Source organism: Sebastes fasciatus, chromosome 5 (genome assembly GCF_043250625.1).
Source record: "Sebastes fasciatus isolate fSebFas1 chromosome 5, fSebFas1.pri, whole genome shotgun sequence".
Taxonomy (NCBI): Eukaryota; Metazoa; Chordata; class Actinopteri; order Perciformes; family Sebastidae; genus Sebastes; species Sebastes fasciatus.
Genome location: NC_133799.1, coordinates 11,685,920 through 11,830,098, shown reverse-complemented (window position 1 = coordinate 11,830,098; position 144,179 = coordinate 11,685,920). Strand labels below are relative to the sequence as shown.

General features: G+C 40.6%; 1 protein-coding gene and 1 long non-coding RNA gene across 3 annotated transcripts; both read left to right on the top strand.

Annotated features, from left to right (window-relative positions):
* Positions 1 to 27,099: 27,099 nt before the first annotated feature.
* On the top strand, positions 27,100 to 121,199 carry LOC141767606 (uncharacterized). Of its 2 annotated transcripts, XR_012593893.1 has the most exons (5): positions 27,100 to 27,754; positions 65,968 to 66,264; positions 102,313 to 102,386; positions 117,520 to 117,605; positions 119,587 to 121,115. It is a non-coding gene; the product is annotated as an uncharacterized LOC141767606 (long non-coding RNA). The 2 variants fall into 2 exon arrangements; XR_012593894.1 differs by lacking the exon at positions 117,520 to 117,605 and having other exon boundaries at positions 27,102 to 27,754; positions 119,587 to 121,199.
* sox2 (SRY-box transcription factor 2) lies at positions 70,001 to 72,854 on the top strand. The gene has a single exon (XM_074635085.1). It carries the CDS (start codon positions 70,753 to 70,755, stop codon positions 71,731 to 71,733), a length of 981 nt encoding a protein of 326 aa, XP_074491186.1. The 5' UTR covers positions 70,001 to 70,752; the 3' UTR covers positions 71,734 to 72,854.
* Positions 121,200 to 144,179: the final 22,980 nt, after the last annotated feature.

Sequence of the window (144,179 nt, the reverse complement as noted above, 5' to 3'; positions counted from 1 at the left end):
ATGGGACGGGGACCTGTTTGTGAAGATGCGTGAGTGTTTGTGTCCTGCGTAAGAATCCTGCTGCATTTAGTATGACAAGTTGGGATCATATATTCATGTGTAGGTTTATTGATGTTTGGATGCAGGAGTGCTTTTGAGTGGGTTGAAACTGACAGGGTGTATATGTGTGTTGGGGTGGGGTGGGGGGGGCTGTTTCTAAGGCAGCTCTGTCTCTCTCTCTGACTGAAGCACATTGTTCCAGATCAAGGGATGGGAATGGGGCCTTTGGCAGCAGGGGAAAGATGAACACACACACTCACACACTCACTAAAGACACGCACACATACAGTATGAACAAGAGGAGCAACTCATCGTGACACAACCCAGCATCTATTAATAGTGTGTGACAGGCCAGTCAGCGCCAGTGTTTGTAGAAAACACAGATTTTCTGACTCACACGTTCTCTGCTCCACAGTCTGCTGTAAAACTGTAAATGTGTTATGGCTCAAGAGCCATAGTCCGAAAATAACTCCCAGCCAAGGTTGACTGGTAGATGAAGTGAGCTACCGGCCAAGCATATTTTTTACCGGCCAAAATAATAAATTGCCTTTTTTGTGTCACATATAGATTTGTTTCAGTACAGATATTATGTTGATTACAAACTTAAGCTGGGCTGTTTGTGGCCCGAATTTTGAGCCGTATGACTCATTTTAGAGTCTGACCAAGTTTCAGCTTTGTCGGGCGTTGTTTACCGTGCAGTGTACAGGGGGGACGAGGACCGATTAACTCCTCCAGACCGGCCGTTGGCCGTTTGTTCCAAAGCGACATACAATAAGCAACGTATTCTCATACAACGGATTGTATGATATCTAACGAAAAAGTCATTCTCCTTTTTCGTTCGTTTTCCTATGAATGTCCAGCAACACGTGTAAATGTACACCGTTACATGCATACAGTCTTTTCAAAATAAACTTCCATCTTTACAGGAAATAACTTCCTTTGGTTTAGGCAAAAAAACTACTCAGTTAGGCTCAGGAAAAGATCATGGTTTGGGTTAAAATAACACCAGAAGAACAAACAAACAAACAAATAGATTTTGTGGGATGTACAAAAATGACATTGCATTACTTTTTGTAGGTATAGCTACGAACAGTGTATGAGACCAAGTGCATTTTAATGTCAACAGGAATCAAAAACTGTAGTGAACTGAAGTGCAACCCTCCCAAATAAACAGCTACTTAATTATCATTTTCTTGAAGAAATTAGATGAAAGTAAGTATTTTGGCCTTGTATGTGTATCCCTTTATCCCTTATTCCTTACCTGCTAAACACTGGATAGGTTACTCAATGTTCAATGGTAAATTGAAATTTTGGACATACCAAACACCAACATTTTCTGTCATCACTGACAGGTGCACAGTAGCTATGGACACCACCATCTTATTGGGGCTCTATACATCGTTTTAGGCCCTATAGAGATTCTTATGGCACAGCACATCGTTTTTTGTTGTTATATGTGTAGTTTTAGAACCAAATCATAACCATAAGCTAAGCTCGCTGGGTGCATTGTCTGACTCTCTGAAATAGCTGTCAAGCGATGACGGTTGGAGTTGGGGTTTCAGGGTGTGTGTGTAGCCGTGGGACAGTGTAGTAGTTTTGGCCTCCCACCTCGTCACATGGTTGAGGACGGGTCAGCTGTGGGTGGCCTGAGTAAAGGTCAGCTGGCTTAGCAAGCGACCAGGAGGTCTGTATGTACGTGTGTATGTGCGTGTGTTTGATCAGACCATTCTCTGTGTGCGTGTACATGTGCATGTGTCAGACCTTCATGGGACACAGTGCTTCCTTTCTCCTCCTGAAGCTGCAGTGGCTTCTGGGTAATGGCTGACTCAACTCGGTGTCCCAGACCCCATTGAATAACACACACACATTCACGATCGCACACACACACTTCCCTTCCAGTAAACCTTCTCCCACAACTACCACGACCACCACCATGGCGAAGCATTCAGCGTTACCATGGCGTTTCCGCTGTGTTTTAATGGCAGCCCCCCCGCTGACCTGTGACATCATCAGGGGAAGTGACGGTTGATTGGTGCTCCGGAAACCATGACGCATGATGAAGCAGGGCTGCGCGGTAACTAGTAGGGCGAGGACTGGGTCAGTAACTGTGGGAATGACAAAGTAAACTGGAATGACCGGAAATGAAAGCAGGTAGAAGAAGAGCAGCTCGTAGGAGAAGAAAAGAAAGTCAGGAAAGACTTAATTCTCAACATAAACCATAATAGATGTGACGTTCACACAGCTCGTCATCTAAAAACATCCCAGTGGTTTCACTGTTAATCATAAGCTTATTGGTTTATTCTATTTTAATCAGTGCTAATTAGATTAATAGTGAAATATTAATATGCTAAGCGTGACAGCGGCTAAACAAAGTGGTTGCTAAATGATACAGACATTAAGTGTCTGTGTGGACGGTTGTATGGTTAGCACATGAATATTTTTAATTAGTGGTAATAGTTTTATGTTACAACAGCGTCATACATGAGGACAATAAACACACGGATGAATATATTTGTAGTCCAGTGCAAGAAATGACACCTTTACAATTTTGTGGCACAGATTGATAACTTTCCTCCCTCTTTTTTTAATTGTTTACTGCCTACATATTTCTTGTTGTTGCAAAGACACTTCTTTCTGCTTCAGTAGAGCTGCAGTAATGCAGTCATTCCCAAACACCGGGTCGCGACCCAGGAGATTTTTTTTAGGGTCGACAAATACATTTTCAGAATTTCTTCCATAGTCTTTAATTTAACATTTCTATTTGCAGTACACCTTTGAGCCACATGAGGGAGCTTGAATGTTCGTATTGTTCTGATTATTGTAGCCTACTTATAACATTGACTCTAATATGAAAGGCTAGCGTACATTCTGTTTGTTTTACTGATGAGAGAAAGGAAACGCCTGTTTACTCAGCCTAAATGCATTTACATGTATTTGGTCTCATTTATAAAGTATTTAACATGTGTATATGTTTTAAAGAACACGTGCTCACAACGAAGCTGTGATTTATGAAACGTATATATCTCTTCAACATGATTGGTTTACCCATTCAAGAAAATATAAGGCGATGCGGAAATGGCGGTAAAAATGGACGTTCACTTACGCACCTAGTCGCTCTTCGCACGATTTATAGATAAGGCCTATTGTGAATTGCGATAATTTATCATTTTTAAAAAGTGGGTCCACAGAAAAAAAGTTTGGGAAACACTGGAGTAGAGGATTGTGTATGAACTGGTCAACTCAAGCAGCCTGACTCTCATTCATTCTGTCATTCTGAAAAAGTGCTTGGTGCTCAAGTGATGTTTGAGGTAATAAGAGAGATAGAAATGTACACTTTGCGTGAGGATAATGAGCCAAGATGCAGCTTCAGTGTGGTTTATTATTTTGATGATGAGCTGGTCCATTGAGTCCAACATCCAGAAAAACCTGTAGGTTTCTAGTCATATCATGGAAAAGTCCTGAACGATGCCAAATAATGTTACATGTCATGGAAAATGATGAGCTGTCGTGGAAAATGTGCAACATAGTTATGATTAGGCCCTTCAAAGGCACCACAAGCCCCCTGAATTATCTTAGTTTGATCACTACAACATCTGGCAGCTGATATTTTGGGTCTGTTTATGGATTAAAATCGTTATCAGTGATGATAGTTTTTTAACTCTTTCAACATTTTCAACTCTTTAAAAAATCTTTTTTAACTTTTCATTGACTTTGGCCAATCACAGGTCATTTCAGAGAGAGAGCGTTCCTATTGGTTGTGCTCCGGCTGGTGGGCGGTGCTTGGTATTTCCTCAACTGATCTCAACATGGCTGCTGGGTCACAAACCTTCTCATTTTACAGCTAAACAGTACACTACAAGATGTTTCTGAAAACATTTGAGGCGAGAAATAGGCATTACAGTAACAGAATATTGATTCATATTTGATCAGCGCTGCCTAGTTTGATCGTTTGATTGAAGTTTGCAAGTGATTGACAGCCGGCTCTCATAGATGGCAGCTGGACGGCAGACTCCAGCTTGGCTCTGACTGGTTGTTTTTCTCCGGTCTGTGAAATTTGGCAGATGCCGTTAGGAGCACCGTAGGACACAGAGGCACATGATTCTTTTCAGATCACCTGTCTCGTGCACTACTGTCAGGATATAGCGACCGTTTTATAAAAAAACATTTTTTTAATCATATTTGCTCCATTTCTACCCGCTGCAGCTTTAAGGTGTGTTTTAGTTGCATTAGGTCATTCAAATTATTCCAAAAAAACAAGAAGTTTACATAGATATCACGGGACAACACAGGGAGTGCTCACATCATCCTCACTCTCATCTTCATCACCTTCATTTTCATCCTGAGCATCATCTTCACCCAAACTTGATCAACATGGCTGAGCCTTCTCTCTCTCTCTCTCTCTGAGTCTGTTTGTCTGTCTCTGCCTGTCTCCCTGGCCGTGTTGATGGCGACAGGAGACAGTGGCGTGCTGGCAGGTGCATGCCACCAAATTACCATCCACACACACACACACACACACACACACACACACACACACACACACACACACACACACACACACACACACAAAGCAGGCCTCTCCTGTGCTGAGAAGGCTGCCATTATCATATCAAAGCGTCTCTCACAGAGACGTGGCAGCGCTTCAATTTAAGCAATTAATGCAGAGAGAGAGAGTCACACAGCCCAGCATCCCCCCCCATCCCTCACCCCTCATCCCCCAAACACACACACACACACACACACACACACACACACACACACACACACACGCACACAGATACACATGCAGGGCTCTCTTGTGGCACTCTGAGACAAACAAAGGTGTTGGAAAGCAAGGATCCACATTCTCAAGGCCATCGTGCTGTTCTCTCTCTCTCTCTCTCTCTCTCTCTCTCTCTCTCTCTCTCTCTCTCTCTCTCTCTCTCTCTCTCTCCTGGTCCTGCCCCCCCTGTTTTTGCCTTAAAATGAAACGGCTCTTATTCACAATTTATTCCAGGTTTTTCCTCAGTTTATCCACCTGAAATGGTGAAACATGTTTGCTGAGGTGTGCTTGATTTCAGCAGGTGCTTTATGCCGAGATATTCTTTGGATATTTGGTCATAATAGTTCAGGAATACCTCATACCTGCATATAAAATCAATAATAGCTATTATTGTATATATCATTATAATATCCAGTCCTGTTCTAGGGCTTGATTCACCTGCATGAGTTCAGCAGGTGACTCCTTTCTCCTTGATTTCCCACAATGAAATAAATGGTGGAGCCCTGAGAGATTTGTCTGCTGTATAATAATGTCGACCTCCTCACTTTTAATGTCATGTAAATAAGAAACTTGGTTTCTATAATTCGGATAAAGGATTCAGACACACATGGTCTAACCCTAACCCTGAACATGTGTATAACTAAGTTTATTTCTAATGGAGTTTTTCACAGAAGTGCATAACAAAGACTTCAGACTGGGAATTTATCGCTGTGGCAGCAGCGCAGAGCGTTAAAAGGAAAACTCATTACTGTAGTGTCCTTGTAGCCAAAATAATTAAATCCAAAGTCTGAAACTGAAATTGAAATAAATAAGACTCAATACATTTCTTTCAAAAGCTAAATGTTGGATTTATTTATAAAAATGAATCTAACATGGATCAACCACTGGGGGCAGCAATGAGAGGAGCAGCTTGTGTTTATGTTTACAGCACATTCAAACAAACTATGAGGATTAATAGCATCATATTTTAGTTAAGAACACTAAAGTAGACAGTTAATGAAGCGGTAATACTGAACCACAGGTTGAATGTTGTCTTCTGTATTACGCAAAATGAAGACATGTTTTGTCTTCCACATTAATCAATGCAATTTGAACTCCACCAGCAACAAAGAAAACTATATATGTGTAGTCATCATGATTGGTTTTGTTCAGCCATGTCTCCTAAAAATTACGTACAACAAAACTGCATTGTGAATTATGTTTCGAGGGAAACTTTCACCCAGGACACCGCTGTTCGTGTCTCATGTGAAACCACAAGTCTATGTTGACTTATTACCATTCACAACAGTGATGCTGGTATGGTTTTCAACTTGTGAGTCTGTGTGTGTGTGTCATCATGGCAAAATGTGTTCCTGGAGACACCTACTGTAGCCGGAACTACCACAAAGGCTGTTTTGAATACTTTACCAGGTGTGTATATTTCTGTCTGTGGACAGATATTGTCACCGCATGCAAGGTGTAGTCACAAAACATTACAGGTGTGTAGTTGAGATCAAAATGAAGGTTGAGTTTGAAGATGGATGTGGTCCAAGCAAGGGTGCAAGTAGTAGAAGGGAAGGAAGTGGGGAAGGGGCCATTGGTCCCCACACTTTATGCCACTGGTCTGATTTCGCAACTGTGAGTTGTCCATGTTTTCGTTGTAGAACTTTAAACCTTTCACAGTGTTTGAAAGGTTGTGTGTGTTTTCAGTTCATGAAAATCTAATTATAACCTTTTGGTTGCCCAAAAATGACTTATTCAGCGTTCGGATGTACTTGTGCTCCACCCTCTCGTGTCATTTCTTGTTGCAAAACCAAGATGGTTACGGCCAAAAAACAAGATGGCGATGGCCAAAATGCCGAACTCGAGGCTTCAAAACGGCAGTCCACAAACCAATGGGTGATGTCACGGTGGCTACGGCACTTCTTACATACAGACTATGGTTTTAAGTCAAACCGTGATGTTTTTTACTAAACCTAACCAAGTAGTTTTGTTGCATTTTTGCTTTGCTTTGTTTCAATTTACAACATTAACCATATTTTAAAAATGACGGTTTTTCCTGCAACTGTAATCTTGGAGGAAATATGTCTCCCTGGAAACCTGATTGAGAATACAGCTTAGTTATAATGGAACGTAGTTTTGTAGGAGACGGTTGGTTAGTGTGCATGCATTAGCTTTTGTCTTATGAATTTTTTTGCTTAGGCTCAGTTTTGTATACTTCCCCTTAAACAAGTTTAGAGCATGTAGATCTCTTCGGTTTGAAGATCCATCCATACAATCCACTTTCAAAAGCAACACTACATTGTGTCGGTATCCTGGAGCAGATTTGACAATGATTTGTCTTTCCACATGACTTCCGGGATGCAGCAGCATTGTTTCCATTTTTACTGCAGTTCCAACACCGACTACATGCAGGGTAGGAGGACTTTCCACATGCTATAGATCTAAACGGGCACAGGAGGATCCTCTTGGAGCCAATCAGTCAGCTTTTAAACCTGAGTATCCACCAATCAGTAGACTCATTGTACCTTTTCCTCCTGGTTAGGAGAAATTGGCCCCTGTCATTTAAGCTTTTCAACCAAATCTCTCCATCATTCATCCCCCTCTTCCTTTTTTTTTTTGAGGCGAGACACTTTATTAGACACAGCTGTTCAACTGAACCCAGCAAGGCCTGGATTCACTGCCAAGAGCCTTCGTCTCTCTCCGCTGGTCTGTGTCTCTCTCTCGTTCTGTCAGGTGGGATGTAGAGGGATGAATAGGCAGTGATGGGGAGCAGCTATGTGAGGATGTTTGCTCTGGAAACCTTGGCTCCGGGCCGCGCTTCTCTGCACAGCAAGCCCACTGAAAAGCCGGGGTTTTATCCTCTAGCCTGAATGGATACAAACTCAATGTCTGGGAAGATCACGGTCAACTCCGGTACTCCAAAACGGCCACCATGACAAGTGACAATAAGTTGACAGAGAGTGCAAAATAGACAAAAACCAATACATCTGCTTCAAGTTGTTGTCCTTGACTTTGTCTTCTCTGATTGCTCATTGCTGTCATATTTTGAAGCAACACTTGTCAATCAAACTAGATTTCCCGTTCCTTTTTCAGTGCTTGTCCCCCCTGATGAACTTTGAGTCTCTGCAGGTCCCTCTTTTATTTAATTCTTTTTGTCCTCTCACTCAAGACGGCTGCTCACACTAATGATCCTTTTCTTCTTTTTCTATTGCAAACAAACTGAAAGTGTAAAATGGAGACACTTCAGTATAAAAGACTGTTACTTTCAAGGAATTTTTTTTTACAATAAGCTGGTCTATATCATATCCTGTTCAAGAACAGATATTGGTCAGCCTGGTATTTTCTCCCATAAGTCGAAATTGTTGAAAGTGACGACCTCATCAAGCAATGTGAAGAAAAACATAGTCATTTTTTCCTTTTCAGTAACACCAGATTTATGTTGTGATCTAGCAAAGCCTAGAAAAGTGAAGGGAAGAATGTAAACATGATTATTTCAGCTATAAACAGCAGTAGTTTTTGTTTTAGTCGGGTATATATAGCTGTGTATAATTAAAGCACAATAGTGCCTGATAATGTCCAACACATCTAGACAGGAAATTCTCACGTCTGTCACTCACCAGAGCAAGTTTACAGCACAACAGTTGTTTGAGGTACATCAGTACACCACAATTATTATTATTAAGGCTGTAGCAGACACATTTCAAAGTGCTACATGTACAAACACATCAGTAAAAGGTTATTAGGATAACTAACGTACTGTATGAATGATTTCAGTTGCTATTTGCCAGAAAGTGTGACAAGAGTAACATCTTCCGATAAAATTAAATTCAGTACAACAACACCACAAGCTGCAGCTTCAGATATTCTTGCATCAACACCTCTCTGCCACAGTGTCAACAAAAAATAAACATTATTCATTCATGTCATTAGTTACAGGGCTGCTGTGTTCGTATGATATCTTGAAAGGTTATTCGTAAAACAGTAAAGAAATCCTAATTTTCCGTGCGCTTTCCTACGAATGTCTAGCAACACGAGTCAATTTTTGCTCGTTACATGCATACAATCTTTTCAAAATAAACTTTCGTCTTCACAGAAACAACTTGATTAGGCTTAGGCAACAAACTACTTAGTTAGTTTTAGAAAAAGATCAACTTGGTTAGGCTTAGGCAACAAACTACTTAGTTAGGTTTAGGAAAAGATCAACTTGGTTAGGCTTAGGCAACAAACTACTTAGTTAGGTTTAGGAAAAAATCAACTTGGTTAGGCTTAGGCAACAAACTACTTAGTTAGGTTTAGAAAAAGATCGTGGTTTGGGTTAAAATAACTCCGGAAGTGCCGTAACTTAAGCACGGAAGTTACGTAACAAACAAATCAATTTTGACTTCTGGTTTCAAACGGGACATGAACGCCGGGTGAAAGTCCTGTGTTTTTTGACCCACCCATCCACCCTGACCTCCTCCCTACATGGCGTCCGTCGCTCTTTATACTTCCTGGTTCACAATTACGTGGATTACATACGAATTGATTTCGTGCTATGTGCACGAATCAATACATTAAATTCCGTTACGATTTCACAAACTGCTGTGCGACTGGGCTGGTATGTTGCAGGCTGTTCTCATACACAGTTTGTAATTATACCTACGAAAAGTAATGCACTATAATCCGTAAAAATCCCACAAAATCAATTTGTATCTAATCCACGTAATTGTGAAACAAACCCAGGAAATAAGGAATAAATTAGTAATGTTTTGAAAGAACAATAGTTCAACAATGCTTATATGATGTGTAAGGAGGATTGGTGAGGATGTGATAACAGCTGCAGAGATATCAGTGACTGAAACACTCTTGACTTGACCTTTCTGACCTTGCCAACCTCTCTGCCTCTTTATTTTTCATTAAAATAATACATTTGTTATTTCTCTCTCTCTTTATCTCCCTTTCCTCTTTACCTGTCTGTCTCTGTCTGTCTGTATCTCTCTATAAGTCCCGCTCTGGTTGCAACAGCTGCTTGATGTTTGTGACAGGCGGTGCGATAGCGCTGACAGGCTGGAGACGGTTATCAGAGAGGGCTGCCGCGAGGGGCTCCGCCTGGCTAAATTGAAAATTGCAAATGAAAATCCTGCTCAGCGCTTTTTTTAAATTCATCAGCCATTATGTCAGATGACCTTTTGGGCGTTGGGCTCCGCTGATAAAACTCCAAATGACAACACTCGGGTCTGATCCAATTTTCAACAGTGTCCCCTTCCTCACTCCCTCCCTTCCTCCTCCTCCTCCTCCTTCTCCTCCTCTCCGTCACCGTTCGACCCAGTGCCAGTGAAAATGATAGGCTTTCAGGAGAGCCTCCATTGTGCTGCAGATGAAGAGGTTTTGTTTGGAGGAGATGGCCCTGCTGTATGTGTGTGTGTGCTGAAGGAAGTGTGAGAGTTTGGGGGCACCGAGCGTGACCTGGCCTGGCCTCGTCCTGGTCCCACTGTTGTTGTCCAATCACAGCAAGGATCAGAGGCCGGGAACGTGCGAGCATTTAGAAATACAGCCGAGGCTATGGGAGCAGAGAGAGAGGTGTAAGGGGATAATAAACACCAAGAGGAGATGTCACTCTAAATGGCTTTTCCTGGGTGGGTCAGTGTGTGCCAATATTGACTGACGTGTGCGTGTGCGTGTGTGCGTGTGCGTGTGCGTGTGCGTGTGTATCATCTCAGGAGAGGAGAAAGGAAAAGAAGGAACAGAGCTGATCCTCTCCGTCTATCAGAAGCTCTATCCATCTGTAATTGAATTCTCTCCCATTTTTGTTGTCTTTGTCTCTGGGGACTGGATGGTCAGATTTTTTTCCCTCAATTGCTGCTTTATTACAGCTTCTACGTTAAACACGTACAGATACATTATAAAAAAATTGCTTAATGCCCTTTTGTCCACTCAACTTTTTTATTGTGACGGATTGGTACGAAGTACAAGTGACCTGAAAAATCCAATGCTCTCTGCTGACACACTGATTTCAATTTTTTTTTTTTTTACGATTTTGAAATAAATTTTTTAATGCAAGAATCGATATATTCGCTTCATTTGAGTCTATGCAGCGGTAGAAGGAAGTTAACACTTTTATTGATGTAGTCTGAGTAACGTGACGTCATATCCGTTCCGTATCCATCAACCAAAAGAAACAGCAGCCGGCTGCGGCGGCTACGCGTGGATACGACCTGCACAAATCCAACGTGGTAAACACTACACATACAGTAAAGTATGGAAACATTTTGGGTTTCACACATTGCAGGAAAAGCAGAGCTAGACATCATGGCTAAAGCTGCATGCTAACTCTGTCATGGACAGGAAACGTTATCGTATTGCGGTAACGTGCGATCAAGCCAACTGTGACTCTACAACTGCAGAGCATCTATATACTGACAGACCTGACGGGAGAACTAGCACTGGACTTGGCAAAGTTAGCGGAAGTCTACACGTGTGACTACGTCCGGTTTTCAAAATAAGGTGTTAACAAAGGGAACTGTACCTCACTCCTATACCAAACTGTAGGTTTGATATCTATCCTTCAAAAAGTCATACATGCTTGATTTTTCTATTTCTATTCTCAGTTAAATGTACCAACAACTTGTTCTCTGGACATGTTCACTAAGCTTAAAATGAGAAAGCCATGACCTGCTTCGAATCTCTTATTTTTTGTTCTGAAAGATTGCTAAATTTTTGTCAAATGGCTTTTTTGTTTTCAGTTATATGTGCCTCTGAATGGTTTTATATGAAAATGTGAACAGTATATATGTGTTAATACTCATCGCACGCTAATTGTATGCACAAAAAGTCGTATGCGGCGTTGTGTGGGCTCTTTCTCTGTTTACAAGTGTATCTCAGCATGTGCCTACATCTGCGTGTGAGTGAGTGTGTGTGTGAGTGTGTGTGTGTGTGTGTGTGTGTGTGTGTGTGCAGCTGTCCCAGGTGTGCGTTATTAATCAGTTATCAGGGCAGTTTATTTGCTGGGTGACAAGTTGCAATTTCCCCCCTGATTCAAGGCCTCTTTGTCAGGTGGGAATTACACTGAGAGCACATGACAAAACACTTCACCTCTGCTTCGTTCCCTCACTTCTTCTCTCTCCCTCTGGATTTTACCGGCTCTCTTTTCAGCCTTTCTTCCCTCCCCCTGATGTCAACGTCCCGTTTCCCACTCCGTCTCTCACTGCCTCGACATCTCCCACATCTCTCTTTCTTCATATTCTCTCCCTCCATCTTTTCCCCTTCTTCCTCTTCTATATTTATTTTACCTCCCATCAACAACATCATCCTCAGCCCTTGGAGTAAAAAAAGGCGGACTGTATAATTAATCACACAGCTTGGTCTAATTAGAGATGAATACGCGTTGTCCTCTCTTGTCACACACACACACACAGACACACACACACACACACACTCACACACCTCAGCTTCTCGGGCCTAATAGCAGTTGATGCTGTATTAACTGCAAATGGGGCAATCCCCGCAAGAACCCCTCTTGCCTTGATGAATCTGATGAATGTGACAATAATTAGTGAAGACAGATGAGAGGTAAATTACCACTGACAATGTAATGCTGTCCTGTCTGCCACTAGAGAGAGAGAGAGAGGGAGAGAGAGATTGCCAGGATGTCAGAGAGAAAACGAGAGAGGGGGAGTAACAGACATTGAGGGACACAGAAAGTAGTTTGGTTTCATGCAAATTATTATTTTCATGCAAATTATGATGCATTGATTTAGCTTAATGGATTTTTTTTTTTTTATTTCCTCAGCAAAAAAACTTTCTTGATGTATTACTATAATAGATGCTAAATGATTATACAATAAAAATTGAATGTGACACATTGACCTCATTTACACCTGGTATTAACATGCTATCTGTGTTAGGAAATGTATGGACCCGTAAAATATAGTTCCTTAAAGCAGCAGACGGTAGAGAAAAAAAACACTTTTTTTATAAAACGTTCACCCAATCCTGACAGTAGTGCATGAGACAGTTAAAAAATCATGTGCCTCTGTGTCAAAAAACAACAGATCAGAGCCGAGCTGCAGTCTTGCCGTCTCTGAGCAGCTGTCAATCACTCGCAAACTCCGATCAAACGGCCAAACTAGGCGACGCTGATCAAATATGAATCAATATTCTGTTACTATAACGCCTATTTCTTTCCTCAAATGTTTTCAGAAACATCTTGTAGTGTACTGTTTAGTTGTAAAATGAGAAAGTGTGTGACCCGGCAGCCGTGTTGAGAACAGTTGAGGAAATACCAAGCACCGCCCACCAGCCGGAGCACAGCCAATAGGAACGCTCTCTCTCTGAAATGACCTGTGATTGGCCAAAGTCTCCCGTCACGGGCTAGATTTTTGTAAAGCCTGAAAACAGAGCCAAGAGGAGGTGCAGGAGTCTAGTTTCTCTCAGAACACCTGAATTACAATATGCTGAAAGGTTATTATGGAATTTTTGCACAATGATGCCAAAAACCTTCTGCCTACTGAAGGTTTAAGGAAATTTAGTTGCTGGAACCATGCAAACCTAATTCACTTTTAACTTTTTCTTATCTCAGAAGTTTTCAAAAAGTCTCCAGATAGTTCGATGAAAACATAGAGAGCCATACAGAGAGAGACGGACGGATAGTAAGTGTAGCAGCAGCAAAGCCTCAGGACTAATTACTGCTCTCTGCCAGGAAAGAAAGAGAAAGAGAGCGAGGGATGATGAGGGAAGAGAGAGAGAGAGAGAGAGATGGTAATTGTTTTCGTCAGAGGCAGTGGGGAGCTATCAGGGTAATAAAGTTAATTAGCAGAACAAACAAGGAGAGAGGGAGAGGGATGGAGAGAGGGAGAAGGACAGAGCGATAGATTTGATGATGATAAACGGCAGCAGATCTGACACCAGAAGAAAACAGTGAAATCAATTATTCTTATTTTCTCCCTCCGTTGGGGGAAAAAAACACACAAGAGCCACTGTAGAGCTCAACGGCATGGAACCGAAACTCCTCCTCCTCTCTTATCTAGAGCTCATTTACGCACCGCACTGTGTGTGTGTGTGTGTTTGTGTATGTTTGTGTGTGTGTGATCAGCTTTCCTTGTCGCATTTGTTTTTTTCGACACATTTACACTTGTCAGAATCAAAGCGATAAATATACAAACATACTATAAATGCATGTGTTTTTTTTATCTACCCTGAGTGAGGGGTGTTGCCATGTTGAAATTGACGATAACCGTGATATTTAAAAATGAAATATTGATATCATATGATAATATTGTTTAAATGATCCAGCATCTCTTAAATCATTTTATATGTACAGTTATGTACGGTCCGCCAGAGTCCGACATCATAACTGCGACCATAGCAACGGTCTGTTATACATAGCAACGGTCTGCTATGAAGAAATAACAGACTGTAGAATGCAGTGATTGACCAATCCGAATCGAGTATTCAACATAGCCGTGAAATAATATTAGTTAACTCATATAGCAATAAGCTGCTGGAGAAATAATGACCAGCAACGTTTTGAAGTACAACAGAACACACCACACAAACACACAAACACACACACATACACACCACGTTATGCTGAATCATTTTCAACAGCTAAACCAATCAAAGCCTTGCATTATTGAATCATGTGGATTTCAATGTCTCTCGCCATAGCAACCAAACAGTATCTGACAGGCCATCACCGGGGCAACGTTGTGACAGGCCAGGTAATGGAACCTGTGTCACTGACATCACATGCACGGGAAACACTTCATTATGGGAGAGGTGTGTGTGTGTGTGTGTGTGTGTGTGTGTCAGGAAACCGCTCTCTACAGAGCGAGCATGCTTTCTGTCATGTCTCATTTCCAAGATGCTGTAATTCTGTAATTGTACAAGGCATGCTGAGGGTGTGTGTGTAAGTGTGTGTGTCTGTGTGTATAATATTAAGGTGTGAATTATTCCCTGTAGTGCTCCTTGATTCTGCAGCACTGAAACACTAAATAAATGTTGAGCTCAAAGGAGATAACAGTTGCTTAGTGGATTGTTTATTTGGGGGTACATAAAACAGAGCTATGACTAAGCTTCAGAAATATCTATTTGAATCTGCTCGATTTCCTTCCCCTGAAGACATGTCAGCCTATAATCCACAACATTTTCAAAAACATACTGTAGATATTTTGCTACTCTCTCAACTTGGTACCAACTGTGATCCATACATGATGATCAAAGTGGAAGTGAAGTCCATTATTTTCTATATTAAGACACCTTAGGTTGGATTATTGTCCTTACACACATACCACAGGTAGAATTTGTTTGTAAAAAGTACTGTAATCCATGGTTGGGGAAGATTTAAATTGTGACTTAATTGGATTCATGAAGCATCAGTGTTTCTTACAGTTTAATATCCATACGTACTAATGTGTTTCTTGTCACTTTGTTTACAAGAGCTCTGTTACAGTTTCTTGTTTGAATCATGACCCCTACAACTACAATTTATTACAACTTGGGTTTTATTTCAGTTCTAGATATGATAGCATCAGAATAATTGATGAGATGCTGAGGAGGTGAGATAGCTAAGAAACATGACATTCAACTTGACAAATGGTCTAAACGGATTTATTTGGAGGTAAAGCTAAAGGTTTGTGCACGACTTTGGCAAGTGGTAGGTTGAACCAGGACGTCTGGATGTTTACAAAGCACAGTTTGGGTTATAATTATATTGTTCGTCTTGGTTTTCTCTTTGAAATAAGTTCGGCTAACCTGTTTTGTTTGTTTTTTCAACTTGATTGTCTGACATCTTGAGTTTTTTGTCCCATTGGGTCGTTTTTGTTTTGCGATGTTGCCGTTCCCAGATCTCAGCAAATACTTTGAGTACAGTAATCATCAGAACCGATAAAACGATGACCCAAGCCACGAAAATACAATTAAAGTTGTAATAAGCTGGAGTTTTGTTTTGAGCACTGCCCTCTAGAGGCGTTGGTCATTGTTTGCACCCACATTTAAGCCAAACCAGCACTGCAGAGTAGAATAAGGCTTTAAAGTTCCCAAGGGGCAATTTCTTACATACAGCTGTCAATAATAATGAGTATAAACACAGCAATGAATGAAAACAACAATCTGTTGTGCTCCCTGTATTAAAGGGATAGTTTGGGTGTTTTGAAGTGGTGTTGTATGAAGTACTTATCCATAGTCAGTGTATTAATCTAATTTATCCATTTAAGTGTACGCTATACTTAGAATATTTTCACCTCTTTATCTTCCCTTTCCGATGGGGAACTGAAAGTGAAACTTATCAATGCTCTCTTCAAAATCAGCAGATTCGTTTCAGTTCCAGTTTAGTTCCCCATCGGAAAATATTTTAAATATAGCGTACATTTAAACGGATATTGATTTTTTTTTTACATGCGTTTTGCTGCCAGCTCCGTCCACAGCAGTACCGTATATAGCTTTGCTCCCATGCTGATACTCCTGTCTGTTTCTCCAAGCTGAAGGCGTGCCGACCGTCATCTACTGTATAGGTAATACACTGACTATGAATAAGTACCTCATACAACCCCACTTCAAAAACACCCAAAATATCCCTTTAACAGCTCGTCCTGTAAGGCTTAGTATGTTATAGAAATAGGAAGAAGATGGTCAGCAGGAGCAGGTGAAAAGAGCACCCCCAGAAAAATGCTGGATATACCGTTTGATTGACAAGTGATCTTTAGAAAGTGCAGCGCAGGAACATGGCAGCAGCGAAAGCTTAGCATCACTGCGGCCTGCTGCACTATAAGGCCTTCATGTGGCTCCGCTGTCCGACATGGTGAACGCATTAGTAAACTGAACCACCAGCGTGTCCCTAAAATACACTTTCTTATCAGGGGTGTTTCCTTTTTGGGTAAACAGTCACAATAAAAGGCTCTCCTTCTTGCGAGTGTGTTTCAGGGAAATGTATGTATAATATATATATTGTCAGTTTGGGTTTGTTTGGTTTGGGTTGCCAGGATGTCTGGTCTGGGTGCGTTTGATTCGGTTGTCAGGCAGTGCCTTTGGACTGATGTGCTGTTAGAGACCATCACCTGGGACATGTGATAGCTTATCAAAGTCTGAGCAGCCCTTCTGATGCACACACACACACACACACACACACACACACACACACACACACACACACACACACACACACCTTTCACCTACTAGAAGAGGGTGAGTTTGGTGTGTACGTGTCTTTGTGTGTGTGTGTGTGTGTGTGTGTGTGTTAGTGTGTGTGTGTTACTCTAGTCGTCAAGGGAACCCTGGTTGGAAGGACAGTTTGACGTCTCGCTTGGCATCATGGGAGACGGCTGTCACCTGACGATGCTGCCACCACGGAGATAACCTTCAGGGTGACAGCCGAGACAAAGACACACACACACACACACTCGGAGGAATGTATACAGGCAAACGTACACACACACATATGGCGCCACATACATGCATGACCGCTCAAACACACACCGCAGACTTCACCCGCTGAGCTAAACACAGTGAGATTGATCCTAATTAGTGCTAATCAATATGTTGATTGATAGTTTTCACTGCAAAAGAAATCGCCCGACCTCCAACAAAGAGAGGTCAGAACATCCTCTCCTGATTCTTTACAAAAGTCTGATAATCAGAGTACCATGAAACAACCTGTCACATTTCCATCAATGAAAAGACAGTAATGAGAATCTCACAGGGAAGCTCCGTGAAGAAATGGTTTATTTTGTGAACACATCTCATTTTCTCTGCACGCTGGTGGCAACAAAGACTAACATGTTGTGGTGTCAGCATGTATTTGCTTGGCTGTAGGAACCATGATTGTCCAGTGTTTGTATGTCTTCCTGGTGGGCCAGTGAAGAGCACACGTTGTTGCTTCTGTCAGCGGTAATGACATTTCTACTCACAGTGGTGATGATTCAACTTGTGGCATGTTCCAACCTTCCACCAGCAAGGATATAGCTGCAGTGAAAATACTATTTTCCCAATATAAACACATTGCACAGAGTGCATTCCAACCAGAGTGACCTTGTTTGATCCAATCACACTACAAAATACCACTTCCCTTATCATTTTTTATATCCATGTCATATCTCTAAAAGGAATAGTTTGTAACATTAAGGGGGATCTATTGGCAGAAATGGAATATAACATAAATAACTATGTTTTCTTGAGTGTATAATCACTTGATAATAAGAATCGTTGTGTTTTTGTTACCTTAGAATGAGCCGTTTATATCTACATACAGAGCGGGTCCTCTTCACGTAGCCGGCCGCCATGTTTCTACAGTAGCCCAGAACGGACAAACCAAACACTGGCTCTAGATAGGGCTATTCACGTTTTGTATGTTTTGCGTTGGCCACCTACATGCCTGGCACATGGGACACGTTTTAGTTGGTTGCAATATGCAAAGGTGCAGTGTGTAGGATCTGGCGCCATCTAGCGATGAGGTGAGGAGATTGCAACCAACTGAGGCCTTTCCCGTGTGCCAAGCGTGTTGGAGAGCTACGGTGGCCAACGCAAAAATGTGAATGGCCATCAGTTGTTGTAAGAGTAGCGTAGGTCATTTGGAGCAGAGCCAGTGTGTAGAGAGTGTGTGGGAAGTGAGTGGTGAAGCAAGAGGGAGAGCAGCGGCGACAGGAGCGAGTAACATTTTTGACTCCGGCCCAAGCAGGAAAAGTTAAGAGTTAGGTTCGTCCATTCTGGGCTACTGTAGAAACATGGCGGTGCAACATGGCGGACTCAGTGAAGCGGACCCGCTCCCAATGTCAATATAAACGTCTCGTTCTAAGGTTACGAAAACACAACGATTCCTATTTTCAGGTGATTATACACTAAAGAAAACATACTTATTAATATTATATTCCACTTCTGCCAATAGATCCCCCTAAATGTTACACACTGGTCCATTAAGTAAAGTGACTTCAGTAAGTGGACTCTCTTAAACAAATCTCATGTTTCAAAACTACCATTGGTGTTTGAAACAGAGCAATTTGTACATGTGATCTTGTAATCACTGGAATCTTAAATACAGTACACATGATCTTTAATGTTTTTTGTTTGTGGGAGAGTGCCCAATCTTTTAATTTTTTGAAAGATGTGTTATGTCCCATTCTTTTTCTCCCTGGATGCAAGTCATTTAAAAGTAAGCATCTGTCAAGTCTGAGTCCTAATACCATATTTTATATTTTAACCAGCAGCAACACTTTAAACAACCCTGTCTCCTACAAATCACATTCATATGCTACTCATTTATTTTGTTTCTTGTGCCTCAAGTTTGACTTTCTCAAGAAGACAATCTTTCTCTAACCAAGATCTGTTAGCTGCTCTATTGTTTCCTCTTGATGAAGGTGTATTTCATACAGGGCTAGCAGTATAATTTTTACTTCTTGCCTCAAGCTTTGGTGAGGTTTCTTCTTTTCTTGCATATTTGGGTTCAGCTCTCTCTTTGTTACTGTCATGTGGATTTTCCCGTCATGTCGACAGGTTATCATTTGACTTTTTTGTTCGGCACTCGGATAATTTCACCTTTTCCACCTTTTCTGACAGAGCAAATCAATACAGCATGAGCGCTCTAACTAGTAGCTTTTATTTCTAAATTACTGTGACCATGAGGAGTTTTTAGAACAATAGAGAGACTTGAACAACCAGGCTTGTTTAACAGAAACTAGAAACTGACTTTCCTCTCTCCCTCGGCTCTGTTTAAACCCAGATTTATTATACAGAAAACAAATATCTGTATGTTCAGATCCAAAAAGACGCATTTCACACTGGTTAAGAAATAAATATTGACTCTCTTGACGTCAAGGGTTTAAGGGCTGGCACAGCTAATATCACCATTTTAACAGATGTTAAAGTTTTACCAGGTGCTAATGCCAGTGATTTATGCGGCGTTAATCTTAACAATAAAGGGTAGTTAGAATTTCAAATGTGTTATTCTTCAGCTAACACACACACACACAATGTGAGAATACAGGCCCGAGGGCTAACGGTAGCCTTTCCAGGGGTTTAGGAAGCCCCGTCGTTTTCCTGCGGTGCTGCACTGTCATGTAGATGTGACCCAACGATCATCTCCTCCATTCAGCACGCCGCCTTTGTTTTAAGTCCCCGCCCTTTATGTGCATGTGTGTGTGTGTGTGTGAGAGAGAGTGAGTCAGTGAGTGTGTGTGATGCATGTGTGCGTAATAAGTAAGTACGTAATTCAGTAAGTAGGTAAGTATCCCTCCCAGCATTTCCTGTCTTATGGAGCTCAGGCGGCGTTAGCCAGGGTTAGCCGAGGCTTTAGCACCTGCTGTCACTGCTGCAGTCCCACTCACTTGTCCAGACACAACGGCTTTAGCTTGGAGATGAGGATTACTGCTAGTAATGTGTGCTAAGAGCATTAGCTCGGGCCTGGGTGGGTAATAGATTGTTAGAAAGCATCAGACAATAACCAGGAACTGCCTTTATTTGAATAAAGTTGGTAGCGCCAAACCAAAAAGCTGGAAAAAGTTGGCGAAATAAAACTCATATGTGTCAAGGAGAGTTCGTCTTTTAGAGCAACACGTGTATGTTACATGTATGTGTAAATGTTAGAGTCCGAGCCAGTGAAACAGCAGAGGAAAGTGGACTTTATCAGCTTATCCAAAATCCCGGAAACAGAAGTCATTAACCGACTCAGCTGAGATTTTGATGACACTCGAACATGTGTCTCATCGGTCTTGAAAATTATATTTGTATGTATGCACTCACTGACCCCAGAGATTGACAGGAAGTTGTTAATTTCAACACATCCTTAGATATAATAGTGTACATAATATAGTTCCACTGTTGAATTTAAAGAATTCAAGTCAGATGATCAAAACTAAAGGACACCTTTTTGCTTTGCATGACCACATGAGAAACCTATTAGCTGGATTCTCAACATGCACAGGGCCGTCTTTACACTCCTTTAAACTGCTGTGTGAGTGGAAACGGTGTGCATCACCTTGATTTTCCACCACTAAATTCAACTCTGACCCAAAATTTAATTGAAAAAAATGTGGAATTTTATTGGTACCAAATCTGGCAACAAATTAGAACGGGTAATTTAATTTTGTGTAGCCCAGAGTTAAAGAAATCTGTACTCATCATACCAGGTTGGAATTGGCAAAGGGTCACAAGCAAATATCTGAGGATGTGGATTCACCAGGTTAAATAAAAAAATTTCAATCACTTGTTTCACATTCTGATTCAAATAAAGCTGAGATAGCAAACCGATCAAGCTGCTTTGTGTGATGTTAAGAAAGCATTCATTTAGCAGATTAATTAGAAAGAAAAGAAAAAAGTTGTGACCCGGCCGCATGAAAAAAATAGTCGAGCCAAAACCAATCAGCGCCCACCAGCTCAATAGCAATTACGTTTTCTTATAAAACACCACAGTATGCCAATAAGTAACTCGGTAATGGAAAGATGAAAACTTTTACACACATCTGAAGTCACTTTGATACATATGAAAATATTTAAAACCAACGCTGTATACTGCTCTCGTGCTGAATCATCATATCACTCCTCCACTGATTAGCATTCATCCTCCACTGGTGAGAAATATTATGATCACTGGTCTTCTGGAGACCACTGGTTTGACTGGCAGACACAGATACACATACACACACGCAGAGACCTCTCAGTGGGTGCCAGCAGCAGACCAGGTAATGATGGCTATTTCAGTTTCTCTACTCCTGATGTTCACATTGACTGGCAACCTCACACTGAGACAGATAATCTACTCTCCTGCCTTTTTTCGCCTTGTTTGGGAGATAGGCAGATAGGAAGTGGGCAGAATACTCTCCTGTTGTGTATCAGCGGCGTGCCACTCACACTCACCCCTAGGATCCTCACATGTGGATGAGCAACACACACACACACACACACACCTGCACAGAGAAAAGAGTTTGTATGTTGATCAACAGAGGAAAAGAGCAGAAGAGGCGGCGATGGAGAGGAACAAACGTGAGTCAGAGAAAACAGAGCAACAAATAGACGATCATTCATGAAGAAAAGGGAAAGATAAAGCAAACAGAGTGCAAAGGAAAGCTACAAAAATAAAAATAAAGAGACACAAAGTGACACACAATGATCCAGTTAATAAAAAAAAGGTTTCCAAAATGAAGATATCTAACAAAATAAATCTACACTTAGCTGCTACAAATCTCCACAAAGACATTAAACTCTAGTAGAAGTCTTTGCCCCAGTAAAGGAAAAGAAAACCCTCAGGATCAGACGCTGTGACTTTATAATTGAAAAAGGTTGTCATAGAAACTCATGGAAAGAAAGAAGCATCTTTAAGTGTCTGTTGACTCTGCAAATAAAACAAAATTGAAGATGAAACTGATATCTTTACAGTCCCTATCTGATGTGTATTTGACAGCCTTTCCTGACTAATCAGATGCAAAACAAACAGACAACAGCTGTACAAGTTATACTAATTCTCATTAATTCCCAAGAGGCAACCTAAGTATACATGCCTTGCTATTAATGCAACTGACTCGGAAAATACAATCTGCAGTAGATGCAGAGAGAGAGAGAGAGAGAGAGCGAGAGAGGGAACGGAGGAGGGTTTCCGCGTTTCCTCCTGAATTGCAAAGCGTCTCGGTGTGTAAAAGACACAAGACTAATCACTCTCATTGTGGCCTATTTCCATGGTAACTCTGCGCCGAGCGGTAATTTAGCCTCGCTAGCTAACGACACAGAGCGAGTCATTATCTTAGCGCCAGGCTAGGGCCTCCTATTTAAAGATTCACACCATGAATGAACAATTAGAGAACAGATTGGCCTAAGTGGGGGAGAGACAGGAAAAGACGGAGGGAGAGAGGAGACCGGGCCAGTATGTGGTCACCCCTCTGTCCATCCATCCATCCATCCATCCATCCATCAAGGGATGCCCTGTGTACGGCTTTAATTTACACCATTGTTGATGTGCTCACCTTTCAAACAGTGAAGAGGAACATCTTCACATGTACATACTGTACTTTATCATCCAGTCCATTCAAATTCCATGTACCGAAGCTTTGACCGTTGCCATGGTATTCAACCTCCAAATCACAATTCGGATGCTTTGTTTTTTAATTGTTTATATACAGTATATATATAGTATAGTATAAATATGTAATAATAATGTATAAATCCCCAAATAGCCCATGAAATAAGGTAATAAGTAAACTATTAAATTAATCGATTTGAGTGATTTTCTAAGAAAAAATCATAAAAATTCTGATTGACAAGGAAAAAAATTGTTAATTGCAGCCCTAATCAAGATTATATATTGATTTTAGGGACAAAATATCTCTTCATTCACTTCCATGTTGTGCTGCATTCCTGATAATGTACACATTTTTGCATCAAAGTTAGACTCATAATAATAAATGTGTAATGAATAAACTGGCCGGCTGTTAGTTTAGGAAGCGCAGCAGAGTTTTCTATGGGCGGTGCACGCATTTTAAACATCAACATCGCAGTCGATCATGTTCATTTAATTGTGAGAAGCCAAAATCTCGATTAATATTGGATTAAATGTGCAGCCCTACTCAAAGGCATTCATAGTGTCGCAGGTTTCAAACAATCACTTTGTTTGAAGCATATTGACACCTTAAACCTCAAACACAGAGGTTGGAACGCCGTCATCCTGTTGATATGGAAGGAAATAACAAATGACCTATTTTATTGTTGCGTTTGGAGGACCATCCATCCATCCATTCAGTTCCACAGTTCACACCCCTCATGTGTCTCCTGTTTCCCTCCAAGATCCCTGTTGTCCTTTGGTGTACCCCTCCAACACACACACACACACACACACACACACACACACGCACACACACACACAGCCATCCCAAACCACACCACGGCAACCCTCCCCAAGGTCAGCATCTTATTCAAATGGTACTCTCTCTCTGTGTGTGTGTGTGTGTGTATGTGTGTGTTTTAACGTCTCTCTCTCTCTCTCTCTCTCTCTCTCTCTCTCTCTCTCTCTCTCTGTCAGGCCTTTTGTGTGTCTCCTTCTGAAGAAGCTGTCAAGCTGTACTGTTTAATGGCTCACAGGAGGGACAAAAAGCATACTTTGTTTTGTTTTGTTTGCCTGCCGTGGTGTTCGGCTGAGGGAGTGAGTGGAGGAGAGAGAGGGAGAGAGAGAGAGAGAGAGAGAGATGGGGGAGTGAGGGGGGTAACATGTAATTTACTGTTTGCCCCACTCTACTGTACATTGCTTTAGTCATGCTAATGCTGCTCTTTGTCGGGCTGAGGAGATAGCCATCAATCAGCTGTCAATTGGTCAATTGAAAAGAAAGAGAGAGAGAGAAAGAGAAGGCCCCTGTTCCCTCCCTCCTCGTCCTCCTCCTCTTCTTCTTCTTCCTCTCTGCTACCTAGCGGACTTGGGGGTCCTGGGAAAGCCTGGCAGCTGGATCCGGATCTGGATCTGGAGTCCAGGTGGAGGGCAGGAGGAGGAGGAGGAGGATCTGGGGGCAAAGCAAAAATGCGAATGCATAAGAACTAAGTCTGTTTTTGTGTGGTCATGATTAGCTGTCTGTGTGTCAAAAGCCCCTCAGAGTCTTTGTTATCTTGTTGTTGTTGTCAAAAAGCATTTAAGAAGCAGTATCTAATTGTAATATGACACCTCAGTACCACTCACAGCCGTCGGCCGCTGTCAGCAGAGGATGAACCCTCTATTATGCTAGCTAATGTTAGCGCTACGATAAGCTAACAGGCCCATTAGTGCCAGTTCATTTAGCTCGTTAGCCGAAGCCTCGGGGCTGATGACATTCATTACATATCATTAGTGCACAATTAACATGTCTCACTCAGGCGACGTCGCTCCCAATGTTACACGACACTTTTAATCATGTTTTATGAAATGTTTCCGCTGGCGTGACATGATTTATGAGTTTTACATGACAGGGCGTTCATTACATTACCCAGCTGTAATCATAAAGGGCTGCTGCAGACCGAGTCCAGGTCCAGAGTCACAAACCTGCTCCGTCCTTGTGACTGAAACTTGAGAAGTAGTTTATTTACATTTTACTTTTTTTTCCCTCCCCGTCAATTCACTTTTCATTTTATTGCTTCCTTCGCTATTAATCTTCTAGAAATGCAATTTACATTCCACATACCAGTGTGTCAAGGTAACATTTCTGAAGCTGATTCAGTTCTCACTTTTAGAAGAGTACATTTCTGTTTTGAGAAAAAAACTTCCGGATAGTAACAGTCGAGATGAGGTGTGTCAGATTTCAAAATACTTTTGAGGTTAGTTTTGTAGTCCATAGTTGTGATTTGTTGGACTGACGACCCAGTTTTCGTTCAGAAATGTGTATGATTTTGACACTAACTGTGGCAGAAAAATGCAGTGGTGGAGAGTACGAGTTCTCAGGTACTGTGCTTGAGTACAATTTTGAGGTATTTGTACTTTACTTTATACTTTATACTACATTTATTTGACAACTATAGTTGCCATTTAATAAGCAGATTGAGACTTATATTTTAAAATATGATGAATTGTTAGAGATTAAACTTCCTAACAGTATATAAAGTAGTTAAATACTTTCACTATTCTGCTGCATAATGAGTACTTTTTCATTTCATACCTTAAGTACATTTTGTTGATATTACTTTGATACTTTTAGTAGGATTTTGAATGCATGACATTTACTCATAGTATTTTTTCCACTGTTTTATGGCAAATTATATTTCAGCATCTGAATACTAAATATTAGAATAATCAGAATATTTTTTGTAGTGTTTTCAATTACTAGTGTAAATCACAATATCTTTTGACTTAGGTATGATGTATCAGGCTCCAAAAAGTTTAATTTAGTACATTTACAAATCGGTTCTTTAAACAAACTTAAATTCATATGAGGGTTGGCAGATTTGGCTAAAATTGATATCACAAGCTATATATAATAAAATCACAGAGCCCTCAAAGTCCTGAGAATTGATATAATATATTGGTTTTATGTACATAAGGTAATAACCTTGGGTGCCCCAAATAAAATGTCAAATATAGGCAAATAACATATAAAATGATTAAATTGATGTTTCATACAACAAACTGTCACTGTTATTCATCACATTAGAAAAAGAACCACTAAATCTAACAACTGATTTTGATCGTTTTTAATTATAATTTGCTTTGTATCAATAATTTAAATATCAGTTTTTTGAAAAGATAACATGATTATTTGACTGTAAGTCGACAGCCTTTATCATTGAGCCACAGCCAGCCTTAATGGTGCTCTATGCGATATTCAGAGCATTAATATAGTATCAAACAACTATTTGCTTTATAAACATATAGAGGAGTAATGTCTACCTGAGTAGAGAATGAAGTCGCTCTCCCTCTGTGTGTGTTGTAATCTGAGCTTTTCCGTGCTTTGTTGACATCGCCGGGCCGGCTGCTTTTAGTGCATGTTCATGCATGTGAGTGTGCCCCACTGGCTAGCTCACGGCCGCCGCTCTGCACTGCTGTCATACGGCAGTTACAGCTGATATCGCCGTCCCGACCGATGGCGCCGTTGCGGAAGCATAGCGCCCGCCCTTTAGTTCTCACCCAGGTTAACACTGTTAACTCTGTCAGCACTGTTGCAGTTTTTTTCACTGTTAGCACCGTTAGCTAAGAGCCACCGGCTCTGCTGTCGCCACGTTGAGAGCCATGCTTAAGCAATAGTAATGCTCCCAATCTTGCATTTAGCACCTTTAATTTAGATCAGGTCACTTAGATAATCTGGATTTGATCCTTAATCCAGAAGATTGTGTTTCGTTAAGAATTTCATAGAAAGTGAAATTCATAATTTCACAAGCAATGTTTTGCATCTTATTTTTTAAAGTGAAGTTGTCGTGAAGTTCTTGTGATGGAGAACCTTGAGAAATCCTTTATGTACAAAGATCTAAGAGTGCATATGAGCCAAGACAGTCCAACACACACACACACACACACACACAGAGGTACAAACAGTACTATTCTCTTTTTTTCTCCGTATCACACCCACCCACTGATCCACACACAGACATAGAGAGAGAGAGAGAGAGAGAGCAGTATTGATTTTGCTGTCTCCAGGCTGTTGAGAGTGTGTGTGTACTTGTGTGTGTATAAAAGGGATTAAGGCCCTCGCTCGGCTGAGATACCATCAGCCATCAACCCTGCTAGTCCGCTTCGGGCTTTCCCGGCTGCCACATTGTCTATTCTGCTCCGCTATGTGAAAAATGTTGAATATCAACAATGGCTTTCAGTGGTGTATTGTTGAGTTTTTGTATGAACTAATCTTGCCTCAGTGAAAGAGACCTAGGGCTTGGACAAAACGTCTAGAGCCACAGCATTCCTAGCTGGCTCTCCCCTTGAACACTGAGCAGAAGGCTGGGGCTGAGGGAGGCAGAGTAGAGGGGAAGGCAGGCTGGAGGAGAGGCAGGGACAGGGAGAGCCCAGGCCGGGGTAGGAGCTCCGAGGCTGGGGGAGGAAAGTGTGAAGGTGGAAGGGCGGGGTGGACACGGGCTAAGGTGGGAGAAAGGTGAAGATGAGGAGAGGCCGCGATTAAGGTGCCATAGCTGGGAGAAGAATGCTAGGCGGGTTAAAGACGAGGGATAAGGTTAGGAGAAAGTGTCACATGGAGGAAGAGGAGGAGGCCAGGTAGGCAAGATAAAGTGATAGTGAAGAAGAACTGGGAGACAACTGAGACTAGGGTGGCAAAGGTTGAAATAGACAGAAATAAATCCCGTTTGTGCTGAATGAGTGTTAGGAGAAGACTGTTTTTAGGCTGAAGAAGATGTTTAAACCAGTTAAGGTATAAGACCTAGACTGGGCTGGAGGTGAGACAGGTAGCAAGACAACCAGAAACCAACATATGGGCAGAAAAAGTCCCAGCTTTATGAAAGGGGGAGTCTTTTTTTTGCTTTTCCTGCCATGGATGTAATGCATGATTTGGACAGCGGCCGACGTCCAATCAGACAACAGGACCATAGGCCTTGTCATAACGACAACCATGACATCACTGCAAGGTAAGCTGACGGCTGAATGGTTGACCGAATCCGTGACTTTGTTACCGACACAGAGTAGTTTGATTGGCTGATTGGTTTTAATTCCAGGTGTGGGTGCAGATGTAGAGAGTGTGAACTGTCAGAGGCCATGAAGAGTTTCCATGCAGGCTTTCCTGACTGTGCTGGTGTTTTCATGCAGATGTGATCTGGTAGCAAAATGCCTGCGGTGCAGCTCAGAGTGAGGTTTCTGTCCCTGTGTGTGTGTGTGTGTGTGTGTGTGCGTGTGTGTTGACATCTCTGTGGTCTCCCTCCACATGTCTCCTTCCTGTCCCGCTGCGTCTGATGAGGCTCCTGCAGATAGATGAAGAGAGGTGGAGCTCGGATCGAGTCGATAGTGATCTTTTTTTTTCCACCGTTTGTATTGGATTCTGCTTTCAGATGTCATGAGAGTGACATTATGTTGTTATATTAGCAGTTTGAAACAGCTTTTCCTCAGTTTTTTTCTTCATTATGGCAGAATACTAGTATACATTTACAGCATACTCAAAAACCAAGTATGCATACTGATACTATGCATACTTTTCCTCTTTTCCTCTCATACCTCTACGCTGTCTCCTGACCTGCAGACGGAAATTTTGTGGGAATTGAGAATGATTTTACTTTGGATGTAAGACATTCAAAGTACAACATTTAAGAAGTTAAGAACAAGTTCAAAGCTTATTCTATATTTCTGTAAATACCCTTTTCACAATATGCTCAGGCTGCCCCCTCTTAGTCCGACCGATTAGTCGACTAATCAACTAATCGGTCGTTTTGTTCTTAGTCGACTAAGATTTCTTTAGTCGATTAGTCGTTCTTTATGCTTTGTTCATGCTGAATGACTTATTTCCAAGAAACGTATGAGCACATCTCTGGTATACATAAGATTGGTGCTTTTGTGTGATTCTTTGTGGAGGAACTCAGTTTTACAAATCTGTCGATTAAACCAACTAATCGATTAGTCGACAAAATGGTGCTAGAGTGTAAGAATTTCTTTGGTCGAGGACAGCCTTACAATTTGCACAAGGTGAATATGTTAAAACGTGGGGTGGTACTTTTGGATTCTTCATATTTTTCATTATAGAGAGAGAAACACTCACAGAGGAGTGTTTTCACAACAAGTATTCTGATACTCTTCTCTGTGGGGTCTATAGGGGTCAACATGGTGTGTGTGTGTGTTTGTCAGTTTGGGGTCAGTGCCACGGAAACCTGGAATTGAGAGATGGTTGGCTTAACCCCTCACCCCCAATACACACATGCACGCACACACACACACACACACACGGACATGTGAACATCAGTGCAGTCTAATCGGTAGCCCCTGGTGATTTGTCCTCTCAGCTTGAAGCCCTGTCATTCCTCCCTGCTCTCCTCACAATTACAGCCCTGAACTGAACTAGAAAATCTGCTCCAATCTAGCAATTAGTCCTGAGGCCCCAGGCTGTGTGTGAGCATGTGTGTGTGTGTGTGTGTGTGTGTGTGTGTGTGTGTGTGTGTGTGTGTGTGTGTGCTGTGTATGTGCTGTTTGTGTGCTGTTTGTGTCCCCATCCTTGTGAGGACCAAACAGGAAGACTAAAGTTGGTGACATCCAAATAGTGAGTTTTGTGTTTCTGAGACATCGATATGTGGTTGTCAAATTAATATATATTTTTTGTCAACACATTAATCCACAGTGGAGATGATTGTTAGCTAATAATAGCATTTCTCTAAATTAAAACCACATTCATCCTGAGCCCCTTCAGAGGATGCTGCAACTTCTTGCACTCCTTCCTTGCTTTATGTGCAATTATCAGAAACTTTATCTTTAGCTCCATTTACACTTGAAGAACTGCACGATCTTCCTATTTTGTGCTGTAAAGCAATGCAGAAGACTTTGTGCTAAATTGAGAGGCTGATGCTGATGATGATGATGATTTTGTTCCTTTGTCTTATACATATACATTTTAAACAACATATAAGTTACTATTATTAACTTGTTGCAATTATTGTAAATGCATTTATCTCTGTCAGGGGTGAGTGTTAAGGACGTCTAAATGAAGATACAGCTCTCATGGCCCGGCATTTATAAAGGCAAAGATGTTATAACTTGTCTAAATGAAGTGAAGAAGACAAAGATTTTTAATGGATTTGACTCATTTTTGAAAACTTGTTTTATTTCAGGCTGTTCTCATACACCATTCATAGCTGCACCTACAAAAAGTAATGCGCTATAATTTGTGTATATCCCACGAAATCAATTTGTATGTAATCCACGTAATCTTGAACCAGGAAGTATAAAGACCTACAAACGCAGCATAGGGAGGAGGTCAGGGTGTAGAAATTCACCCAGGAGACCGATGTTTGTGTCCGGTATGGAACCAGAAGTCAACGTTGATTTATTTGTCACGTAACTTTCGTACCTAAGTTACGCCACTTCCAGAGTTATTTTAACTCAAACCACGATCTTTTCCTAAACCTAAACTAAGTAGTTTTGTTGCCTAAACCGAACCAAGTTGTTTCCTGTGAAGAAAGTTAAAACAGTTTATTCTGATAAGACTGTATGCATGTAACGAGCATGTGTTGCTGGACATTCCTAGGTAAACAGAAGATACAAAAGATATCATACAAACCGTTGTATGACAATACCACCCTCTTCAGTGTTTTGTGCTGTAGAGCAATGCAAAGATGTTGCACCAAATCCTAAATTATACAGTGTAAAGGCTGTTGATTTGTTTGTAAGTCAATTTATTTATATATAGCCCAGTATCACAAATTTGCCATCAAAGAAATTGTACTTTTCAAAAGTGAAATTAAAAATTAAAACATGACACTTAGTGCCTTTAACCCCTCAACCCTCTTGATGCGAATTGCATAAAAAAAACTTGAGTAGTAGTTCAACTTTAATCATACAAAGTACTCAAGAACATGCAAAGCACCACTCAAATGCCAATTGATGACATTCCTGAGTAGCCTAACTTGTCCTTATTATAAAACCATGTGGCTGAGACATGTATTGACCATGAGACTATAGATAAAGAGAGTGAAAGACAAGGGTTCAATAGGTTTAAAGTGGAGAGTCCTTATAAGTGTTGCAAATTCAGAATAAAGTACGAGTGTGTCAGGATGAGAGGATGAAGTGGACAGGGGAGGAGAGGAGTGCAACGTGGTCAGGATGGCGATGTGGTGCGGGGGTGGAGGGCAGGGTTTCGTGGCCAGGGGGAAGGCAGGCCTGACTGCGCAGCGACAGAGACGCTTAGTGCCGCCTGGCTTCCTCCTAAAGACTCGGCCTCCTTTTCCCCCCCCCCGCGCATCTCGCTCCTCTGTCTCCTCCGCCACCACTCTCTCCTTCACTTTCCCATCTCCTCCTTTTGTCCCTTCCCTCCTTCGCCCTCCAGTTCCTCCCGCTCGCTCTCTTTTTCTCTCCATTCCTCTCACTTCCTTAGTTTTTTTCCCCCCTTCCCTTCCTCGTCTGGGTCATTACAGACACTCAGCAGCGGGCGGAGAGGCGGGGGTGGGTGGCCGCGGTGGTGGGATGGGGAGATTGAGGCGGGGGGGGGACAAAAGCCCTGAGACGCAGCGGTCCGACGAGAGTGGCTGGCTTTGAAAAGAAGCCGGACGGCCTCTTAAGTGTGTGGACGGACGGACTCGGATAGACAGACAGAGCAGACTCAGCCCTTTATCCTCGTCCTTTAGCTGATGCCTGTTTTGGCCAAAAAAGCACATCATCCGCCTTGTGCCCTTCCCTCTATATGCGTCATGTTTTATCAAACACATTAAGATGCGATGGAGGGATAGGTGGAGGGATGAGGAAAAGAGGGTAATATAGCTGGAGGCCAGACACTTAAGAGGCTGACGGAGAAAACTTTAGCGCTCCCTGAGAGGAGAAGAGGCAAACACATGGATGGGATGGAAGAGCGTGTGCGTGCATTTCTTTTAGAGGTTGCATCTCTTTTATTGTGCATTAAGACATTACACGTTAGTGTTCCACCATCCCTGCCGTGCAGCTGCTGTAGGGGTTAGTGTTAAGGGAGAAAATATTGACAGCGAAGTTGGATGCGGCACATTAAGAGAGCTGAAAGTGCTACTTACAGGTTTTTACAAAACTGCTTTTGAAGCTGCAGCTCAGCTAATAAACCCACCACACTAAAACACCGATATGCAAACACGATCAAACTGGTTATCGTAATGATATTTTTGGTTTGGAAACCAAAAGCTTTTTTACTTTTTTTCTTCTTCTTGCAGTTAAGAGATCAATAAAAAATAAAGTAAAATAATTTTTACAAATCCATAACTCTGTGTGGCGCTAATCTTTGTGACACACCAACAAGGACAAACAACACTTTTCTTCAAAAGCTTCAATGGTAAACAGATGAGCTGAATGGATTTACTGTCCGACTCCCATCTCTTATCAACCTAATTCTCCCACCAATTATGGCGGTTTGTATTCGGCGGTATTATTTTACTCAGATGGGAGGGGTCCTCGAATGATATTTTCTGCCTACGTTTATTTACTTGTGTTGGCTGTGTCTTTGTTGTGGGTGGTGTAAGGGTATTATTATGGATTTGGCTCCGAGAGCTTAGCCGGTCTGCGATTCTGATATCAGCTGGACTTTGATCAAATGCAACAAGCTCTAAATCCACTTTAATCAGCGCGGCGTTAGTTTACCGACGAGGAGACTTCACAACGACCACAGCTCAGGGACGTTTCTGAGGAGTCGAGGGAATAAACACAGACTTATTGACACTTTTGTATTCAGGCTAATAAACTTTAATGAGGCTGACGTTACATGGAAAACAATTTTGAAGATCAATGTTGTAATCTGGATACCAGGGTTTGAATGACAATGGTGTGAGAGCTCTATGAAGTTTTGTGGATCATTACCAAATTATAATTAGTCAGTACAGTTCTGGTATAGTCGACATCTGAAACTATGTAAGATCACGTTAATTGTTTAGTCTCTTGTCTTATATATGGCGCTATATGTTCTTATGGTTTTTGTATGTCAGTATTCCCAGAAATCACCTTTTATTAAGCCAAAGTGCAGCTGAGGCAGTTTCATTATTGCATCACCTTGTTTGATTTTTGTCTATATAAAAATGTTGTTTTTAATTTTCACATAAAATATCTCAAAGAAAAACTATCTTTGCTTAGTGACATATATGACACAGTACAGCTTTTTTTTGTGGAAAGATGGTGATGGCAAAAATGATAGAATCATCAGGAAGGTGTGTCTGTGATTATTGAACATGCAGACACAATGCAGTGACTTGGATTATAACCTTATGTTGTCAGAATAAATTGACATCCAGCATGTATTTGTGTTCTCAGTTTTGGTATGAAAGGATGAACATTGTTTTAATAACTTTTGGATTCATATTTGGTAACTTAAAGGAGCAGTGGGTCTCTGGCGTTGCAATCAACTGAAGCCTTGTAAAGCGTGTAGGAGACGTACGGTGGCCGACGCAAAAAATGCGAATGGCCCTCTCTAGAGTCAATTGTTGTAAGAGTAGCATAAGTTATTTGGAGAAGAGCCAGTGCATAGTGTGTGTGTGTGTGTGTGTGTACGTGGGAAGTGAGTGGTGAAGCAAGAGAGAGAGAGAGTGGCGGCGACAGCAGCGAGTAACGTAATCGACTCCGGTCCAAGCAGGAAAAGATAACAGTGTCTGGTTTGTCCGTTCTGGGCTACTGTAGAAACATGCCGGTGCAACATGCTGGACTACGTGAAGAGGACCCGCTCCCTATGTAGATATAAACGTCATTCCAAGGTAACGAAAACACAACGACTCCTATTTTCAGGTGATTATACACTAAAGAAAACATACTTATTAATATTATATTCCATTTCTGCCAATAGATCCCCCTAAATGTTACACACTGGTCCTTTAAAGCTACTATAATCAACATTTCTATATGAGCAATGGATCAAATTATGAGGTTTTGTGAAAGGTACAGTTTACCAGTTTACAGTTTAATTGTCATTGTCATCACAAGCTAGCTATTATGCTAGTTGTCTGAGCTTAGAAATAGAATAGGAGTAGAACAGACATTCCTATTCAAATCAACATAGCAGGATGTGTGAGAGTGGCGGTCACTTTTATGTAATCCGTTGCCATCGCAATCGTTGTAGCAGGCTAACTTCCGTATAAACCTTCATATGAACCGACTTGCGGCAAGTCGTGGATTCACTCTGCTGGCGTGACGTGTAACAGCGTCGGCGTCTAGTGTGTGTGTGCAGTTTAGTACCACCATGCCGGCTGTCCCTTTTATAAGTGAGTATGAAAGAAAGTATAAATTGAAATTGATCCGGCTCTGTGACTACCTTCACTGCCGGCTTGTCGGCGCAGCAACAATGTATGACACACTTTACAGCCCCACTGACGTGTATTGTCACCATAACAACTAACAACAATCGCCATTGTCTTTTGACCGAGTCAAATGACCACGGGAAACAGTTCAGCGTCCGTCTCCCTGCATAGCTGTGCACCTACACACATAGTCAGTGCAGACGATTAACCCCTGAGATACTTGACCATGATTTTAGATGGCATGTTTGTGCATTACATTTTTATTCAAAGATTGTGTAGAGACAAATCTTAAAAATAAATACCACTTCATCCACTCTGTCTGCCATGTTGATGCTTATTTTGGCAGATATGTTTGTATTAGAGTCATCAGTAACACAGAACAGCTGAGTGGATCCTAATGAAATGTTTAAAAAGTGTTGCTTTAATAACATCAGAAAGCCATTCACCTTTTCCCCCTTTTTACTTAACAGTTCTCTATACTAGAGCATTAACATAGCAGCACACAATTATTGTCTATGCAAAGATATAGAGGAGTATTATCTACCTGAGCAGAGAATAAAGTCGCTGTCCCTCTGTGTGTGTTGTAATCTGAGCTTCGCTGTGCTGTGTAGACATAGCCGGGCCAACCGGCCGGCCGTGCCTTTTAGTGCATATTAGTGCATGTGAGCGTGCCCCACTGGCTAGCTCATGACATTGCTCTGCACTGCTGTCATATGGAGGTTACAGCTAATAACGCCATCCCAACCGACGCCGTTGTCAGGGAAGCGTAGCACCCACCCTCCGGTTCCCCCTCAGGTAAACACTGTTAGCGCTGTTAGCACCGTTAGCTGTTAGCCGCCAGCTCAGCCGTCTCCATGTTGAGAGCCGTGTGGAGGCAATAGAAATGCTCTGAATTTCGTATTGACCACAGTTAACGGTCGTTCACTGAGCCTTTAGCTTGTTGATTTATTTGTAAAAAATAAATTCCATCACTCTACATCCCTGAAACCTATATGTAAAAACCTAAACAAAATCAAGAATTTTTGTTAATCTCAATTTGAAAAAGTGGAGGCATGGCATTGTTCTGCCTGCAGCAGTGTATTATAGAGTATTAGACCTCAGTGTGTGTGCATATTAACAGAAGCATGGATAGACTGTCAAACAAAGAGGTTATAAGAGATGAGAGAGGATGGTTTTATTGCACAACAATAGGTTTATAAGGCTTAAACTGATCTGCAGCATACCTACAACAACGGCCAAACACACACACACGCACACACACACACATGGATGCAGGCATGCACATGTATGCATACAGCAACCCCAATCAACCTGACCGTGTGCCAAAGTGTTACACACACAGTCAGAATAGCCAAATCCGGCTCGCCCTCTCCTAAGTCCGGCCAAGTCTATATACCGTTGCCACACACACACACACACACACACACACACACACGCACACACACACACACGCACACACACACACACACACACTCTGCCCAACAGCCAAAACCCAGTGACACCCAGACCAACTCCCCATTTAACACCGAAACACACACACACATGTAAAATGTGACCACACAGCTTAGCCCCCCAGTAAGACCCACAGAGCCAACCATAGCTGTGTGCGTGTGCTCACGGCGGTCAGTACTGAGGCCTTTCCCTGCGGTTGGGGAGTGCGGATGGAGGGATGGAGAGGCAGAGAGAGAGAGAGAAAGAGGATTAGAGTGATATGGAGACAAAGAACAACAATAGTTTGTCACATTTTGTCAGAGAGGATTTTATGGAAAAGCTGATTTGGAGTCTGCCACCAACAAACAACGATCGGAAATATGGGATTTATTACTAAATCAGTTTGAGAATTTGCATGAAGTTTAACAACGCCTAAGTGTGTGTGATACTTTTCTAAATCAGTGTGTGTTCATGCAAAATCAACATCGTAACAGAAGTACATTTAAAGTTATTCTAGTTTGGATGTGTTGGTATTTCTTTCATGTTGGATCTATACTAATATAGTTTACATTAATTACTGTTAGTGAATGCTTAATGTGATGTTTGCACATGACATTAACATTTCCTGCTGAATATGCATGGTTTTTGTGACTTATTATGTTTTTGGGGATTCTTTAAAAATACTGTATAGTTATATTCTATAGAGTAAAACATTTTAAACCTAAGTAAGCATAGTAGCTCATGAAAAATAGCAGAAAATGCTCTAAAATGATCTGTCAAGAATTCAATCTGAAGTTGTGGGTGAACCTTGTTGAAGACCCCGATAAAGCTGCAACAATTAATCGATTAATTGTCATCTATTTAATTAATCGTCAACTATTTTGATAATTGATTAATCGGTTTGAGTAATTTAAAAAAAAAAACAAGTCCAAATTCTCTGATTGCAGCTTCTTAAATGTGAATATTTTCTGGTTTCTTTACTCCTCTATGACAGTAAACTGAATATCTTTGAGTTGTGGACAAAACAAGACATTTGAGGACATCATCTTGGGCTTTGGGAAACACTGATCGACATTTTGCACCATTTTGTAGACCAAACAATCGATTAATCGAGAAAATAATAAACAGATTAATCAACAGTGAAAAATAAGTTAGTTGCAGTCCTAATCCACACCAAAAACTAATCACTTTGGCTCTCCTTTTGAGATATTTTGCTAAGCTAATACAAATAAATGGCAATGAATATACAGCCTCCATAGAAAAAAAACATCTGTCTTGCACTACATACATTTAACTTATGTTTGAAGTAGAGCTGTCAATCGATAAAATATTTAATCAAGATTAATCGCATGATTGTCCATATAGTTAATCGCGAATAATAGCACTTTTTTCTGTTCAAAATGTACCTTAAAAGGAGATTTGTCTCCCTTTTATACCCTTATCAACATGGGAGTGGGCAAATACGTGCTTGGTGCAAATGTATGTATATATTTTGTTATTGAAAATCAATTACCAACACCAAAAAATTACAAATATTGTCCAGAAACCCTCACAGGTACTGCATTTAGCATAAAAAATATGATTAAATCATAACATGGCAAACTCAAGCCCAACAGGCAACAACAGCTGTCAGTGTGTCAGTGTGCTGACTTGACTATGACTTTCCCCGTACTGCAAGTGATTATCATAAAGTGGGCATGTCTGTAAAGGGGAGACTCGTGGGTACCCATAGAACCCACTTTCATTCACACATCTTGAGGTCAGAGGTCAAGGGACCCCTTTGAAAATGGCCTTGCCAGTTTTTCCTTGCCAAAAATTCAGCTTAAGTTTGAAGCGTTATTTAGCCTCTTTCGCGACAAGCTATGACGTGATTGGTACAAATGGATTCCTTTGATTTTCTAGTTTCATATACCGGTATCTTCACTCTCACTTTAAAACTGAGCCCGCTACAACCTAAAAATCGCAAGTTGCATTAATGTGTTAAAGAAATTAGTGGCGTAAAAATGAATTTGCGTTAACGTGTTATTCCAGCTTGTTAACTTTAGTTTGAAAGGGAGTCAGTATATTATGTGATTAAATTACCCTGCAGAGGAATGTGTTAAACTTTCCATTGTATCCCTGCTGTCCTCTGAATCAACCAAATAAACATCAGTTGAAGTTGATCAAATAAAACAATTTGTGCCTCTGTTGAAGGATCATTGCTCTTTTACCTCTCTGCTTGCTAAACGAGGCGTTACTGCAGCATCGACGCCTCTGAGGTTCAAGCCACTTTCATCCACAGTTTAGCGTGAATGTCGGCCGGGCAGCGGGAGCTTTCAGACACGGGCGGTGTGTGAGGGGGGAAACAGCAGGATCGGTTTGAAGTGAATGAAATGATTTAATGTTTCAGAGTCGGCCTCGCCCCTGGGGAATGGAACGATATGGGCTCCTAATTGACACAAGGTCAACTGCTTCCCTCTCTCTCTCACACATACACACACACACACTGCTTTCTATTTCAGACTGTTTCTGTTTCAGCTGTCTCTCTCTCCGTCTCTCTCTCTCTCTCTCTCACACACACACATTACAGTCTCGCCAGTAGCCAGACCAGTCCAGAACTGGCCAGTGCCGGACAAACAAAGGCCTGTGCTGTCTGCCCATAATGATGGATGACCACCAGGCTCATATTTTATAGGGATTTCACAGGAGTCAGTCCGTTCCCAGGCTGAGCTACAAGTCAATAGCCTTCTATGGGGCTTCCCAAACTCTCTACGACGAAAAAATGCTCACGAAATCTTGGGAAAAAAAATATTTTATGATTTTATTAGCTCTGAATCAGCCATTGATGGAGCAGCAGTTAGCGACAGCTGAATGTGATTAGCAGGAAGTGGAATGTTTTATTAGTGTCAGTATTAGCTGAGTGACGGAACCCCAGTGGTCATTATTGTTCGCTATTGGAGGCTGTGGGCAGATTATGCACAGCAGTCGTCATGTGAAAGTGTGTTTTGTGCTTTTAATGGGACTGCATTGCTGTGGTACCTTTTTTTTAATACAGTAAATCTCTGTCTTAACAGATCATTTAGTCTGTTATTGAGTCCTGAAATCTTGTTTTCTCAAGACAAGCTAAAAATGAGACACTAATGGGGTGGTATTATAACACTTCATTTCAAATCAACTTATTTGAAGCGTTTCTTTTTTAATCAAAGGCATTTTTCTTGATACTAATGCAGCTACTTTATGCTATCATATTTTGATATATTTATCGCCATCTCTAGAAAATATAGATAGATAGATAGATATAAACAGTAAAGCCTGAATTGGGTGCTGTGGTGGCCTTGGGCTTTAAGATGCTGACCATGGTACATTGTCCATGGTTCATGTTTGGTCTGAGACCTTTACTGTTATTTCTTCCCTCATTTCCTGTCACGTCTCTTCCTTTCTCTATCAAAATAAAGACAAAAATGCCCCACAAACTATACTGGTATAAAGAAAACCTGCATTTCGGAGAATGTTATATTTTTGATAAAGAGTCTCTAAGGCCAAATAACTTGTGAAGATGGATGTTATTTTGCAGACCAAAGAAACTATTAAAGCTGCTTTTCCTCATTTCTAATCCAGGTTTTAAAGATTTTCTTAAAGTATAACTTTGAATCCACTTTTTTGAGTACGTTAGATAAAGGGGCACTTTATTACAGGGACTGTTTGTAACTTCTTAAACGTATAAATCATTGTGGGTCGGTGTCCCATGTGTGCTCGCGTGTGTCTACGCTGTTCAGACTCAGACTCCAACACAAACTACACGGAAACACCAAAACCGCAAAGTTCTATCTAGTGAAGCCCGTCTGTTAAACAGTGTTAACTTTTCCTGCTTCAGCCTCCCGACCGGGGTCAGAAGACACAGGGGAGACCGTAGCTTTGGTCTTCAGGGTCGGAGTCTCTGCTGTATTCTGATCCCCTGGCTGCTTGCCTTTACTCACACACCGCGCTCATTCTCACTCGCTCTCTCGCTCCACCTCTCAGTTTGTGCAGAAATAAATGCTGCAGTTCCTCCAGACCAACAGAAGTTTCCCATTTCTTGTTTCCTGCTGCTGAGTGAAGTGACAGGGCTCCGGAGCAAGTGACGTTATCGTCTCCGACCAAAACTCGGGTGTCTCCCCTGTGCCTTCTGACCACGGTCGGGAGGCTGAAGCAGGAAAAGCCAACACTAGGATCAGCAGTGAGTCATGGAGAGACCTTCGTCTGATCAGCTAACATTACTGCCAAGCAGGTGAAATATAGAGTGATATTGTTGTTTTAGCTGACGTGTGTCACCTCACTGTTTTGACCGATGCTCGTTCATGTCTATGTAGAGCGAAACCTTTTTGATCCTTTTTGTGCCCAGATCTTGACAAAAACGACTATATGTGTGGTTTTACTCGCAGCCAATCACCGCAAGCATTCTTTGATTTAATGCGACGTGTCATTGGCACACTACCGCAGTAGCTACAAGTCATAGAGCTGGGATTGCCTGCCTATACAAGGCTCTGAACACGGAGATGTCTGAGCCGGTGGCTAGCAGCTAACAGTGCTAACAGCGTGAACAGCAGTAACAACGGCAATAGTGATGACAGAGCTAACAGTTTTAACCTGGGGCGGAACTGGAGGTTGTTACTGGACTTGTCGCGGTGGTCGGTGTTACCAGTGTTAAACGGTGGTCAGGCACACACCGATTACATTATGTGCCCACGCTATCACGAGGTACATGATCATCATTACAGGAGAAACATTTGCTCTCAGACACAATAACGCGGTGCTGCTCTGTTTGACTGTTGCAGTTTGTGGTGGAGCATCATGCTGCTGCCAGGGTCGAGAACAGAGTCTGTCCTCGGTTCCCTTTTGGATCAGGTCTCTTTTGCACTTTGGGTGTGGACAGATTTTCCAGAGGTCTGTTTCCTATAGGATCTAAAATCTTTGACCTGTGAGGACCTCTAGGTCTTACCACAGGCAATGAAACCCACCAACACCTAAGTAAGACCTTTTAAACATTTGTGGAAGTAAAAAAAACACCATCGTTAATCAGGTTCACTAGCGCGATTTTGCATCCCCAAACAAAAATAAAATCTGCCGAAGTTAAGAGACCCGCCGCAGATGTAAGCCGTGGTACAAAGAGAGAGAGGAGTGCAGGTGTCAGAGGCGACGCCACCAGATGATCAGCTCCCTTTTCCAACCCTCCGATTTATAACGGGGCAGCAAGAAAACACGTCTCGCACATCTGAGCAGCGCCGCGATGACATCTAATCAGATGCCAGAGGAGACGATGGTGTCACAGCTTAGAGAAAACACACTGATTCCCCACCGGCTGTATTGTCACTAAACGCGCTTCTCTCTATGGACTGTAAATGATTTAATTTGAGCGCCAGATGTGGCGTTTAGATTTCGCTCGCGCTCGTTGAGAGAGACAGAGGGAGGAAGAGCGAGGGAGAGAGAGGGAGGGATGGAGAATGAGGAAATTACAGGAAGGAGAGAAACAGCTTGGCAGACCGACAGCCAACAGCAGCCCAGGCACTTGACAGAGCTCTCGAACGCCATGATTGTGTGTGTGTGTGCGAGTGTTTTTTCTTCCACTTGTGTATCATGACAGCTGAATGAAAATCAATCTGCTTCTACATCTGCCATCTTGAGTGTCGGGGAGCGCAGATGGGCCTTCCCTGTCACACTGAGCTAGCTGGCAGCCGACCAACTCAGGTCTTTCCACCTCTTCTTTCCTCTTTTTTCTAATTTCATTCTCTTCTTCTCTTCCCTCCTTCTTCCTCCTCTCCTCTCCTCTCCTCTCCTCTCTTCTACTCTCCTCTCCTCTCTTCTCCTCTCCTCTCCTCTCTAATCAGATGCCAGGCTCTGAAGAACTGTTTTTTTTCCCTGCGTTGACGTCTCCAAGTCACTCTGACAGCAGATGTTTTGGGGCCTTTCGAAGCTGCAATCTGGGCTCTAATCACCCTCATTGACGGCTCTGAGGGCCCCTGTTGCAGCTCTGAATGGCAAATTAAAGCGTTTTTAGATAACGTTTTGTAATTGGCTAAATCGTTTATAAGCCCGGAGATCACACTTTTAATCTGCAGCCTAACATGACGGATCATGAAACCGAGACAGATCTCGTTCGTGCGCGTTTTGTGGCGCGTTTCCTCGCCCCTCTCCAACCCGTTTTTGGGTTTCTTTCCTGATGCGTTACAGTATGTTTGATGCCTAATGATTTGCCCATCAGATTAACGAACGCTAATCGTTCCCTCTGCTGCAGTTTGTCTCGTTGTCAGGCATCCCCGCTATCCTCTCTCCTCTCTCATCTCCCGAGCCCATCTCATCTCTGGCATTAACTCCATTAGCCTGGTAATTGGCTCTCAAAGCGGCCACAGACTCCGAAGGCCACTTAATGTCCATCTCCTTCCCTCCCTTCTCCTCTCTGCTCTCCAGTCGATCATCTACCTTCCTCAGTAAATAGCATTAACTAGTCCCGCATAGAAATCTGAGGCCATATTAGTGTTATCCTCCCCTCTCAGCCTATTGCCAGGCTTATGAGTCCCGATCGTAGGTGATGATATGGCTAAGTGGATATTTTTTTTCTCACGTCACTCCAAAATGGGGCTCCAAATAACCCCCAACTGTCAAAGATGAATATGTAAATTCTGCGTATGGAGATCTCCCTCCGTTTTTTAAACCGAGCCAGAGAAACTAAATCTGTATTTAAAAGATGTGGAAATGCCCCCCCTCCCTCAACGTTGGCCTTGCTTTTCATTTCCGCGTAGAAGATGGAATAAAATGTGAAGGTATTTCTCTCTGGTGTGGAAACTCAGACTGTTGAGGCAACGACAAATAGTTTTCATCCAGAATGTCTTTGTTTAGTGTTCTTTCAGGAGGTTCAGGTTAAATCCAGCAACACCGTTTTTACTTAACACTAAGGTTAAAGGTCAATCTGTATATGGTTAAAGTTTTATTCTACTTTTATTGTATTTATTTTGGTGCAAAATGATTTTCAGCTCTCAGAGTGTGAGTGTCCTAATGTGTAGATTCATGGTCAGATTGACACTTTGGGCACACATCGGGCTTAGAAGTTTGTTTGGTGTGTGTGGTTTGTATCTAACAGTAGTTCCTAACTTGGTGTCAGGACCCCTCCAATTGGTCAGAAGATAAATCTGAGGGATGGTAAGATGATTATGCTCTCCTGTATTTATATTCATTAGGGCTGTCAATTGTTTAACATCTTTAATCACGATTAATCGCAAATTAATCACACATGTTCTGAATGTACCTTTAAGAGAGATTTGTCAAGTATTTAACACTCTTATCAACATGGGAGTTGGCAAATGTGCTTGCTTTATGCAAATGTATGTATATATTTATTATTGGAAATCAATTAACAACACAAAACAATGACAAATATTGTCCAGAAAACCTCACAGGTACTGCATCTAGCATAAAAAATATGCTCAAATCATAACAGCAGCCCAACAGGCAACAACAGCTGTCAGTGTGTCAGTGTGCTGACTTGACTATGACTTGCCCCAAACTGCATGTGATTATCATGAAGTGGGCATGTCTGTAAAGGGGAGACTCGTGGGTACCCATAGAACACATTTTCATTCACATATCTTGAGGTCAGAGGTCAAGGGCCCCCCCTGCCAAAATTTTGCGCAAGTTTGGAGCGTTATTTAGCCTCCTTCGTGACAGGCTAACACGACATGGTTGGTACCAACGGACTGGACTGTGATACATACAAGTCCCATAAATAAATGTTAACTTTATTTAACTCAGATTTTATGCATATGGTGGAATGTTTTTTATACTATGATATCGCCTTGCTTATAGTATCGTAATAATCGTAACCCCTGGATCATGCTACGTATCGTATCGCCAGATTCTTGCCAATACAAAGCCCTAATTCTAATATTACGATATTACATTACATTTGTTTGTTTTTTTCTTGTTGTTTTTCTGTTTGTTTACTTCATGATGGTCTCTGTTTTGGGGGTTATGTATATATATATTGAAGTACTTATGAACTGCATTTATTTTCTAATGGCTACTGCAAAGCAGGTTTCCCTTGAAGGGACAATGAAGTAATGAGATGTGAAGTGACCTCCTATAAATACTTTCTTTGTCCCGGTCTGAAGATACAGCATTTGAGTGGTCAGTAAACTTTTATATGTTTATTATTGAGTTCATGTCGTGTTTAGGTGTGTAGAAACCTTACACGACATTCACTCTGCAGCTTCTCCGGGCAGCTCGGTGGTTATTGTTTAGATTAATGACTTTCCGACAGTATCAGGACGTCTACACTGATGGGGGCGACGGCAACATCAGGCCGGAAGACAAACAATCCCGTCACTTATTGCCTGTTAGACACCAAGGCTACCCAGAAGAAGCATTTCTCTTGTTGTTTACACTCTCTGATGATTCTCTAATCCTTCAGATCCCTCCGTCTCTCTCCGCTTCTGTGTTTTTTGCAAAGCCTCTCTATCTGTTATATGAAACCTCGGCGTCTCATCTGAGGGATTTTAGAAACAGAGTAATTAGTTAGCGATAGAAGAGCTGTTGGTGTGAAATGATAGCTGCCACCGCCCTCCACCCCCACCCCAAGAGAGAGACAAATCAATCAAGAACCTGCTGATTTATTTCACGTCCTTATCGTCTAATTTAATTGCTGGGTCTTTTGTATCTGTGGAGTTGTGGGGGAGGCGGCGGTGGTGTTGAGGGGGAGATAAATAAGGCGAGGGTGGAGGGATGTTGCAGAGTTGAAGAAGGAAAGAAACGGCAAGTTTTTTTGTGTTGTTTTTTTTTGTGCTCGTGTTGTTTCTTTCGTCCATGCGTGGCAGAGTTTTGCGGGGAGGCGTTGCGAGACACAGCTCTGTTCGGCTGCCGTGTATTTACTGCTGCAACACTGCCTCCATTGGTTCATACCTCTAGAAGAAGCAAACACACACACACATGGGGGGAGAGAAAGACAGGGAAGAGCAACCCTTCCACAAATTATCAGAAAGAAAAAATTTAATTAGCAATATAAATGCCAGGCGGAGTACATTATGTGCAATTGTCTTGCTATCTTTCCAGAAATTAGTCTTTTAAAATGAATTTGCTGTATTAATCATCTCCTGAAATATTTTTTGATCACTGAATTAATAGTTTTGCGTTGGGGGGCCGTGTTTTTTTTTAGGTATTCATTGACATAGGTGATTGCCTCTTAATTATGACAGCGTCCTCCTCCTATCCGCGCCTATTAATTCCTGTGTTGTGGCGTCGCGGCAGCCCGCTGCCTGGCCCTGTATCTACTAATTACTTCTCTAATTGAATTTGCTCTCTGTTGCCAGGCTGTTTTTTTAAGTGGCTGTTTGTTGCCGGGCCTCATTGTGTCTTTGTGTGACAGCTAGCTGCTCGCTGCCACGCTGACGGCAACAGGATGCTCTCTCGCTCAGTATTCATGCCTCTCCCTCCGTATCATTACCTATACCTCCCAGACCTATGTAGTGTTTCCAGTATAAATGAAGGAAGGAAATTAATTAATGAGAGCCGGTGAAACAATTACACGCCCCTCCCCGCGCGCCGCTGCCCGCCGCCCCGCTGTCATTGGTTCAAGCCTCTGTAGGATTGTTGTGACTAAGAGCCCGCCGCTCTTCAACCGCCAATTCAAGATGGCACGTCTTTGGCAGGATGATAAATAGCATACAGGAGAGTTATTTAGCTCCTTTTCCATCAAAACACGGCTCGTCGGGCCGAATGCCAACTGTATTCTGCTCTGAGATAAAGTTGGAGCTTCTATGCGGAACAGTTCATGTGCCACCATATCTCGCCGACTTGACAAACCCTCACTGCAAGATATCAATCTTACCCATTTAAAAACACACCTTAAAATCGTTTGTAGAACAAATGCTACTTACCACGCATGATCTAGTCATATAGTTTTCAATTAAGTCAAAGCATGTTCTTAATTAAAACTTGCTCTTGGTACCGTTCATCTAAACTAGGGATGCACCGATCTGACTTTTCAGTCCCAATACGGATAGCGATACCTGGACTTTGGGTATCGGCTGATATCGAGTACCGATCCGATACCGGTGTTTAGTTAATAATCTGTATGCCTCACTGTGTGGAAGTGACTGGGATCATTCTTTTATGTGTAAGGCAACATCAGGGTTAAACAACTTTTTAAACAAAATGAATCAAATACATATGTACGTATATAATATAACATAAACTTAGTGAATTGTTATTTATTATTAAAATAATAAATCGTACAACAGCAACTTGGCAAAGAAATATTCAAACTTAACAGGAATTACAATTCAGGTGTAAACCTTTTTAATGCAGCAACAAATTGGTCAAAACTTAAACAGGAATTAAAATTCCAGTATATAATGTATATAGTATATAAACATAGAATTTAATTGAATGTATCGGCCCCATTGTTACCGATATCCGATCCAGCTATTTGAGTCAGTATCAGCCCTTTATCCAATCCGGTATCGGTATCGGTGCATCCCTAATCCAAACTAAAACTCTATTTGTATTAAATGGTATTATTTTATCCCAATGGTTGAATTTTTCTTTCTTTTCTGGGGAAAAACAAAATTCTGAGCCTGAATGTTACAGAAATTGATGCACTGTAGTTGTTTTTCTTTTTTGCAGTGCTGTTGGTCAACTTCTAGTGTTTGTTTTCCTGTTTTCCCTAATGAATCATTACATTCAGTATTTACAGAAATTAATACTAAATAAGTACTGATACATTACATCTTCCTTTTTGCTGCCACTTAACAACCTGCATCCATGAATTCATATCACTTCAACTCAGCTTTATGTATATAGCACTTTACATACAACACAGCTGATCCAAAGTGCTTTACAGAACAAAAAGAAAGGAGACAAACATAAAATGGAGTAAAAAATAATTAACTGAAAGATTTGGATTTGTACAGACTCGACTAGGAAATGTCTACTGCTAAATGGTCTGGTTGCTGTTTCAGAGGCCTTTCTGAAGAATCATAATTAATTTCAAGTGGTGCAACTTATCCTCATACAACGGTTCATGATATCTTACGAACAATTATTCCTCATTTTTCGTGCGTTTCCCTACAAATGTCCAGCAACACGTGACGCACGTGTCAATTTCTGCTCCAGTCTTTTCAAAATAAACTTCCGTCTTCACAGGAAGCAACATGGTAAGGTTTATGCAACAAAGCTACTTAGTTAGGTTTAGAAAAATATCGTGGTTCGGATTGAAATAACTCTGGAAGTGGCGTAACTTAAGTACGGAAGTTACGTGACAAATAAATCAACTTTCACACAGGGTACGAACACCGATCGCCTGGGTGAAAGTCTGCTGTTTTTTGACCCACTCATCCACACCGACCTCCTACCTGTGCATCGTTTGATGACATACAAATTGATTTTGTGGTATATATACAAATTACCGTGCATTACTTTCCGTAGGTACAGCTTCGAACAGTGTATGAGACCAGCCTATGGTCTTTTTTTCGGGCTGTGAATTCATTGATTGTGTATTTCACATTTAAAGACGAGCGTGAAGCGAGAGCAGACGGCTCCCATTTGATTGAGGATCCTCTGCCGATAGCCTTGGTTCAAACACTTGCTGCTTTGATTGTCACCGTGTCTCAGGTAAAAGCTCTAAAGAGAGTGCATGCATGAGACAGTGAAGGCCGCTTCTCTGTGCCGTCCTTGGAGGACGTCTGGTGAGTTAATGAAGAGACGAGGCTTTTACAGAAATGTCTCAATCTGCCATTTCAATCGATCAGGGAACGAAAACAAGGTGTATTTTACAGACTTTATAGCATCATTCAGGTTTGGCCAGTGAGAGATGTTCAGTACTGCAAACTCCCTGGGCCATTCAAAAGTTCTACTCTCGGAGCAAGTGGTTTTTGTTTTGTTTCTTGTGGCCAAAAACTCAAAGACGGAATATTAACTTTGTACCCTGGTTCCTCCGTTCAAAATGTAGGTGCAGCTCCTTGGCCCATGCATGGAAAAGTTCCTGCAGTGGAAACAAGGTTGTTGTAGTTTCAAGGCTCATCTTTGACCAATCAGTGAAACTCGTTACAGCAAACTGCACCCTGATAGGCTCTTAGCAACCCTGTCTCCCACAAAATTGCATTCCCATACAACTAAACTGCAATCTCAATTATGTTTTGAGGGAAAAGTATTTTCTCCGGGATTAAACAGTTTTAAACACGTGATTAAAGTTGTAAATTGAAACAAAACAAAACAAAAACACAACGGTTCAGTTCAGTCGGTTCTTGCGACAAAGCTACTGGGTTAAGTTTAGTACAAAAACACATCATGGTTTGGCTTAAAATTACTGTTTCACATGGGACACAAACACACACACAAACACTCCTCGGGGCAAGTCCGGTGTTTGCTGGACTCATCCACCTCGTAGTGGACTTTCTCATTTGTTACCCCCGTTATTATTCAATAACGCTATTATTCAACGTAACTTTCATTCACGGTTGCTTCATATACTACGTCACCTGCTCTGCGCTTCGCTCATTGTATTACCTCACTCGCTGCGGCAGTCCGTGGACTCACAAAGGTATTTGTGATACGTCAAAGACAAACGTAATCCACGACAAAATACGTTTCCTATCAAACGTAATTGAGAATGCATTTTAGTTGTATGGGAACGTAATTTTTAGGCGACGGGGCTGCTCTGAACCATCGACTACCCTTAGAGGGGGGACTTTTTAAGGGCCATGCAGAGCTATGGCCCAGAGGCTAAATTCAGACCCTGGTTCCTTCGTTTGAAATGCAGGCAAAGTTCCTGGGAAAGTTTGTGTTGTGGAAACGGGTCATTATATAGCCTAAGAGCAAAAAGTAACTAAACTCAAATGTGGAATTACATGAATGTGATGACCATATATATAAGGAAATAATTATTTTACAAATAAAGAAGGACGTGAAAGCGTGTTTTAGTAATTTTTCTGTTTTGTTCTTTATGTCACTGAATGTGATGCGAAGGGAGAAGAAAATACACGAGGCCTCCTAATCCCAAAAGCAGAAGCCTGTAAGGACAATTTAACAACTTCTGGTTTGGTCGGACTCACATTTCTGAGAAATGTACAAACGTGTCCTCTTTCTCCGTTCAATAAAAATACTCAAAGTAACCTCAAACTTTTGGCTGGATGTAAAACAACATTACAGCTATCATTATCGACCCATGTCAGTCTAACCCTGCTTCTTACCTACATCCGTCACGACTCTCAGCATCTTCTCCATCATCCTCCTCTCCCTCAACCAACCTCACCCTTTCACTTGTCTTTGTGAAAACTTTCTCTCCTCCCGTCTCCCTAGATATTGATCCCCTCTCTGCCTCTCCATCCATCCCTCTCTGTCACACCCCTCCTCTCTCCCTCTATTGATCCTTCTCTCTCCCTTCGTCCCTCTCTCTTCCTCTTTCTCTCTCTCTCTCTGCTTGCTGCTATCTGGCTCGTCCTTTGTCTTCTTATCGAGGTTTCAGGGTTTATTCTGGCTGCTGTTATTGACAGGCCTCTCGCTCCACGGCCAACTAATGCATCCCTAATCCCACCTTTGTTACTCAGGAATGTTCTCTCTCTCACACACACACACACACACACACACATCCATACATACGTTAAACCACTGCATGAGTGTGTAAGGTAAAAAGGGGCCACGAGGATGTTGATCCCAGCTTTCTATTTGTTGGGAAAGCCATCTATCAATCAAAAAGGGCCTGCTGTCTGTGTGTTTTTGTATACGTGGGTGTGTGCGTGTGTGTGCGTGTGCGAGCGTGCACATGGGTCTTGAGTGACAGGCCGAATCGTGGCTGAGGACGTTTGATAAGCTTGTATTGTCGGTCGTCGGTCCCCCCCCTCACCCCAACCACCACCACCTCCCTCCACACCTCCACCTCGATAAGAAATACATTCGACTAGAGCTGATAACGGTGTCAGGAGCAGCAAAGCCCCACTCTAAAGAGACACACACACACACACCACGCCACGGGAGAGGTGTCTTTCTTCAAACACCTTGGCTGTAAATGATACTCTCAACAAACAGCGACGACAACACCACTCAGGAAAAAAAAAGATTCAGATATCGTGTGTGTGTGTGTGTGACGGAGGGTGTGTTTGTAGGGAGAATGATGTGCGATATGGCTTCAGGATACGCTATAGGCTTATTGAATAAGGTCTTAGTGATAGCACCACCGTGTGTGTGAGTGTGTGTGTGTGTGTGTGTGTTGTGAACAGCAGAGAAAGAATACAGTAATAGGCTTAGAGCGGCTGAGGCAAAGTGTCAGACTTAACGAACAACACGCCGCTCTCAAAGACTGACTGACAGTTGTCTGTATGTGTGTGTGTGTGTGTGTGATGTTTGCGCGAGCATCTATGTGTGTACATGATGTTGCATTTGGTTCAGTGTGCAACAAGCTCTTCTGATTCAAGATGAACATGTGTACATCTTTGTCGTGAGGTTTTACAATCAGATCATCATCACTGCTGTTTTGAAATGTTCCTCACTGAGGTTAAAGATGTCATCACCCAGCCTAGAGAGGCCTTCACTAAGGGAGTAAAACGTCAGGTGTTATATTAGTTACCTTTTTTCCACCGCAGGAACTTTCCTCGGAACTAAGAACCTTTTGAGGAACTCATTGCGTTTCGATCGCAGGAACCAGGGTCGAAATTAAGTTCCGTGGCCTTTTACCCCCAAAACAGGCCCTGGTTGAGGGGTGGTACTTTCTGAGAGTACCAGAACTTTCAGGGTGGAGTTTGCAGGGATGACCGGCACTGATTGGTGAAACACACACACAGACACTGCACCGCTGCTTCAACTGTACCGCTTCATTCATACAACAAGGAAGACGGCAAAATAAAGTTGAAAAAAAGTGTCTTTAGATAAATAAAGTATTAAAAAATGAGTGCACACCATCAGTCATGCAATAATAGATTCAAATTCTCACATTTATACAACAGAAAATTAACTCGGACACATAAAGAACATAAAGGTTATCCAATAAAATGTTTATTTCAACCAGTGGGGAATTGAGATTAAGAGATCTGTGATTAAGGGAAAACGTATATTAATTTATGTTGAAACTTGAATACAATAAAAATAGATAAGATAAATAAGATATTACTTAGAAAAACTAAAAGATGTGTTCAGAAATGGGAGGTTGACAACATCAATATGTGGGATATTCACTTCAGGAAAAGAAAAGAGATAGAAAAATGGAAAAAAAAACAGGTTGGGCGCAAACAACATTTGCACAAGTCGTCCATTACTGCAGTGAAAGAACAGTGACCTGTGAAGAGATCTCAGGAATAGGGCCGGAGCACGAAGCGAGGAGACGACGGAGGAGATAAAGGAGGAAAGAGAGAGAAAGTGGAAAAAGATAAAGAAAGAGTGAAATTACCAGAGGGCAGGAGAAAAGAGGGTTATTGTGCATGTGCATTAACAGGGTGTATGATGAAGTTAGTTTTTTGTGTTGTGTGCAGTGACTAGGGGCTAAGGAGTCAGGAAGAGAGAGGGAGGAGGGGGGAAATCAATGGCAAATTACACGCGCTCGGCTGGCCCATTGTACAGTATGGCCGCTATATCCTAAAGAAGGCACTTCCAAGATGATGCAGCCAAATGGTGGATGGACTCCAAGATCATTTTTATTGATTTTGAGGGGCCGTCAATAGAGGAGAGGGAGGAGGAGGAGGTGGTGAGTGTGTGAGGTTGGGATGTGTGTCACAGGGCCAATACAATACCCCCAGACCTCGGCTTTTTGTCCCTGTCCACACATTAACAACACACCCCGTCCCACTGCTTTTCATTTACATTAGTGCCTGGATGGGCGAGCGAAGGGAAAGAGAGACAGAGAGAGAGAGAGTGTTTCCATTAAAGAAGTGGTCCGGCAGCAGATGCCGGCATTGTTTGGGTTCGGGAGCCCAGAAATATTTGGTATTGGGGCTGATGATCAGTGGAGTCATCTAGTTTTTTTCCACATCAGAGCTAATAGGTGTAAAGCTGTTATGAAGATTGGATTTTACGGTTGTCTGTGTGCGAGAAAGAGAGAGCAGAGTGATTTTTTTTTTTAGGTACTTTTTGAAAGTGTTTAAGTATCCAGTCTAAAAATGTCCAGCTGTGTTGAAGTCTGAAACCTTAAAATTGTCCATAAAAGAAAAGCCAAAGAAGCTATTTCACTTGGAGCCTTGTTATCTGGATGTAATCAGAGTCAGAATTAACGTCTTTGTTGTGAGGATACAGAGATATTGAGTCTATAAGTGCATGCATAAAAAAACACAAAACTCACATGTAATGCAAAAAATATATAAATTAGAAAGTGATAATCATACAGCTAGAAATGGATAATATCTGTCATTCATCGCCAACTATTTTGATAATCAATTAATCGGTTTGAGTAATTTTTTAAGTAAGAAATTCAAAATTCTCTGATTCCAGCTTCTTAAATGTGAATATTTTCTGGTTTCATTGCTCCTCTATGACAGCAAACTGAATATCTTTGAGTTGTGGACAAAACAAGACATTTGAGGACGTCATTTTGGGCTTTTGGAAACACATTTTTCACCATTTTCTGACATTTTATAGACCAAACAAATAATCGATAAATTGAGAAAATATTAATCGACAATGGAAATAATTGTTAGTTACAGCCTTACCATCAATATTCATTCCTGTTGTACCTGTTAGTAAATTTTACTGTGAATTTATAGAATAAATAATGTCTTCAGTCCTGTAATGTTTCATATTTGAGTACTGTATGTACAGGACAGGTTTCAGTGGTTATTAATCAGCAACTGGTGGATACACTGGCTGACAGAATAATGTGTGTGTGTGTGTGTGTGTGTGTGTGTGTGTGTGTGTGTGTGTGTGTGTGTGTGTGTGTGTGTGTGAGTGTGTTTGTGTGTGTGTGTGTGTGTGTGCGCGTGTGCATGTGTGTGTGTTACATGATAAACCGTGGCGGCGTGTGATTTTGATTCTATTAGACGGTGTGTGTATCACAGAGCGACATGGCAGCACTAAACGCAGCAGATGTTAACCGTAGGAGGCTAAAACATGACAGCTTGGAGCTCTTTGGTTGAGGGCAAACACACACACACACACACACACACTTACACACACATGCACCCACACACACACAGAGAGAGAGAGACACACGCACTCTCACATTCATACATGATGATAATCACAGGAATGCACACGTGAAATAATACAAACAAACACTGCAGCAGTTCATAAGTAGGAACATATTCTGGTAATATGTATACGCTGGTGATGACATGCACACACACACACACACACACACACACACACACACAAACACTCTGCATTTCTACTGCATAGACAGATGTTGCCATCTGTTGCATGTGACGCAAACTGTGTCAGTGGTGGAAGAAACACTCAAATCATTTGCGTAAGTAAAAGCAGCAGTAACGAAGAAGAAGTAAAAGTCATGCAAGTATTAACTGCAAGGTGTACTGAAGAATGAGAATGTGGCCCCTTACAGAGGGATAAATTATGATCGAATTAGGGCTGTCAATCGATTAAAATATTTAATTGCAAATAATCGCATGATTGTCCATAGTTAGTAGCTGACTTGACTACGTTTCGCCCAAAACTGCATGTGATTATCATAAAGTGGGCATGTCTGTAAAGAAGAAACTCATGGGTACCCATACAACCCATTTCCATTCACATATCTTGAGGTCAGAGGTCAAGGGACCCCTCTGAGAATGGCCGTGCCAGTTTTCCCTCGCCAAAATTTAGCATATTTGGAGCATTATTTAGCCTCCTTCTCTTCTGGACTTCTTCACTCTAGCTTTAAAACTGAGTCCGCTACAACCTAAAAATCGCAAGTTACGTTAATTCGCTATTATTAATATATACTCTCTGTGTCCATGTAACGTAAATTTGGTCACCTGGCCATTTCTGCAAGAAAACGAGTCTGAGTATTTTATATACTAGTGGGTGTTTTAATGTTCAGCAATGTATAATATTTTATCTCATGTAAAATTATAATCCGTAAAGTAGTACACTTAGTGTCTCTAAACCTGTATTTTCCATCCGAATGTTGTACAAATTTTAAGCAAAATTTCAAAAATGTTGGCAAAAGCAAATTAATCAAATATCATAATGCAAATATTCTGCAGAGTGTTACAAGGTAACATAAGAAGCACAGCATGCACAAAACAAGGACCCTGAAACTGACGCAGCTAAATGCAATTCAGCCTTCATTATTTGTATTATTTACACCTTTTCTTTGTGACACGTCAAAGTGCCTACTATGAAAAAGGCATTGTGGCGCTTATAAAAAACAGAATCTAATTACTGTTTTATACCAAAGATGTTTTCATGTTATTTTAATAAATTTAGAATTTGTCCTCCATGTTTGCCAGCCTCTTTGTGTTTTCTGGCTGGTGGAGGCCTTTAATGGAGGGTGGTAGTAACATGCCGACTCTGCAACTACACCTTTAATTTCATCTTCTCTTTATAACGTTTCCGTCTCAGGCAATATATCATACACAAACTTTTTTGCGAGATTTTTTTCAAGAATTTCTGGTGGATGTAAACATGTTTACAGCCTCTTTCTTCTCACTGATAACTCTATGTTAATGCTGTCTCTGGCAAAAAGGCACTTGCTGACACACTTTTCTCATGCAGCCATAACGTTGCCATTATGCCTTTGAGTGAATATTCTTATTGGCTCTCTGTAATGTCACACTTTCTTGACTGTTCACACACACGTGCACACATGCGTAACACACACCGAGTAACGCAAACAGCCTTGATTTATTTTCCCGTGGACCTCAATGCATTTCTGCGTCTTTTATGAGCTGGTTGTGAAATTCGACAGGCGCTGTTTAAATAGGATGGAGACGAGAGTGTGTGTGTGTGTTCAGGGAAGTGTTAAGTCACGACTTGCTCTGACCACAGTGTTTGAGGCCTTCCTGAAACACACTCACACACATACACACATTATCAGCGAGGTGCTAGGTTTCTCAGCCTGAAGATAAACACTGAACATTTATGACTTCTTCACTTTACAGCTTGTTGACTCTGTGATTCTGACTGTTAGACGTTCTGGCTGCTGGAGACTCAAATAACTCTCTGTGTGTGTGAGTGTGAGCACATGCAGCAGGGTGTTGCAAAGAAAGCAAATATTCCCACTCAATCAGTAACTTGGTCAATACACCTTCAGTTTTGGCAAAACATCATACATTGCATCATCATACTCCTGCATTGTTATACAAGACAGACTAATGTTGGGCAAGGAAATATGAGCCTCAGTCAGTTCATGTCCAGTCTGAACTCCGATATCCCAAATATTTATTTAAAGGCCTGAATGTAGGTGAATATTTGAAGTTATTGTCATCATAACTACTGGTCTTGTACCAGAACAAAAAAGGCTGTTCTCATACACCGTTCGTAGCTATACCTACAAAAAGTAATGCACTGTAATTTGTATGTATTCCATGAAATCAATTCGTATGTAATCTACATAATTGTGAACCAGGAAGTATAAAGAGCAACAAATGTGTGTAAGGAGGAGGTCGAGGTGGTTGGGTGGGTCAAAAAACACTGGACTTTTACCCAGGAGACCGGTGTTCGTACCGCGCGTGAAACCAGAAGTCAACGTTGATTTATTTGTCATGTAACTTCCATACTTAAGTTACAACACTTCTGGAGTTATTTTAACCCAAACCATGATCTTTTCCTAAACCTAATTTAGTAGTTTTGTTTCCCAAACTAACCAAGTTGGTCTTTTCCTAAACCAAGTTGTATCCTGTGAAGAAGAATTTTTATTTTGAAAAGACTTTTCTTAAGATGTCATACGAACCGTTGTATGAGGATACAAGCAAAAATAGGGCCCTTGGCCTATAAATGAGAAATATCAAGCGATAAAAAATGTTTTTTAGACATAAAAGCTGTTGTAGTGTTTTACAATGATATACTCAATTGATTTTCTGAAGCATATTTGTGTTTTTCTCCTCCTAATTAAAAGCTATTGTCTGTCTGCTGTCTGTGGTGTCGCTGTTTAACTTGTTTAGTAAACCGGCCGCTAAATTGACGATGAAAAGGTGGAATAAAGCAGTGCTCAAATAAATGCATATATGTAAGGGATTGTAAGTTTCTCGTGGTGATGTCCTGCAGGAAATATCACACCATACTGTGACAGTAAAGAGACAGCTAAGGCTGGTGTGTTTAGGGCATGTCAGAGGGTTAGTGCAAATGTCGAGATTGTATTTTTATTTTCATGTTTTTTCGTTGTCTGCAGTTTTATTTTGCTTGTCACAGATTATGCAAATTTCTTGTCTTATTGTTGAGTGAAAATTTCTACTGCTCCTCAACGGTATGATGTGAAGATGACAGCAGAAAGGTTAGCGATAGTGAAAGTAAAGTGATTGAACTCGGGATGAATTAATACTGATCCTGCTTGTCAGCATCAGACCTGAAACTTCTCTTTGTTGTAGCCTTCTGTGTATATACCTGTGTGCGTGTGTGTGTGTGTGTGTGTGTGTGTGTGTGTGTGTGTGTGTGTGTGTGTGTGTGTGTGTGTGTGTGTGTGTGTGTGTAAAAGCCAAGGGAATGTCCTGGTTCGTTACCAAAGCACTGCCATTCCCTCGCTAACCATCCAAGTCCACCACAGAGGTCTGAACCTGCCATGATCATCCCTAGACCTGGATAAACATCAGAATCCTCTCCTCTCCTCAGTCCTCGCTAATCAGATGCCAGGCTCAGTCACTCTGTCAGAAGACAAGCCAACATACTCTCAGTGTGGACCACTGCTATCTGTGTGTGTTTCTGCCAAGCTTAAATCTTCCTGCTTCTCCTGTTGCCGTGGTGCCTCTTTACCCGGGTGACCATGGCTTATATCCCCCCCATACACACACACACACACACACACACAAACACACGCAAACAAACCGCATGGACACCGATGTGTTTTTTTTCCTCAACCCGGTCTCACTCCCAACTCGTCAAATACCGCCGATTGTGCAGCACCCATCGGCATCGGAAGCCGACGCACGGAGGCATCCTTTATCGACAGTATGTGGCGATTCGGGCTTCCAAGTAACTCCAATGTTAACCCACCGGCAGCGTTGTTCGGCGGTCCATCCACGGTGTTGGCTGACTTATTTTGTCACGTCAGTTGTTAGTCACGTGACTCATCTGTATCGTCAGTCCCGTGAGTCATGGGAGTCGTTACTCACGTAAGTCGTTAGTATCATCAGTCCTGTCAGTCAGGTGAGTCGTAAGTGAGTCGTAAGTGAGTCGTAAGTGAGTCGTGAGTATCGTTAGTCACGTGAGTAGCTAGTCACGTGAGTCGTTAGTATCGTCAGTCCTGTGAGTCACGTGAGTCGTAAGTGAGTCGTGAGTATCGTCAGTCACGTGAGTCGTGAGTATCGTCAGTCACGTGAGTCGTTAGAATCATCAGTCACGCCAGTAGCTAGTCACGTGACTCGTTCGTATTGTCAGTCAAGTGACTGTCTGGGAAACTGGTTAAGTTGGTTAGTTAAGTTTAGGCATTGACCTTGAATAGTTAAGGTTAGAGTAGGTCGTCGGGCAGCGAGTCTCGCAAATGTTTTTGCAAGTTTTTGCCAGATTTCACAATTTGCGGGTTAAGTTCTAGACACGATTAGTGTTTAGAGCTTTTCTGATGAAAACAGCTGCCTGCTGTGCCTCGAAAACGATGCTGATGAGAGCGGTGAGAGTGAACCAAAACAGTGAAGTTCCGGGGCAGAAAACCAAAACAATGTGCTGAAAGATACAATTTTTCCAAAGATTCAGATTGCAGAGAAATGCAATCAAAATGATTCACACATTTTCCATGTGAAGGAATGCTGCTGCGATAAACAATGACATCTTGGATTTGTATTCTTCACTCAACACAACCACGATAGCTCCAAAATGGGAAAATGTTGTGCAGTCTGCAATACTTTACTTTTTTCTAACTTTTAAAGCTTAAGAGGAAATTTAAGGGCAACGCTCGAGTTCAACTGTGTAACCGTGAGGGATAAGAAGTTCAGGAATGAATGTCATCAGTCGGTGTCCTCACATGTCTAGTAATACCAACGTCTGTATGTATGTGTGTGTGTGCAGGCGTGTGTGAAGGTATCATCTCGGCTCGGTAGCAGCTAGCTAGCGGCTAAATGACTCTCCACACTTCATTAGCGGCGATGAGGTGAGCTGCTCATCTCCTCATTGTTAGCTAGCGCTAAGCTGCAGTAATCCCAAACAAAGGGCCGGGGCCTCGCAGCAGCCTGCGTGGATTAGACCGCTTTCTAGAAAAATCCGAGTGAGATTCATTCTCATTCAAATTGGCCTGTAAACAAAACCAGCGGTGGCCGGGAGAGAGATGAGAGAGGAGGGAGATGAGTGTATGATGGAGCGAGTGTGAAATATCTTGTATGTATACATGTGTAATGTAGCTGCAGTGTGTGTGATGAGGCCTGTGTGTGTGTTACTGAGTGGGTAGAAGCTCCAGAATCAGTGTGTGAGTGTGAGAGAGGCACATCGTTTCAATTGAGCCGGCACTATCTTTCAAATTACCCAAAAAAAACAACTTGTAATTTTACTTCTGGTATCTGTACATGGTTTAGTTTTATTTGTCCAGGTTTTGAAATTGCATCAATACAGTGGAAGTCAATGGAATTTCAAGTTTGATGCTCAAAGCTTCAAAGTTGTCAAATGCAGGTGTAAAGGAAATAATGTATTCTGTGGATTTTAACACACAATCGTCTCATTTTTAGGACATTTCTTAATCAATTATTGATGTGGTATTTGTCTCAGGTGTTTGAGATGTGTATCCCCTTTTGATTGGTTGTTACAGCTTGTTAACCTTGCACTGCAGCTGGATTCTCGCGATGTCACGAGATAACTCAATAATTGCGTTATCAAATGTCACACCAAAATCCAACTCGTCAGGCTCAAGTAATGCGTTTATGTCCAGCTCGCAAGACAGTGGACCTGTGATGAGCTACTGGCAGCTACGGGCGTGGCTTAGACGTGTGAGACCCGGGGAGACCATAGCGTGAGATAAAACGGAGAGGCGACTGTTTGTTCTAAACAATAATAGCAGCTCTTTTAGAGGTTAGATGTTGCAATAGAATATGAACTTAGGAATTCAACTTTTTCTTTAATGAAATTACATTAAAAAAATTCATCAGCAACATTTCTTTCTAGAAGCAACGTCCCTATTAATGGATGGACTTGGACTTATATAGCGCTTTTCTAGTCTTCCGACCACTCAAAGCGCTTTACACTACATGTCAGTATTCACCCATTCACACACACATTCATACACTGATGGCAGAGGCTACTAAGGTGCCAACTTTGCCCATCAGGATTTAATCTAAATACTCATTCACACACCGATGGCTATGCCTCCGGGAGCAATTTGGGGTTAAGTGTCTTGCTCAAGGACACATCGACATGTGACCCGGAGCAGCCGGGGATCGAACCACCGACCTTCCGATTGGTGGACAACCTGCTCTAGCCTCTGAGCCACAGCCGCCCTTACTTTGGATAGTCCACAGAAACACAGTCAACAGTTTTTATGGTAAAAATTGTTATAAGTAAGAAGTTTGGATCATCCAGAGCAGTAGTTTCTTAACTTTTTCATGCTCCACTTTAAAAAAAAAGTTTTAAAATTTTTTCAATGAACTATTTTTGCTTTCTGAATATTGTTGCGTTTCCAAATCAATCAGAGTCAAATACCTTTTTCACCGCAGATGTTTTGACTTGTCAAAGCAGTAAGAGCAAAAGTGGAAGCAATAACTTTAAGGATTGCTCTGTTCCAGCAGCTATTGCAATGCAGTCAAAATGCCTGCTTTGAAAAAGACTGTTCAATTTAGGTTTAAATCCACATTTTTCTGATCCAGTACTAGTATTTGTGTAAAAACACATTGCTGTTGAATTTCTGAAATGTAATTTTTCAATGTTGCGAGCTCCAGAGCCAAACTTTCATTCACTTCTATTGTATTGGGGTCAAGGCACAAATCTCAGACATCGATATCTCAAAATCTGGGAATATAAAACTACCATTTAAGCGTTTATCCTCACCTGCACAAACTTAAATTAGCTGTGTGTTGTGCATTGGTGTCTATGTGGTCAAGCGACTGTCAGATCATTTGGTTCATTCTTCATCGTGTGACAGATGGCTGTAAACCAGATTCACATGTTTTCATTTTCTGCTCTTTTCAGTGAGCCAGATGCAGCTGCTTGGAAAAGGCTCTGCAGAAACATTTTTAAAAGTCACTCAAGTGACGAGAGTTGTCCTTTCAGGCTGTCTGTTAATCTGACTTGATCATTAATAGCCGTCAATCAGCTCAGTGAATAAATTATAGTAGAAGCAGGCTTCTTCATGTTCATCTGATCTGATGTTTCGATTAGATGTTTTTAGCTTAATTCTGCTCTGAAATGCCAACAAACGCTCAAATGGCATATTAGCCATCAATCACATTTTCTGATGCTCGTCAATCTTATAAGTAATCGTTTATTATTGGTTTTGATCATTATTAGCTGTCAATCAAATGGACTGAGTTGGCTATTATATAAATCATCATCTTTAATATGTCAGAGGAGTATTTAGCTGATCTGATGATCAGGCTTTCCGTGTTTTCATCCAGTATTTTGATGATTTGTTGGTTTATAATGTCAGCCATATAGTTGGTCAAATAATCTGACGTAGCCATTAGTAACCATCAGTCAACGATTATGGTTTTGTCGTCATGAAGTGGTCCTTAAATGGTGTAAGTTAGCTGGTAATCGACTGTTTAAACATTATAAATACTATCCATAAATACTAAATCTACTAAAATGTCATGTTCATCATCATAATATAAGTCTGTAGTGACTGCATTCACTTATTCATCCTGCCTAATTTCAGATTTAATCTTAAATCCAAACTTCTATCCTGTAAATGTTTGGATTTGTGATGTTTAACTGGTTCTTTAGTTGGTGTTTTGGTTTTATTCATACTGTATCTGATCTCTGTATGGAGAAAATGCTACAGTCAGTAGGATTCAACCTCTGGAGACCATGAATATCCATCCTTAAAGCCACGCTGCTAGCATTGGCTGAAAAATACTACCTTTGGAGTCAAAACTTTCTGTTTTTCCTGAACTTATTTATCTATTAACACTTACATTCACCCTAGAACTCCAGGCTCAAAACATAAGTGAAAGGCATGGTGGCTTTTCCAACGGGAACTGTCTGTATCTGCTCTGTTTAAACTGTTTATGCTGCATTCTTCATTAATGAGATGCCAGTGAGGTGTGTTGTTCTGTAAATATGTGACAGCTGTGTCTGCGTGTCTTTGCTTCCTGAACAAACAGCTGCAGGACTGACCAACCACCTCCCCTCTGGTGGTCAGCATTTTTACTATCTTTAAAGCTCTAATCCTCAACTTTACTGTGTCTGTCCTGCACTTTTCAGAGTCCGACCATGTCCATACTGCAGCAGATAAAGTTGAAAATGCTGTTTACATTATGGAAAAATTATGTCCACACTAGCATTTTCAAGTCTTGTTTGAAAAGTTGTCAGTCCACGCCAAAACTTGTGAAGCAACATCAAAGCTGGGCATTACATCATCTGGTAGAGTAGGACAGTCACAGGCCAGCTACTGTTTCAATAAAGCCAAACTCAAAATGTCGTTGTTCACATTGACATATTTTACTATTGTCAGACAAGTAGAAACATAAAATAGGAAGCTGATTACAGAAAGTTGGCCTCTACTTTGTTACTTATACTGTCAGTCTTGTGTGTGCAGGCATACGTGATCATTGATCCTCTCTACGATAAAACATGAGACCATATTTTGCAGATTTATCCGTACTGGAGAGTTTTGTTCTGAGAAAAGCTCTGTTAAAGTCAGGAAAGTTAGTTTTTGAAGAGGAAAGTATGTGTTTTTAAAGGTGCAGTGTGTAGGATTCGGAGGCATCTAGCGGTGAGGTTGCAGATTGCAACCAACTTAAATTTCTCCCGTGTGCCAAGCGTGTAAGTGCTACAGTGGCCAAAATGTGAAAATGCGAATGGCTCTATTAGTGGAGAAGCTAAGCCGAAATATAGTATTCATAACAATTGTGCATTTTGCGATAAAAGCAACACATTTGGCATGGATGTAGGTTTATATGTTACAAAAAGCTATAGCTATTGGGGCACTGCAAATTTGGCCTATGGGGGCCATGGCAGCCATTTTTCAAATGACCGCCAAATAGCTACCAACATGAAAACCAAATAAAAGGAGCAAAGTCAGTTTTCCTCAACATTCAGAAATACTGTCATGACCCTCAGGGGCCAAATTTGCCATGCCCTGATATCTATATCTTTGCATAACATTTAAACTTGCATCTGTGCCAAATGTGTTGCTTTTATCGCAAAATGCACAATTGTTATACTTAACTGCCCCGCTATATCTAGAGCCGGTGTTTGGTTTGTCCGTTCTGGGCTACTGTAGAAACTTGGCGGCCGGCTCTGTGAAGAGGACCCGCTCACTATGTAGATATAAACGGCTCATTCTAACGTAACAAAAACACAATGATTATTATTTTCAGGTGATTATACACTAAAGAAAACATACTTATTAATATTATATTCCATTTTTGCCAATAGATCCCCCACACTGTTCCTTTAAATTTAGCTGACTTAGTTAGAACATTAATCAAGATTAAAAAACAGCAAACATTCATGAACTGATATTGTTGTAAGGACCACTATAATAAAAACAATATACATAACGTACATATGTTGAGACATACTATAATAACATTTTGAAATCTTAACTGTTACTGTAGGTGAAAATGTTAATGTTGTGATATTAAAATGTCGCCATTTCTGACATGCTCCTCTATTTCTATTGATGTTGTTCTGGCCAATAGCTCTTAGTTGAAGGTCTGTGGAGCAGACCAATATGATGAATGTATCTTGCAATGCTTTTACACACACTGAAAGTCACTTGTGGCCATTTCTGAAACAGAAAAGAGTGGTTCTACTGTAGTATCACATCACCTTTTAATGCTCCAAATCTAGATTCAAACTGTTTAATCTGCTGAAACCTTGTTTACGGATCAACTTGGAACATCCCTCAGCAAAACAAATACTGATCGACCTTTAAGATTAAAATACACGTCAGGGCAGGTAGGATGTGTGAGGGTGAGGGAGTATGAAAAGCAGACTTAACTCAGTATTCAAAATGCTTTCTGTGATCTTGTGACCCAGCGTGAGCCTCAAAACAGCTATTCGACAACATTACTATTTCTACTCAAGGGCAAGTATAGCAGGGTTAATGAATGGATGTGCGTGTGACATGATTGACAGTTGGTTGGCCACATCTCCCTCAATACCTCCCCCCCTTCACTGATTACTGTGTCAATGTGTCTGTACCACACACACACACACACACACAATACTATGCAGATACACAAAGGGAGCCAACTGTGGATCTCCCATCAGGCCGAGGTGCGAGAAAACACACAAAACAGACGCAGCAAATGTGTCCTCTCTCATGCATATGGAAATGCTAACATGAGTGTGTATGCATATGTGTGTATAAATGTGCGTGCACATGTCAGTAGACCGATTCAATGTAAGACGCATTAGCATTCAGTGATGATGCTGGTGTTTCTAAAGGCTCTCGTGGTGCCACTGGACTCGTGCTTTCACACTGAGCCTCTGTGGATGGGTTTCTAATTAAAAGTGCTCGAGCACTCTAATAACAGTGCTATGTCTGTGATTTAGACTATATGGCACAGATTGATCAGATAAAGAGCCACGGGCATATTTCTTCTACTGCTAAGCCTATTCACTCTGAGAGCAATGATCCTTTCTCTCTCTGCCTCTGTGTTTGCCTCCGAGTCTTTAAATCTCCCTCTGGCGCTGATTTTGCTGCTTTTCCTCTCCTCTTCTTCACTCAACCCGTCTAACTGACTACTATCTGGTCTTTGCTGTGGTGTTTCTGCACTGCATCACCTGTCGTCAACTCTGTGTCTTTGCATCGTTTGATGTAGATGTAATTTCCTTATAAGCTCAATGATAGGTAGGCATTATGTTGTGCATGTATACACAGGGTCCACAGACGTCTCTCTCGTTCACTTTCTCTTGGTTTCGTTCAGCTGTCATGGCTAGTGCTGGTGAAAACGAAAAAATTTAATGTTAAATGCATCACTAAGTCTGTGTGCAAGTGGATTTTAGCCAGAGAAATGCTGCGAGGCAACGCAGCAAAAATAAAGGTTTCATGAACTGATGGTAATTCAACAAAATGGGCATTTATTTATGAAAATAAGGCAGATTATTTATTTTTAAAAGCCATTTTAAAGTCACTGTTGATGGTGTCCAGAAGCTGAATAACTGGAATGACTATTCATATTGTATTTTTACTATATTTTATCTTTGCAATGACACAGAGAGGGACTGATTTAGTTCAAACAAATGTGAAAGGGTTTGTGCTCTTAAATTCAGTCTTTTTGATAGGGCTGACCCGAATGCTTCGAAGCTTCGACCGTTGCCATGGTAATCAACCTTCAAATCAGTATTCGAATGCTTCTTTTTTAATATATATATATATATATATATATACATACAGTATAAGTATGTAATAATAATGTATAAATCCCAAAATAGCCCACGAACTAAGGAATAATCCCATTCATTATTCATATTCACCATTATTATTTGTTATTCTCAAAGGGATATCACTGTTTGTTGTGCGTAGAGGTTCGTGTGTTTACAGTAGTGCGGCAGCGGCGCTGTCCCGAAACTTCGAATACTTCTGAATATTTCTCACCAAAGCTTCAAAGCCCCAAAAAATGGTATTCGGGACAGGCCTATACTTTTTAAGAAGCAAACTGTTCCATATCACAGGAAGAAAATTGCCGGCACACTGACAAAAAAATGTCGATGGTGCTATAACCGAAACCTTTATGTCACTTTTTGTCACATTTTGTCACATTTTGCACACGTAAAATTATTATTTTTTTGCATCTGAAGAGCCTCATGTTGTGTTTTTTTCGTGTAACGCAGGCTGTTGTAAGATGCGAGGCCTTGTTCTCAACCCACCGTGTGTGTAAGTGTTGATACATGTGATTGGTATGCGGCTGAGGGATAGTGGTTGAAGAAGGAAACTGATTGTGTGTGTGTTTGTATCCGTGTGTATAGCTCTCCGAAATGGGATTCTTTGCTCTCCTCTCCTCACCTCTCCTGTCCTCCATTATTCCTCCCTTTATCCCCTCTCTGCCCTTCTCTCCATTCACTTCTCTCTCCTCCTCACCCCTCATCTAATGCCCCCTATATCTTCCCCTCACCCTCCACCCCTGTGATAGACAGGGTGTCCTCACCTTGTAACGATCAGTGACATCCAATATGTTTGGCTTGGGATCATCCCCCGTGTGTCCATTGTGCTTTCTGTTAAATGCTTTATTGATTAGCCATGAGTTAATTACAAACTACATCAACCGTGGGCAGACTGAGGTGGCTCAGTACATGGCTTGCAGGATCCATCCTGGAGGCGCTTGATACATGTTGACAGTGCACACACACCTGCAGGCCGACCTCAGCAGGTTAACATTAGGCTCCCCATCCTATTAACACCCATGCATTTATGACATTTCACAGTGCCTTATCAACGCTTTAAGGGCATGCAATATTTTCTGGGGCCATTGTAGTGAAAAGGGTAGAATTAGAAACAGGAGGTTTCTGCAAGACACCACGGGGATGCACCCTGAATCCTTAATTCTATCAAGCACAACTTGACTCACCCTATGCAAAATTATGAGACTGTGCCAAATCCACAGCAGACCTTTTGGAGGCTAATGTATTCTGGATTTAAGCTCCATTGTAAAATCCATAACACGCCTGCACCTGACCTGCTCTGCTGCAGTACCCCCCCACCACACCCCAAAAAAACAACCTCTGACTTTTGCACAAAGTTAAGAAATGTAAATAATAATAGCAATAATGATGATAATAATAATAATCGTTGCAACTAACAGCATGCACTTTTTTTGAGCGTTTTTTCTTTCTTTTCATTCCAGTGTCACTTTCTCTTTGACATTGCCGTGTACTTTTGTGCAAAAAGGAAGAAAAAAAGGAGCGAAAAAAAAAATCTTTATCAAATCCCCATTCTGAGGCTTTTCAATAAGGCAGGCCATTACCTCACTGGCGCTTTTGTTCGGCCTATACAAGAGAGAACAAAATGGTTATTCAGGAGGACGCTTTAGATTTTTATTGTGGGCTCGCTATTCACAAAGAGCACCGTTATTGTATTAAAAAGAACCATCTGTGGCAGAAACAATGGCTTCAAATTATCTGTGAATACCCAGTGAACAAAATATAAAGCTTTTTTCCTGCTCATTATGTGGGCTAAGCTAGGGGGTGGAAGATAGGAGAGGAGAGGCATAGACTTTGCTATAACTGACTTTTGTTGTTCTTGCTTGCATTCTTCTCCCTTTTTAAATCGGCCCCCTTTTCACATTGTGTGTCGCCATAAACGGCTTTTCTTGTTGCAGGGCGAGTGGAAAGAAGACATGCGGAGCTCCAGACAGATAGAGCGGGGCTCCACTGGGGCTGCACGCCGGACAGAGCGGGCCGAATGCCGGATAGAAGCCGCGCGGACTACCGGGAGGTGATGGATGGAACGCAGCGTAGGGCGCCGCTCGGACGTTTCGCGGCCGGCGTTCGGTGCTCTGTCTTCGGACAAGTTGAGCGTTCTTCACCGGGAGGGTGGAAGACATGGAGGAGCAGAAATGGCATCTTGTTTAATTTCTGCCAATCAAGACGAGAGGAAGACAACTCCCAAACTGGCAGTAAGTTGGAGTGCGGTGAAGAGGATGAAGCCGTGTGTGTGTTGGTGTGTGTGTGTGTTTGTGTGTACGCGTGTGTGTGTTTGTGTGCGCGTGTGTGTGTGTGTGTGTGTGTGTGTGTGTGTAAAACCTGCAGTGTTGTGGAATGACACCACATGGCATCATGAGCTTCACTGGCTGTCTGAGTTGTTGTTGGCCGGTTTCTATACTCAACATACACAGAGATCATGTGTACAGATATGCTTATCAAATTTCACATTTATTTCCTTAATATTATTTAATCATATTAATGTATTTCCCTCTTTCAGTATTTATTTTAAACAATGTTTAATAACACACGGATCTGAATTGTAATTCAAGCGAAACTTCCCGAGTAGATATTTTATTTTATTGATGCGCTTTTATCAAACTATTTATTTTTATTTTTACTCCACCGAATATCATGTTTCAAATTAATATTTTACTCACTTTATACATTTTAATTCATGAAAGCCGAATATGTAGATCGACATCGTCGTTGTTTTTTTTTACCCTTTTGCTATAATCCGATTTATTTTAGTTCATCATCGCACTAAATAACATAAATAATTAATAAATATATTTCGAAAAAGAAAGACAGTTGTAATAACATAACAAAAACCATAACTTGTGCAACTGACTAAAGTTTCATTGGTGTCTTAAAAAAAATTGGAACAATTTTATTCCTCCATTTATTTGGAAAAAAAATCACAATTATTTCCAAGTATTAATGTTTTCATAAAGTCTTTTCTCGGCTGCGTCTCCAGCTGCTGCATGGTACGGCCCCTAGTGGCAAGAAGTTTATTCCCATTTCATCTGAAATCTGTCTCTCTCTCATTGCCATCACATTAACAGAATTAATCATATTATAGATTTTGCAATGTGTATGTTTGTGTTTAATTTGGATAATGTATCATCAGCTCATAAATTATATTTTGGATACTTTTAGTTTGAAAAACGACGTCCTCACTGCAGCGCACTGAGCACATTATTATAACAGCACTCTGTTAGAATAATGAATAATAGAATTAGAATTAGAATACATTTTCAGTTGTTCTTTTTTTTCTCGCTTTTTTTTTTTTTTTGCAGTGATCCCATCACCTAAAATTTGTGCAACCACAAACACAGTATTTGGATATCCCAGCGTGCCGCTCCCCTATATTTGCTGTATCCATCCCAACCTGGTTGTATATAGCAGGGGGGCTTACAAGTGGTCGCTAGTTTCTCCTGTTTTTTTGTCAAACAACGGGCTTTAATTCAGGATGATTGTGGATGCAGGGCCATATTCCTGGCTGTGGATGGGGGCCTGCTTTCAGAGAGCTGCAAGAGGCCCCGCTGTTCCTTTATTATCATAAGCAGATTAGAGGTAGCAGGGAACACACTCAGATGCAGATAGCAAACCCGAGCGGCCCATTTCAACCTTGCATTATAATGGGCCGAGCTGCATGTGTCGCCTCTCGCAGCCTATTAAGCCACAAGATGAATCTTATGTAAGGTGGCCGAGGGCTGGCATAATGAGAGCACTAGGGGCTCCTGCTCCTCCATTTATTATTATCAAATGACTAAAACAAAATAATAAGGGCTTGATCTATTCACTTTCAATTATGATTTAATCTGGAGAACACGCATTTAAATTAAATTATTTCAGGTGTATGTACTTGATCTATCTTTAATTATTGGGATTGTCTGGTTTGCAGACATGGGCTGTGACTGAATAGGACCTATTGTGCTTGTCAGGTTTTTTTTTTTTCAACTGTTGGGTACTAAATACATTTTTATAAATATATATATTTTTTTAACATTTTCTTATATCTTTAACCTCTATTCATTATCTCTACTTTGAGGAAAAAACAGTCTATGCTTGTGGACTTGCTTTTGTGACTGAATAGGACCTATTGTGTTTGTCAGAGGGTTTTTTTCAACTGTTGGGTAGTAAATATATTTTTTATAAATATATATTTTTTGTGATACATTTTTTATTTTTGTATTGGTATTTAAGCATAATTATATAGGCTGGGGTTACAAATTGATAGATCACCATTAGAGTAAAATAATATAATCACAAATGTCCATGTACTAATCAATACAGAATAAGAAAAGAAAAAACAAACAAACGAACAAATAAATATATTTTTTAGCATTTCTTATAAACTCTATTCATTCTCTCTGTAATTTGAGGAAAAACCATGTCTGTGCTTGTGGACTTGCTTGTAGTTCCTCTTTTGTCCAGTAAGCGTCGCTGGTGTCACGCAGCAGGACGCCTCATCCGTTATAGATGGAGATCCAGGAGAGAAAAAAAAAAGAAGCAACATTTCCAACCTCTAAAAAACTTTTCGGACATTAAAACTATATATGAGTGAATTATGTCGCTTTTACATACACTGATGCTGGTTTTTATCTGCTAATAATAATCGCAGTGTGATCCAGAATGAAAGTGAAAGCAGGTGGAGGCTGCTTTTCATTCACACTTTAATTGGCTGACACGCTTGTTCAGGCTTATATATGAATGAGCTGCGCCTTTTGTGCAAAACACACACACTTTATCTTAAAATATTCCTCACCTTTATTTCTCCTCCTCCCCTCGTGTCCCCGGTAGCCTATCCACACACACACACACACACACACACTACAAAGCCTCAACAACAACAGCAGCACTGTGGCAGTGGAAGTGGAGTGGAGTTGGGTCTTTGTCCGGACAGATGTAGCGACAACATCCCAAACAAAAACCGCTTATTTGTGCTGAGATGAGCCCCGTCTGCCTTCTGTGTGTTGGCATTCAACTTCACTAAACAAAAGGACTGGGGGAAACATCTTGGATTACCTTTCCTCTTTTCAACCTCTAAAAACCAGCCCCCCCTTTCCACCTCACACACACACACACACCAGTGCCATTCAATGCTTTGAGTTAACTAACAAAGTTTATTTAAGTGTTGTTATGTTATTAAGGCAGTAAGTGGGGGCATTAGTGACTTTTTTGATTTGGAACAACAGCAGTGTGACTTAATGTCAGAACAATGCTGTTCAAGATAAGATGATGCTGTGACACCATTAATGTCAACAATTGATGGATTTATTTAATATTTTTTTATTATATGTCACCCATTAGACTTTGGGATTTATTGTAACACATTTATACACATTTAAATAGGAAAAATAAACCAAAAACATAAAAGAATCGTTTTATTTATAAGATTTTTTTTACATATTTTACTTATTTGGAAAGTTTTTAAGTGTAAATAATAATAATAATAATACATTTTATTTATATAGCGCTTTTCTGGATACTCAAAGACACTTTACACAGGAAAAAAAATATCATAAAAACAACAAGGACATCATAAAAATATAAAAAAATATAAAAACACACAATATTAACTACACGTTAAAAGCAGTTCTAAAAAGGTGAGTTTTGATTAGTGATTTGAATTTGGACAGGACAAAGTTTGACACTTTCTAATTTCAAAAACAGCCAGCAAGAAGCTTCTTCATCCTCTTCCCTCTGTATAATATGACAACATGTTCAAAAAAGTGCCACTGATTCCTGTATATATATATATATATATATATATATATATATATATATATATATATATATATATTCTCAGAGAAATCTCCTATAACTCCACAAGCCTGTAAAACAACAAATTTATACACATTTAAATAGAAAAAAAATAAAACAAAACATAAGAGAATCGTCTTCTTTATTAGAAATTCTTACATATTATTTCATTTATTTAAAGTTTTTATGTGTAAAGTTTGCCAAACGACACTTTTCTATTTTCAAAAAACAGCCAGCAAGCTTCTTCATCCTCTTCCTCTGTATAATATTAGAACATGTTCAAAAAAGTGCCACCGATGCCTATATATATTCTCAGAGAAATATCCTATAACTCTTCAAGCATGGAAATAGTAAATATGTACTTTAGATATTGGCTCATATGGAGCAGCCTGAGTGTGCAGAGCTGACCCCGCCCCTTTATGCTAATTAAGGCCTCCCATTGGATGTGTCAGAGGATACAGGCCGCCTCTGATTGGCCAGGTCGAAGCCATTTATTCGCTGACAAGCCCCCCGTCACATGAAATGGTTGTCTATTAACTTGTTTCAAAAACTATCTGGAGTTGTCAAGGCTCAGGCGGACAAGCAGAGGCGCAAAAAAGTGCAGTTTTTGTTGTTGATGCTTTTCGGAGGAGAAGTTTTGTGGACAGCAGGGACCTATTGGGAGAAGAGTCTCTTCGTCACACACACACACACACACACACACACACAGAGAGAGAGAGTGTGTGGACAGCTTTTTGGTGCTTTTTTGTGCAGAGAGAAAAAAAGTTGCAGAGAAAAAATCGACAGGTAACTTTTCCGCAGCAGCAGCAGCTCCTCACTTGTCCTGCTGCCTCCAGCTTGTGGAGTTTGTCTCCAGTGTTTTTCCCCACTTCTTCTGCTTCTTCTGGAGCTCGCAACTATACAAGCTGTTCCTGATGTATAACATGATGGAGACTGAGCTGAAGCCCCCTGCTCCTCAGACCAACACGGGCAACACCACCAACACCACCGGTGGGCCAAACCAGAAGAACAGTCCGGAGCGCGTCAAGAGACCCATGAACGCCTTCATGGTGTGGTCCCGCGGCCAGAGGAGGAAGATGGCGCAAGAAAACCCCAAAATGCACAACTCGGAGATAAGCAAGAGGCTGGGCGCCGAGTGGAAACTTCTCTCCGAAAGCGAGAAGAGACCTTTCATCGACGAAGCCAAGAGGCTGCGGGCCCTGCACATGAAGGAGCATCCGGATTACAAATACCGGCCCAGGAGGAAAACCAAGACGCTCATGAAGAAGGACAAGTACACTTTGCCAGGTGGGCTGCTGGCTCCGGGTGGCAACGGCATGGGAGGTGGTGTAGGTGGAGGTTTAGGTGGAGGTTTGGGTGGTGGAGTGAACCAGAGGATGGACAGCTACGCGGCGCACATGAACGGCTGGACCAACGGTGGTTACGGCATGATGCAGGACCAGCTGAGCTACCAACACCCGGGTTTGAACGCTCACAACCCGGCTCAGATGCAGTCGATGCACCGCTACGACATGAGCGCTCTGCAGTACAACACCATGGCAACGTCCCAGAGCTACATGAACGGCTCCCCGACTTACTCCATGGCCTACTCCCAGCACCAGCATCAGCAGCCGGGCATGACCGCTTTGGGCTCCTCCATGGTGGGTGGTGGCTCCTCCTCGGTGGTGAAGTCCGAGTCCAGCAGCTCCAGCCCGCCGGTCGTCACCTCCTCCTCCTCCTCGTCGTCCCAAAGGTGCCAAAGCGGCGGAGACCTGAGAGACATGATCAGCATGTACTTGCCCGGAGCGGAGGTGAGCGAGCAGAGCGCCCAGACGAGGCTACACATGTCCAGCCACTACCAGAGCGCCGTGCCCGGGACAACGATCAACGGCACGCTGCCATTAACACACATGTAAAAGAAAAAGACAGAGAAAGAGAGAGAGAGAGCGAAAAAGAGAGATGAAAAAATGAACTTTTATATAAGAGAAACTGTGGACTATTATTAACGTTGGACTATTTTTGTACAGAAAAATTTTGGGGATGGGGGAAAAAGTTGTATAGAAGAAGTCTCCAGGAAAAAAAGGACACATTTTTTCTTTCGTTTTTATTCTAAGGAAGCTCTCTAGAGGAAACGGTAGGAGATTCCTCCTCTTCACTGGTGGATGAAGTTTTTTTGGAAGATATAGAGAAAGTGGGAGTCGCAATCAAAATGTTTTTATTATTGCAATCACCTTTTTTTGTACAGTATTTATCAAAGATTACAATCAGATGAAATTTGTTTGTTAAACTGCAAGAGGTTGCATTTTTCTTTTCTTTTTTTCTTTTTTATTATATATATAAAGCAACGCTTCAGTTCTGCAGAAAAATATTATTAAAAAGTGAACTGGAATTATATTGGAGTGATCAGTTATGCTCCTTTATTACTGCAAAACAACTGTAAGAGTTTGCATTTTTCTTTTCTTTTTTTTTCTTTTTTTATATATATAAAGCAACGCTTCAGTTCTGCAGAAAAATATTATTAAAAGTGAACTGGAATTATAATTGGAGCGATCAGTTATGCTCCTTTATATTACTGCAAAACATTGGAAAGAAAAAGGGACATAAAAACGAAGCAGGTAATACTGTTTTTTTTCTTCATTTAAGGTCAATATTATACTAAACATTTTAATTTCTTCAACAACAAAAAAAAAAAGATATGACACTTTCTTTTTCTCTCATACAGCTTAAAATATAGGTTGTTAATTTATATTTTCCGTCTCCCACTTTTCATCTGTTAGAGGTATGACGCTTGTGCTCTTTATTTTCTAATTGATTTGTACAATTTTCTGTATATTTACTGTGATATTTTAAGTTTTTATTTCAAAAAAATTCATTCCCGTAGTTGTATTTTAAAAATTGTGGCCTGTACGCAGAAGCCAACCACTCCATGTATATATATACCGGAACTAATACCATCCTTATAACAGTTACAATTTCAGCTGAGTATATTTTTTTTCAATATGCAGTTTGAAATGAATAAATTTTGGAAATTTGGATACTTGAAATTGTATGAGTTTTGATTTTATTTCTCTCAATCATTTTAATTGTGCAGGTTAATTTGTCATCTGTCTGTCTTTCTTCTTCTTCTGATGTTAATTATTTACTATAAGTGTGACATTGCCTTTTTACATATTTATGAATATAAAGTATTCCTCTAACAAAACAAAAATAACAGTTGCTTCTTTTAAACTCCACTGATGAAATAACTGAGCTTGTGCGTCGTGGTTTCTATTTTCTAGTTGCTGCCTGCGGACCGTCAAGCCAAAGTTTGTTGCCTGTTTCCTAAAAAAGGGGGACGATTTTTCCACCACAAAATACCCAACATCCCCAGGTATAGACTGTAATTTCTCCTCTTCTATTATCAATCAAAATAATAATAATTATCAATAAGCACTGCTGTTGAGACACGAGCTACTTTTTAAAAAAAATATTTTTTAAATTAACTTAACATTGCATCATATATTATTTTGTAGAATTAATAGTTTTCTGGGCCTGCTTTTGAATGGGTCATGAGACTGAGGGAGGAATAATAACAATAACATAGGCATAAATCAGATTTATATCCCCTCTTTCACAGTTATTATAGATTTGTGTAAACTGGGGTTTATTGCTGGGTTTTTGATTTTTCTAATGACACTTGACTGTGACAACAGCACATCTGGATATTTATGAGTATTTACAACAACAACCTAATAATCCTGTGAGCTTTCTCATGTTCTAACTTCATGTTTGCTTTAACTAATAAGGTGTGATGATGACACTTTTTGGACATTTCTTTCTCTGCCATATTTTTTCTTCCAAATCATGGAGGAGCAGCAGCTTATCATCCTTAAATGTTCAATTAGGTCTAAATTGAAGGTGAGCCCCTCTTGAAGGGAGACCAGCCGGGATGCATGTAAAAGTCTCGAGTGTGAAAGCCATTTTTAATTTAATGTTTAATCAAACTGGGGCCTGCTGTTTCCCCGTTAACCCCGGTTCTCACGGTTCAAGCTCTCCGGTGACACCACCACCACCACCTCCTGTCTTAAAAAAAAAAGAAAAAGAACACAGAACACAGAACCGGTTCCAGAATGTCAGAACCGGTTCCAGAATGTCCGAACCGGTTCCAGAATGTTCCCATGCGTCTCTGTTCCATGCCAGGCTGCTTTAATAATAATAATCCTTATGATGAGCTAACTGCTCGCTCTGAATTTAACTAACGGTTTTAAATCTGGGGGGAGTGTGTGTGCATGTGCGTGCATGTGCGTGTGTGCATGTGCGCACACACACATCTGATTAATGCCTATATTATTATTATTCCTCCCTCAGTCTCATGTCCTATTCAAAAGCAGCAGGCCCAAGAAAACTATTAATTCTACAAAATAATATATGATGCAATGTTATGTTTAATTTATAAAGAAAATCTGTTTTAAAAAAGTAGCTTGTGAATCAACAGCAGTGCTTATTGATGATTATTATTATTTTTGATTGATATTAGAAGAGGAGAAATGACATGTCTATATCTGGGGATGTTGGGTATTTTGTGGTGGAAAAATCGTCCCCCTTTTTTAGGAAATAGGCAACAAACTTTGGCTTGACGGTCCGCAGCAACTAGAAAATAGAAACCACGACGCACAAGCTCAGTTATTTCATCATGTGCGCACACACACACACACACACACACACACAGAGAGAGAGAGAGAGGTAGATTAGGGCTGTTGTGTCTTGCAGGCTGAAGTCCCGGGGGATTGGAGCTCACATTAACCGGCAGATGAATATTTGAAGAGGCCCCTCGGTATTTATCCGTCCACTCCTCTCTCTCCCTCTCTCCTCCTCCATCTCTCTCTCACTCGCTCTCTCTCTCTGTCTCTCAGCCGGACCTTCAAGAGGTCAAGGGATCGTTGGTTGTTCCATTAATTATTGATCCGAGCAGCTGAATTGGTTGTAATAGCCGAGAACACCGGTGATAAACAACTTGTTTTTTGAAAGGTCGGACGAGTAAGACGCATTAAACTCTCGTGTTTTCTTCTCTCTCCATGGTGCACCGGATCCCTGCAGGCCCGGAGGCCTATAGACAAATGATTGTATTTTTTTTCCCGGCTGCACCTTTGATGTGGTGGAAAAGCTTTTTTTTCTTTTTTTTTGAATGGAGAGAATACTTTTACGCATTTCATGATTAGCTTGTATTTAAAAAAAGAAGCTGTTATTTGTAACGCCTGTAAAGATTGCATGTTGACACAAGGCCCCAAACCTCTGACAATTGGAAACAAAACCCAAAAGCATGTCATATAGTTTTATTGTATATTTGGTATAGACCTACTGATGCCCCTTATTTTACGCATCCATGCGTAAAATCACTCTTTATTATTATTATTAAAATAGTCTTTATTTAAAATAGTTTCCCCTGTGTGAGCTGAGGCCAAACAGTCCCAAAGTAGGACACGGTAAATCTGAAAACACTGATATCACTGGTTATCTCGGTAGAAAAATATTAGCCCGCATTTTAGCCCCATGCGCGCTTTCCAAAATGTGATTTAATCTCGGAGGCGCTTTAAACTCAGTGGCGCTCCTGTTCAAACATTAAATAAAAGGCGCTGACGGTGATACAGCCTGCAGGGAATCAAGTGTCTCAAATGTTACACACCTCATATACGGTGATAATAATGCGTGGATAGGGGATTGAAGCCACCGTGACATTTTCTACCTATCTTTGTTAGAATAAAAAGTGCTGTAAGAGGCGCATAAAAGTTACATTTTCATTCACAACGCGGACAACCAGGTGTGTGTTGTGTGACATATAGAGAGTCAAGGTGTTCTCATACATCCTTTCATCCATCCATCCATCCCTCCATCCATCCAGGCCTCTCTATCTGTGCCCATCGGTCCGTTCATCCATCCATCCGTCTCCCCTTCTGTTGCTCGCGTGCAGAGTCTGGCTGTCGCAGCTCGAGGATATTTGGACTGCAACAGGTGGTAAGCGCGCGCCTCTGCTTTTTTTTTTTTTTGCCCCCGCTTTAAAAAACAAAACAAAAAAAAGCTCCCAGATGTTATCCACGATAACCTGGCGCGTGTGTGTGTGTGTGTGCGCGTGTGAGCTAGAGCTCTTTGTGGCCTTTATCACAACATCTTCTAGGTGTTACACTTTTTCTCGTTGTTGTAGGCTGGAACAGGTTATTATAGGCTACATGTTATAGGCTGTAATATATAATGCAATTTATTTTAGCATCTGGCTCGGTCACAGCAGGTCAGATAAAAAGCGACAAAATGAATGAAATAATGATAAAATGAAATAAAATAATCTAATTTAAAAAAAAAAGAAAAGAAGATTAATCCACAATGTGAGCTCATAGTTAGGTGTGTCGTTTATACTGGCCGCTCTCCAAATCCTATGTTTGTTGTTGAGATTATATGATTTTTTAAAATTAGGTCAAATGACCCCCCTTCACCCGCGCGCACACACACACACACACAAACAAAACGAGTTTAGTGGCCTGTAATCCCACGAGAGCCACTTTCCCTTTTTCACCACGTTGCGGATAATAAGGAGGAGGAGGCATGACGTCACGCACACATGAAGCGGTCCTATGGTCCTAATGTGTGCTTCTGCTGGTTAGTTTACTTTAATATATGTAGTCTTCTAAGTAATCCAGTTGTGTTCAGGAAAAACAATAATTCATTAAAGGCCTGTTTGAACTGGACGGTAGTGTTAGCCTATTAGAAATGGGTAGGCCTATACTCTTATCATAAAACAACTACAGAAATAAATGGTATATTTTCAAAATTATTTATTTATGCATTTTCATTGATATTAGAGACCTTTTCCCCAAATATATAAATATTTGAAAATACAGGATTGTGACATGTTTTCACTCCCTGACTGATTGGCAGGTCTTTTAATAGGAAGAACTCAAATCAATATTTTCTGAGGCATGTTAGATATCTGATTTTTCAACTTTTTTTACAGCATACACAAGCAGTATTTTTTTTAAGTATGAAATATTTGTCATGTTTTCCACATCTTTTCACTTACGCTTTCGTTATGTTAGTAAAGGCCATGTCTGATTTGTATGGCTAAAGAAGTGCAGATTGGACCTTTTAAAGGAGCCTATAGACGTTACTATAATGTGCCTGATGAATGAATGTAGGCTTATTTTGTCTCTTTGAAGTGAAAGTAAAGTTAGTAAAGTGAATGTAGCCTTCCCATAGGGATGCTGCTGAGTAAAACCATCTGAAAACTTCTAAAAAATAATCAACCAAACGGTGTTTATGTTTTATTCTCCAACCCTGAAGTTTATTTAAAGACTGTCTGATATCTCTGCCTTCATCACAGAGAAACACTGTAAAATGGTGAATAGCAAAACTGTCAGAGCAGTGTGTGTGTCTGTGTGTGTGTGTGTTTGTGTGTGTGTGTGAGAGAGAGAGAGTGTGTGTGTGTGAGAGAGTGTGTGTGTGTGTTTGGAGCACAGAGGGGACTGAATGGCAGCCAGTAGCCTGCTGATCAAGCGCAGGTGCAGGGAAGGGAAGCGGGCGGTGTGTGTGTGTGTGTGTGTGTGTGTGTGTGTGTGTGTGTGAGAGTGCTCTCTCTCATGCACACACACACACACACACACACACACACACACGCACACACACACACACACGCACACACACACACACTCCCTCCCATTGAATAGGACCACACACTGACACAGACCAGCATGCCATCAGCCTCGCGCTGCTCTCGGCCTGCATTCTCAGAGGCTCGAGGCCTCTACTACACCCCCTCCTCTTCCTCCTCCTCCTCCACCTCCTCCCCCTCCAACCTCCCCTCTTCCTCCCCCACCACGTCACCAGCAGCTCGAGCTCCGTTTATCATTTCTGCTCATTGATGCTGACAGCTTTATAGAACTCCATCATTAAAGGATTGCACGGTGTGCAGCAGATCAACAAGAAAACAACCAACAGTTTGGTGTCTCTTTGTTTTTAGAGTAACTATAAGTTACTGAGTATAACAACATAACCTACATAGACTTGTAAAAGTTTGATTTAACTTCTGCTCCACCAGCATTTAGATGGATGTTAGGCCTCTTCAAAGATGTCAAATTATTAATATATACATAAATAGCTAACAGGGTAAAAACTATAGGCAACAGTAGTTTGACTCAGCACCACCAGCTTCGACATTAAAAGGTCTCATTTTCAGCTACTTCCATAGTTTTATAACATTTTAATTGAGTATTTTTTATTTTTCTTCTTTTTTTTGGCATTCACTATTTACACAGTAACCATCACTATACTGCCAATCATTACTATTTATTATTCATTACTATTATTATGGCTGATAACTGTGGCTCTGACTGACTATATTGTAAAAATACACTTGTGTGGCTGCTTAAAGCGTTAAAATATCCCCTTTCTTGGTTTGGCTTGTTTACTATTCTGGTTCCCACCACATTAAAATGAAAAACAATTAGTTTTTCATATGGCATTGTAGTTTAATAAAGTTATGTAGAGGAGGACTGAGTGGAGTGATGGTGAACAATGTCTCTAGGTGTAAAAGATGACTTGTGTTGAGTTAACACATTAATTGAGTTTATTGATAAAGCCTCAGTCTTATTATACTATATGTGTATTTTGCTTCTTGAAGAGATTAGCCAGGAGAAAGTGCAACAGAGGGGAGGAAGAGGAGAGACAGAGGAGAGGAAGAGGAGAGACAGAGGAGGTGGAGGGGGATTTTTCTCTGAGAAGAGTCGACACACAACAATAAAAAGGCCTGTTGTAACTACTGTAGCCATGCAGGGAAACCCTTCAGCTAAACCGATCTGACTGATCTGATCTCTCCCTAATAAATCAGTTGAGCTCATTACACTAAAGCTGCTATTACTCCACAATTTGTGAGTAATATTATTACTCCTTTAATGTACTTTTTATTGAATTATAAAAGCCATAACTTGACTCCTGCTTCATCATTTTGTATAATAAATTTCAAACTGATAATTAGATGATAATAAACCAAGAGACCTCAAATTACACCGTTTTTTTAGTCCAGAAATTCTAATTATAGGCTGTTTATTTCATTTTTTTGTATTCCACAATATATATATATTAAATATGTATTTTATATCTAGGCCCACTATATGGCTGTGTAAATATCAATCACTAATCAGGCTATTTTAGTGCTCATTTTTCGTATCTAGCAAACTAATTTTCATATAGTCAAAAAAATTCAAGTGTCAATATGCACATTGTCTTATGACTAATTCGAGTTAATACAGCCATAATGACAGTATAACAACGGGCTAATTGGCCTTTTTTCCTTCACAACATTGCTACCAGATCAGCATCTCTTTATTATTTAATAACATCAAACGCTTGGCTGGCTGTGCTGCTGGCTGCTGAGCTGCTGGCTGCTGTTGAAGAATGAAGAACAGGACAATGCAGCTCCAGTTCAGGACATCCATCCACTCACTCACTCACGAGCTATATGGTCTCTGAATAAAACAGCAACAGAGTGAGGAGAGGAGAGGAAAGGAGAGGAGAGGAGAGGAGAGTAGAGGATGCACTGCTGCTTTTTCAGCAGTACATCTGAACAGATTGAGTGTGAAAAGGCAGGAAAGGGGACAAACAAAACCGGCTCTAAATCACATGAATAAAATAAAGTTAATTATCAACAATGCAGACATCATGTTTTTTAATTTAATGATCTTGTTATAATGTCATCTCTTTAGCTCATTGAGGCAGTTTGAAGCAACAGGTGACTGGCTGGATGGCTGGCTGGATGGGACCAGCCCATAGTGGAGCTACAAGTGAAAGTGGCTCACGGTCTGCTAGGCCTTTGTTGTCCAGAAATGTGGAGACTGTGTTTACTGGTTTCCCTCCTTGGGTCGGCATGGGGAGGGTTGAGAGGAGGAGGAGGAGGAGGAGGAGGAGGAGGAGGGAAACAGTTTGCAGTGGAAGCCCAAAAAAAAAAAGAAGATCTGACACCCTCTTGATTTTATTTGTCAGGAAAATCACTGCACATTTTGGATAAAATATATAGCCTGAAAACAGGAGAAATGACTTGTTTATAATGGCCCAGCCCATAAACAGCAATATATCCTCCTGGAAACAGAGTAAAAAAAGTGTCTTACAATTTATTTTTTTGTGTGATTTCCTTCCTATTTAGGGTTAAAAGAAAATCTTACAATTTAGACTTTTTAATTTTTATTTCTAATTTTGCAATACGTCCACTGTAGTGGACCACAGGACCATTTCAGTGTGAAAAGACAGCCGAATTTTGAAGATACAAAAAAAAATAATGGCTATAGAGTGATATTAAACCAAAAATACATTCAACTTGATTTAAAAAAAACACATGCCATATCACTGGAAAGCTCATGATGTCCTCTTTACAATACACCAGGGATTGATAAAGTAGGTCAAAAGAGTAAAAGGAGATGCACGTGGACAAAATGTCCACTACAGAGGACACATGTCAATGGGCTGGGTCTCAGGAGGATATAAGACATTTTTGTCTATAGATTTTGAAGCAGAACAATAATTTAGAGGAGGGTGGGATGCTTTGTGGAGACACCAAATCGTTGCAGGATTCACACTCTATGTCTTTTAAACACTCACGAGGTGCAGATTGTGATCCGGTTGGCTGAGGTGTTGCAGCTGTGTTGTTGTTGTTGCACATGCAGGCGCAGCTTTGATTTCTGGCACCATCACTTGTTGAATCAGGGCGATTTTATTTTTTTAAACAGTGGTCTCGATTTACTGCTTCTTCTGAAATCAGTCATTAGATAAATATAATGATGTTTTTCGTTACACAGCAGTCTGCCAACGAAATTGTGGACCAAAGATTTAACCATTTATCATCTGAAATGTCCAGAAAAAAATGTGGATTTTGTTCCCTCGTTAAAAATACTATACGATAAAATATGATACACTTTATTGTCCCCTTGGGGGAAATTGTCTTGGACTCAGTGCTGCACACCATCAGCTGCCTCCACAGCAGCATCAATACATAAAAACATTAAAAGCAAACAACAACAATCCGCATGTAAACCGAAAAAAACACATAACAATGTAAACAACAAATATTGTACATTACCCATACTACACAAGATCTATATAAAACAGCATAAATAGGAGATAAAAAAATAAGAATAAGAACACCATGGAGCTATTGCACAACCCTACAGCCTCAAAAAACATTATTTAAAATTGAACATTTTAATCGAATTGGGCACAACAAACGAGTTTTTAAAAGTTTGTAGAAGAATTCAGATTTCTGTTTTTATATGTATTGATTTTAATTTGATGGGCTTTTATTGAAGTCCCTGGTGATCTATAAAGACTTTTTTTTATAATGAGCTGTTTTCAGATGTGTTTCTTGTTGTGGAGCTGGTTTTATAGAGATTCCTTGATAGAGAAGGCTGTTGAGCTGATGGGACTGAATCATCATTAACAAGCCAACAGACACAGGAACCCCCCTCCTCTGCTCTCATTTCCCAGCATAGACACTAACCTCTTTCACTCTGTCATCAGCCTGACTCTCTCTCTCTCTCTCTCTCTCTCTCTCTCCCTCTCTCTCTCTAACAGCACCGTCCATTGTTCATGTCCCTCCCCTCCCTCCACCCGGCCCCCGACCCAACTGTTGACCAACAACTCCACTCGCACATTCAACTGGGCTGGGGGGGGGGGGGGGGTGTCCTATTTTAAAATATCATCCAGAAATGGTGGAGAAAAAAAAGTGTAGGGACACATGTTGGATGGTCTGAAAGAGATTAAAATTAAAATAAATAGGCTAAAATAGAATAAAATACGACTCTTTTATTAATATGCCAATAAGAGAATAAAGTGGCCAATGTTCAATATAAAGTAAAAGTGTTGCTTATCATTTCAGCAGTCCCATATTATTGTGCCATAACAGCAGGATGGATGTATGTATGCTCCACACAGCAGCCACAGTGCTGCTGCTCGCTTGTGCTGCGTTTGTTGCTTTTCAAAATAAAAGCTTTAGAAATGGGTGTGCAGCCCGCGTGCCTTTCTAGCCCTCGGGGACATGCGGGAGCTTTCTGAATGGATGCTGCAGAAACTGCATGTGCATGTGCGTGCGCGTGCGCGTGCGTGTTAGTGAGTGTACTGACAATGAGACTCTATCTATACATCTATTATATCTATCTTAATATTTTTCACATTTGGTGTTTTTGACTATAATGAAATAGAATTAAAACTACTGTATGAATTATATATACATATATATTCTAATTATTATAATAAAGACACTGCTACTAATGGGATTATGCAAAAACTGTATTTGTTAAATTAAAGAAAACAGAACCTTACCTAACCTTTGTGTGTTGTTGACATCGACTTTACCCCATTGAACCCACTGCTGTGTGATGATAATAATAATAATAATAATAATAATAATAATAATAATAATTGCAAAATCAACCTTTTTCTGTCTTCAAATATTTATTTTTCTTTACTTCTGACCTTATTAAAATCCCAATATGTAGAACAGTATTGAAGTGATAACCCTGTATTTTGCAACAAACTGAGCTTTTTAAGATTGAAATGACAAAATACATTAATAACCATCAAGAAGAAATAATTAATTCAGTCATTTTAGACTTCTGCAACAAGTCTTTATTCCTAAAATCATGTTTATAAGCAATTATCATAAAGTTAGAGAAGAAGTCATGAAGTATCAAGTTGATTAATAATGTTAGAACAATGTTAAGTATGTTTTTTTGCTATTAGAAGGCCCAAAATGTGCTTATCGAGTTGGTCTCTTTAGACTAAGCCACTGTCAGCAATAATGAAATATTTTCACAATACTTAACAGAGTTTAAAATATGATGATAATGGGTTTTTCTGTCTTCATTATATCATTTAAGATCACTTTAAAAACTGCTTTTAATAAAGTGCCTACAAGGACTTTAATGCCAGCCAATACTGCTAATATGTTAAATAAACAAGAGAGATCACATTTCCACATGTTGTTAGTCGACACTGGTAATGTGTGTTAACCCACAGGACGAGGTGTTAATGTGTTTTAAGGGCAGGCTTACATTACAAAGTGTCACAGAGATACTGGAGTTGTTCAAAGGCTTTGTCAGTGGCATCAACATGACAGCGCTCTCAGCTTCACACACACACACACACACACACACACACAGGCCATACATCCATGTAGGCCAAGCTCATCCTCCAGACGACACTCCCCACTTGTGTTTCCCCTCAGTCTGCACTTACTTCCTCCCCTCTTCAAGAATCAGATAAAAGCATCTGTGCTCAGTGGATGATGATGAAAGCGTCCTCTAAATGCCATTTGCCAAAATGTTTTTGTGTCACATGCTGATGAATTTAGACCCTTCTGTGCCGCGATACCGGGCTGTTACAGCAAATCATGTTGACACACAGAACATCACACCAGATTACGTTCCTCCATGTGGAAATGTCATATCTCTCTCAGTGGGGAGTTATTCATCCGACCCGCCGACCTCTGCTGGTTTACTTACATTGTCATCTATGAATCACCATTTGTAACAAGCATTTTAAAGTTTTTAACAGTGTGGATCACAGGTTACTTTACACATTATGTGTTCAGGATGTCTTCCTGTTTGCTGTATTTCCCCCCATAATTCAAGTTTGTTCAAAAATATAACTTAAAGGTGCTCTATGTAAGAATCAGAAATTGCTTGTTAACAGTGACACCTGCGGCATATTGGCAATAAAAAAACTATTAAAACATGTTTATACATGTAAAAACTTACATACAGTCCCTTTAATATAATATAATATACTCCTTAAACACATTTTCCTAAAGCTGATATCAGTAGGAGGGCACACTGTGGGTTGTTGTCAAGAAGGAATTCCCACTTAATTGTCAACCGTTTAACATCACGGCTCATAAAAACTGTTATACATGATCGATTTAATGGCACCGTTAATCTTTAAGATGATAATAATGTTGTAATTAGCGCTGTAATGTAATCAGACATCTTGTCATCCTACAGATTATACAGTATCTCACATCTGTGAAGCTCATTTAAACACTAAATATCTATACAGGAGTTTGTTTTGACTGCTTCAAACTGATACGAGCCACACATGTGGTGAATATAGTAAACTGCTGCTACAGGGTGTTCATGACATTGGCTCAAATCTCATCTGTATTTTTGTAAAACATGAATTTGGAAGAACACCCTTTCCGTCTTCACGTTTCTGCATTTTGTTCAGCTCCTATGCATGAGCAATTTTCTTTTATTAAGCGTAAAACCTCGTTCCCAGTCGATCATGTAGACTGTAGTGTAGATTTCGATTGATTGCATCAGTCACTATCAGGCTATTCTGGAGCTGGTGACTATAAGGTCTCTCTCTCTCTCTTTCCCTCTCTCCGAGTCTCTGACAGAAGCTGTTGTTGAATGGAAGAGTGGCCTCTTTCAGTGTGGGTGTCCCCTCGGGGCCAACTGGGAGAGATAATCAGACAGGACAGTTACAGACAGACAGGCAGACAGACAGATGCTGTAGAACCAAGTTGTTGCTCCCTGACTCAGACCGAGGCACATTTGGCAACATTTTTAGATGAGCAGTTGTTATTGTCCACAAGTTATGAACTCACTGTTGTATAATAAGGACTTTCTATTCTACAAAATGTGTTATTTTCAGATTTTTTCCCCCCCTTAAATTCAACAACGAATGGTGTAAATCCTGTCAGCAGGGAGGGTAATATTGTCCGTAAATCAGTGCAGCACAGTGAGTCTTCTCTATCATCTTAAAAGTAGGTATAAACCATTGAACAGATTAGATTGGATTAGATTAGAAGAAGCCTTATTGGTTCCTGCATTAGAAAGTTGCAACACAATACGTTAAATAGGAGCAAAGCATGATGCTCAAATAAAAAAAATGTTTTGGCATCACTGAAACCCTTGAATCTTAAAGATATGGCCTTACCCTGTACATATTCTATGGTTGGTTAGTTGGTTAGGTATGTTATTTATTGTGTCATAACATAACATTTTACATTGATTGCAAACAAAAAAACTTTACAAATATAATCAGCCGCAAAAGAGCCTGCTTTCCTAAAACAAAAACTCATCAGAAATTAAGGAGCTAAAAGTTGTAGCCCTTAGATATTAGAAAAATTAACAATTACACATGCAGTTGACTTCAATCTCACTTAAATCACATAACAAACAAAGTCATTTCTCTTCAGGGAATCCATTATTTTCTGTAGTGAATGATAATGCACTTGAACGTAATTGTGCACACAGAAATCTTTAACTTTTAGTCAAATTCTGCTTCACATAAAAGGATCTTTGTTTTTCATGAGACAATATGTTCATATGGTAATCCCTGAAATCTCTGAAATAATTTCTGTTGTTGTCACTCTGCTCTTACAACTCACTTTTTCCTCATTTTACTCTGAACAAACTGCTTTTGTTGCTGCTCGTTGCTTCCTGTGTACGCTCTGATTAAGTGTCTATAGACTGAGTTTTTAATCATTGTTGATAAAGAGTCGCACATTTATGAACATGTGAACAAAATCAACTTGAGCTTTACTTGAGCTCATATTTCAAAAGATTGCGTGATCATAACTGGCCTCATCTGTGGAAGTTTCCATCACAACGTTTCTGAGTACACCTGTATGTGTGCGTGGGTGTGTGTGTGTGTGTGTGAGGGATGGAGAGAGAGAGACATGGAAAATATAGGACAGAGAGAGAGAGAGCGAGAGAGAGAGAGAGAGAGACAGGTCTGGCCTGGGTTGGTTTGGGTTGGGCAGGTCAGTGCAGCAGCATTTGATTGTAAATAAGAGAGGAGTCAGTTCACACGCCGATCAAGTGACTGCCGGGAACAAGCGAGCCATTTGAATCAGGTGGCTATCTCCCTATCTGAGAGATCAGAGCCCTGTCACCCCCCCACCGGCCTCCTCCCTCTGCTCTCGTCATTGTGTGTTGCGCAGTAAAGGGACACACACACACACACACATGCACACAAGTGAAATGACATGTCCCTCCCTGCTGGCTATAAGGGCAGGCAGAGTGGCTGGATGAGATTTCACTGTCTCACGTTAGGAGAGGTGAGGAAAGGAAGAGGAGATGAGAGGAGGAAAGAGGAGAGGAATACCCCCTGCAGTAGTATAACAGCCTGAAACCCCTCCTCTGTCATTGGCTCTGTTATCTGTCAATGTATAATGCGGAAACATCAGATATGCACGCATTGCACTCCATTGAAATAGGGGTGTAAGAAAATATTGAGTATTACGTTTTGTGATACTTTATTGATTCGCAGAAACACTATTGATTTTTAGTTAATAGCTTACATGCAAAGATTAACTCAGTCAATAATTTATTTCATTTGCAAAAAGATGCGTCCTCTCAGTGTCCTCTCAATGTAGTGCTCTGACAGCGATTGTGACAAATGCAAATGCAGATCCCACTGTTCTGATTACATAAAAAGTCATCTTTTTTTTACTCCGATTTCATTCATATAGTGGTGTGTTCTTCTTGACAGTTTTTACTCAAATTAGATTTTAAAAAATCACAATATATCACTTTGCTTACAGTGTCGCAATATATTGAATCGTAACCCCTGCATCATGATACGTATCGTATCGTCAGATTCTTGACAATACACAGCCCTGCATTCAAAGCCGTACTTTATTTACTCTACTGTTTTTCTTGAGGTTTGAACATTGTGCTAGACATACTCCAGCTCTGATTTATTTATCTTAAACCTTTAATTTTATCTTTAAACAGCAGGAAAAGTGATCTGATTCATCCGTCAGTTATAGGGGTGTGACGTAGTATCGTGCCAGGAAATATCGCGATATAAAAACGTGACGATATGCATCGTCGAGACGAAAAAATGAAATGCAATATCAGGGCATAATAGGTACTACGTACATACAGGCTCTTCCTGCTGCTCTGTGAGGCCTCTATGTCACAGCCTCCTTCAGTAGGCCTTGCTGCTCTGGGTCGGAAACTCGCTAACTGTAAACACGTGTAAGTTATTTAGTTGAGTTGTGAATTACTTTAGTTCTCTCTAGTAAGCCGTGTTTCAGACGTGAAGCGGTGATGCGCTGTTATTGACGAGGGTGCAGACTACGGAGCCTCCGTGTTATTTTCATAAAGTATAGGAGCAACGTAAGCCTTGGCTACATAAGACTGAAACTAAAGCTGGCAGTAGGCTGTGTAGTCTAACTGTTCAGGTTAGTTTGTCATGTATCTACTGATAAACTGATCAGCTAACCCTAACGTTACCTGATGAGTGACATCAGCAGAGGACAGGAGGACAGAGGACAGGAGGAAGGACTGATACCATAAAAAATGGAACTATAGGGCAAACAACAGCATTGCTTTGTATTTTGTCTTTTGAATAAAAGGCTACTTTTTCAGTCATATATTTTCATCATTCAAGTTTTGTTCAAATTATTCTTATAATATCGTATCGTATCGAGATCGTGAACCTAATATCATGTATTGTATCGTATCGTGAGCTGAGTGAATCGTCACACCCCTAGTCAGTTATGTTTTCAGTTAATTGATTAATCTATAAAATGTCAATGCAAGTCCCAAATAGTCCAAAATGTCTTTGAATGCTTGTTTTGTCAAACCAACAGTCCAAACCCTGAAGATACAAAGATATAAAAGACAGAGGAAAAAAAACACAGTAAATGAGCAATTTTTTTGTCTTCTTTGCTTGAAAAATTACGTAAAATTATTAATTGATTTTCAAAATAATTGGCAATTAATTTGATCAATTGACTAATTGATTAATCAACTAATTATTTCTGCACTAAACTAAATAAGTGGTGTCTTTAAATATATTACTAATGGTCCCCTCTGCTTTGACCAGAGTCTGCTCTTCATTTAGTCTGCTTGTCACAATAAAGGCCGATGAAAAATGGACCAGATAAAGCATGAAAGACACACTCACACACACACACACACACACACACACACACACACACACACACACACACACACACACACACACTCCTTTTTGAATGTTGCGTCTTGACAACGACCCCCGGGGGAGACGATGATGTGTGACAGCTGCTGCCTGTTCATATTGATTAAATGACAGCCCGGATCATTTACCGATTTACCGACTGACGGACCTCAAACGTGAGACGCAGCCCTGAGGGAGAGCTCAGCCCTGTTAGCCTGGACAGTTATCATCTCTGTCCCACTGTGACCGCACAGGAAACACATTATTACACTCTTCATATAAGTGACAAATGCAGATTAAGTCACCATGACACACAGTCTAGCAGCAAATAACGACGTTAAAGATTTAAAGGAGTATTACTAACCAATTTGTATACCAAGTAAATGACAGATCAATATTTATATTTTTGTGTTTTAGGCCATAATATCTGTATAACGAAGTCAATCCTACTCCATCGCAGAGTTTAGCTATACATTTTGTTAGTAAAATTGTATCGTAATGGTTAGGAACGATGGCCAAATCCATCAAATAAGACCCAGGTTGTTAAGAAAGTAGTTTCCTTTAAATATGTATTTGAATAGAAACGGTAAACTTGTTAAAAGCCTGATTTACAGAGCATTTTTGCAGGCTAAAAAACGAGAATATGTCAGAGCAGACTACAGCAGAAAAAAATTATCAGAATGGAACAAAGCAAGCAAGAGCAAAATGAAACTCAAAAATATATCAAGACATTAAAAACATCAAAATGATAAGAAAGCTCAGCACAGGATGTAAAATGGACTGAATATAGCAGCGAAGATATGCAAAAAAAACAAGAGGCAGATGTGTTAATGATAGCTACTCACATAAAGGATTTTATTATTACCCTTTAAGTATTCACAAAGAATGTGCTGTTAGAGTGTGAGAAGCTCTGCATATTAAAAGCTGCAAACTTTTTGAATAATTGGAGTGAGGTGACGAGAAGGTTAATGTGGAAGAGGAAGTTTGATTTGGAGCGTTTTAGCGGCCTGTCGGGTCTCAGCTTCTTGTTGAAGGAGAAAAGTTTTTTATAAAAGATTCTGTTTGCGTCCTTGACCTTAAAATCACAATTTATTCTATTACAAGGAAATTGGTTTGTACATTGTTAGTGCAAACATAACATGCAGTAAAAAGGACAGGAATATACATATTGGACAGATCAGGACAGGACGAGACTAGAGTGGACTGGACTCGACAGGAAAGGAACAAGCTGGACAAGTTGGGACATGACTTTACAAAATAGGACAGAAAAGCATATTATATGATAGAAGAGGACAGTATCGATCATACGGGACAGGACATGATATGGATGGTTATGATAGGACGGAAAAAGACAGGATAAAACTGGACTGAACTGGAGAGGAAAGGACCGGACAAGACGCACAAAAAGAGCAAGCAGGACAAGACAGGACATAATAGAGCAGGACATTACAGGACAAGCTGGTTATGATAGGACAGGGCAAAAAAGGACAGGGCAGGATATATGGCAAAATGGGGCAGATCAGGACAATAGGATAAGACAGAATGGGACACTGCAGGATATGAAAAATCAGGACAAAATGGGCTTATAGGACAGGGCTGGACATCAAAAATACAAGACAACAAAGGGCAGGATGTGATAGGATGAAAGAGGACTGGACATTGCTGGACAGGAGAGGACAACAAAGACAGTTCAGGCCTGAGTAAGACAGGACACACTGCTGTCTCCCTTCCATATTTTAGTATTATGTCCCTGTGTGTGTGTGGTGGTATACTGGGAAATAGACGGGGCATTTACTGTCCCAGTACTGAGACTTTTTGTCTCGCTGATTGCACGTAGAGTGTGTGGCCTTGGGAACGAGCCAGGTGAGGCTGTCGAGCTCAGATTAAAGCAGAGATGGATCAATCACGTCAGTCCCCGGGCTGGTGAGTGACAGCTAGCCCGGGGACACAAACATGGACACTATTGATTTTGAGTCTCCTTCCATCAGATCTTTCTGAGTTGCTCTTCTCAAGGCTCACGCACGCAGTCAAACATTTACAATTGATGATAGACCTCGTTTCTTCGACTCTGTCTGTCTTTCCGTCACTCTGTCTCGGTCTCTCGCACACTCACATGTTGTAGTTAGGACACTTGCTGTGTGTGAATCTCTGTTAGCAGGAATGGCCCTCTGGCCATGTTTTCTAACGGGCCTACAGGATATTTAGCAGCATGTAGGGAGCTCTCTATGGCACTTGAAGGAAGCTATTAGCAATAAAATGTTATATACTGAGTAGTTTACAGCTCGTGAAGAAGTGCAGCCTGAAAAAAGCTCAAACTTGTTGGTTCGTACAAAAACAAGAAATCACGCGGCGCTGTAAATGATCCAACAAACGTCACTTCTATAATTGACAGAAGTTGAAATGTATATTCAAAAGGAAAACTGTAACATAAAGTTTGACTGGACCTTTAATTATATTCTCAGTGTTCCTCAACATAGAAAACTCTGGAGTCTTCCGGATACTAACAGTAGGTTTGTTGTGGCCATCAGTTGTAAATATTTCAACTTTGTTTCTGAGAAATAGTTTTTTCCCGTCAGCTTGATGTCCGACTAGCTCTAAATACTACCATACGCTTTAGCTTTGGATGTGGTTGCTATGGAGGAGAAGCAAGAAACAGACCCGTCTGAATTCAAAACACTTTGACATTACAGTTGTGACCCAAAAACTACAGCATAGTTGACAAAATAGGTGAAAATCTGATTGTCGTCCCAAAGAAAACGACAGTATCAGTTGATTCAGCAGATAGCTGATGCTGTTCTCATACACCGTTCATTGCTATACCTACGGAGAGGTAATGCACTGTAATTCGTATATATCAACGAAATTAATTTGTATGTCATCCACGTAATTGTGAACCAGGAACATTTGCCGAACTTAAGTTACGCCACTTCTGGAGTTATTTGAACTCAAACCACGATCATTTCTATGCTATTCAATTATAAAGTTCATCGTCATTAAATACCGCTGATCTCAACCTTTCGTCTGCATTTGCCATAGAGTGCTCCAGGGATGATGTATTTTTCCAGGCCAACTAGGAAGTTAGCATCGCCCTGGTTCCCTCGACTAAAAGCCAAAGGGATTTTTCTATTGGGTTTTGGATTATTGCAGAAAATAAGCTCTGTGGCGAACAAACGTTTATGATACTTACACGTTTTGTTCAGCAAGATAATCTCCACAAATGAACAGCACTTTTATGATTTTTGAAGTGTTAATGCAATCAGCAAAAATAAACAGCTAACGTTATAGGCTATAAACAAACTATACCACGGTCGCATGAACGAGGCTGTAGAGGCGGACGAGTTGGCGTGATGACGTTTAGTAGTCTCATTTAGCCGCTTATCAGCAACCGCCTTTTTTAAGACACCTAAAAGCTGCAAAATTCACGAGTAGAGAATTTATTGATGTATTTTATGTCGTAAAACAAAACGTTAAAATCTCTTCAGCTTGTGTTAACCACAGACTTTATTTCAGGCATCTGACTAAAAACACTAAGGTGCTAAAAGTGCTAAAATGCTAAATCATTTCTGGGTTTTAGGACTCATTCCTGCAGCTCTCCATTGTCCCACTCCGCGCCTTGCGCTGAAAATTTGATAATATTTAAACTTTCACACGGGTCTAAAAACCACTAGAAAAACGCGACACACGTCGCAAGGGAGGAGCGCACGCCAGGCGTAACATGAGAACATATTGTGTTACTTAATTGGAGGACTTGTTTACTCTTGAAACCAACCCACAATCCGAAAGTAAACTGATTTGAACTGTAAGTATACTTTTTAGTTTCAGCTCACCATTGGCAGAATTTTAAGTTCTTACTGAAATGCTTTTCGGGAGTCACAGATGATTTCTCCCCTTCAGTTATTATGTGCACACGGTTGTACCCTCTACCTGACAATTAATCAAAGAAACAGATATTTTCTTATACACTTGGCTCATCTTCTGTAGTGATGATTCAACCTAACGTTTTTCTGTTCCGAAATTTTACTTCTGGATGCCTAAAAATAACTTTTCCCACTTTGCAGCAACAGAAAGGACACAGTGTGTGTTGAATCCAAGTTTTATATATTCTGTATGAAGAGAAGAGGGAAAATGTAAAAAAACAAACAAACAAAACAGCGTCAGTGTGGCCGGTGGATGATGGGAGGGGACGTCTGTATTGGGAGCAGTGGCCTAATAAGGCTAAATACCAGACTGTGAATAATCTCCCAGTAAACTGTCTACTCATGAAAAACACAGAGATGCAACAGCAGCAAGTCTCGCTTTCTGCCAGGCTGCCCCACCCCCCCCACCCCCCCCACCCCCCCTATACCGGTGTGTGTGTGTGTGTGTGTGTGTGTGTGTGTGTGTGTGTGTGTGTGTGTCTCTCTCTCTCTGTCCACACCGTTCTCTGTCTTTCTCTTCTTTCTTTACTTTCTCGCTCCTGCTCTCCTCACCCTCCTCCTCCTCCTCCTCCTCCTCGCTCCTCGTCTCGTCTCAGTAAGTAGGATAAGGCTTGGAGAGCTCTGTCGTCGTGGTAACTGCCAGAAGTATTCAGTTTGAAGTTTGAGGAGGTCAGTTTGCGGGTCACACACACACACACACACACACACACATACACACACACACACACACATATGGAGGACCTGAGAGAGAGTCGTGGGCCCAGACCCCCATATGGGCCCTGGTCCTTATACACGAGGGGATGAGGAGGGGGATAGATGTTTTTGGAGGGGCCGCTGCAAAGCTCTGCATCTAAAACAGTTTTGGTACCAGAATTTATTCAATCTCTGGGACTGAAATTAAGCTGATTATGAGTGTCTGTGTATCTGACTCTCATACTCTTTGTTGTAATTGGATTTTTTTTTTTTTTTTTTGCAGTTCAGCTACCCTGATGTTCATTTCCATTCCTTTAGTATGATGATGCTTTACGCTCATATTCATACTTAATGAGTGTTTCATAGTATAAATCTTTGAAAAATGGAAGAAAACCTGAGTATTCTTAAGAAAGTGGAAGTCAATGAGTCAATACCACAATGTAAAATACACTACTACAAGTTAAAGTAAGTTACTTTCATGAATCTTTCTTTACTTTAAATTGGATTTAACTGAGAAAATACTTTACAGTTGGTTTTACTTTCTTAAAAAGCAGTGATTGAATTGATTGAAGTATTTAGAAAATAGCAATAACACACTGTAAATATACAAGTAAAGTCTACAGTGCAACATTAAGCAAAAGTAGTAGCATTATTGACAAAATGTTGGCTCATCATTATTACGGAAGCATTAACATGTAAGCAGCATTTAATGTTGTAGCTAAGGTGAAGCTAATTTATACTTTTCCACTACTTTATAGAACTTTGGATAGTTTAATTATATTTTCTAAGCTGATCGTGTGTTTTTATATGTAAAACTTAATCTCAAAAGTTGCCATGAAAACAGGCTGTCAAATAAATGTTGTATTGTATTATATTTGCCTTAAAAATGACGGTGCAGTACAAATATAAAGGCACAGTCACACATACCCAAAATTAACGTTCACTTCCATTCTATGTGAGCGAAGGGGCGAAAAAACATTTGCTTCCGGTTGCAAAGCAAATTTGCATCTTTGGATTAACCTGGAGCTCAACTTTGATGAACTTTGGTTCACCAAACTTTGGTTCAAACAATCCAGAGTGACGTACAGTTATGTTTTCAGGAATTATGTGACACAGAAACCAGTACAGGACCAGCGCTGACCCAAAAAACAAAACATAAATTCTGGCCCAGCTGAGGTCAAACGGTCACCAAAGGTTTTTATACTGTTGTCAATGAAACTTTGTTGTTGCTGTGACTGTGGGCCAAACTCTCTCCATGCTCACAAACAGCTCTGGCTGTGTTTAGACTCACATGGACACCTTAAACACTCATTTGGAGTATTTCACCCCACTAAACACACCCATCCTCCACTGCAGGTGCAGTCCCCTCACACTCACATAATGTTCAACTGTAAACTAGACGTATGTCTGTGAAGCTACCAGAACCTTCCTCTGTGCTACAGAAACAGCTAAATTTGACAAATTTCTAGTATTTTCTGTGGGGTGAATGATGTGGGCATTGGATCATATATGAAGTTTCCATTCTTTTGGCACCATAATATGAATTATTTGTGTTTAAAGGCCAGTGAGGCTGCATCAATACCATTTAATTTCTGGCATTAGAGGTAACTGAGGTTATCAGAGCGGTTTACAGCACTGATGAGAAATATCTAGTACAAACTTTCTTAACTTCCTTCTCCCCCCTCTGTGTCTCTCTGTCTCTATCCTGGGTGGTTTCTGATGTAAATGTTTTCAGTCAGTTGGCGGCTGAGTCTCAGCAGGTGGTCCACCAAATCCACCATCACCCCCGGCAACCCCTGTCCAGCCAATCCAAACGCTGCCCTGCCCGCCACTCCGCTTAGTTAGCCCTGACAGGACCCTGTATGTGTGTGTGTGTGTGTGAGGGAGAGGAGCAGTACTCAGAGGACGGGGCGTGTTCTTGGAGTGGTCATTAAAAGTTTATTAAAAAGTCTTCAGCCGTTGGGAAAATGTGTCAGTGAGCATGGAAGCAGTTGTGCATAATGTGTGTGTGACTAAGCTCACTACAGTTACTTCCTTACCTCAGAAACACAATAACTTTCTCACCTCTGTGAGGAAACTTCTCACTTCCATCCATCCAGGATTTTCTCTTTCTGGCTGTTCTCATAAACCGTTCATAGCTATACCTACGAAAATTAACAGCACTGTAATTTATATAAATCCCACAAATTCGTATGTAATCCAGTATAAAGTGTGAACACCGTGTAGGGAGGAGGTCGGTGTGGATGGGTGGGTGAAAAAACTCCTGACTTTCGTAACCTCCGTACTTAAGTTACGATACTTCTGGAGTTATTTTAACCCAAACCACGATCACTTCCTAAACCTAACTAAGTAGTTTTGTTGCCTAAACAAATAACAAAGTCGATCTTTTCCTAAACCTAACCAAGTTGTTTCCTGTGAAGACATAAGTTTATTTTGAAAAGACTGGAGCGGAAATTGACACGTGCATCACATGTTGCTGAACATTTATAGGAAAAAGCACGAAAAATGAGGAATAACTTTTCGTAAGAAATCATATAAACCGTTGTATGAGGATACGTTGCATCATTGACGACCTTCAATCATCAGGCATCTCTATCAGACCTTAAGAACACAAATTTTCCTGAAGAATCGGAGTGAAATTATTGGGCGAAATAAAACAGCTCCTTAAGTTAAGGAGTGTGTTGATTAGATTACTATTACTCATTTAGCTAAACTTCTTCTTTGTGCCTGATAATCATTTGGAGCACAGTGACAGTGAAAGTAAAGACATCAGTGGTAATCTGATGTTAACTCTCCCTCCGCTTCTATCAGATATTGATTGAAAACTGTTTTATTTTTTTCCAGCCCGTTCTCATTCCCAGGGCGTCAAATACCGAGGCTTTATCACGGGCGGAGGCGTTTGATAGGTTCGTCGCACAAGGAACCCTTTATGCATCGGGCTGCCCATTAACTACAATATAAACCCATCCGCAGAAACAGTAAACCCTCCGAGAAAGTGCGCCGGGAGTGTGGTGATGTAGTTTAAAGAGCGGAAAGACACACAAAGGGCGCTGTTTGTTCGTGTCCCATGTTCCCAACGTTCAGTTTCATTTTCACTTTACAGACCACCATGTAGTTTTGATGCCTATAAACCTAAAGAGACTCCAAGGGGCACGACAAAGCGGCAGAGTTTAGATGAGAATGTGTTGACATTTTCACCATCATTATATAAAATTGTGAAAATGATGTGCTTGTTTGAGTTGATTTCAAACTTAAAAGCTTAAAGCTTCCTGCACATCAGAGGAAGGAGCAGAGCGATGCAAACGTATAAACCTGATGAAACGTTTTTACCTTGAATTCTATGAATCAGCATCAACAACTGCCAGACAGCATCTCATTAGAATAGGTGTATGTTTCTCCCGTGCATCTGTCAAATTGTTCTTTCACCTCATCAGTACTTCAAATATGGGCCATTTTCCACCCTTTACTGTCTGTATGCCCTCCCTCTCTATTTTCGTCTTTCCCCTCTGTGAGTGATGTGGTAACGATGATGGCGATCACCTGAAGACTTTTTTTCCCAGTGTGTGAGAGTGAGAGAGGCAGTGGATGGATGGTGTAAATGTCTGAGCTATCATCAGCTTTGATTGGCTTTGAGTGGCTCTGAGTGCTGGGTCCATCCCAACCGCTTCCCGGGGTCCTCAGGAGCAGCGGCTTGTGTGTTTGTGTATGTGTGCATCATGCTGCCATGCCATTTGTGTCTCTCTGTCTCTTTGTGTGTGTGTCTCAGGATTTCTGCATGCAGATATGTGTCTGTATGACCATAGTCATTTAAGTCCCTGTATGCCCTATAAACTACAAAACCATACCAGGACATCAGGCACGCCGAGAGGCTGTAATTGAACTAAAGGATGCAGGTTGAAACTGTGTCACCAAGCAGTTGCCCTGCCAAAGTGTCCTTGAGCAAGACACTGAGACCTTGTGTTAAAAAAAGACAATTTCCACACAATGATCACTGAGATCTAGAAAGTCTAATTCAACAGTTAAATGGAGGAAAAGGACGACCAAAACATTGACTATGTTTACATGCACAAAATAATCATTTTTTTCCCTTATACCAAAAAAGACAATATTCCTACTACTAATGAGAATGAATGTTCCACTAATATTTCCGTTTACATGCAGCCGTACATACTCCAATTAACGTGTGCCAGTGGTAACAGTTTTCTACCGTTGGCGGAATTGTTTGACTGTGCAAAAAAAGCCTCCCTCGTTCATTCCTTCAACTACTTTCTTGAAAAGGTCAGCATTGCGATATTTGCACATATCCCAAAACCTGTTGATATCCGAGTCTTTCGTAATGTTTAAAGTAGGTGTGTTTCTCCTTTCCGATCACAAACGTGGGCTTTTCTTTTGGGCATGCATATCTGCAAACTGTCGGCTAGTTGGTTGTGTTCAACGCACAGAGCTGGCTGTAAGCAGGCTAGAGGCCGTGTATCGCAAACTGCAGTAAAATCCCCAATTCAGACGCAAATTCCTAATGTGCTGTATACATGTCCAAAGAATAATATCGGCATATCCCACATGCATACTTGCCAACCTTGAGACCTCAAAAATGGGGAGGATTTCAAAATCAAAGTTGGGGTCCTCCCCCTGAAAAAATGTAGTTTCAGAAATTTCCTGCATTCTGATGACTTTTAAAGAATGAAAATAACAAAATAAGTACACTACAACAGCATTTTTTATGCTAAATAGGCCTACTTTTAATTTTACTTTAATTCTCAGGAAAGAATACTGAATATTTCCGCCCCTCTGGCGTGAACCAATATTCATCAGTTTTTATCCATTCATTAATTTTGTTGCCCCTGCTTGAGTATTTTATTTCAAAGTCCTTTCAGACACAACGCAACAACGGTACCACTGCGCTCTGAAACCTGTTATTTCCAATGGCTTGCACCGTGCCACGACAGCTTTTCACTGCGTTGAGCAAAGCCCTATTTGGGTGCTGCAGGCTGTGATGTACGGCAAGTGCAGCTCAACCTGCGTTGTGTCGATCACGAGCGCATATATATATATCTATGGTCGCAAGCAGCTTTCTTCCTCTGGGAACCGACATTTGGTGTAGCTCTATTGTCGTCTGAGTGGAAACTGTAGCGCTTATACACACTGTGCCAGAAACAGATTGAAATAACAAAAAGGAGAAAAGGTGAGATAAACGGGAAAAGTGTGATACCGAGAGGAAATCGGGAGAGGACAATGAAAAACGTGGGTCTCCCGGGAAAATCGGGAGGGTTGGCAAGTATGCACATTGTCATAGTCTGAATAATAGTGGAATATTAGCGCGCATGTAAACGTAGTCTCTGTACGTAATAAACACATGCAACCAATAAACAACTCAATAATAAAGAAAAAATGGCGACCCATTTCCTCCAGGCTCGAGAGGAAGTGTCATCAACCTCATTACCTGACTCGTCCCGCCCTCCTCTGAGCTCCATACATACCAAAGACACCACTGGAGGGAAGAGAAAGGCTCCCAGTTAATGTTTAACCAGGCTATGTAAAGACAGAGTCAGATAGCTGAGCTTAGGAGCAAATACGCTCTGTGTGTGTGTGTGATTGTGTGTGATTGTGTGCGTGCGTGTGTGTGTGTGTGTGTGTGTGTGTGTGGGAGGCAGTGAAATACTGCCAAAAATCGTAACTAATCTGACTCGATGTATTGCTATTACATTTATGTGTGATCAACATCACAACTATACACAGGGCAAGGCTTCAGGAACTTTCTCAGCTAATCTCAAAACTGAAATGAAATCTCAATTTAGTGATTAATTGAGTGTTTAGTTGTTGATATTGATAAGACAAGGCGTCATCGGGGTCGTAAAACTTTATCAACAGGTGGAAGACCATGTCAAATGTGTATTTAAAACTGTACATTTGAAGGCTGGAGTTCCTGCAAGGCGCCAAATATAGCTACAAATATGATTATCACACTGCACCCCCTGTAGGTGTGTGTGTGTGTGTGTGAGAGAGAAAGTGTGGCGCATCCATATATGCATACATGGACGTCTGCATGTGTGTTAAAAAAGAGAAAGAGCTCTTTTTTTTGGCCAAGTTGGCATTACTTGCACCATGTGTGTGTGTTAGTGTGTGTGTTGGTGTTTTTGTATAGAAAGTGCTGTGTGCAGTAGAACGGGGGATTTGGTGCCATCAGCACAGTGATGTCAGCACACAGAGACAAACAAAGCCAGAATCCAAACCCTCTCCCAACTACCCACAATCCCCCTGGACGCTGTGGGGGCCCTGCCTGGGGGCCCGCTGCCGTTAGCACACACACACACACACACACGTTAACACAAGCTCACACACAGAAATTAACACACACATGCAGATGGGTTCACGTGGTCGGTAAACACACACATACATGCATAAATGGGGTATAGGCAGCGTACACTCAAGCACACTGATACTGTATATGCATACATGTGCTGAATTACTCATACAAGTCCACTCAAATGTATAATAGTATCAGTACACTTATACATAAATGTAGAAATACATGTATAACTGGTCATCGTCAGTCTTTCCTTATGTTCATTTACACCGGACTAAATCTGGGTTATTGGGTTTATAAGCACTGGTTCATTCTGGAAAGTAAACCAACACAAAAGTGCTTTTTAGGAAAATTTAACCAACTATATAGAACTTTTTAGGGAACTAAAACCAACTCTAAAGCGAAATAATTTTGTTTTGGAAAGTTAAAGCTACTCTTAAAGTACTTTTTGGGAAACTAATTCCAAGTGTAGGAAAGTAAACCCAACTGTAAAATACATTTGGAAAACCAAATGTTTAGTGTTGTACTGTTTCAGAAAGTAAAATCTACTCCAAAAGTATATTTTGCAAAGTAAAATCAACTGTAAGACAAAATGTATATTTTGGGAAGTAAAATTAACAAACTATAAAGTACCTGTAAGGAAAGCAAAAACAACTGTTAAATACTTCGAAAGTTCGATACTGTTTTAGAAAAGTAAAACCGACACAAATTATGGCGTCGTGAAGCAGTCGGGTCCTCTTGTCAACCACTGGTTGGACGCTGCACCGTGTCTCTGTATTAACTCTGTAACAGCAGTGAGAGAGCAGTCAAATGAGAAACACACCTCTGTTTGCTTTGGACTGGCCCTCTGCCACTCAGCGCCAGCGTCAGCCGCATGCCTTGCAAATGGGGAATGACATTACTGTTATTGTATTCGTGGTGGACTTCATATGAATATACTGTGACTGTATTGAGGCAGACGTTAATGTAGGTGTGATAACGTGTTTAGATAACATAGCGCAGGCTGTTTGATGGAAATGCTTATCTTAAGGGCCCAGGAAGTTGGGTCAAACTGATATGGCGGACTACTTAGAGATGCTGAAAACTACAGCTACAAAATATTGACAGCGTCAATTCAGAAATATCAATATTTGATTTGTTTACAGCAGCAGCACTGTTCCCTACTGGGTTTCTATTACTAACTCTACCCTTTATACAGTATGTTCTAGTTCAGTGTCAAGGCAGTAATGCTACCTACCCTGCTCTACTCATTAATTTACATGAGAATTCAACCCCTAAACGTCACTGGCTACTCGCATTATATCCATACCTCGTCATACCTATGCTACCTATTTTTAACACCATATTTTATGTCTGACCTTGCCATACCTACCCCACAAGCTATATAACAAAACCTGCTAAGTCTCCAAAGGAATGATGTTCACATTAAAAACTCTGCAGCACTTAATTTACATGCAATGCCAACATTTATTACAATTATCTAGAGAGACAAAAAGTGATACTGTGTCTTACTTTCACATGAGAGACCAACATTTTATTTATTAAATTACTATATTATTATCATCAGAGCTGGCCCTGATGATGGTGATGCTGCGGGCCACACAGAAAATAAGGCTACGTAGTTATGTTATGGGCTTTTTTGGTAATATTTTGAAATGATAGTATTAAAATAGTATTATTAAAAAATGTGAAAGTTATACATTTTTTTTTCTTCCTTCAATAGGGGTGCTGCTAGTATTTGCTTATACTGCCTATGCCTGGGGCCGGCTCTGATCATTATTACCACCATATCTATGATCTTTACCTAAATTTAACCAAGTTGTAATGATGCAAATACTGTAGTTGCAATGCCTACGTACTATACGACTCATATAAGTCAGGTTTCCATCCAAATGTCGTGCCAATTTTAACCGAATTTCCAGAATTTCAGCAAAACAAAATGCAAATGAATGCCTGTTTACATCCACTACTGGTGTGTGACTATTAGGAGTTGGGCGCTAGTGGTGCTGATGCTGCAGTCGGGTGCCATTAAACCATTGCAGAAGAATAGGGCGCAACAAGATGAGGTAATCAAAAGAGCACCAGTCAAACCTTAAATGGTGGAAAACCGTGTAGGAAACATGGATGAAATATGGCATATGTTTGTTTCAAGTATTAATATGAGGATCTGAAGTTTTGTAGTCTCTTCAGTTTAGAGGACGCTTGTGGGACAAATAATTCACGATGCTTCATGTACGTCATGATTTACCCACTTAGTCTTTCTTTCCATCACACTTTGTCACATTTTGTTGTTATCGAAAGATCATTTTTCCAACCTCAGACGAGCATAAAAAAGATTTTGTCAAAATGTCCGTCTTTTTTTTAATACTCAAATTGCACAAATTGCAAAATGCACTTAAAAACATTCAGAAATTCCCAACACTGAATGCAACATCTGAGGTTTTGTAGAATCGTCCGATATCAAGGTCCTGCCATTATTATTTTAACAGAGCAAATTATTTTATAAAAATATCAGCATAGTTAAATATTTTTAAAATGGTCTGTTTCCCCGAGAGATTTACAACAAAGCAAACTTGAAACTGTTATTTTCATAACGTTCGGGACTTTTGGATCGCTTGGTTGCACTAAAAAGAGTTTAGTGTGTGAATAACTGTAATATATTGTCTTAAGAAGTTTCTGTCAGCTGGATGGTGTGACTGTCTGAAAGAACTGTAAGGCTTTCTGTTTTAATGCTGCTATCTCCTCGTCGAACTGTTACACAACAGTTAGCAACTGTTGCTGTTTGTCTCTGCTCTTTAAATGCCCTTCTGTCCAAAACAGTAGGAGACAGACTGGGTCTGATAGTGTGTGTGTGTGTGTTTGTGTGTGTTTGTGTGTGTGTGTTGCTTTTTTGGGCAGTGGGATTGGGGTAACTGGGCATACTGGACCCAAACAGGTCCTCATTGTGCTGCAGGAGGAAGAGCCGGGTCGTGCTGCACCCTATTCAGCCAAGTTTGGAGTGGGAGTGTGTGTGTGTGTGTGCACATTTTCGACCCACATAATGAGGGAGTTCTTCATATTCAGATGGCTGCTAGTAGATTTGCTGCTACATTAGTTTTAACCGAAGCTTCACATCAGTTTAACACCAAAGAGTCCGCTTTAACGTTCCACTAAACTTTCCTGCAGTGCATTAAGGGAAGAAAGTCAGCGAGTTACTAGCGGGAACGGTACTTGTTGCCTGGTAACACAACTTCGTATCAGGAAGCAGTGTGAACTGTTGTGGGTGTGTACGGATTCACTGTGGACTTTTAGTCTCTGCAGATTTTTCACCAAGGCTGAGTGAAATCTTCAAACACATCCGCTCTACTAAATACATTGGATATATAAGTGTGTGGTACTTTTTATGGTGTTTCAATACAGCGCTGATCACCTGTCAAACTAGTAGTCTGAGCTTCTATAGGTGGCAATCTTGCTTTTCTGTTTGGCCATCACTGCACGCCCTGCTTCTGCCCTGATCCTCCTCTAAATACTGCAAAATATAATTTCCTTTATGCATGAGGATTTCCCTAATGACAACCTGCAACACTGTGCTGTAAAGAATCAGATCACTGGTCATCACCTTAAATTATTATTTTCATTTTGTTTTGTTTCTCCAGTGATGTAACAGGAGAGTGGAGACACGATCAAGAGACCTGGACAATGCGTGAACCGGATGGGAAAATGGGAACTGGTAGGTTTAGGGAACACACACCCAAACACGCACACACACACACACACACACACACACACACACACACACACACACACACACACACACACACACACACACACACACACACACACACACACACACACACACACACACACAATGAGTCCCATAGAGAGACACAGCAATGCCCTGGAGGGTGCCAGTCATGCCCAGCTTCCGCTGCGCTCCAAATTGAGCGTGGCACAGAGTATATGAAGTCAGCCGTCTGGAAGAGAGCCAAGCATTGTTCTTCTGAGCAGCTGGATGGTAATTACTAGAAAGAAAGAGAGAGAGAGAGAGAGAGAGAGAGAGAGAGAGAGAGAGAGAGAGAGAGAGGGGAGCCCTGCCACCTCACTACTGTTGCTTCTGCTTCCCCTCCTGGTGCATGTATCATATTGGAATATACATTATACTGTATATACAGTAAATAGTAAAGCAGAGCTGGGAGTCCTGTGAATCTTCAGAGCACATTCTCCCTACATAATATACACAAGGATCAGTGGAGTAGTCGTGCATCAAAAGGACATGAAACTACGGCTCCATTCAGTATTTGTCATAATATACGACAGTGAGGGTTGTTTTCACAATTGTGCAGGGAGATGGAAAACAAAGCCCCAAGGTGAGCTTATTTATTACCTAAATCTATTACCTAATAATAATACTATAAAGCAATATCAATATCAGCAATAGCAATAAAGCTAAACTTTATTTATAACATTTTATGACAGGGGAGATACAATAAGGCTTCATAAAAGAAAACAATATAGTATACAAACAAACAAATAAAACTATCAGATGTGGTTTGACTAAAAAACCAAGTACATTTACTTAAGTACTGTACTTAAAGGCAGGGTTGACGATGTTATCCAGTATATATATTCTTTAAGAATATAACACGTTAAAAGAAGCCGTTCTGCATAATAGAGTTTATAGAGTACCGTACAGACCTGCTCTATATGAAAAGCATCTTGAGATCATTTGTTTTATGATTTGATGCTAGATAAAAAATAAATTGAATTGAATAATAAATAAATACTTTTACTTTTGATACTTTACGTACATTTTGCTGATAATAATTCTACTTTTACTTAAGTAACATTCTGAATTCAGGACTTTTACTTGTAATGGAGTAGTTTTAGACCGTGGTATTTGTACTTCTGCTTACGTAAAAGATCTGAGTACTTCATCCACCACTGAAAAAAAGTTTGCACAGTTGTCATGGAGATACACTGTAGTCTCATCACATGACTGTGAAGTACAAAACTGAGCTTTATCCATGACAACGGAGCAAAACGCTGAAGGAGACTGTGATGTTTTCAAGGTCAAGATGCCTTTTAAATTACAAACAAATCTAATGTGCAGGAGAATTTTTTTTTTTTATTTTGCTTTAATGTTAAAGTAAGAGCAAATTTAATATAATCTAGCAAGTTATTGGACAATTAAACTAGTCAAGAAGCTTCACCAACATTTTATTTAACCCTTGGAACAACCTAAAGGCCTTTGCTAGATGACTAAAACATACAATAGGCTCACAGTTGGTAAGCAGGTACGAGATGACTAAGATTTATAGACAATAAGTTCGATTTTGTAATCAATTCTGAAATTAACCAGAAGCCAATGCAGAGATGTGAAAACAAGTGTGATGTGATCAAATCTGTTGTTTCTTGTCAGGACTCTGGCGGCAGCGTTTTGACTTAGCTGCGCCTACAGTCTTATTTGGTCAACAAGAGACACTCATAAAAAAAAGAATTAAGAAGATGTATTAAAATGATATACACCTAAAAAACATGAACAAATAAAACCATCTGTTGCTGATTCTAATATGTTTTGTCATCCACCATTACAAACTAAAACATATTATATTTACTTAAAGAGCTCCATCCTAAACTACAGTACACTTGAACATACAACTGAATCCTCAACTTTTTCTCTACATACCTTACCTCAGTGTTTTTCACAACTCTGAGCAGATGTGTTGTGTACATTTATCTGATTTGAAAAGAAAGCGATAGACATAAAGTGTGTCATGTGATGCTGGTGGAAGATAGAAGAGAGAGGGAGAGAGGGTGGAGAGAGCTTTGCAACCATCCAGGCCTGCGGAATGTGTCAACTCGCTGTCAACTATGTTCTGCTTTGTCATGAGACCGCAGAGCACTGTAAACACGTAAAGTTGCCTTTTTCACACCTTGGACTCCTTCCTCCCTCCTTCCTCCTCCTCCTCCTCCTCCTCCTCCTTCTCCCCCCCCCCCCCTCTTCCTCACACTCACACACAGTGGCAGCAGTAGCCAGGCCAGCGCTGGTGCAGCTGTGACCAGAACAATAGCATTCCTCAGGTTTTAAACGCCTGGCACTTAGATTCCTAACAGTCAAATTCCTGGCGGGGAGAAGCTGGGGGTTGCTATAGGACGCCGAGAGCTGCGAGACGCCTTGTAAGGAGGCGTACAGCTGTAAAGCGCTGTGTGATTTGTGTTTTTTATGAGGAGGATGGATGGGTTCATGGGGACGGTGGGGGGGGAGCTCTGTTGTTCCACCTCACGTCCTCTTTTCCTCAGATGTGACATTTCCAACACTCCAATTTTAGCAGTTTAGGTCGAGAGGCGTCCTGCTGCTTTTGTCGGGGCGTCATGTGTCGGTAGAGGCACCTGTTAAGTCAACGTGTGTGTCTTGTAATGCGTTTTTGGCACCACATGTGCCATAAACGACACAGATGTGTTGAACACGACACATTAGTTTTAAGAGTGTTAAATTAGGTGTTAGCAATGGAAACAAACAAGGACATGTTGTATGACAGTCAGGTAGATTTCGTGTTGTATAATCCACATAAGAGGCAGAAAACTTACACATTTTATCTTTAACCAGTGAAGAATTTGATCTTTCAACCTAGACAGAGAAATAAAAGTATATAGTACATTAAATGGGTCACACCAAAACCATAAAAAATGTCCAATTTTGTTTGTTTGTTTCCTACATAAAACATTTTGCATGTGTTTATACAGAAGTTTTGTAACGTCTCATGAGTCCCTTATTAGCTCTTCTTCTTTTGCTAATTCAAACAGTGCTTGTGCTGCTAAAATTACCTCACTGACAATTAATCCATCTTTTTCCATCGCTTTTATTATGAAATTCTGTGGATAAGTGATTTTAGTGATGTTAGTCAGAGACTCTGTGCTTCTCACATCATGTGTGCATCCTCTGGTGGCTCCACTTCACACAGCACTGAGCTGCCCAACTATCAGCCCATCTGAAATAACCCCAAAAATAATGATTCTCTCATTAACCACGCCTGTTTCATAATTTAAATATAAATGAATCTAATTTAGAAAACCTCGGCCGCGATGAAGGAGACTCATTTAGAGCCAATCTAAAATTAATGAGGGCATCTGGAGAGAGGGAGAGAGTGGAGAGGGGCCCTGCGTGGCTTAACAGATACGGGAGTTAACAAGCTACTGTACTTTAAACACTGGAAAATCCCCATTAATTTTAAAGTTAACGCACTACTGTACTCTGAACGGTGGCAAAAGAGCTTTAATGTCGGTTCAGACACATTACAGCGACATCTTCAGACTGACTCTTGGCCTCTAGCTGTCAAACCTCCTTCATGTTAGTGTATAAGCCCGCATTTATCAGACTCTGCCTGGTCATACGGAATTATAACTTTCTGGAAATTTTTTAATATAATGGCACATAAATCTGTTTTTGCATGTGTGCAGGATTCAACCCTGAGACCATAATGCTGTCAGACCATCAAAGCAATGTCCTGTATAGAATTACAGACAGAGGTAGCAATAGAGCGCTACAGGAATGAGTCCTAAAACACGGAAATGAGTTCACATTTTAGCACTTCTGGTTCCCTCCTCTGGAAAGTAATGTTTTTTTTGAATGGCTAGATGCCTGAATTAAAGTCTGTGGTTAACACAAGTTTAAGAGATTTTAATGTTTTTGTTCTACGACATAAAATACATCAATAAATATCCCACTCGTGAATTTTGAAGCCTTTCGTGTCTTAAAAAAGGCGGTTGCTAACAAGTGGCTAAATGAGACTACTCAACGTCATCACGCCGACTCGTCCGCCTTTACAGCCTCGCTGTGTATACTCCTGTTCATGCGACCGTGGTGTAGTTCGTTTATAGCCTAACGTTAGCTTTTTACTTCATAAAATCATAAAAGGGGTGTTCATTTGTAAAGATCTTGCTGAACAAAACGTGTAAGTATCATAAACGTTTGTTTTCCACAGAGCTTATTTTCTGCAATAATCCAAAACCCAATGAGAAAATCCCATTGGCTTTTTGTTGAGGGAACCAGGGCGATGCTAACTTCCTGGTTTGCCTACAAAAATGCATCATCCCTGTAGCACTCTATTGTAGAAGATGTAGAAGTTCCCCATGATGGATTATGCTTCAGTAAAATAATTAAATAATTTGCAATAATTGGACTAATTCCATTCACACATGGCAGGAGGAGTGACACAAACCATCAAATAATGCAAACATTTCCTAATTTTCAGGCTTTCCAATGCTCTATTTTTTTAGGAAAAGCTATAACTTAAAAAAAAAAATTAACAATTAAAAGTTATGTCTCCAACCTTATTGTTTACACTGCAGGTTTGCACATAAATCTGCTTATTTCGTTCTCTTTAAACAACACATTTTCACCGACATGCAGCGTGCGATGTCCTTTCCCCTCAGCAGCCATTGGAGTGGCTGCAGCAGATGCCAGCCAGCTCCCACAGTGACTGTTTGGTTTTGCAGGTTTAATTCCCGATGGGTTTGGGTCCAGAGTGATTAGGCTGAGCCCTAAAGGCCAGTGGGCTTGTCAGGTGTCTCCACACATTAACGTTGTTCTGCTCACACCCGGAGCCGACAGCACAGCGAGGCAGAGGGGGGAAGAGAAACACTGATCTGGCGTGGTGGGAGGCACAGACGGATAAAGGGAAATTGTATTGTTCACATATTAAATAAGACTTAAAAAGAAGTTTTCTTTGAATGTTTATTAAGATTAATTTGACTTGTAATAACTGGTTATCAGTGATGTTTAATAGACAGAAGCCAACATGGCTAACAACTCATTTTGACTCAAGAACTGCATTGTCATTGCCTCCATAATTCAAAGTACAATAGGACATTACATTTGGGACATACTGTAACAAAAGAAGTGTTAAAAGTTGTGCAAAAGTTAGAAAAACAGTGGTCAAAATTTGTATATTCTAAATAAAGTAAACGTCGAGGATCAAACTGGATTTTTAGTGGTTTGAGTTGTTATTAATCATTAAAACTTTTTAAGTGGAAGTTTAGATATGCTTATCTTTCTGATGACTATTAGTTCCTGATCTTTTCTGCCAGTTAAAGCAACACACTGATGGATGCTACCTCAACATTTTCTTTAGCCTTTAACCCTCAAACCAGCTGAGTGACAACACAGCCGACTTTTCCCTGCTGGATTCAAATAAACTTGTATTGTGTCTGTGCACAAACAACTTCCTGTATGCAGCTTGTTAACGGGGGTGGGCGACCCCAAAAAAAAAAACTCTTCCTGCTTCTGACCTCCAACCCCATCCTACCCCACCCACACCCACCGCTTACACAGCATGGTGCAGCTATAGGGGGGAAGGAGGTGGTGGAGGGATGGCGTTAGGCTTTAGTGTGTGTGTGTGTGTGTAGGCAGAGGAGGTGATGCTAGGGTTTCTGAGTAGGGGGGAAACTTCTGTCCTGTTCTGAGGGAGTTGAGGAATAAAGTGGTGGAGGAGGAGGTGGAGGGAGGAGGGGAAATGAGGAGACCTGCTGAGAGGGCAGCCTATATACACTCCTCCTCCTTCCTGCTATACCTCTCCCTCCATCCCTCGCCTCTTTTCACCCTCCACCCCCCCACCCCGTCTCCATCCGTGGGGGTAAAGTACATTACATGCTTGCTAATCAAACCGCCATTACAAGTTTGGAGGGAATGAAGCAAGAGACTCGAGTCTTCTCCTTTTTCCCCTCTTTCTACTCACTTCAGTGTGTCTCCTTCACCTTCCTCCTTCCACCCTCCATCTTCACCAAAACTCCATGTGTGTAACATGAGAAAGTGTTAACATGCTGGAGATATACCAGCGTCTTGTTAACATGTAATGCCAGGATCATTTCAAAAACAAAATACCATTAATATCCTGCATAATTATAAATTTTAAAAAAATACAAGAAGCCAGAATCTCTTTTTATGTCTCAGCACTTTGATCACAAATAATATAAAACACTAAAGACAAACAGGATATTAAAAATGATGGATTTACAGTCTTCGTTATTGCAGAAGCTTTTACAGTGGTACCCATAATGTTACTTTGCAGCAACAAGTCTGACAGTTGCATGAATTGTCATAGATGTTTGAACAGTATCATGTAAGGTATGGCAGCTGGTCACGTTTAAAATGTACTAGATTTGCCCTAACCTCAGTGGCGTAGTGGAGGGTATATGTGGGTATACGGGGTATGCACACCTCTTTTTCTGGTAATTTACAGTATACCCACTTATCAGTTTATCAGCTTAAAAGCTATTGGAATATATAGAAGAATATACCCACTTCCTCCTTAGTAACCTACCGTAACATACCCATCTACCTATAGTACACCCACCTCAACGACCACCACTCCACTGCGTAACTTATGTACTTAACACTTACTTTACGCCACGTCCGTACTTATTTTATCCCAAACCACAACCTTTTCCTAAGCCTAACCAAGTACTTTTGTTGCCTAATCTTAACCAAGTGAACCTAAACATGAAGTAAACCTACATTACTTTTAAAAGATACTGTATGCATGTAACAAGCGGGCACCAAAAGTGTCAAATATACCTGCACATTACTTTCTTATTGTTCTGCAGTCTAAGTGTCCATATGAAATACTAATAGAATTGGGAACAAGAAAGCAGTGGCAGACATGCACCTGCAAATCATTTATGGTGTGGAGGTGTTCGTAACCCTAGGACACAAAGTAGATGTCATGACAACCCTCAAACTGAGATATGAGATATGTTATATGCAAGATGCAAGATATTTTGGCTTGAGGGTGTCGGAAGTGGAAAGATTATGGGGTTTTCTCATCACGTGGCAGCAAAGTCACATATCAGCTGAATCATTATAGTCAAACATGGGCATGGAGTGACTGCCTTTGATTCTATTCTTCATGTTAGATCTTCACTTACAAGCCAATACAAGCTAAACTAACAGAAGCTCACATGGTATACCGGGCCGACTTGAATAAGCTGCAAAAGCCCCTTCAGAGCTCTGTGATCTGCTAACCATACAGGGGATCAGAGGACGAGGACTGCACAATACCACAGTGACACATACTGGATCTACTGTACACAATATCTGGACTTACATATTGAAACCGATACACACATGAATACAAAAGACATAGCAGAGACAGTCTTACAGGGGTAATTAGCCATGAAAGTGAACCAAAGCTCAATTACCATTTCTAAGAGCGTGGGTTGTCCTGGCATAAACAGGCGGCTTTTGAAATATAATGTCATGTTTTTTGAGAGCAGCAAGTCCACCATATTATCAATTATTGCTTTGCATAAGCTATACGCTGGTAGTGCTATTTAACTTACTCTATAAAACACAAATGAACCAGTCGTTAATGTAAAAGACGCACTATGAACTCTGATTGAAGTGTAGATGTACTGCTAATATTTTCTTTTTATTTTCACGTGTTAATAGAAACACTTCGTCCATCGAAGGCTGTAAAAGACAACTTATTATTCACCAACCGTAAAAAGAGGTTTAACTGTTATTAGATACTAATAATAATTTAGTACCTCTCTTCGTCTTCTGTTGATAATTGGTTTTTAGTGAAGACCTGTATGAGTGTAGATTGTTCAGGGGATTATGGTCAGGGAAGCCTTGAGTCAACACTAATTATCATCTATTTCTACACACACACAGAGTTCCCATCTTGCCCTCCATGCACCAAACTAAAGAGATTTATGTTTTAAGGTTATAGCAGTTTTGTCACCTTTAGCCAGTGTAAATCCTTCACAGCATTAGTTTATCGGGAAGGTAGTTATCATGACTTTCTCTCGGGTCCATCTTGGGTTTTCAGTGCAGATATTCACGTAAAAGCTATTTGTATTTTCAAGTATTTCACATAAACTTGAGAAACTCGTATTTTGCTCCAGTTATTGCTGCTGTTTTTGGTAATCACCGTTCTGTCTTCTTGGCGAAGTTAATGCAAGGAAAGGAGACTGTACTCCTTTAAGGACGCTGGTGGGGTTATGGGAGTTTAACTACTCTCAAGAACTAAACTAGGAATGTCTTTTAAGGAACAACGGAAACGTTTAAAACACAACTTTCTCATCTGTGAATGAAGCAGTACAGAAATTATAGCAGCCGAGAAGTCTGTATTTGATCAGTCAACAATGATAAGTCATGCAAATCCTGCCCTGGTATTTCCTGAACCACTGTAAAGTACTACCTTGAACTTGTGTAGAGGAACTAAATTTAGTTCCTAGTTCCTCCGGCTGGAGTTCCTCAAAAGGTTCTTGGTGATCTGTGAAAGTCCCTGCAGTGATATTGCCCTTTGCTTTTGGGCCTTGGAGAAGGCATACGACAATGTCCCTTGGATTACCAGGACCGCTGCTCCAAGTCACTCGGCCCTTTCATAGGTAATAAAGTATGTTCTAGCTGGGTGTTGGGCTTTACCCAGGCTGTTATTTGTTCTTGATTCTATTGCATCTCTACCTTTTGCAGATGATGCAATACTGTTGGCTTCATCGCTTGTGTGAAGCAGTTGGGATGAGAGTCAGATGGTGTGTTTCCTGTCTCAGGATCAGGAGTGAGTTGGTAGCAAGTGTAAGGAGTTCAAGAATCTCTGGGTCTAGTTCACAACTGAGGGAAAGATGGAGCTTGAAATCGACAGGTGGATTAGTGCAATAACCGCAGTTACACAGGAGTGGGCTGAACTCGGTTGTCTGGAAAGACCTCAGAGTACATCCTTCACATTAAAGGTTGGTTGTTGTTGACCTCTGCAGCTCCACTTGGACAGATGAGAGTTTGCCTTGTGAATCTTAGGTCGCTTTCACAAGCCAACATTTGGTCCATTTTAATTGCTGCGGTTCGTTTGGTAGTTGTGAACGCAGTAATCGTACTCTGGTGTGGGTCAAAACAACTGGGCTGAGACTGCTTGCGAAAGGTGATCAGACGTTTCCAAGCGAACCAAAACGCAGGCTGCCTGCGCAGGCATTTGTTGAGATTAACAGGTTAACATGCATGACAGAGGACTGACCTGGACTTCTTCTGGGCCAAAGAAAATACACAATACGCTAAATAAAGTCCACAAAAATAGTGATGTTTATAAAGTCATTCGAGATAAACTGAAGGAGAAGGGATTTGTGCGCACAGTAGCGTTAGATCAGTGCCGAGTCACAGTGAAAACAATTCCACAGCAATATATATCAAAGACCGCCCTGCATAGAAGTGGCAGCTCTCAGAAGATAAATTTGCTCCGTACACGTCTCTCCGCAAATTTAATTTTTGATTGATTTTGTGCACTGTGAAACCGAACCAGACTAAATAGAAAACAAACCAAAAGTATCAATTTCACTCCGATTCAGACTAGCCAAATGGACTATGGCTTGTGAAAGCGCCCTTAAAATAGGAGTGATACACATCCTCTACTGGCACCGTCCTCATGTCCTAACTAGTAATTTGACCATGAATTACTAATAAAAAAAAGTGCCTGTGATGGGACAGTAGATGGAAAGAGAAAGTGAAGGAATATGTCGTTTTTCTCAAGTAGTCTCTAAGGATCTCTCTCTCTCTCTCTCTCTCTCTCTCTCTCTCTCTCTCTCTCTCTCTCTCTCTCTCTCTCTCTCTCTCCCCCCACTCTCCCTCTCTCTCTCTCTCTCTCTCTCTCTCTCTCTCTCTCTCTCTCTCTCTCTCTCTCTCTCCCCCTCTCTCTCTCTCTCTCTCTCTCTCTCTCTCTCTCTCGAGCTGGAAATGGTAATAAATATAAGTAACAACCTCATTATGTGCAGTAACATGAATATGGGTCAGTAAATTGACGAACCAGTGTGATAACTCAGGTGAAGGAAGAAATGAGGGAGGGAAGACTGAGAGAGGGAAAAAAGAGAGAAGAGAGAGAGAGAGAGAGAGAGAGAGAGAAGAGAGAGATGTTCTCTGTCCCACACTGAAATTTGAGATAGGAGTGTAGCTGTTGACTGAAGAGAGAGAGAGAGGGTGTGTGTGTGTGTGTGTGTGTGTGTGTGTGTGTGTGTGTGTGTGTGTGTGTGTGTGTGTGTGTGTTTAGATGAGCGATGAACAGACAACGCTTGTCCTCAAGTCAAAGAGCTCCAGTGGCTAAAACCCCATCGGGCACCAAGACCGATATACACACACACACACACACACACACACGGACAGGTGATACATCATGGATGTGAGAAGGAGGAGGGGAAACTGGGGAGAGAGAGTGAAAAGAAGGGATGGACAGATGAGAAGGAGGTGAAGTGGAGGAGGAGGAGGAGGAGGAGGAGGAGTGGTAGGGTAACAGGAGGGTGAGGGGGCACCCAGCTGGTGACAGAGGGGAGCAATAATGAGCAACGGACAGTTCACTCAGTCCAGCTTATTCATGTATTATAATAACGTGAGACTGATTAAACTATCAGTTTTTCTTCACTTTCCATTATTGTTCTGAACTCTTGTCACTGTTGAATCACCTGCCAAGCAAACAGTGCGAGTGTCGTGTACTGTGATATTGTTCCTTTTCCACTTTCTGTTCATACTGAGCCTGGTATGGAGAGGGAAAACATTTATAACTCAACTTTACTGTCCCAAATGAGAAATTTGGATAACACTTCATTTCATGGTAACTAGGTGATAATTAGCAAATAACCTATTTATTTTTAAATTTCTTTGGAATTACTGCCAAATTACTCCAATATTCACCTCAAAATATATCAAAAATTACTTTATTAAAACACGTTTTAACCATTATAAGCTAGAATAGCATATAATGGTTAAAATAGGGCCCTTAGGCTTGAGAAGCGGCTGTGCGCTGCTCTTCATCGGAGTTGGAAAACCATAATAGAAGACACTTCTGATCAGGCACATATCTCAACATTGTGTGACTTATTGTCTACACAAATGTAACCTGCTAGCTACTGTAATGTAATGATTCAGGAGTTTTTTAAGAAACTTCAAATAAGTTATTTGCTAATTATTATCTATTTATCAGCAGACATGTAAATGAAACATATCAATTAACTTTTTATTCTTATCCTGGAACTGTATTAAATAAATTACCAGCTATTGGGAAATAGCGGAATATAATACTTAAATAATGTTTATAATAAAGTAATTTTTGAAAGATTTTGAGTTAAATATTGGGGTAATTTGGCAGTAATTCCAAAGAAATTTAAGATAAGTTACTTGCTGATTATCACCTAATCACCATGAAAAAAAATTACAAAAAATGTGTGAAACCTAAAACAATGCTGTTCATTGACAGCATAATATCACCATTGTCTTCCACCAGTGTTATGTGGAAAACTACTGATCATCAGTTGACTCATCCTGAGCATGTAAAAGCTTGATGGCGTGAGAGACAAAAGAATCCTGTTAGACCTGGCATTTGGTAATCTCTGTCCCGAGGGGAGAAGCTCAAACTCTAATACTTATTTATTCCACACCCACAGATTACTTTAATTGTTTGCTGCAATTAAAAATGCATACTCCCGAAATAGTATGCATACTGTCATGTCCTATATAACTATTCAAATAGCAATTTTTGATTTGAAAATGTCAGTGATATTTACTGTAGGCAGCAGGAATGGAGTATAAACTAATTACTGACATTAATAGATAACATTTTGGTCAAAGTTTGATCAACTGTTAAACAGGTCATGATATTTGACCTTTAAAAAAAACACACAAAAAGGAGAGATTTTAGCCAAATTCGATGGCCTTCAACAGCAGATAGATAGATGGTGTTTACAGGCTGTAATGTAATGTATATATTCATGTACAGAATACATGAAGATACACAAAAAACAGCGGCCATGTGCAGCACTGACTGCATTGTTCAGCAGAAAGCTCAACTTTTTATTTGAGCATTTTTAATCTGGCTTGTATTTAAGGTTTTTCACAAGTGTAGGCTAAAATGTTTTGTTTTTACTTGCTACCATGTACAGTAAGTAAAGTAAATACAAAATCCCTTTGAAACCTGAATTAAAATACATTGCCACATACAAATTATAATCGTGCGTCCATTGTGATATTTCACAAAAGGTCATTAATTGCTTATTTCAAAGCAGTTAATGGCTCAAACTCTGTGAGCCAAGTACACATTGGCATCACAAAATGTCAGCAGGAAGCAACTTTTACTTTTGAGAATTTTAATACTTAGTAAGCTAATTACCTTCTTACGGTGTGTTGAGGTAGAAGAAATCTGTTTGGAAGACGTTTTGAATATCAATTCACATGTGAAACTTTGAATATTTAAAGCCAGTAGAAATCAAAATAATACTGATAATAATTTGAGCAAATATTTAGGACTGGGAGAAGTTTTGTTTCAGAAGAAGGATGCTTGATTTAGGCTAGAACAGGTGTAGTTTTATTTAAAACCCATGGCCAGTGTAGCTTTGAGTCTTGGGGTGGCGAGATGAGACGGGGGTGGAGTGATGGACAGCTAGAGGGAGGGAGAGAGAGAAGGAGGGATGGAGGGAGGTGTATAGTGCAGCAGAAACTTCCCATGCTGGCCTCCCAGTGTGGCTACGTAATGAGGGCAAGGGACACAGACACACACACACACTGGCAGACACACACTCGGGGCCGAGCATGGCCCCACGGCTGATTAGCGGCACACAAAGGCCCCAAACAGAAGTAGCAGAGGACACACAATGGGAGCAGGGCCTCAAGGCGTGGTTTACTTCTGCCCTGAGGGAGGGGGTGAGAGAGGTAGAGAGACAGCGCGAGACAGTGGGAGAGAGAGAGAGAGAGCTGGACGGGCAACCGAAAGGGGGGGTAGGGTATGAGGGGAGGGGAGAGGGTTCGGTGGGGTTAGAAAAGTGACAGAAGCAGAGAGGAGTTTTGTTTTTGTCCTGATAAAGACGTGCTGGGTTTCTACTGAGTTCTATTTGCAGCGACTGCAGCATCAGGAAACCAGATGAATGGGTCAGCGTCATGGCTGCCTGGTCGGCGTCCCATCCACCTGATTTTATTTTAGAAATCCCAGACATTAAAACATATTTATATTTAAAAAAAATGGTGAACCAACAGAGGGAAGATGCAGTTAAACCTGCAGTAGGCAGAATATGTTTTCGGCATCATTGGGCAAAAATTCTATAATAACCTTTCAGCATATTGTAATTCAAGTTCTGAGAGAAAACTAGACTTCTGCACCTCCTCATGGCGATGTTTTCAGGCCTTAAAAAATCTAGTGACCCTAGAGACTTTGGCAAATCACAGGTCATTTCAGAGAGAGCGTTCCTATTGGCTGTGCTCCAGGTGGTGGGCGGTGCTTGGTATTTCCTCAACTGATCTCAACATGGCTGCTTGGTCACAAAAGTTCTCATTTTAGAGCTAAACTGTACACTACAAAATGTTTCTGAAAACATCGGAGGCAAGGAATAGGCATTACAGTAAAAGAATACTGATTCATATTTGATCAGCTGTTTGATCGGAGTGATTGACAGCTGCTCAGAGACGGCAAGGCTCCAGCTCGGCTTTGATTGGTTGTTTTCCTCCGGTCTGTGAAATCTTGCAGATGCCATAAGGAGCACCGGAGGACAGAGAGTCACAGGATTTTTTTTCAGGTTACCTGTCTCATGCACTACTGTCAGGATATAGTGATCGTTTTATAAAAATAACTTTCTTTAATAATATCTGCTCCATTTCTACCCACTGCTGCTTTCAGGCAGGTGGACACAGTTTATTTTGAGAAACAATGCTGTTATATCTGCTTCAACCTTTTCTTATTATATGTCTCCAGCGTAGAAGAGACTTCAGCATATCGCTCCCAGCCATTATTACATTACTTCACCACAAAACCCCCCACATAAAAAAAATAAAAGAAGCAGCAGACATGAATGTCACATGGTGTGAAGACACAAATTAAATTCATGAAAATAACATGAAATGCCAGAGGCAGCAATGCGACGCCACAATTTGCCAGGGTTACTGGCGCTTCTTTTAATTATGTAATCTTGTTTTGCACACTCATTTCCTTGAAATTGGCAGAACATTTGGATGAAAACATACTCTATGATTCACACTGTCAGTGTATTCATTTAACTACTGACCCCAGAGAATGTGACAGTAAGAATCATTTTTTATTCCACAATCACTCTTCTATGGTATGTGGACACAAGAATACTAATAGAATATAAATGAATTGCAGAGAAAAGGAATATAAAAGAATATGTAGATAGCTTGGCAAGACGTTGACAACAACCTTTTAAGTGTGTAGGCACCGTTACTCTCTAAACCACTACTTATTATATGATATGTAGCAATAATCTCCACGTAGGGGTGTGTTCATAACTGCTATAATAGTATAGTATTTTTTTATACAGATCGGAGGAAAACAATCAATCAGAACCGAGCTGAAGCCTGCCGTCTCTGAGCAGCTGTCAATCACTCACAAACTCTGATCAAACGGTCAAACTAGGCAGCGCTGATCAAATATGAATCAATATTCTGTTACTGTAATGCCTATTTCTCGCCTCAAATGTTTTCAGAAACATCTTGTAGTGTACTGTTTAGCTGTAAAATGAGAAAGTTTGTGAGATGTTGAGATCTGTTGAGGATATACCAAGCACGGCCCACCAGCCCGAGCACACTTTAAGCCTTTAAAATGTTAAAAAATATAATTATTTAGCATCAAGGAATAAACGCTATGAGTAGAATTATTTTATAAATGCATTTTCAAGCAGGAAAGTAAAGATATGATGAGGCACCATGCAGGAGTTAAGCCCAAAACACGTCATTTTTCACATTATGATTGTTACTGCTACCACAGTACATGTTGAGAGCTTTAAAATCATCCCAGCGGCTCTTTGCATAGATTACTATCTACACATTTCTACAGAGAATGAATATTATATGGCAACGACTAATGAACACGGCCTTCTTTTCACAGAGGAGCAGCGGCTGCTGTAATCTCCGCTGTTCAATTAGCTGCGCTGACCAGAACGCCACCTACACTTCATTAACAGGGAGGGGAAGGTATGGAATTAACCTCTCTCTCTTTCTCTGTGTGTCTGATTCTTTCCTTCTCTCTATCCCACCGTTTCTTCTTTCCTGAAGAAATATCTTAGCAGCAGAAAAATGAGTTTCTCTGTATCAGGTCAAACATCATTTCTTCCTATTTTACCTTTAAAACGGAGTATTTAGGCAGAGCAACAGAGGAAAAGAGAGAGAAATTGGGGGGATGGCGGTATAAATCCACAAAGACAATTTAGCTTTTCCAGCTCTTTTCCTGTTTTTCCAATTACTTAATGCTATTTAAATACACCAGAGCTGACACACACACACACACACACACACACACACACACACACACACACACACACACATTAATGGTCCTCAGCAGTGGAGAGGCTCCTGAAATAAGTCACGCAGTAATTGTATTTGATAAATCATAAAGGGAGCCCATCAGAGGAAAGCTAGCTGTAATAAAATGATAAAGTAGACAATTATGAAAAAAATCCCTGGCCCTTAATTTCCTAAACACACTCTGGAGAGAGGCCGTTTAAAGCCGGAGCGATTTGACGAGATGCTCGACATGTTATTTTCCCTCTGCTTTGACACGTTGAATCACACCACAGGCCTCTGAAATGGTTGTAACATTAGCAGAGCACCACAGATCTCCACTCACTGCTGCTTCATGTCTCCTTATTTAGTTTCATAGGATATTTGTCCAGCAGTGAACTTCTATTGTTGATTACTTTTTAGCTTAAAGGGATAGTTTAGGTGTTTTGAAGTGGGGTTGTAAGAGGTACTTATCCATAGTCAGTGTATTATTTACAGTAGATGACGGTCGGCGCACCCCCAGGTTGGAGAAACAGACAGGAGCACCGACACCGGAGCAAAGCAACACAGTGCTGTGGACGGAGACGGCAGAAAAACATATTTTACCACCTAAAATAAAGGCTCACCTAACAAAATCAATATCTGTTTAAGTGTACACTATATTTAAAATCACGCCGTCAGATGGCACTTTTACTGTCACAGTGCTTGTATATCAATAAAGCTGATGTCACACCCATTCAAATGTTCTGAAGATAACTGCCAAATGATCACACAGATCATCAGGGTATTTTAAAGTTGTTGCACCTCTTATCAATTATATTTCTTATACAGACAAATGTTGGCAGTCAAGTCAGGTATCACGATGACGGGAACGCCACTGAGAAAGCTCACAGCACCGAACCATCTATTGTCACAAGGTCACATTAGCTCTTTGAGGCACCGATGTTTTTCACGGTTGTATAAAAATCACTTTCCTCACTGAGTCTTCTGGCTGAGACAACCATGACGGTGTGAGATCTGCACCACAAAGAGTTAAAAAAAAATCTGATCTCTTGGTTCCTGGTGTAAATGCAGCGTATGTGTGTGTGTGTGTGTGTGTAGTGTAGTGTAGGTGAAACTGTGTAAAATAACATGGAAAAGGTGATTTTCCACTATAGTGATGCTTCCACACGGTGTTTCCCCCAGGCTGCAGCAGAGACATGATTGAATTTTTATGTGTGTGTGTGTGTGCGTGTGTGTGTGTGTGTGTGTGTGTGTGTGTGTGTGTGTGTGTGTGTGTGTGTGTGTGTGTGTGTGTGTGTGTGTGTGTGTGTGTGTGCGTGCGTGTGCGTGCGTGCGTGTTAGAGAGGGTGTGTGAGGACATTGACAGACACCTCATCCCTTTGCTGTGTCTACATGGGTTTGTAATGTATTTCTGTCATTGGTTGAATTAAAGATTAATTTTGTGCCCATGCAGTAAACAAAAATGCATTTATTATCTTCACAAATGCATTTTAACAGAAAATCTTTAAAGAAGCACCACTTCATACCCTGTTATTCCTGAAAGTAGACTTCCTGGACATGTAAGATTTTCACATTAAACTGGAGTTATTGCATTTACACACAGCTGAGCCTTGTATGTCTTTCTCTCTCAACAACACACACACACTAACGTCACTTCTCTGTCTCTCTGTAGGTGGATCATCGGGCCAGTCGGAGTACAAGACACGGAGAGTGAATGAGAGCTTGCTGTCAGTAGTGTGAACCATTTCCAGGTGAAGCAAACTGAATTAAATTGAATCCAGCTGAACGGGAATGACCTGAACTGAACTGAAATGAAAGCTTCAGCTGGACAGGACACTTTGCTCTCTGAGGTTTCGGGGAAAAAAATGTTCAGGCAGAGAAAACCCTTGTAATAATACAGATGAAAACCTACTGCCATTGATGCCTGTTGTTTTGGGGGGTTTCCTTGCTGGATTTGCAGTTTAATCACATTTACACTATGTTCTATGACATGACATTAATATTTGAACATACTTGGAGTATTTATATTAAATGTTCACAAGCATTTGAACTTCAAAGCTGCTATAATTGATATTTTATGATAATGCATCAAATGAAAATGTGAAATGAGTGTGATAATGTGAAAGGGGTCGCTTGTAGTGAAGAACCTATAGAGAATTATCACCTGAATCTGCAGCTCCTCTCTGATTTACAGAGTTTTACAGTGAGTTTCTGCTCATTGTTTAGCTTTCTGGCCCACAACTTTACCGTTTTGATTCACTGTCACTGCTCTGATAGCGTCATTTTCAGCCTGTTTTCAGTGAAAATGCTCTAAAAACCCACTGTAAGTACACTAAGTATCACAGTGGAGCATTTAGCAGCTAAAGAGCCAGATATTTCCCTCAGGAGTTGGTAGAGACCAAAAACAGAGCAAAAAGGAGAGTTAATATTGGACTTAAAGTCATCAGGTGGGCGCAAACACGACTCTAAATGAATCATATTGTTACTCCGTACCTGCTGGATGTGTAAATCATCAACTGTTTGCTAACAGGTTCATCACATTATGACATGTCAATTTTGTGTCAGAACTTTTTTTTCTGCAAGTGGCAAAGAAAGCCAGTTCTTGCAGGTTTAAATAAATAACAACTATACATTAGCCTTTGTAATACAGTTGGTTTTCTCACACAAGATTTTCTTTTTGAAAAGCTAAAACATGTCTCTAAGTCTTTCTGTCCACATTTGAAGTTGAATGTGTATCTACTACTGTACTAAATAGTTAAAAGTCCCGTATCATGCTCATTTTCAGGTTCATACTTGTATTTTACGTTTCTACTAGAACATGTTTACATGATGTAATATTAAAAGAAAAAACTTAATTTTCCTCATACTGTCTGCCTGAATATGCCTCTGTCTGAAACGCTGTTTTAGCCATTTCAATGGAATTGTGTTGCTAGGCAACAGTTTGGGTCCATGTTTACTTCCTGTCAGCTGATGTGATTCACATACACTGCAACCGGAAATAAACTGGGACACATTTATAAAGTTTACGTTTAAAACTGGTCTATATATTGTAGATTTATGACATCACAAAATTACAGAAATCCTGACAGCTTGTTTAAACACACAGTTTCTGAATACGGGCTGTGTGTAGTTCTCCTTTGAGCGTTTCAATACTTTCACAGTATTTATATAGCACTTAAACCTGCTTTATAATGATAATTGCACTTTTTACAACATGGGGTCTTTAAAATAAAGCTTCTTGTCATTTTATATACATTTAATAAAGATGAAATGCCTTCAGTTAAAGCCTTTATGTCAGTTCTGACAGTGTGTGTCTTTTATTACTATATATCTGGAATGTGAAACATTTGAGTTTCTGTTTTATCTTCAGCTGTGTGCTTCAGACACACCAATACACTCGAGCAAGTGTTGTGTATGGAAACGCAAAATCTCTGCACACGCACACACACTCAAATGAGCACAGAGAACAGTAGCCCCTGGCTATCTGCAGCAGTGAGTGTAAATGATCACATAGCTGTGGTTCTAACTCACAGCCATACAGGCTACTGACGGAAGATGACACCCAATGTCTCTCTCTGTGTGTGTGTGTGTGTGTGTGTGTGTCATTTTAGACTCTTCATGTCGCTTCCCTTCTGTCTCTTCTCGTCTTCCTCCTCCTCTTCATCGTCGATGCCTCGGGTGATGAAACTGACTCTGTTATATCAGACCAACACTCCCCAGCCCGCCTTTTCCTTCCACCCTTCTACACACTCACACTCACATTTGTTTGCCCACACTCTACAACCACATTAGTGTGTTTAACCTTATTGATTAGGTCTTGTCTATTGATACAAATCAGGGTGATCCATCAATGATACCTATGTTTACGGGGCGGAGATGGGTTGATATTGATGGATGGATGGATTAATCAGTAAGCATGGTGAAGTGAAGAGCATGGACACATACTGTTTAGTGACAATGGCCCTGTTAGCAGCGGGATAAAAACGAATTGAAAAGGAACAGACCCTATTTTGCAGAATAATTTTTTTTCGTTCAAATTTAAGAGCATAAATGTGTTTTTTTATAAAACAAACAATAATATGATGTGGATAACGAGGATTACCTGTACTTTTTCATCAGATTAACACGTTAAAAAAAAGGAACCACGAAAATAAGTAAATCTGTACTTACAGCTGCAGAGGGTAGAAATGGAGCATACATGATTAAAAAAAGTTATTTTTATAAAAAGGTCAGTATATCCTGACAGTAGTGCATGAGACAGGTAATCTGAAAAAAAACAAAAAAACATGTGCCTCTGTGTCCTCTGGTACAACATCAGTTACTTTGCAGATTCAGATTATTAATATAAAATATAAATCAACTAATAAATTATGTTTTATAATGGATTAAGCCACCCAGCAGTATATAAAGTAATTGAAATGAGCTCCTCCTTTACCAGCTGCAACATTAAAGTGATGAACACATTAATGCATCAATCATTGTAATCCAGTGATACAATATACATTATTCTGAAATGGGCCATTCTGCATAATTTTACTTTTGGTATGTTAAGTATATTTTTATGCTTTTACTTAAGTAAGAATTTGAATGCAGGACTTTTACTTGTAAGAGAGTACACTGTCATATTGGTAAGTGAAACATCTGAGTACTTCTTCCACCAGAGTCCCTGATTAAGTTTCAATAAAAACCTGATCATCATAACCTTCATGAAGGTAGAATTTATGACGGGACTGTTGTATGACACTGCAGTAGTTTAGGTAGGTGTACCAAAAAAGTGAACTTTGTGAGTTGCTGAATTTAAAGGGACTGTTTGTAAGAATCAGAAATTGGTTGTAACAGCGACACCTGTGGCCGTTAAGTCAACGAAAGTCAGTGTCCTGTTGCTCGCGCTCGCCCGTGTGCACGCGCTAACTGAATGTGAGCGTGCATCCGTCAAAACATTGAGGTGACACACTTTGACCCTGCCGTCCAACTTTCGCAGACAGAACCTGGACTCATCACTGAACATGACATTCCCCCACATGTTCAGGTTCCATTGTCTGTGTCTGACGGTGAAGGGCAGTCATTGCAGGCTTCCTAGTAGCCTTATGAGAATACACTGTTTACTATTGGCAGAGCATTTTGGCAAATTTTACTTGGGCGCTCCCCACATAATCAGATGTGCTGCTTATCCCACAAATGCATGATCCTTACAAGTTGGACATCATTGCGAAGGTAAATAAACAGGCTTTCCAACGATGTAAAATACAATGCCAATTAGCATTGAAATAACAGAGAAATAATCGACCAAACACAAGTTTCCGAACTTTGTTTTTCCAGTATATATATATATATTGCTTCTATAGTTACCATATACCAAGTACTTCCTTTATTATTATACTGTATATTATTTGTAAATACACTATTATTTTTTTGCTACTTAACTTACTGTTTTCTTAATGGAGCTTCCCAGCAAAAAGTATTTCACACGATTGTACTTGTATAACCGGTGTGACAATAAACATCTTGAATCTTGAATCTTGAAGTCACACAATGGTGAGATTTGTGCCTGATCAGAAGTGTCTTCTATTAGTTTTGGTTTTCCACCTCCGGTTTCTCAAGCCTAAGGGCCCTATTTTACCCCATTATTAAATAATGTTTATAATAAATTAATTTTTTATAAATTTTGAGGTAAATATTGGGGTAGATTGGCAGTAATTCCAAAGCAATTTCAAATAGGTTACTTGCTAATTATCACCTAGTTACCATGAAATTTGTGGACCTGTAAATTGAAGTGTTACCATTATGTTATATATTATGAGCCACATTTTGCGATAAAATAAATGATGCAGTCCTTTGAGTAAGTTCCTGAATTTTGTGAAGATGCTGTATGTAGTGACACGAATGAGCTTCATTTATGCCATAGAGCAGTAAAGGTGTCTCTGAGCTTTTCAACTAGTTGAGTTGTGGAGGATGAAGCAGGACTCTGAATGAGTTGTTTCTCAAGGGAGAGCACAGGGCATGTAACTTACACAGCAGACACGTGCCATTGCATTGCTGTTGCAGGTAAAAAGTTGCTGCATGTCCGCGACACTACACGCAGCAGGAGTTTTGTCGAGCTGCTGACCAAGATGCTGCAGGTGGACGCTGCTGAGAGAATTAGTGTGAGTCAGATTCTCCTGCACCCTTTTTATAACAATGAGCCACCTTGTTGACATGCTCGACAACAACCTCCTGTAAGTGTGTGCTTAGGTGCTGTGTGTGTTATCTCCATGCTGATAGAGATAGATGAAGTTGTTTGACTCAGCGATTGGTTGTCTTCCAGTGTGAAAACGTGTGCGAAGCTGATGAACTCCTGTCAGGGTCAGAGCCCCGACGATGGCGAGGATGTGGCTCAGGAGGAGGCCTCCAACTGCCCTCCACCCGAGCGAATGCTCGGAGCTGCTCAAAAGCATAAATGTCTTAAGCTGAAGGAGATCCGCCCCATTATGCAGCAGGTTTGTTTTTGTAATTCAAAAGTTGTAACACAAATTGCATTGTAGCGTCTAAATCAATGGATCAAGACTGTACTTTATCTCTTAATGCATGTAATACCAGGTGCAATTTCCATCAAAATGCATCTTTCTTCTTAAATTACTCAGAGGGCAGCTCCCCACACACACACACATGCAAATACACTCATGGTCTTTGGCTAAACAAACCAACAACCAAAGGTGTGTCAGTGTGTTTGATCGTGTGTGTGTGTGCAGGCGGACCCTCCATCAGCATTCTGTCACACACAATATGTTTATCCAATTTGTCAAGATAATCTTTCCTGATAAGATCAATTTGTTATAAATCAATTAAGGTCTGTTTTTATGTTTGATAAAATGTCCTGATGGTTTATAATAGAAAAATGTAATGACGTCATTCCCAGGACTGCTCAATAAGATTTGCCATGGGAGGTATTTTATGTGAGATATTTACCAGTATTAGCTTGGAGAAAAATAAAAACACACTTATTATTATTTTATTTTTTGTAGAACTACTGAACGCAGGAGAGACCCGACCCATCCCGTCCTATTTCTTTAATGTAAAGGAGAGGAAGAGGGCCAATGAGGAGGAGGAGGCCTCCCCAGACAAGAGGAGGGATGAATTCCTGGATGCAGCAGGAAGACACACAGGTGGGCAAACAAGCCTCCAAAAGTCTCCGCTGCCTAAAAGGAAGAATGACGAAGTGAGTCCATTCGTTCCCTTATAACATTTTCTAAAACTAACTATAAACATGGATCATTTTAGGCTTCTGAGCAAACTAACGCTCTAGTGCTGCTGTTGAGGACGGTCCTCGTAAAGCATCAGATTTTCACCCGACGTGGTGACACAGACTGTAAAAGGAAGCGTAGAAGACGGTGATCTCTTGTATTTACTGTAATCACACTGATGTCTCAACACACTCATGTCTCATGTCAAAGACAAAACAAACAGTGTAGTATATTATCCTGTCAGTTATGGTGCAGCTATACCGTAGAGGTAGAGAGGTGTAGGTGGCTCAGAGGTTTGTCATAGAGCGTGTGAACACACACACACACGCACACACACACTGTAATTGAAAACCTACCCCTTTAACATTGTGAAATGCCCTTAAGCCCTCTGGAATACTCTCTTCATCTCACCTCTCTCTCTCTCTCTCACACACACACACACACACACACACACACACACACACACACACACACACACACACACACACACGGCAGAACGAGAAAGAGAAATGGTTTACATTATTACAGTTCAGCTACAAGGTCAGTGAGAAGGCATCTGTCTTTCTCACTCCTCACTACTCTCTGTCGAGCTGCCAAAGCATAAAACCAAAAATTCGATTTCACCCTTGAAGGAGACTTCTGCTTATTATCTGTTAGATTTGTAGGATGAAGACCGAGAGACTGGCAGGCCTAAACCCTATTTTTTATTTGTTTGTTTCAAGAAGGAAGTCTTTACAACTTTTTTGTTAGATAAAAAAAACCTGTTTTTTTTACATACAGACTTGTTTATGTGTACTGGGCTTTAATGCCTTAAATGAGGCTTTCAATATGAAATATATGACATATATTTATGAAGGAGAGGAGCAGAAGTTACTTTTCAGATAAAGATTCTACATACAAAACCTGTGATGAGATTATGAAACCTGATATCATGGGAAGGCGTATAAATAGCACGACATTTTAAAGACATTTTGCGTCATGGTAAAGCATTTTAGGCTTTTAGCAAGTTATTTCTACCAAGTTGTTTACGTGAAACGGTCGCAGTTAGGTTTAGGCCACAAAACCACTTAGTTAAGTTCAGGGAAAACATCATGGTTGGGCTTAAAATAAGTACGTAATCTAAGTAAAATATGTATGTAAACAATGTAACATAAGTATGGAAAACACATCACAAACGTCACTAACGTAACTTCAAAATAACTCCACACCGTGGACTTTTTATGCTACGTCTCTAGCTCTGAGCGTAGCATATTTACGCAGATGCATTTACATTACGGTCAGTACAGACTACATGGCGTACAAATGACACGCCAATTATTGCACTTTACAAATTGCTGTGTCATTCATACGCTATTTGGTAAGACCAAGCTGGATTATAAAATATTATAAATCCACTAAATCATGTGGATCGTTTTGTTATGTGAATGCAGAATATGTGTGATATTTGGCTTCTGGGATTTGTTGTTACTCCCTAAATAACTTCAAACATAATGTGTCATATTAATGGTGAAGTATAAATAATGGCTTGACTGTTTTAATACAATGCTACAGTAAAATGCAAATCATTGTAAGATTTCCTCCATAGGCTTCCCCCGGCTCTCCCTCTCTCTCTTACACACACACACACATAAAAACAGACAAATGTGCCTCACTTGGCCGATAAATGTGTGGGAGTATGTGTAAGTCATCAGTTTCTCCTTTGAAAGAGGCTGAATAGCCCAACAGCCAGAGAGTGAATTGGTGCCTCCGGTTCTCCAAATCACGCAACTCTGTCTGCAGACAATGATGTCACACATCTTACTTTTTTTAAACTCTCATCATACAGACATGCATACAAGTTGTAAAACATTTTTGTCTTGCAAGCACTTTGTCGAGTCTGTGATATTTCAATCACTTAAATTAGAAATATAACACTTCCTGATATTTTGACAGTGACGATATTTGAGTCTTATTTCTCTTGTGACCTTCTGATAAGTTGTGTTAAAGATAATACACTTACAGATTTGATCACAGAACCAGAAAATAATAATCTCTAAATGTAAATCAAACAATGAATCCCATATATTGTGCAGTAAAAGACTGCTGTAAACAAGTGTTTATTGGTAGAAATATGACACAGTTATGTTTTAAATATTGCCTCTGTGTTGTATCATCTCATCCCTTCTCCCTGGAACATATTTCCTCACTCCCCATCTGATTTATTCTCATCTCTTAATCTCCTTCCATCTCATCCTATCTCAGCCCATCTCGTTCCGTTTCATCATTCGTTCCGTCTCTTCTGATTAACCTCACGTCACTCCTTCTCTTACCGTCGTCTTATAATGAAACGATTCCTCGTCATTTCATATCACACTGTGTCGTCGTGTCATTTCATCTTCGCCCTCCTGCTGAATGAGCACCAGAGTCCTAACGAAGTGACTGGAGTTGATGATGGCGTCGATTTGCCACAGACACAAGACACACTATAGTCTCAGTGTGAGAGACAACAGCAGACAAGACTCTTTTCTCTTCATCACAACAGGAAAACATTCACAGACATGTCTCTGTCTCTCTCTGTCTCCTCACATCTCCCTCCATCTCCAGCAGGCCTTTTATGTACTATATGTAAGGCTCATTATTTACAGTTGTATCAATGCTGACACTTCTATTTTAACTGATTATTGTTATATTTTCTGTTATGGTTTTGAGGAATTTCGGTGTATAAGACGGCTCATTTGTCCTTTTCAGCATTGTCTGAACTGCAAGCACCTCGTATGTAAACTGTGCTCTCCTCCAGCAGTAACTATGGGATTCTTGAGGACATAACGTCTGGGTGAAGTCTGTTTTTTATCTGCTGCACTGACAGTCCGTCGCTTTAGGCCTCCCCCCAAAGCCACTCCCCCGCAATTATCATTATAAACTAGGGCTGTCAATCAATTAAGATATTTAATCGTGATTAATCACATGATTGTCCATAGTTAATCGTGATTAATCGCAAATTAATCACACATTTTTTATCTATTCAAAATGTACCTTAAAGGAAGATTTGTCAAATATGTAATACTCTTATCAACATGGGAGTGGACAAACATGCCTGCTTTATGCAAATGTATGTATATATTTATTATTGGAAATAAATTAACAACAAAAAACAATGACACATTGTCCAGAAACCCTCACAGGTACTGCATTGAGCATTAAAAAATATGATCAAATCATAACATGGCAAACTGCAGCCCAACAGGCAACAACAGCTGTCAGTGTGCTGACTTGCCTATGACTTGCCCCAAACTGCACATGATTAGCAAATGGGCATGTCTTTAAAGGGGAGACTCGTGGGTACCCATAGATCCCATTTTTATTCAGATATCTTGAGGTCAAAGGTCAAGGGACCCCTTTGAAAATGGCCATGACAGTTTTTCCTCGTCAAAATTTAGCGTAAGTTTGGAGCGTTATTTGGCCTCCTTTGTGTCCTCCCTATCGGATTTTTAAGAAGGTAAATACAATTCACAAGTTACGTTAATGTGTTAAAGAAACTAGTGGCAGCCTTATTATAAACATAACATATCATTATCAACGTGAACTGCAAACATGGCTATTGTTTGTACTCACAGCTGTCAATTTAGCAGCTTGTGGAAGAAGCAATGAGTGCACGGACACTCAGGCAGGCAGGTAGACAGAGAGGTAGCCTGTCCAAATGTTCGGCCCAAATGCCCGAATGATCTGAGCTTATTAAAGTCCTGCGACAGCCACAGATACCAGATATTTTTCTCCCTTTTTTTGTCAGAGCATTTGATTTATTGATTGCTGTCGGGATGTAAAGAGAATTTCAACTAATACAACAAAAATGTTTTCTAAACTCCTTACCAACCCTGCCTTTAACACCTTTTCAAAATCTCATTTTCGCTGATATACAGTGGTTTAAATTCTCACCTTGCTGTAGTGATGTACAGAGGAGGAGAAACAGGACTGAAACTTTCAAACAGAGTGGGCAGTGAAACACCTGGTGCTAAGTTACTCTTAAAAGCATATAGCATAGAGTAAGGCAACAAAAACACCTGGTTAAGGTCGGGGAGAGGTCATGGTTACGGGTAGTAAAAAGGCAAACATTAGTTGCAGGTCTGTGATGGGGTGCAAACTCCAGTTTCCTGCATAAAAGTCTGACCCACTACACGCCCATCCACCACCTCGACCTCCACGCTCTTACTTTCTGCCTTGCTACATAAAGGGCAAACTACTTCCTGTATTGGCAATAAACGTGGGCATTGGATGTCCAATATGGACACATCTCGTAGGGGCTCTGGGCTGAGCAAATTCCATTACATCACCCCATATTTTTAAAGTATTTCAAACGGAACATCCTGAGAGAGAGTAAAATCTCTTTGACATAATGAAACAGACAGATGGAGAGATAAAATGATTAAATAGCAGATGGCCAATCATCTATTCACCACTGTCCAGTAACCCATACGCCATACTGGGAGCATGGCCAAGTGCTGGAGTGGTATCACACTAAAAAAGTGGATTTCACAAATGTGTCTTGAATTTGTTCCAGCCAAGAGGGATTTATTGTAATTTAAAAGCACATTTGTCCATTGAAAAACATATTAGCTGAAGTGTGAAAATGCTGTAATGGCCATAATACCTGAGAGGAGTGCTGGTGTCACATGACTACCCATCAGAGCGAGGTGTGTGTGTTACGGTCTCACATCTCAGCGGGGGTGCCCGTGTGAAAAATCAAACAAATATTTGTGTACCTGTTTACGCTTTATTTTGTCAAAGTGGATGTTAGGCGCTGCCAAAAATCTAAAACATAATTTTAGTAGGTGCTGTGTTGCTTTGGCAACAGACACCACATTAACCACTTAGAAACGGGCCGAAAGGCATTTCACAGGAGGACGCCGTTTACCTTGGCAGCACTCAGAGCTAAGTGTTGTTGGCACTAACAGCATCCTCCGTATCATCACCAAGGTGAGACGGCCCACATCCCAAACATCCGCTGGCTCGGACGCACCGGTCGGCAGTTTGTTTTGGGTTCACAGGATGCCACTGAAAGCCAAACGTTATTTTATATGTATGGCTCCAGTGCAGCCTAATAAACAGGAAGACCTCTCCTCTGCTCTTAGAAACAATGGCAATAAAAAAAACGCATTGGCTCAGTTGCAGACAGAAGTCAAACCCGAAGAGTTACCTTGAGACTCCGTCTCATTTTTGTGGAAATGGGTGATATTAAGATGCATAGTTATAGATTAGCCTGTTCATTAAAGCACAGAGGGTAAACAGCAGCCATGCAGTCACTAAGATATTACAGTCAGTCAGTCCCAGTGGGCGTAATGTCAAAGTTTTCCGGATTATTTCTTTGTCTTGAAGAGAAGACTTAATCACCTTGAGCGGGATCTCCTTTACCATTGACCACTGAGCAGCTCAGGACTGTGTATGAGTGTGTAGGTGTGTGTGTGTGTGTGTGTGTGTGTGTGTGAGTGTGTTGCCCGTTTATTTGTAGCATGAAGAACAGAAAGAGTTTGCAGATTAAGGGAATTTTAGGGGATTATGGTCATTTCCTGTCTGTAATCTGTAAATTAGCCCTGCAGTACCACAGGGGAAAACAAAGCCAATACCACCGTCCTGCTGAACTCAACGCACAGAACTATCTCGTCAACTAGAGCTCAGATGGCTGATGGGCTCTGCACCTCAATGCCAAAAGTGATGCTTCTTATGAAGAGTAGCTTTTAGCGATGCACACATCTGAGGTCATGTCATTGTTATTCCTGTGGAAACCTGGTATTTGAGGGCTGAAAAATGTCTGAAATGTAAAATATTAAATGGGAAACATCAGGATTTAGTGTCAGAATCGAAGAGAAAGATGAGAGAGATGCCATTCTGTTTCCATGTCTATACAGGAAGTAATCCATCAGAGATGAAGCGAGCAATACCACTCTTATTACCTCCAACAACAGCTTTAATAGACCAGAATGCATTGCAGATTGTTAATGCATAAGGGTGTGTTCAGTCTGAACGTGAGGCCGTTTTTTATAGGAAACGAAAGTAAAAAAAAAACAGGTATAAAGATGGTCTAGTTGGCACAGATTTAGGCAAAAGCTAATTTTTTATTATATTATATTAATATATCTATATATAAATATAAACGTCTCATTCTAAGGTAACAAAAACACAACAATTCTTTTTTTCAGATGATTATACACTAAAGAAAACATAGTTATTAATATTCTATTCCATTTCTGCCAACAGATCCCCCTAAATGCTACACAATTGACCTTTAAGGTGTCGGAGAACTAAAATGATCACAAGCTGAATTCTGTGGTTGCTGTCTTTGGTGCTGAAGTTCCCTCTCCTCACTCAAAGACTGTAGTATATCCTGAGTTGTGATGTTACTCTGCATGTCGTCTTGGTAGAAACAAGGATCTAGTAGCCCCCTGTTGTACTAATAGTCTCAACATTTCTCTCATTATTATTGTTGCATCATTGGTCTACCACGCAAGGACGTTTGTAAATCCAAGCTAGTGACCATTTGAGAATATGGAGGAGTATTAATACTGGAGACTAGTCATTAGTTAGCAGTAGGGTGAAGAAGACAACATACAAGCTTGACTCAATCCACCTGAAAACCAAAGGAACCAAACCAGGACTCCAAACATTTTAGTCCAACTCGGTTACAACACAGATTGTTATAGATCCTCTCCAGTTTGTGCAACATTTTAATCAGAGCTGAAATGACACAAGAGGACTTGCATCTTTAGTCAGACGATCAAAGCACAACATCTTTTGCTATTTAGCCAGGAGGTAAAGTAATTTGAACTGCAACTGTGAGCTTCCCACTGTTATCTATGAATTTCTCTCCTCTTCCTCTCCTCTTCCTCTCCTCTCCTCTCCTCCTCTCTCCTCTCCTCTCCTCTCCTCTTCCACAAGGTCTTTGTTCATTGATTAGTGGCCTCTTTCACTTGCTCTGCACACAAACACACACACACACACACACAGACACTAGACAGACGAGGTTGTTTGCTTGGAGTATTTTTAGCAACACACAGACTGGCAACATTGTATTGAGTGGGTTTTGACAACAGTGGTGTTATTTAGAGTGTGTGTATGTGAGAGAGACAGAGTAAGAGACTCCACTAGATGTGTGTATGTGTGGCTTCATTACTGAATATGCGTCTTGAGGATCTACACCATTGCTTGCCAAAACCCTAATATAGTGAGCACTGTATTTCAGTGAACAGCCTTTCTCTCTGTGGTGTTTAGTGACTATTAGCACCACTCTGTACCCTCCCTACGGCCTACTGACACTCCCACACTGCCTTCACCATGTCAAACACACAACGCAGTGTTACTAAAACAACTTTCTACATCTAATACAGTACAAAATACTCTATATTGACCTTGAAGTGAGATTTATTCATAGTGTCGTGTTGATGGCTCAGGTATTAGACACATCCCACAAAGCACCTGCTAATCAATGTGTATTGGTGGTAAAAAAAAAAATTCAGCTATAGCAGGAGTTTAATTAACAAAAACATGGCCTACGTTACACCTAACATGACTAGAACAACTCAACATGTCCACTGTTGCTCTCCTGGCTTCCCCCGGGCAAAGACTGTATACTGTATTGCCAAGAAGTGAAAGTCAATTGTTTGTTCCATTGCAACATCAGCGCCCAGCAGCAAAGCTACGCTTCTACACTGTTGATCCTACGTGTGTCGATCATTGGCTAATGAGTCACACCAGTTTCCTCTTAAACTCTCTAATACCTTTTTCCCACCAAAATTAGTGTGTACATGCAGGTTTTTAAACACGGGAAAACCAGCTATAAATAGGCGATAGATTTGGATCCTTTCTCATTGTTAGTATGCCGTGCCGTTGCACTGGACTTTCTGTTTTGTTTTCTTCCTGCTGTGTCATGTTCAACGTCACGTATTCGCCGGCCGTCACCAGAAGCAGGTTTGGTGAACAGTGAAAATGTTACGGTGGTTACTTCTTTTTTTATGTCTGTTACTTATTCAGTCTCTCTTTCAAATTCTCAAACCAGAGTTGGTGATTGTTGAAACAGTGGAAAGACTAACAAAGAAGAATTTTCATGGATGGACTATTGTTTTGTTTATTGGAGCACATATAATTGCTACTGATACTCCTTATATATTGTTGCATTTTCTTTTTGCAACAAATACTATTGTGCTCCATGCCAATGAAGCTAATTTAAGTTGCATGAGAATTTGAGAATTGGCTGTTGTAAAAGTTATCATGATAAAAAAAAAAGCAGATTTCATATGGTAACGATTATTACTTCACAGTGTAAACCACCACCCTGCTGGTTTTGCTGGTCATGTTGTGCTTTGTAGTATTTTAATACTTCACTATCGGCCATGATGGGGAGCGGCAATGTTGGCTTTTACTTATTTTATGTCATTCTGGATAAGAGCGTTGGCTAAATGCCTAAAGTGGAAAGTGTGAACATAAGAGCATCAAGCATGGCACAGCTATGCTAACAGTAAAGCCTGTGACCTCTCTGTGCCTCCCACACACACACACACACACACACACACACACACACATACATAGAAGTGTTGTCAGTGTCCCTCTGTGCACCATAGTCATCTTTCTGTTCTTCTGGTGGAACTCGGAGACGGGCTGTGGTGGTTTAATTAAGACAAAAGTGGCCCTGAAAATCCTCCGAATGTGAGAGCTCCCAACCCCCCATGGAGCAGGGAGGAAATCAAATGACTTCGGAGAGATAGAAGAAGAGAGGGAGAGCGATAACAAATCGCCAAATCCTGGATTTAAAAAGAGATGGACCCGTCAAAGTGGGACTTAAAGAGGGTGGGAGTGGATGAATTAACCTTTCAATGACTCCAGTGTCTGTGGGTATATGCTGTATGTGTTTAGGTAGGATTTAACGACATGCTACCACAGGATATCTGAGAGCATGGCTGGTTAAATATATCCCAAACACCACAGGGAATAGATAAAGTATTCTATAATATATAACTATACAACTTTCAAAGTAATAATACAAGTTGCAAAGGTTGGACCAAGTCATTGTTGTGTCTAAAGTGTTCGCATTTAAATTTTAAGACAAGCCCTAAAGTACTAAATTTGGGGTTTTAAGTCCTGAACAACACAAAATAAATTTTTCAACAAACTTAAAGCCATTTCAGAAATGTATACTCATTTAGGGTTAAAGTTAGTAATCTAAAATCTACATAATTCACAAATGCAGAGAAACCTACCGGTACCGGAGTCTGTATAAAATTAAGTGGAGCCCACTGATTGGCTGGTAGAATTTGTTTGTGAATGCTGCATCCTGATTGGGTTTGTCACATTAAGCCAAGTTCACACTGCACTACTTTCAAAATCGTTAGATTGCTGTACTGTTCACACTACACAGCTTGCTGTCTTGTAATCGGGAGTCTTTTAAGTTGCTGTGGTTTTCCCACTCCATGACTGACCGGCAACGGGGGGGGGGGTCACACACTACAAGATCAATGAGGTCTCCAAACGACGTTGTGGCGTGAAATCATACGCAAGAAATACACAGTAAATGTCGTGACACCATGTGCGTGGTCATGCTTGTTGATGTTGTCATTGGCACACATGTTCACATAATAGCCTGTTTCCACATGTCTTTACTATTTCCCCTATGTAGATCGCAAACATTTTCTTCATGCAAACATCCAACACCGTAGGTGCAACAACAACTTTGGTCGATGTTGCAAATGCAACACATAGCACACACAGGTACAGGCAACCCCTCCGCCAGGTTTCCCTTCAACCCTCGTCTTGTGCTCTCATTGGCTGTAGCTCCCCGACAGGTCGAGAGTAGTGTTGAGACAACGCTAATTTGTCTATGATCTGGGGCTTTTGTCGGGGAGCTCCAAAAACTGTTGGCGAGTAGAAAATCAGGGCTAAAGTCGTGTAGTGTGAATTAGGCATTAGCTGTAACTAGCGAGGTGGTTTGCCTGCGTGCTCTGTCTCTGAATACGCTACAGACTTTTCCTCTATGGGCTCGAGGAGTGTTGAGCCATTATACGTATACTCTACCAATCTTATGTAAGATGCAAACACCAATGAGGTCACTTTAAACTTTCTATAGAGTACCACTCTCCACACACACATAGAGAGAGAGAGAGGGAGTATTTGAAGCAGAGCAGGCAGACACACCTGAGAACCTGCATGCTCTGTTTGAGGAGCGAGACCTGTTGTTACCTGCCTTTAGGCTGGGTTCACACACACACACACACACACACACACACACACACTCACATACACACACGGTCTTTGGCTAAACAAACCAACAACCCCAGGTGTGTGTGACTATCAGTGTGTTTGACCGTGTGTGTGTGTGTGTGGGCAGGCAGGCGGACCCTCCATCAGCATCCTGTCACACACAAGATGTTTATCCAATTTGTCAAGATAATCTTTCCACAAACTGGCTGCCAAGGAGGGTGCCTCTCTCTCTCTTAGTCACACACGCACACACACACACACACACACACACACACACACACACACACACACACACACACACACCTGGGGGAAGGTTCACCGATACCCACTGCTCGGCATGTAATGGAGGCCCACTCCTCCATCTTGCTGGCAGCTAGCTTGTGTGTGTTTCTGAGTGTGTGTCTGTTTGTTGTTGCACCACACCAAACTACGGTCAATTTAGCTTTGATTTTTTTTGTTTTAACTTATTTCTATAAAATGCATCTGTACGTTCTGATAGACCCACCTTAGTCTCAAAACCAGTGTTGGTTAATTAAAACCAACAAGGGCTTTCAATTAATAAAAAATATGTAATCGTGATTAATCGCATGATTGTCCATAGTTTATCACGATTAATTGCTAAGTAATTTTAAATTAATTGTGCATTTTGTATCTCTTTAAAATGTACCTTAAAGGGTGCATTTATTACTGGAAATCAATTAACACAAAATAATTAAAAGTATTGTCCAGAAACCCTCACAGGTACTGCATTTAGCATAACAAAAATATGCTCCTAACATGGCAAACTCAAGGGACCCCTTTGAAAATGGCCATGCCAATTTTTCCACACCAAAATTTGGAGCGTTATTTAGCCTCCTTCATGACAAGCTAGTTGGTACCAATTGATGTTTTTCTAGTTTTCTAGTTTCAGATGATAACAGTATCTTCACTCTAGCTTTAAAACTGAGCTCGCTACAACCTAAAAATCGCAAGTTGTGTTAGTGCATTAAAGAAATTAGTGGTGTTAAAATGAATTTGGGTTAACTTTGACAGCCCTAAAACCAACGTATCATCATACAACGGTTCGTATGATATCTTACAAAAAGTTATTCCTCGTTTTTTTGTGCGTTTTCCTACGAATGTCCATAAACCGCACGTGTCAATTTCCGCTCCAGTCTTTTCAAAATAAACTTCCGTCTTCACAGGAAACAACTTGGTGATGTTTAGGCAGCAAAACTACTTAGTTAAGTTTAGGACAAGATTGTGGTTTGGGTTAAAATAACACCAGAAGTGGCGTAACTTAAGTACAGATGTTACGTGACAAATAAATCAACATTGACTTCACACGGGTACGAACAGCGGTTTCCTGGGCGTAAGTCCCCTACGCTGCGTTTGTCGCTCTTTATACTTCCTGGTTCATGATTACGTGGATAAAATACAAATTGAATTTGTGGGATATATACGAATTACATTGCCTTACTTTTAATAGGTATAGCTACAAACGGTGTATGGGAACAGCCTGATTAAAACCTATGAAACAGACTTTAACTTACTGGATCACTCAATCAAAGGCAAGAACAAATACCCCGAGCAATAAAACCACTCTGCTGTTGTCACTTACATTCAATTTCTCACCTTGTCATATGCAAAAGCACAAGTAAGGTTATGGTTGTCTCCTAGAGAATAAACTCAAAAACTAATTTGTAGACGAGCTGCCCATCAGGAAGCTTTTATATTTCCAGCTACAAAGTTGATTAGAAGCCATATTAACCCTGATATATCTGAAGGCTGCATACCCAAACTCAAAACTGATATATAAATACAGTATGTTTTTTTTTAAAGATTTAACAGTTCCTTGACCTTGACCCAGGTAGCGATTCTCGTTACCAATCTGCTAAATGGACCGGGAACAATGTCTTATATTTTCTACTCGGGATTAGACCTAATGTTGTCAGTTATACCTAAATAAAAACGGCACAGTGATTTGCATAAATAAGCAGTGCACATCCAGGCAATACATGCATACACACATGCACACTCACAGAAATGGATGCATAATTGCAGCAACGCTACATAAAACACACTCTCTCACTTGTATGCGCACATGCAAATGCACACACACACACACACACACACACACACACACACACACGCACACATGCATAAAGTCAAAAATCCTGGAATGTTGCAAAGCTGATGATTTTCTAATGAATGGTTTCATTGGTCATGGTGAGGATTAGTGTAAAGGGATTGGAGGGGAATATTTACATGGTTTTAATGATTCCACAACTTTATATTTAGAGGTTCGTCTTATCGGCTCCAATCATCTCCCGGCTTGGAAAAACAAACCGCAGAGTCGAGCGGCGGCACAATTACACGCCTCTGCCACGCACACGTTGGTCTGTCGCCTCCGACACCATCTGTAGAGTTAATGTGTAACATATTAAAATGTCTCTGGGAGGGAGAGATGAAAGACTTTGGGAGGAAAAAAAAAAGTTAAACACTTTAAAGTCGTGAGCCCATCCCTCATCAAACATTTTAACACTCTCACTTATAAGTTTAGCTTCTTTAAATGAAGAGAACAGAAGGCTTCATGCGGATATATGAAATCCCACTCACACTTCTCTAAATGTTATTCCTTAGCTGGAAACGCTCTGCCAACATATGAAAGTGTTGTAGATTTGCTTGTGATTGTTGAGGTGCAACACTTGTATTAATGTTAAGGCTGTGACATGCGGGATAACTTTTTGGAGTAAATAATGACTTACAAGGACCGGCTTCAAGCTCAGCATCGCTACAGGAGCTGAGAGGGACAGAATTCAATTTGTTGGGATTAAATTCATGGGATGGGTTCCTACTTCTCTTACTAAGTCTGAAAAGCAAACCTTTTCTACAAAGCCTGGCAGATGTCAGGAGTAAATTAGCATCAATTTGTTGCAGTGGTAGGAATTGTTTAAAGTCAGTAGGAGGTTGTTCTGGCTACGAAGATAGGCCATGAAGAATCTTAATCAGCCACTTTGGATTTTTTTTAGAATTTTGCCTTTAGTTTGGACTGAGATATATAAATATACTTTGGATTTTGACAATTAAACGCAGTGTTATGTTATTTATATCTGATGTCCCTTAAACAAATTGTACAGAATAACAGATTGTTTACCTTGTGTTAGTTTATGGGCATAAATTATTACTGTAATTAGATTGTATGAATTACAAATTTCTGTGTACAAGTGACGAGCTACGTCACTGAGTCATGTTACGTCTGTAGCTTAAGTTACATAATCAGTGGGCAACCTCCGAGTCTGAAAAGTGCAGCCAATGCAAAGTGCCTTAAACTTGCATTCTTTCTAATAGCCAGCAGGGGGCGACTCCTCTGGTTGCAAAAAGAAGTCTGATTGTATAGAAGTCTATGAGAAAATGACCCTACTTCTCACTTGATTTATTACCTCAGTAAACATTGTAAACATGAGTTTATGGTCTCAATCGCTAGTTTCAAGTCTGTATTCAGTACAGCATGATGTTCATTTAGTAAATTATGGTCCAGTTTAGAGTAAAATGGACCATAAAGCAGGGTATGCTTTAAGGTGTGGCTACCTTGTGATTGACCGGTCGCTACCACGGCGTCGTAACATTTTGGTCGTCTAAAAATGTCTTATTCAGCATTTGGTTGTACTTAGCTCCACCCTCTCTTGTCACTTCCGGTTGCAAAAAACCAAGATGGTGATGGCGAAAATGTCAAACTGGAGGTTTTAAAACGGCAGCCTACAAACCAATGGGTGACGTCACAGTGACTACATCCAGCATGTAACAGGGGTACTTATTTTAACACAAATCATGATGTTTTTTCTAATCCTAACGAAGAAGTTTTGTTGCCTAAACCGATTTGCGATCATTTCACAACATTAACCACATGCTACAACGTTAACCACGTGTGGGACTTCTGCCCAAGCAAAATATGTTGAATAGGGATGAGATCACACTGTGTGGTTATACTGCCGGTATTTGGATGTACAAAACATGTGATGTGCAAAAAAACAGATGATTTGCGCATTATCTCCAGTCATGACCGCGATCTTTCCCTAACCTTAACAAAGGAGTTTGGAAATTAACCAGACCTTAACCAAGGAGGTGGCAGATCAACATATGCTCATATGGGTTGTTTTTGACAAACAACCTATTTTGACATTTTGTTTTAAGGACATGCTGCCTTATTTTGGCTCTCATTGCCCACCTACACGGCTCATAAAGGAGCTCAGGCTGTACCGTCCTTTAATGTCTGTTATCAGACAAAACGAGATGCCTGGAAAGCTGCAGCTTGAAAACCACATACACACAAACACTACTGAGACTTTTCTTATCTGGCCTCCAGGGGAGCTCCAATCAAAGACAGATATTTGACTTGGTGGCAGCATATGGCTTTAAAACTAGTTTTAGCCTGCTCTTGTCTCTACGTCCTGTCTTGTCACACACGCACATAAACCCCTCTCTCTCTCTCTCTCTTTCTCTCTCTCTCTGTCTCTTCTGAGGGGAACACACACTGAAAAACAGACATGTCATACAAAAACAGAACGGCCTTATCTTCATCTGTGTTTTGCTGTTTTGATGAATGTTCGGATGTTTTTCCTACAGCACCCAGTGAGGTAAGTAGCCCACACACACACAAACACACACACTGACATAGCAGGGGAAGTATTGGACAGGTTAGGCAGGTTTTTTTCCACTAGACTGGGACTAAACATGAGCTGCTTGCTTATGAGCTGCTTGCACCATCACCACCCAGTTCACACAGACCTGCTGGCTAGAAATCCCAACATCTCAACGCCAGCAGCTCTCAAAGCTCACCTTTGTGTCCCCTTATCGGTTTCTCAACAGGGCAATGTTGTTCAAGAGTACGGAGGTATGTGGATGTTGCAAGTAAAGTCGTGGAAATGGTGTTGATTAGCGAGCTTCAGAGGTGCTGGTAGGTAGATTTAGTTGCACTTGGACAGAGTCAGACTAGCTGTTCCCACCTGTTTCCAGTTGTTATGCTAAGCTAACCTTGTCAACACAACAAAAACATTCACAACACTGCAGTATATAAACCGTAGACTGTATATATAGATGGACGATAGTCTCCACTTCTTCCCACTGTACAAAAATGAAGCAAAAATATCCCGGATATGAGAGCTGCCGTTTTGAGATTATGACATAATTTGGAGCCAGAGTCTGCACCGTAGTGATCGGGCAGCTGGACCCACTGTATCGAGGTCCCACCCACATACCCGCCCAAGCCAATCACAAGCCGAGCACGGCTGCAGCTGGGTAGCGTGCGCCACCTAGCTGCTACGTTAGCACCACGGTGGCTGTTTGGCTAGAAAGACACAACAACTAACCGTAATATCTCTATAACTATATTTATGATCAAACTGACACATGTTCTATTACATAGACTTGTGACGGTTATGGAAAGTTAAAGCTACATCTCCTCTCTTGTACATTTCCCGAGACTCCGGCTGAGTGACTACTTCACTCAGAGCAGCTGTCAATCACGACGTCTCACCCCCTTTATATTGCATCAAATAACTAATTAAAATCAAACTTATCAGAAGAATTAACACTTGAACATACTGAACATCAGCGTGATAAGAACTACCTAAAATGACAGAAACCTTTGGGAAAAATGTATTTGACGTGTATTTAGATTTTGTGTCCCATCTGCTAACATGGAGGGGGATGGGATTTACTGCAGCCAGCCACCAGGGGGCAATCAAGATGTTTTGGCTTCATTTTTGGGGAGCTGTCATGTCGTTCATTTTTAAATACAGTCAATGGTTTAGACTCTAAATTAGAAAAGCTAAATGCATCATGAGTAGTTTGTCTAGTTGTGATGTCACACAGAGGGACAATTCAGGACTTTTAACTACAAAACCCAGCACACTTAGTTTTTGCAAATAGTAAATTCATTCAATCAACCAATCAGTCATATCTTGACTTGACCAGACAGGATGAAAGATAAAAAACACCACCTCCCTGTGTGCCTCTCCACACACACCTGCTGCCCGGACCAACCGTGTGCTCTGTCATCACGTGTCTCCATCTGCAGCGCTAGCAGACATTAAGTCAGCCTGCGTGATGAATAGGCTGTGGACAGCTGAGAGCGCCTTCTGTCAGGGAAATAGTCTGTAGGTAGATGGTGGAAGGTTGCCTCCAAATGGAACAGGACAAACCCATTACAACCTTTTCAAATCAACATTCTTCAGTGGTCATTTTCAAGGTACAGTGGTGCACAGCTGAAAGTTACATCAGAGAGGAAGTCAGAAGCTCCTGCTTGGTATTCGGATTCGACCTTCAGTGCAAAAAAAACAAGCTGACATTTATGGTGCATGAAGCTGATGTGTTTTTGGCTAGTTTCTACCCCAGTTCAACAGCTACCATGATGATGATGTATCAGTACTATTTGGCAGAGACAGGTTTAACAGTTGAGATAAGCATTAACGCATGACGATGCATGATATGTCCCAATATCAGATTAAAGTGGCAGTAGGCAGTATATTTTTGGCATCATTGGGCAAAAATTCCATAATAACCTTTCAGCATATTGTAATTCAAGTGTTCTGAGAGATAACTAGACTTCTGCACCTCCTCATGGTTCTGTTTTCAGGCTTTAAAAAATCTAGCCTGTAACGGGAGACTTTGACCAATCACAGGTCATTTCATTGAGAGAGCGTTCCTATTGGCTGTGCTCCGGTCATGTGACTGGTACTTGGCGTTCCTTCACCAGAATTCACAATGGCGGCGCCGTCACAAACTTTCTAATTTTACAGCTAAACCGTACACTACAAGATGATTCTGAAAACATTTGAGGTGAGAAATAGGCATTAACGTAACATAATATTGATTCATATTTGATTAGCGCTGCCTAGTTTGACCATTTGGTCTGAGTTTGTGAGTTATTGACAGCCGTGATCTCATAGACGGCAGACCTCAGATCAGCTCTTACTGCTTGTTTTCTTACGGTCTGTGAAATCTTGCAGATGTCGTTAGGAGCACCAGAGGACATAGAGGCACTTGATTTTTTTCAGGTTTCATGTACTACTGTCACGATATAGCGACCCTTTTATAAAAACTTTAAAACTTTTTTTATTCATATTTGCTCCAATCTCGTCTACTTCAGCTTTCACAAAGGAGGTGGAGGCCAAGAATGTTGCAATGAAAGTGTTGTTCCCTTTTTTACAGAGTGTGTTAATGCACTTTTACCACAAGTTCTTATCAAGGGAAATAACTTGTTTGAAGACAGGAGTTGGCCTTCAAAGTTTTTACTGGAATCAAATATGAAACTGTGAAAACAATGTTGTATATAATGTGACAACTTAAAATATCGTTATTATAAATCAGGAAAAAAGATGAGATACCATATTTAGAATAAAAGTATAGATTCATGAAAGTATAGACTAGCTGTATAAATTATAAAGCAAGCCCAAAACAGTAATTATAATAATGCGACACAGCAACAGGTTACAAGTCATTTTCAATGCAAACTGGTGACATGAAGCTACAAACTGACGCCTGACACTGGCTGCGTGACGGGCTACAAATATATATAGTTGAGCTGGTCTCAGCTTTTGCTTCAACATGCTTCAAATAGAAGGGGAAGACCCAATGATAAAACAATTAGGAGAATTTGCTTCATACATTGGCACCCATTCTTCCATATTCTGTATGCCTGCATAAAGCACTGCTCCTATTCTCATAAAATGTATTATAATAATTTATTTTATTCATTTTCACATATGTAAAAATGTGTGAAAGGGAAATATGGAAATGTTGTGCAGAGTGTACGTTGTACAGTATTGTAATGGAATCGTGCCAACACAATTGATTTTTTAGATGCCTCCGCTCTGGCGACAGCCGTGGCCGGACGCGTTATTTTTTCGGGTTGTCCGGACGTACGTACGTTCGTTCCATTCTTGTGAACGTGATATCTCTAGAATGCCTGGAGGGATTTCTTCAAATTTGGCATAAAAATCCACTTGGACTCAAGGATGAATTGATTAGATGTTGGTGGTCAAAAGTCAAATGTTAAGGTCACTGTGACCCCATGTTTTTGTTTCACCTTGTTCCATCTAAAAAAAAAAAAATGTCGTCAGCCAGTTCCCTGAGCTTTAACAACATGACTGCATCAACAAGTGCTTGAGCAACACTTCAACAGTGACTCGCCGTCAATAGCTGGCTGTGCTTGGCCATTTTGCTGCTTTTGTCACTCGTAGTGTGAATATAGCTTAAGCTACGGCTGCCGCGGCTTCAGTTTCAACTGAAAATGATGTTGGCCGGATGGATACGTCAGTTGCTACTGATTGGGTAGAGCAAAACAAAATAACCCCCCTTTCCCAACAAAAAATTGATAGCAATTCACTCTGATTATCAGCTATGTCTGTGTAGTAGGCAATGTTTACAATTTATGAGCAGGAGTACAGAATTTTTGTATCATTGTGTTGTGTTACTTTAACCTGTCAGTTATTTAACTTGCTGGATTAGCCCTTAGCCAAAAACAGGTATTTGAATCTGATTATTTTATCTATAAATAAAATGAAATATAATAAAAGTTTACTATGTTATGATATATATTGAATTCCTATTATTCATTTTATCATGACACAAGATTTTATCCATATCACCTACCCCTGTTCCCCGTCATAACTACATTTACAGCAATGCACGACAACAAAAAAAAAAACTGCTACAGTTGCTAACTTGAGACACAATGTTGAAAAAAGGTTAACAATAATGAAAATACTGTTTTTGGAGAGAGTCCCTCCTGCAGAGTTATTGTATAAAAGAGTGATTGCGAGTGTCTTAAGCATGTATGCACAAC

Bases quoted from the DNA above. Each gene is read 5' to 3' on its own strand.
- sox2 (XM_074635085.1), top strand. From the start codon at position 70,753: ATGTATAACATGATGGAGACTGAGCTGAAGCCCCCTGCTCCTCAGACC.